At 43.9% G+C, this 144,179-nt stretch overlaps 1 long non-coding RNA gene across 1 annotated transcript; it reads right to left on the reverse strand.

Moving 5' to 3' along the window:
- Positions 1–28,285: 28,285 nt before the first annotated feature.
- On the reverse strand, positions 28,286–118,353 carry LOC122459921. The gene is made up of 4 exons (XR_006280906.1): positions 118,319–118,353; positions 117,905–118,022; positions 32,490–32,648; positions 28,286–30,866 (listed from the first exon to the last, which is right to left on the reverse strand). It is a non-coding gene; the product is annotated as an uncharacterized LOC122459921 (long non-coding RNA).
- Positions 118,354–144,179: the final 25,826 nt, after the last annotated feature.

Here is a 144,179-nt window from a genome sequence, read left to right on the forward strand (position 1 = left end):
GCACGCTAGCAAGGCAAGCTCCAGACTCCACTCCCCAGCAGGAGCTTGTGGGCTGGATTAAATCAGCTGGCAGTTTGCACACTCCTGGTTTATCAGGAGGAAAAAATATGTGAGGAAGATCCAGTCCAATAAATGTGGTTGAATTCTTTAAGCATGTTGTAGGATTACTAGACAAGAATGAGAGAGATTATTTCTTCTATCTGAAGATGAGAGAAACAGTCAGTATACACAATTGATTGACCTACTAAGACAAAAAGCAGGGTGTGGAAGAGAGGCCTGTTGAAATAGAGTTATCATGTGCTTGAGGGTAGGAAATAAAAGGTGTCAATAAAAGAAATCAGGAAGATCAGCCATCATTATTCAGGTTTCAGAGTAGCAGCCGTGTTAGTCTGTATTCGCAAAAAGAAAAGGAGTACTTGTGGCACCTTAGAGACTAACAAATTTATTAGAGCATAAGCTTTCGTGAGCTACAGCTCACTTCATCGGATGCATTCGGAATGCATCCGATGAAGTGAGCTGTAGCTCACGAAAGCTTATGCTCTAATAAATTTGTTAGTCTCTAAGGTGCCACAAGTACTCCTTTTCTTTTTGCATCATTATTCAGGCAGTATTTGTTCATGCTCCATGTTAATGACCTTGAAGGCAGTATAATCCTAAAATCAGGTGATCAAATAATAAATGTTATTGCTATAGGACAGCTTTCATGCAAGTATATCACAAAACACATGGTACGTGGCATTATTAATCTAGGGGCAGATGTGCAAAAGTGCTCAGTACTCAGGAGTTCCCAGCAGTGGAGTTCAAAAGGTGGCTTTGGTTGTCCCCCTGAAAATTGCTATTGCTAGAGCTTTGCTTTTTAATTTCTAGACTTTCCTTCTGCACTGGGCATGCTTCCAGGGCCCACTGATCTCCTGCATCAGGCTGAAGCAGACACAGAGAACCAAGCTGCTTGGCAGGACACAAATAAAACAGATCCTCCCCCATCTTATTTTCCAATCAAAAGAGCCTTTGACTTAACAGAATGTGCACTAGGAGCCTATGAGTTGTGCTCTCAACTCTTCTGCTATTCCTGTGTTCTTTGCAACCCATGTTACTGAGCAAGGTCTCAACCCCACTCTAGGAGGGAAGCGATTACTAGTGCCTCCATCCCATTTTACGGAAATGGTAGTTTCACAAGGTCACTTGTGGCCCAGAGAGGACTAGAACTCCTATCTACAACTTGCAAACCTAAGTTGTACCTTCCCCTCCCCCCATTCGCCAACAGAACCTGCTACTCCTATGTATTTGGCTGGGGTGCTTGTAAACCAGGTATCTCCTGACTGCATAACCCACTTCACACCTCTTAAGGAGCTGCTGGCTGGCACGATGGGAATGGCCAGCTGCTGCTGCCTGGGGAAAGGGTGGTGCTTTTGGATACTTGGGGTCGCCTAAGAGTCATACTTGTCACCATCAGTTGCATGAGGAGAAGAAGGCGTAGAGGGCATGAGAGAGAGGGAGACCAATTTTCCTCCATGCTTCATATGTGGAGCACTAGATAACTCTAGAATTCTTCTGCCTACAGCAACCATTGTCTAGACAGATAAGCAGCTCACAGAGAGGTAAGGTCATGTAAGCCTGTCTCAATTCAATGTACAGGAGCAACGTGACACTTGTAAGGACCATAAATATGGCATGTAAACTATTGTCTAGGCGTGTTAGAGTACTGAGCGTGCAATGGCAATTATAACAGAATGTACAGTATCTTGACTGGTATTTCCCGATGGATTATACGGTTTCCTGCTGCATCTTAATGCTCCCTGGTTGTGACCTTATATTAAGGTAAAGGAAGATTTCTAGTGGCAATAATTTAAAACATCCAGCATTCTCAGACACTTTTAATATTTGTATACATACGTAACTTTCTCTCTGTTGCAAGGTTTTAGGAATTGGTGAACATCTAGAAGGCATCTGGGTGGAGATTTTCAAAGCAGCCCAGGAGATTTGACACACACGTTTTCAGAAGGATTCAAGGGCCATATTTCCTAGTGTCGATCCCCACAGCTGAGGCCAGATTTTCTATTAATTGTATGGGAGATTCATCCAAATCCCACAGGCAGCTTCGAAAATCCCAACCCTGTTCTTTATGTTTTAGGATTCTCATATCTCTAGTGACCTTTCTGATGTTCCTGGTGAAGTTGGCCTTACTAACTGCTGGACACCAATAAATTGTTGTTTGCAGGCTATAGTGAAAAAAGAGCAAATTGAAGGAAACATCCAGTGATGAAAAGTCTTCCCATACATGCACACAAACAAACAAAGCTCTTGTAAGTACCAAGGGAGATGGTGGATTCTCCCTCCTGTGAAGTCGCTACATCAAGATTGGGTGTCACTTTAAAAGGTACATTATAGCTCAACCACAACGTCTAGGCTTTATGTGGAAATTAACTGGGTGAAATTCTATGTCCTGTGTTTTTGCAGGAGGTGAGACTAGTGGTCCCTTTTGACCTTTAAAACCTATATATCCAGAAGGCAATCAGTAATAATTGGGCTTCAGTATAAAGCTCCACACTGGCTTGATGGTCAATGCATTCTGTGTATTAGCTGCTTCAAGAGATGTATGTTTAGCCAGTAGCCTTGAGGACAGATCATGTCTCTAGCATAGAATTTCAGGTTCCATTGACCTGAGAGGTATTTTAGTTTCTAGGGTGTTGCTACCAAGTGCCTAGCTTGCCTCCATTTTCAATAGCACTTATTGCTGCCAGAAGCTCGGCAAGTGCTGCCATTTGTAATATTCTTCGATGGGCTTGTTGGTCTTGGTGTCCAGAGACACATTTTCCCCAGGTTTCCAAGTGATTGTTTGTTTATAAAATGTGTTCCTGATGTTTACACTGAATGCCTAGCTTTAGTAAGCTTCTTTTCAGGGGCTATTTATGCTGGTGTGTCTCTATCCAGACAACCTCAGCTGAGCGCTGTCTCTATGAAGTGCCCTTAATCTGAGTCTCAGGTTGACACTTGGATCCTCGATTTTGTACACATCAAACACTACAGTGGGCAGGATGAATTGGAAATAGGGGCATTTTGGTCAGGGTATGTATTTTGATGAAAAGACATTCTCCTGAGAGACTGAGGGCCTTCTGTGCGTGGAGTGCTATCTGTAGGCTACAAGCCAATCAAACTATCAGCCTATACGAGTCGTCTGAATTATCCTTAATCAGTGATGTTACCTGACTAGGCCCGTAGGAGGCACTTAGTGCAGTGGGTAGAGGCAGAATGCATTTTTTGGAACACTGGGAAGCGTGGTGAGGGCTTTTGGGTCTCTCTGGGTAAGTCCATATTGCAGACCGCTGTGGCTGGCCCATGCCAGCTGACTCAGGTTCACTGGGTGGCCAAGTCCCAGAGCTCAGACTGCAGCCCAACTCTAAATGCCTATGTCACAATTAAACAGCCCCGGAGCTTGAGTCAGCTGGCATGGGCCAGTCATGGGAGTCTAATTGCAGTGTAGGCATACCCTCTGGCTCTGACTCAAGGCCAAAGAAGCAGGGGAGAAAAGGTTGATCTTACTAGATACCATCAAGACTTCACCTCGCTAGGACTTTTTAATGCATCCCTGGTTTTATTTCAGACTTGTAGTAAAAGTTATAGCAACACATGGGTTATTTTGTGGGATTGCAAGGCTGTAAATGATATATAATTGGTTTTTATCTGAGTCTTCACTAAGTCTGGTAGGAAAAACTGATTATTTTTCCACACAAAATTATGAACCAACATGGTTTCATTTTGTTTTAATTTTTATTTATTTGTCAAAAGAAAATGAAAAAATGCATTTAGCTTGGAAATGAAGCAAAAACAAAAAATTCAATTTTTTTCAGTTTTTTCTCCTTTTCACCACTGAAAAAGAAGGAAAAAAAGTTAAAAAATGAGATACCAGGAGAGGGAATCTATAACTGAATAATTTTTATTTTGTTTTGAATCAAATCACAATGAAATCTTTTTCTTTCATTTTGGCACTAAAGATTGTTTAAGTGAATTGAAATTTTTCCACAAAAGTTTTTTTAAATCATTTGAAAGAGGCTGGTTTGGGTATTTAGGGTGGTGGGGGGTTAAAAATGGTGTAAATTGATGTCCCTTCATTGAAATCAATGGGTCAGATTCTCTCCTGTGTAAACCACCGTAGCTGCACTGAAGTCAATACAGCTACACCAGTTTAATCGTCTTCATTTGATTGCATCCTTGTCCTCATTTTGAAGAAGCAAAATAATAGATTTTCTAGGGAACAATCCCAAATGTCATCTCTCTGACTGATCTGCAATTCAATATAATGGTCTTTTTGATGGATTTTTTTCCCCTTTCAAATTTGAATAATATCATTTGTGTGATGTTAGTCATTCTCTCGGTTTTAATTTGAAACCCTATTTTTAATCAATTAGAAAGAAATGACCTAATTAAGGACTAATTTAGTCCAGGAGCTTGAAAAAAACTCTCAACATTGTTTTATAAAGTAGTTGAATTTAATTGGAGACGTGTTCAACGAACTGTATCGGCAAGTAATTTGGAGAAGTCAGCCAATGGGAACCCCTGATTGGCTAGTTCAGACGTAATATAGGCAAAGCTTCACTAGTATTAATGTGCTTGCTATTTATTATTAGTAGTAATACAATAGTGCCAAGAGATGCCGAGTGATATCAGAGCTCCACTGGGTGAGGCACTGTAAGAAACCATTTTTGCCTCCAAGAGCTTCTAGTCTGAATTGATCAGACAGACAAAGCAGAGGCATGGACAGGTGAACTGACTTTCTCAAGGTCACACAGCAAGTCAGTAGCAGAGCTAAGAATAGCAGCCAGGTTTCTGGAATACAAATCTGTGCCCCTATCCATTGCATGAGTCGTAGTTATTGAAGCAGAACTCAGAGCGCTGAAGTTACCATCCATTCATCATACACGTTTTTAAAACATTCTTTTCACTGGATTATATTTTAGTCTTGCTCTTCTCCCCCCCCCCCCCAACATCTAAAGGGCTAGGTGTGGGTTTTACAAAGCTGCTGTCCAATTGCCATTAAACTGAATGGGAATCAGGTTCCCAAATCTTCTAGATGGCTTTGAAAAACCCCATTCCTAGTTTTCAGTTGTGGGCAAACCATTCTGGAAATTTCTGGTTGGAAAAATCAGCTATTTCTGGGCAAAAACCTTACATCTTCGAAGTACTTAAAATGAGAGGTATTTTCCCCCCACCCTTTTAAAACTCAGAAATGACTGAATGGATTTTATTGAAACTTTTTTTAAAAAAAGAAATCTGTGGGGTGAGAACTCAATCTCTGAGCAAATCACACCAGGGGGTTTTCACATAATTCCTGACCTCTTTAGACATGGCTCTAGTGGGGGCTAGACAGCCTTAGATCTCCTGGGTTTAGAGCTGCCTTTTCCAGCATCCTTGGCTGGAGTACATAGGGGAATCCAGGGCCGTCCATTCCACTGGTTCCAGCTCAGACCCCTTGTTTGGAACAGCCAGAACCAGTCCTTCTCGGTCCCTTGTTATTCCCTGAGCTACTTCTTGTCTCTCCTTCTCTGTAGGCTTCCCCTGCTTCTCTCTTTGGAATATTGGCTTCTCTGGTAGCTTCTCCTCAGTCTGCTGGAGGGATCCTCTCTCTGCAGTCCCTCTGTCTTTCTAGCAGCTTCCTTTCTCCTCAGAAGCTCCTCCTCTAACTCAGGTCCTCAAACTTTTATCATGCCCAGTCCCTGCCTAATTAACTGCCTCCCAGTTACTCAGTGACTTAATTACTCCCAGGGGAACCTGAGCTGCCTCGCTCCCCTTTGTGGAACTTGTGCAGAAGTAGGCCAGGCTCCAATCCCTTGCGAGAGCGAACTACCCTCTCACACATAGCATGGGGTGATGCTTGTGGGGGAATGCTGGGGAGTAGCTCCAGGTACGGCCCCAGAATTTAATTCTCACTAGTGGGCCTGGCAGGTTGCACTAGAGCACAGAACCTCATAAAAGTACTGCTCCAATTCCTGTTAAAGTCAATGGAAGTCTTTCTTCTGTAGCTGGAATCGCCAGCATTGCTTTTCAATGATACTGAATGTCTATGAGGAGAATAAACCAGTACAGACTGTTGCAGTGTTGGAAAGATATATTTATACCTGAATCTGGCATTTTGTGCAATCTAGCTTTATTGCCGTGCTCACTCATTTTCCTTGCAATTAGCATTGTGCTATTTTGAGGGTGCGGTGGGGGAACCACTAAAACTCTGGTTTGGGCATCAACAAAATCTTGCAAGCTGCTTTATCACAGAATCAATACTGCAGGACAACCCGAGTAGTGTACTTTTTATTAATGTGAATTTCTTCAGATAATGACTCTCTGAGAAATGCCTCTCAGACAAAGCCCTTCCAGTACATTGACAGAAGTCTGGGTGCATGCTTTTGCTTTGTGACAGGGAGTAACAATATTGTATGCTGTAAGGAACAGGACATGTTGAGGATAATTGTAGGCTCAGATCACTTCAGTTTCATGGTAATACTTTTGTCATTTAATTTCATGTTATGTTATTTGTCTTCTGAATCTTCTGGGTGAGCTCCTGGTCCCGTTGAAGCCAAAATTGGAGTTTTGCCATTGTCTTCAGTGAGGTCAAGATTTTACCCTTTGTGCCTGTAGTAACCATGAAGGTCCATCCTTTAATCTACAAAACAGTCATGACCTCACCAATGAGCCTTCACTGTAATCCCTGGGGCCCATTGGAGAAGATGGCAATTCCATCTGCGGTCAGTTGTGGGCTTGGCCAGTCTCCAGAGCCTGCCATGTGCAATGATGATGTAACATAGACACCTATGAGCTGGGCTGAGAACACTAACTCATCTCATATATGCCATCCAATGGTTGTCGGATAGTATTGACTCTCACACATCAGCAACCTGGGGCAGCTACCGACCAGTGACTTAGATGTGAAATCTATCCTGTTACCAATATTCAGAGCCATCCACTCTCCAAAGACATCAGTTTATGATGCATGCTATGGACTACTCAGCCTTTCTGCACTATTGCCCAATAAAATTAAATGGTGAGTAATCCACATGTATAGCAGCATTACAGATTGGGATTGACTGAGATTGTCAGTATGCTTCCCAATCTCTCCATTGCCATGGATATCCCTGTGATTTCTGGAATGATCACATGCCAAACCTGGAACCTTATCGGTGCTCTAAATACAGGAAAGCTATTAACTATTTTACTGAAACCTGCATTTGAGACAGACTATATAAACTCACATTGGCAGAGTGGGGCAAAGGGGCCTATGCAGCTCATTAAAGTCCATCTGGAATGCATGGCTAAAAATCTGCATCACTTTAAAAATTAAGTATGCCCTTGTAAGGCTGCTCCTTCTTGTCTTTGTAGTCAGATCCTGAACTCCTGAGAGGTCAACAGAGGGAGCACAGCCTATTGTTCTTTCCATGAAGTCATAGCAACAATATAATATTAACAGATTGTCTCGTTTTCCAGCTACACTAAATCTAGTCTGACAAAGGTGAAAATCTTAGTGCTTTGCAGCTGGATGAAGTGTTAGCAGAGCACAGGGCCCTTCCAAAACAGCAGCTTTGATTTAAAGTCGCGTCACACTTCAGCAGAGAGAATATGCATTCACTTCATCCAGAGTGCTGACTGCATGAGCCCGTCATTTCAGAGCTCGGAGAGCGCACCCACTGCAAATAGTGGTGCAGAGAATCATGCCCACAAAGCTTTCCTCGTGAGAGTAAAGGACTGCCAGTAGGGGTACGGGCATGCACGACTGGACCCCAAGTAGGCCACAGAGAATATGGGTCATAGGAGGGATGCAGCAGCAGACTTTTAGGGTACGTCTATACCCCATTTAACTGGAGCTAACACTGGGGCCCAGAGCTCGGGCTCAGGCCTGATTCCAAATGTCTACACCACAATTTTACAGCCCCACAGCCAGATCCCACAAGGCCAAGGCAGCTGACGTGAGCCCGCCACAGGTGTTTAATTGTTGCGTGGACATATCCTTAGATTTTTTCAAAAGAACCCAGCACTCAACAACTTTTACTGAGGCACCTAAAGATGTGCCACTTAACAATAAAAATCAAATCCTCCAAAGACTAACACCAAACTCCAGGTCGGCACCATATGGATAAATTGTTTTGGTGGCATGTGTTTCAGAAACACTCATTGCTTCTTCCCAGTTTAAGGGTTAGTGCCTTCGGGCACAGCCCCGAGTAAGGAATGGTGCATTAATTGCCGTGCCTGGGATGAAGCTCCAGGAGGGGATATGAACCCCTCTCCCCCGTAAGGCACAATTCCTTCCCAGCTTGCCTCTGGTCTTGTGGGGAGTGTAGGAAAGTGTTGAGGGCCTATACCATTAGCAAATTCTGACACCTGAGAGGACTCGGCTGGCCCAGAGCCAATGCAATGGGAGTGAAGCCAAGCCATGCCTATTCCCTGCCCACATGTTCCAGGTAACCTGACAGGGTTCAATAGCCAGTTAACTAATATAAGGAGTGTTTTTACTCTCCTAACTCTCCTGAATGGGTGTACTCCGAGTCACAATCTAGACCAACATTTCTGGATACGGGCGTGTTTCATATATGGCCCTGGCTGAAGAAAGCTGCAGTATTTGGCCTCAAAATCTTTGTGCCTTATGCTGCATTTGACACAGTCTGCCCAAGGCAAGCACTGTGTGAACCACATAGAGCATTGGAAAAATGCAACTGTGCACCAAGTATTATTTAAACGCAATACCTGCACTGAAAACCAATGGAGCCAGCAGTCAAAACACATCAATAGCTTTTGCAGATAATTTATTATTTCCAAAGTGTCTCTATCTGTCTCTGGGCACATGAACTATAACAACACAAACTAATCAATCTACAATGATCTTGTGCAAATCACCCCCAAACCACTGCCTGCAGCACAAAACATATCCAACTGAACCACTGTGTCAAGAAGCCTGCATGTAGAAAGAGCTGTTTGGAAATTGCAATTTCTGATCCCTATGACATTCTGATATTTATGAATTTGTTTTTGTCCCAGATCAGGATGAAAAATCAAAATATCAATTTCTCATGGAATGGAATGTTCAAAAGAATTTTGCTTTGAAAACTGAAGTTGAAGTTGAATTGTGTCATATTCACTTGTTGGGTCTGATATATCCTGAGCTGCTGTAGTGCTCAATGGGAGATGTAGTTCAGGTATCTCATGCTTCCCTTCTCCTCTATGGGCCGGGCCCTCTGGCTAGACTACATCTCCCATGATGCACTGTGATCAAGTGACTCCGAAGATGCACAGTCGTAGTTCAATCAGATGGGAGACTGGTGCATCATCGGGGATGCATATTAATCTAGCAGCTCTAGCCCAGATCCCCAAAGGTATTTAGGCTCTTCATTTCCATGGATTTCAGAGAGACAAGGTGGGTGAGGTATTATCTTTCTTTCTCCAACAGAAGTTGATCCAATAAGACAAACTTTCAAGCTTACACAGCGCTCTTCTTCAGGTCTGGGAAAGGTATTCCCTGCCTCACAGCAAAATGCAAGGTGGAACAGGTTGTTTAGCATAAGCAGTTAGCACATATTTTAAGGGACCATTCAAGGTAGAGTTGGCCTGTTAACACCAGGGCAGTCATCAGATGAAAAGAGGGGGTTAGTGGGTTACAGATTCTTGTAATAAGCCATAAATTCAGTGTCGCTGTTCAGTCCATGATTTTTAGTGTCTAGCAAAGTTTATGAATTTAAGCTCTCAGGCTAGTCTTTTGAAAGTATTGTGCAGGTTTCCTTTGAGCATGAGGACTGAGAGGTCAGATATGGAGTGAATGTTTTGTGAAAAGTATTCACCCACAGATGATATGATGTTTTTGTCTTTTATCATTTTCCCGTGTGAGTTCATTCAAGAGCATTGTGTTGTGTGGTTTCACCCACGTAGTTGCAATTGAGGCATTTAGTGCACTGGGTGAGGTATACCACGTGTTGTATTAGGCATGAGTCGGACCCCTGGATCTTGAAAGCTTTGTTGTGACAGGGTGTTGATCGTTGTAGCAGTGGAGATATGTCTGTAGGTTTTGCATCTGTTATTCTGGAAGGGTCATGGACTGAACAGAGACACTGGATTTATGATGATAATCTGTAACCCACCAACTCCCTCTTTTTGTCCTATGACTGCAGAGGACACAGTTGTGGACACAGCCTGTGAAGATGATCTACTGTCAGCTGGTTCCCTCCTTTTGTCTGGGGTGATCAGAACATCTTTCCGAATAAGAAAACAGGAGGCCTAAGAATCACACTACCCCTGCTCAGAGTTTTTCATAGGCTTCACATCACCTGCACCAAATTCAAAACTCTCATCTGTGTCTTCAAGGGTCTTCACTGCTCTGTCCCTACCCCCATCTCCTTCCATCTGCCGCTCGGGTGTTGTGTTCACCTACTTCCTCTTCCTTTATCTTCCGCGTTGTCTCCTCCTCCCAAAAGCACCTCAGCAGATCCCTCAATGCCCCCATCCCTCCTTGCTTGCTTTGTCCCTCCCTCCCCCGCAGACCCTGCACATCACACATGCTCCCTCAAAAGACTTCTGTCAATGGGCTTCTTTTAACTAACACCATTAGGCTGTCTTAGAACATGACCTTGAGGAGTGATGGGTAAATCTTGGTTCCAGTGAGGTTTGGCAGTGACTGGCTGGCATGATGTCAAACACGACTTGGCCTTGCAAACTGACTGCAAAGTCACCTTTAACATGACTTTTCAAAGTCTTGCTCTGATTTGCTTGGACAGTCAAGCCCAGTGATGGTTAATCACATCAAAAATGCTCAAGAATCTCTTTCAGGTCAAAGTGATGACTCTACAGCCCGTACCTCCTCTGACACTGAAGAAAGAATACAAACCGTTTTATATTAATATTTTGAAAGGACCTTCACGGGGAGAAAATACTGGGTACTAGAGGGCTCTTTAGTGTAGCCTAGAAAAGCAGAACAGGAACCCACCACTGGAAGTTAAAGCCAAAGGCATTGAAACTTTTATCACTGAGGGTGATTAACCATTAGAACAAGCTACCAAGGGAAGTGTTGTGTTGTCCCGCTCTTGAGGTCTTCTTATCAAGATTGGATGCTTTTTCCGAAGAGATGCTTTAGTCATACACAAGTTATTGGGCTCAATATAGGGATAAATGGGTGAAATTTTGTGGCCTGTACAGGTGGTCAGATTAGGTGATTGAATGCCCCCTGTCCTGCCTTTGGCCTGAATCTATGAACTCTCCAAGCTCTCTCTAACTGGAAAACATAAGGAGAGTTTCCCCTTTTCAAGTTAAACTGAACAACTGGGATAAACCATCACCCCAGAGAAGACATTTAAGCATGCCAACATTTGCAACTGGTCAACAGTTCTGAAGTCTTTGTTTGACTGACAGTAATGACACATGGTGGTGGGGGTTTTTTTGTTTGTTTGTTTTTAAATGGTGGACTTAGCTCAGTGTTATGGTGTGTCAATCCGGTAAGGAAAGCTGTTTTTTTTCCATTGGCTCTCATCATTTGAAGTTATTTTGAAATCCTGCTGCTGTGTCATGTTACCCTGGTTTTCAATTTGTGGTACAAAACTTACTTTAAATCAAAAAACGAGTTTTGGTTTATTTAAGGGAGGAAAAATGTAAATGAATTTAATTACCTTCTAAAAATGAATGATAATTTACATAATATAAACACTGAAAATTGAAAACCCTCAAAACAGTAGAAACTAGTCAGAAAGCAGGAAAAAATCTTAAAGAACTACATCTGAGAGCCAGTAATTGCGCCAGCTCAGAGCTACGCCAGTTGCTTTTAGAAGCAGTACCTAGCACAATGTGCCCCCCCCCCCCAACCCTTTGTAATGGGTTCTGCATTACAGACTGATTCATATCTGTACTGGGAATGGCTCTCGTCAGAAGACATTAATTTAAGACACAACAAAATAACTTTGGTGCTTTGCTGCTCCATGACACACAGCCCTGAACTTCCAAACAGGACAGCAAAATCCCAGCTGAGAAACTTGCAGGAGGTGGTCCTTGTAGAGTATGAAGTCCTCCCTTTAGCCACAGAACAGAGGTGTAGTGTAAGCTTCCTCGTGCTGCCTTGGAAGTATTCCTCAATGCTGATCTTGAAGGACCATGGTCGTGGACTTTAAGGCCAGAAGGGACCATTGTGATCATCTAGTCTGACCTCCTGCACATTGCAGGCCACAGAACCTCACCTCCCCCACCCCCCGTCCAACTCCTGTAATATATTCATAACTTCTGGCTGAGTTACTGAAGTCCTCAAATCATGATTTAAAAACTGCAAGTTATAGAAAATCCACCATTTACACTAGTTTAAATCTGCAAGTGATCCATGCCTCATGCTGCAGAACGTGGAAAAACCCCACTGCCAATCTGATCCAGTGGGAAAATAGCTTTCTGACCCAAAGTATGGCATCAGTTAGACCCTGAACATGTCACAGAGCGGCTACATGCCATCATAGGCAGTCTCATCATACCATCTCCTCCATAAACATATCAAGTTCAGTCTTGAAGCCAGTTAAATTTGTTGTTCCCACTGCTCCCCTTGACAGGCTGTTCCAGAACTTCGCTCCTCTGATGGTTGGAAACATTTGTCTAATTTCAAGCCTAAACTTGTTGATGGCCAGGTTATGTCCATTTGTTCCCATGACCACATTGGCATGTAACTTAAATAACACCTCTCCCTCCCTGGTATTTATCCCTCTGATGTATTTATAGAGAGCAATTATATCTCCCCTCAGCCTTCATTTGGTTAGGCTAAACAAGCCCAGCTCTTTGAGTCTCCTCTCATAAGATAGGTTTTCTGTTCCTTGGATCATCCTAGTAACCCTCCTCTGCATGTGTTCTGTTTTAATTCATTTTTCTTAAACATGGGAGACGAGAGTTGCGCACAGGATACCATCTATAGAGGTGTGAGAGCATTTCACTCTCTATGCCCATTTGCTCCTTGGCTTTTTCTGCTGTTGGTGGTGATGGTAGTTGTGATGGAGACACCGGTCTATAAAGAACAGGACTGATATCACCAGATTTTCCCAATTAATCTTCAGATGATAATAAATTTAGTCTCCGTTGATCAGAGAGGGATTGGACCCAAAGACCGAGAGTGGAAAGACTCTGTATCCTATAGCAAATTACCCAAACTTCCAGTTCCTCATTGAAACTGCTTTCAAAATGATCAATCACTTATTCACCGATGGCAACAGGAAAGTCTTTACCCTCTCTGTGGGGAAGAACTGTCATTTGGGTTTGCCTCCTCCTCAGTATAAAGGTAAGTGCATAATACTAATCTCAATGTACCAAGGAGGGCAGGGCATGCTAAGGAGAGGATGAGGTCATGAAATGAAGACTTTAATATTCCCTATGGTTGGGATTTATTACTCTTGGTGGACTATTATTATGTATTTTTGTATTATGACATGACTGGAACTGGTCAGAAGATGGGCAGGTAGAGGTCAGTCGTGTGGGTGCTGGAGAGTCAAATAACCACGCACAAAAATCAGTTATTTACTGTCATCTCTTCATGGATATTACACCACCATTATTAATCATTAAAGGACTTCATAACATTTTGATAGACAGATAGCAAGAGCTTAGATCTAATAAAATTTGTTGTTGCCGTTTGAAATTTGCATTATTAGATCAGATCAGAAAAGAAAAGACTCTCTCTCCTCACATAATCTTATTTTCCCTGAGCCATACAAAACTTTGCAAATGGACAGTTCAGCTTTACATTATTTTTTTTTAATAAAAGAAAACACTCTTTCTAAGTTCTCTACAGAAATAAAGTCTAGGGTAGAACTTTTATACCAGTGGAATCAAGAGCAAATTAATTATAAGCACTAAAACAAATCAAATCTCAGTGATCAGAATAATGGGCTAGACCCCCCCAGCTGTTGAATATAAGGTGAAATTGAAGCTCTGGATGGGACACTGGTGAAAATAAGGTGAAACTGAAGCTCTAGAGAAACTGAAGCTCTGGACAGGACACAGACAAAAATCAATGGATCTATGCTGATTTTCACCAGTTGAGGCTCTGGCCCAGTGACAGTAGAAGATTAAGAATTCATAGCCCTGGGAAGTGAACTGTATAATTCAATATCTTATCTTTCCCTCAAGCATGAAGGAAGGAAGGAAGCACTCAGGTAAGAACTAATCAGTATCGCTGAGCAAATAATTTATAGAGCTAGTTGGAAATTTTCTGATGGAACTTTTTTTTTTCCTGCTGGAAAAATGATGATTTGACAAAATTGATGTATTCCCTGGGAATGGTCCTGCCAGAGAAACCTGCCTGGTTCCCTGTCAGCTGGCCCACTTCCATGGCAGGCTGCAGTAGAGCTGGGAACCAGGCAACCCTAGGAGTCCCAACTGAAGCCAGGACTCTGTGGGCAGCCAGTCTCCCAGCTAGGCAACAGGTCTCTGGGGAGCTCAGGGGAACCTCATCACTTCTGTTTTCTAAAGTCCAAATTAAAAGTCCTTTTGGTTGTTTTTTAAATACAATTTCAGAATTCCTAGTCTGCGGAGCCTTGAGCTTTCATTCCAATGCAGACCACATTTGGTTTTAAATTTCTGAATTTCCCACAGAATGGGAATTCCAGGTTCTGACCAGTCCTAATAATTTACTGTGAATTTACTCAACCGATTTAGCAGCTTATCTGCTCATGGGCTTCATGGCACTAGTAATTACTGGATGAATTTTAGGCAGTCTTTCAGGCTGAATCAGTTAGTCTTGATTAGCCACATGGTATGCACTTTGGCCCCTGATTGGACGACTGTAATTGCTATTCCTAGGAGGCAGGAGTGAAGCCACTGAGGCCCAGATCCTAAAGGAACTCCCATAGCCTTGAGGAGCTGCACCCGAGTGCCTCAGAGAAGCTGGATTTGGAAGCAGCTAATTCAATGCCTAGCTCCAGTCCAGATTTCCTGTATGACTTTGGACATGACTGACAATTGCTCTGTGCCCCTGTTTCTCTATCTCTAAAACAGGAACACCACCACTGCCTTACTCCCAGCTCTATTTAAGCTTAGTCCTGCATGGAGAGATTGCACAGGGACAATGGGTAAAGGTAAGCACTTGTGTTAATTCCTGCAGGATCAAGGCCTGAGATTGAAAGCACTGTAAGGCAAGGACCTTGCTTTCTATATATGTATGTGTCGTTCCCAGACAATGTGGCCCTGATTTTAGTTGGGACTTCTAGGAACTATGGTAATATTATTTATTATACGATCATTTGTAACACAGCTCAAGCAAATTCATTTTTTAAATTCATCTGACTTCTTGTGGGAATTTGTTGCCATCTTCTGCTAATCAGCATATAGGTAAAAGTTATTAAATCAATTTAACCTACTAACACAGTTTCATTCTGTCCTGTCTAGCTCCTTTGGGTAGGGCAGATCAGAGAATGAGCTGATTCTGTTTGCAGTCCACTACCTATGTTGTCATACAAACACAGACCCATTAGACCCTCCATTTGCAGATTGTCTTTTATTTTCATTGTTGTGGATTTACCATCATTTATTGGAATAAAGCTTCTTCTCACAGCTCTCTGTAGTTCCTCAGACCCATATGCTTTCTACTAATGGGCCATCGTTATAGAACGTGAAAAACTGAGACTGCTGACAAGCAATAAGCTTTCCGTAGCAAAAAATATGACATTCATACCTGAATGACTATTCACTCCCAGTTTAATACAAAGGGGAAAGAAATGAACTCTGTAGGAAAAGTCTGCAGCTCCCAAGAACTCATGTGCTTACTGGTTAGGCTGGAACTGGCTTCCACTGACATCAGTGGGACTATATTCACATGCTTACGTTTAAGCATAGGCATAAGAGTTTTGTTGAGTGGGAGTGTACAGCCATAGACTTGTGACTTTTTTATTTTTAAAAACCCGATACAAAAGTAAGACCTTTACCACCACATCTTTTGTATTATTATTCTTAACAGCCAGGTCCATGATAACAATTATAATTCAGGTTTCAGAGTAGCAGCCATGTTAGTCTGTATTCGCAAAAAGAAAAGGAATACTTGTGGTACCTTAGAGACTAACAAGTTTCATGTATATAAATCTCCCCACTGTATTTTCCACTGCATGCATCTGATGAAGTGAGCTGTAGTTCTCGAAAGCTTATGCTCAAATAAATTTGTTAGTCTCTAAGGTGCCACAAGTACTCCTTTTCTGTTTGTAAATTATAATTCAAATACCTCTCTGTACATAGTCAATGTGCTTTACAAGTCGTCCAGGATCCACAGCCATCCCCTCCAAAACCAGCTCTGTAGAATCAGTGAGATCCTCCCCAGCCTTTGGAAAAGAAGAGTTGTAACTGTAGGAGAAGATAGCATCAGCTTTCTCTGGGACATTAGTATTAAATCCACAGCTGGGCTACACATAGGTTGTTGCTGGTTTTTTTGCACCAGTGTAACTATATTGATTTAATTTCACCAGTGCTTAATGGAAGTACGCTTAAACTAGCTCCCGTTTCATACAGTAATTAATAGAATTAGGCTATCCTTTTCAAAAGCATCTATACGATAGAAAACCCAAAATCTGATTTTCAAAATTGTCTATGGGCCAGTTTTTCAAGGGTATTGAGGGGCTTAAAGGCACACATGGGCACCTAGTGGGATTTGCAGATGCTCGTAAGCAGATTAGGCACCCACACTCTTCAGTGGGGAATGGGAGATATCTTTGGCCATCTGGCCATGAGACACTCCATGGGCATTCAGGTTAGGGGTTTGCAGTGCACCCACTTTACATCCAGTTTAGTTTGCAAGCTTTCGAACATTGGCAACTGCCCAGTAACTTCAGCTTTTACTTCTGAATACACAGGGAGAAACATTAGCACTGCCAGATGCTAATTAAATGGAGTTAGTTTGATGATCAATGTGTCCTCATGCCATGAATTGTCTATTTGAGTGCATGGGTGCACACGCGCACACACACACACACACACTGAAACACCATGTCCTGTCTTTGTATTTTTTTCTCGATGGCTGATAGCAGGAGGACACATGCATTTTATCACCGTGCAGGGATTAGTGAATCCCTCTGTCAATCCCTTTTGCCAGTCAAGTATGCTCATTTTATTACAAGAATTAACACAGTCTTGCAGCCACACAGTATTGATAGCGTGCTGGTTTCTTATCCATGATACTCCTCTCCCCAGGGATACTGCAATATCCAGGAGTAGGGGTTGTCACCAGAGTATAAAGAATAGATTTTAATTAGTACATAGGGGGGAAAAGAGAAGCACCTGTGTGTTAGTTTGTTGTTAAGACAGGCAGCCTTTTCAAGGGCACTTTGTGGTAGGCAAGCAGTGAGGATTCACCAGGGTAAATGGACTTAGTGCCTTTTGGTACCCATGCCCACGACCCTTAGATTCTATTTCCAGGTTTCTTTCTTTTCATAATGATGGAGTCAGAGGCCATTGGGATCTGGCCCAAGTGCTGCAGCCCTTCAGTGCTAGGGTGCTTTGGTTTGGATTGGGAATTTTTTTGCTCCTTTTCTATTGGGCTGTTCTTGGGAGCCAAGTATCAAGTGTGTTTAACCAAGTGTGGCTTACAAGGAGCACACACCCTGTGCACTTCTCTGGAGAAGTCAAAAGTAGCACGCAGGAGCCTTGTATTCATGTTGCTGCAGGGGATGGGCTCTAAAATAGTTGGGCCATCAGCTGCCACATTTCCTAGACACTTCAGGACAGTATCTAGATGACAATTAAGAAAAGCATCCCTCATCAGGAAAGCACTTCAACACCTATGTTACATGGTCAAGTTAAGAATGTGCTTATGTGCTGTACTAAACTGGGATGGACTTACTCAAATATATGCTTCCATGTTTTTCTAAACTGGGACCCACCTGGTCCATTTATGGACCAGATTTTTCCAAAGTGCTCAGCACCATTTAGGCATCTGTATGAAAAGGCCAGATTTTCAGTGGTGCTTAGCAGCACCTCCTCAGGGTATGTTGGTGGGTACTGAGCAATTTTGAATATCTGTTCTTACCTGTATGTTTGTTATAAGCCAGCCATAATGTGTGCTGTTTCTTTAATATTCCATGATTGACAACATGAACCGGAATGTTTGTATTCCCTACCACTGAGTCTATGGCGCTCTTATCTGATGTGAAGACCCGATAGCTAATCATTCACCCTTATGCATTTTTAAATTAATCCCAAATTAGAAAAAAGATACAATAGCCACCAAACTGTGTGGGGAAAAAAAGTTTGATTATTCCAGTGCCAATTAAATACCAATTCACTTGATGTCAAGGTGAGTTTAACTAATTTGTGGTCCTTCCATAGAGTTTTGATGATCACAGATTAAGAATTTATTGTTCTTTTAAAGGTTTCAGAGTAGCAGCCATGTTAGTCTGTATCCACAAAAAGAAAAGGAGTACTTTAGAGACTAAGGTGTCACAAGTACTCTTTTTTTTTTTTGTTCTTTTAAAGTTTCCCCATACATATTTACTTGCAATATATTATTCAGCTACTAGCTGTATCTGTCTGCTGTATAGCAGTCCAGACAGTGTGGGGTATCTGGTAAGCAAGAGAGACAAAGCTAGAACATGAGCTATGAGGAAGCTTATTTATTTGAGTTTGCAGTTGTAGCTCTTTTTCTTTAACAAACACTTCTGTTTGCAAAGAACATACATTGAACTTCAAAAGAGGCAAATCTACCAGATTAGCCATTGAACAGCGATGGCTGGGCATCTGAAAAATAGTAAGATTGTTGTTGTTATATGTTCTGTACTGTGGTCATTTTATTCCCAGGGCTGGATTGTCTCTGGACCTTACATAGTTATGTAAGGGGGTAGGAGCCTTTCCTAGCCCTTTCCCCCCCCCCATAGCAAAATACCCTCCCCTATAGCAAACCTTACCCCATGCATCCCAAGACAGTCTGGCCACAGAACTTTATCATACAATTGCATTGTTATAAAATAATGAATGGTATCCAGGTAGTCAATCAGGAATGCCAAATTATCTTTTTCTATACAAGTTCAAACAGACATCTAATGGATTTCAAAGGCAACAATGAAAAAAGTGACCCAAGGAACCAGTTTACACAACGTATACTTTATTATTATGCTTTCTTTGCACAAAACACATTTAAGCTGTGCAACTTATCACCGCAAAATATCATTGGAGCAACATGCTAATCAATATTGAGAAAAAGATTAGAAATAGCTATATAGATAATGAAAACATCCACATGATGCACAATTTTATCCAAAAGGCTATCATTTATCTTCCATATGCTGGTATTTATTATTAATCACAAAGTGATGGGAGTTAACAAGAAAATCACCCTGAGTAGGGTATTTCATTCTTGTCCATATGGCTTTTTGCACCTGCCTCTGAAGCAGTGGCTGTGGCCCCTGTTGGACACAGACTACTGGGTGAGCTGGATCCCAGCTATGATCTGGCATAGCAATGACTAGAGTCATTCCCCAAAAGACAGCCACCAACAGGGCTAGCCTTCTTGGAGCAAAGCTTTTTGAAAAAAGGGCTAGCCTTTTTGGAAGATCAGAGCATATGCAGTCTTTAGATGATTCTCCAAAGCTTAATATTTCATTGCTCTGTTTCATATTAAAATAAACTTACCAGGTTGCTGGCTCTCCAGGCACCTTAATTTATTTGGAAAATGGTCCCTGGTACATTATTTTACATATAGGCAATTATGGTAAGAGGGCACAAACTCTCATTGTCAAGACCATTGTCACCACATGGTGCAAACATGAGATTTCCCCAAGGGCTCACTGGTGGCCTATCTTTGCTCCCAGTGAAGTTGCTGGAAGTTTTGACATCACTGGAAGGAGAGTTAAGGCAAGGCTGAGTGCCTTTGAAAAATCTCTCCCATTAGAGATGAGATTTTTTGCTATAGGAGAGGATGTTTTGCCTTGTCTGTTTTCACAGATTAGATCAGACCCTCAGGTCCCCATAGTGTGTCTCTAACCATCTACACAACCCGTTCCAGAGGAAGCGTAAGACACATGGCAGTACCCAGCAACATCTTTGGGAGCTCTCATTGTATTACGTGGTGGGTCAAGGACTGTCTGTAATTCTATGGGGTAAGGTAACATAGATCCTCCAGGAACAATAGGGGTGGGAGGGCAATTAGACAAATTCATTTAGGTTGTAAAAACCTCTATAGAGGTCTCACTACCTATAACCAGCTCAAACTGAATTCTCCAGAGACCGACAGACAAAGAAAGGATTTTTGGATAAATCGCCTGAGTTTAAATGGACTCAGCTCTGCTTTTTGATCCAGCAAATGGACAGGACCTTCTGTCCAGGGAGGGGTTGGAAGGACTTCAGAGTACTGAGGCTCCTCTGTGAGGCTGGAGGGGTAACCTCTGCTAAGCGTTCAGCATGTGTAGATGAGCTTTTGTGTGTGTTCGCTGTAATGCTTTCACCTTAAGAATAAATATGCTTGCTTATAACGAGCAAGGTGGTAGCTTGTGATGGCTGGGAATTACATTGTTCCTAGCCTTCAGAGAGAAAGCTAAGCACAGATGCTGGCCTGTTTAGGCAGTCTGACTTGCTGGGAAATAACACGGTAAAGGCAGGGATGTGTGCAGCCTGGAAAACCTTTGTTTGTTTGGGAGAGAGAGACAGGTCTGCTCCCAAGGGAGGTGATGGCTGAGGAACCAGCAGCCTAGAGTGGGTGTCCTTGCTTGACCATGGAGGAGGACTAGAGGTGCATTGCTATTAACTGTGCCATTGCCTAACTTTATGATTAGTTAGGTATGTGGGTGGCTGCATAATATGCTGGGCTAGAACTCTGGAGTTCTGAGTTATTCTTGGCTCTGCCACTGGCCTGCTGGGTGGCCTTCAGCAAGTCATGTTGTCATTCTGTGCCTCAGTTTCCCCAGTTGTAAACTGAAGATAAGGACACTGCCTTCCTTTGTAAAGGGCTTTGAGCTCTACTGAGGAAACATGCTGTATAGAATTAGGTGGTGGTATTTTCAATCCCCATAATTCACCTTGACAAGTGTGTGATGCTGTCCAGTGAGGAGATATTTTCTTTAACCCCTGTTATATGTACATGGGATAGGATTTTTTTAAATGTATCTAAGGGAGTTATTTGCTCAAATCCCATTGAGCTGGGTACCTAACCCCCTTAGGCACTTGTATTACCACAGTACAAATGGGTTGTTGTTAATATAGTAGGTAAAATAACTAAAGCTGTCATTTATTGTAAAAAATATCAATTATCAGGCTCTGTAAACTTCAGCCATTAACTCAGTAGCATTGTAAAGCAGTGAATTTCAGTTGGGTTAGTGTAGATGCAATTCCACCAAACCATTTTTGTTTGCCCAGTTCTGTAGGGATAAGGTCTCTATTTCAAGCACCAAGAGTCCTTCACAAAAGTCCAGTTCATCCTATTATTATTTATGTTACAGAAACACCTAGAGACCCCAGCCGAGATCAGGGGCCCACTGTGCAAGGAGCTGGACAACCCCATTGTAAGAGAGAGGCCCTGTCCCGCAGAGCATGTGTCATAGTTCAGGGCAACTGTACCTGTATTTTCCCCTCAGATATTCAGCAAGGGATCCCACACTCAGATTTCAGCTCTGCAGCTGTAACCTCTCTTGCATGGAGACATGTCTCTCTCCCTTCTGAGCGGGGTTTTCCCAGGCTGGACAGTTCTCTGATGTCAGGGTGTCAGTCCAAGCACAGACAGGTGCCTTAGGACACCTGCTAGTTTTCCTCTTTGAAGATGGATAACTGTGTAAGTGCTGCAGCTATGTTACCACACAGCTCTTTCTAAGTAAGCCTACTTCATTCTTCAGCATCACAGAGAAAACATCACCTTGATCAATCGGTCCTTCAGCCCTCATATAGATTGTGCTGATCACAACATGTCTTCCATTCTTCTCATATCATGACCTTCCTTCTCCATGTGTGGCCATGTATTTTCAAGATAAAAATCTTCCCCTCTCTTTGGAGGTTAGCCAAATGGTCGTTTCAGTTCCCATGGGTACCACTCGGCAACAGCTGCAGTCCATCAGTTGTCAGGGAGCCTCGCAATATGCCCATCCCATCCCATTTTACCATGTCTGCTCTCAACAACGAGGTCCTGCACTCCATTCTGCTGCTTGATCACTTCATTAGGGTCGCAGATTGAAATTCCCAGAATTCTTCTTTCCATCGCTCTCTCCATGACAGTCAGTTGCTGCTCCTCTGTCTCCATGTTTCACTGCCGTACAATATTGCTGGCGGTAATGTTGAGTTGAAGAGGCTGGCACGTGTTGCTTTGTTGTTTCTTCCTTGGAGGTCATCCTGGATAGAACTGAACGTGCACCAACCTGCTCTTTCTTTCTTCGCGAGAGTTCACCTTCCTGAACCTAGCACCTGTTAACTTCTTGGCCCAAATCGACATACTGCTCAACTTCTTCTATTTGTTCGCCCTTGATTGTTATTTGGGCAGGTATCAGATTGCAAAAATTTCATTTTGGTGCAGTTGATTTTTTCCATCCGACCTGGCTGCTTTTTGTGTTTGATAGTATTTTCAGCAATCAACACAATATCGACCGTGAATCGGAGATGGCTTAACGCTCTCCCAGAGAAAACATAGTAAAAAAAAAACCAAATAAAAAGAACCTACCCACATGCTAATAAGCCTTCCTGAGCTCATCCCAACTCTCTCACATGGGCTCTGGCAAGTGCAGTCTTTTAACATCCCACCCTAGGGGCATCCTTGTGGTTACAAGCTTCTTGGCACTTCAGCTCAAAACAAGAACACCCATAACATGTTCATTTCCCTTTTTATGCAATTCAGGGGTCTTTGATGTGGCACTTCCAGAAGCAGATAGCTAGAATACAAGGAGTTGCTCCCCCACCAGGGTATAGTTTCAGAAGGTTGACTTTGGCATGGGAGAACTTGTATTCCCCTTACCAAAGGCAAGGAAATCCACTTAGCTCACAGTGTTCTAAAAAGACCTCATCCCTCCCAGAGATGGTCTTAAGCTTGTGATCTGCTTTAGCAGAAAGACATTAGGGCATAAACATCTGCATTTGTAATACAATGAACTCCAAAGGTGTTAATTTCTAAGTCAGTAGGGTTGACCTTAATTCAATAAGTTATCTTAATTCCATAAGGTTTGTTCGGGATATTGTCAATCTGTCACAGCATAGACTCTAAATAGACAAGGATGGGGATCAGGAAGGGTTAATCAATTCTATTTCACAGATGAGACAACTGAGGAACCAAGGCTATTAAATTAGGTGTCCAAAGTCCCACAGGAATTGGGAAGTCCAAGAATGGAACCCAGCTGTCCCAGGTCCCAAACTAAGGATTAAGCCACAAAACCAGTCTGCCTTTTTATTCTCAGCCTTTTCCCTCAGAACATGTTTGTATCACAGAGAGGGGATGGTCCAGAGGTTAGTTTGCTACCCTGAAAGTTGGATAAATGAGTTCAATTTAGTGTTCTGGCGCAGACTTCCTGTGTGACGTTGGGCAAGCGTCTCAGGCTCTCCGGTTGTTCACTAGGGTTGATGGACTTGCCTGCCCACCCATCCCAGAGTGTTGTGAGGATAACTATGCTAACAAATGTGAGGTGCTCAACTACTTCAGTAAAGGGGTTACACCTTAGATAAGCTTTGTAATGTCACATTGGTGGTGGGTTTTTTTTGTTTTGTTTTGGTTTTTTTTTAAAGAAGCATAAGTGCTTACCTAGCCTTGTTTGCCACAGCTTGGTGTGATGAAGCTGCTGACCAAGAAAGCAGAGACGCTAATGTTTTGATCAGATTCCATAGCTGTATATTTGATGCTGTTTCTTCTGATTCCCTCTGTATACCATGTTTCCTTCTTGGGAACCCAGTCTGACAGGCCATTTTAATCTTTTATATTGGCCACAGTGATAACTTCATATTAAATATTTCATATTGTTGTACTGATAAAGAACATAAGACATTATGCAAAACTTGGCCCAAACACAGTCCAGAGGCGCATCTGCTTCAAAATAAAATTCAAGAGAATCTGGAACTAAACAAGTAGTCGGGTGGCTGAAAAATCAAGCTAAGCAGCCCGTGTTTTCAGCAACATTGCAAGAGTCTCATTATGGGTGAGCACAGTAAGCAACCAAATGCTCCATGTTTCAACCAAAAATCTTCTCAGGTTGTTCCACAAGTCATCTATAAATAGACCTTTTTGTAGATTGCTGTTCTTTCTTAGTTAATGTATTGCGATTGTATTTTGTTATTTATTGCATGGTTCCAAAGTGCTTCAGTGTAGACAAATGTGAGTATTAATTTAGCAGTCTGACCATAAAAGGCTGAGATGTACATGATGGCGTCTGACCCTCTCTTATAAGATATGTGCCAATGCAGCCATGTGGAAGTTGAGAGCTACATGCTTTGATTATTAAATGTTTCCATTTAACATAGGGCAAAAGTGAAAAATCTGGAGGAAGAATGCTTTCAATGGTGTTAAGCTGTGGTCTCCAGTTATTGCATCTTATATTAGGCATGGAGGTACATACTATGGACAGTTTCTCACCTGCCCTTTGCAAGGTAAATTCCATCAAAGGGCATCATGGGAAATTAAACAGAGTGCTGATATGGCCTAAAAGTGACCGGCTTTGGGAATTGGTTTGTGAGAGACCAGCAGTGTCCAGGCTAAACATTGCATCATGCAGCTGTGTAATGTATCCCGATTATTTCATAATTCATGGGGGAACAAGGGGTCCTGACCCACAGCACATTCAGGATTCATGATGTCTTGAAAGCTAGCACTGCAAGAAATAGGGCAGGCACAATGCTGTCTCCAGCAATCATCTCAAGAAGATGAACACAGAAGAAGATGGAGTCTATAGGATCTAGTTTAGCATGAAGGCAGCTTGGTGAAGCCAGAAAGAGGGAATCTGCATGCTATGGTGGGGAAAGAGGTTTGTAAGAAGCGTAATGAGCTCTGTGACCACTAGAATGAAGATGACAACCTGGGAATGGAGGAATCCTGTTAGCTCTCTTGCCTTCTTTCTGCTGAGAGGATATGGACCTTGAGAGAGGGAGGCAGAAAGGCTGGAGACAGACTGGAAGATGGACATGTAAAGAACTGCCCAACTTTGAGGTAACTGAGTTCCCCAGCTGTTACCTTTGGAGCAAGGCATCATCACAGAATGACGTGTTCTAAGAGCTGGGGAGCTGTTTAACTCCAGGTACTGGGCCTCCAAGATATGTTTTGTACAAACCATGCGTTATTTCTTAGCAGGCATGGCAAAAGGCTGTCCTCCAGCTTTTCAACCGTGTGGAGCAGAATGGCTTTCAGAAAATTTCACACACTTAGATTTAATTCACAAAAATGCTCCCCATTCAATGCCCCAAACTTCCTCGAGATCTACAAGCTCTGTCTCCTGGGAATGAGTAATGTCATTCCCCTCTCTTCGAGCCAGAGTCCAATGGGCTTTGGATTAGGCTGCTCTCATTTTACCTCCCATCTCTTGTGTTCATTTCTCTTGATTGCATGCCAGATGGATTTCCATCTTCTGAAATATACTTGCTATCTGCCTCAATCATCTTGTACCTTCCCTATGTCATCACACCTGGCCATGCAATGCAAAAATTGGTGCCACAAGTTTAGGCTCCTAATGCCCACGTGCAGCTGCCTCACTGTAGTGCTTAGTGAACATACTACCTACACTGACAGGAGAACTTCTACCAACTCCATGTCCCCAACAGGCACTTGCTATGTCAATAGGAGAAGCCCTCCCATCCACACAGTGTTCTCTACCGCGGGGGTTAGGTCAGCGTAACGGCACTGGTCAGGGGTGTGGATTTTCCACCTGCCTCAGCAACATAGTTATACCAGCATAAGTTGGTAGTGTAGACCAGGCCTAAGTGCCCTTATTTTCAAAGGTGCTGTGATCCCAACAGCTTCTGTTGACCTCCATGGGAGCTGTCAGGTGCTCAGAACTTTTGCAAATCAACATCTTTATCTAGGTTGGATTTTCAAAATTGCCTATGGGAGTTACATGTACCAATCCCACTGAATTTCAGGGACAGACTTGCTTAGGCTCCTTTGAAATCCAGGCTCTGGAGCCTAAACAAGGATTGATGAGCCAAGATTTAGACTCCTAATTATGAAAATCGTGACCAGCTTTTTTGTTTTTTGCCATCCTGAATTCTGTCAAATGTATGTTTATGCAGCTTGCTGTGACTGGCACAGTATGCTTAAGAACCTCCAGGCTGAGTTTAAGGATTTTAATTCAGCCCCAGTTTATTTCCTAGACTTGGAAAGATATAGCTCTTAAAGCGTCCACACTGCAGTTCAGCTGAGAACTAGATGTGGGGTGGGATTTTCAGAAACACATAAGGGTAGACAAGCTCTCAGTCACTTAACAAGCTGCAGCTATACGGCTGCACTTCAGTATAGACACCACTACTGCCCCAGCAGAGGTTCTCCTTTCGGCATAGGTGATCCACCTCCGCATGAGGTTGCAGCTCGGGAAGCAGGAAAATTCTCCCATTCACCTAACATGGTCTACGCTGGGGGTTAGGTCAGTTTAACTGCATTGCCCAGAGGTGTGGATTTCTCACACCCCATAGGGACATAGGACTAGCCTAAACTAGGAAATTAGGTCGGTATAACTGAGGCAAACAAGTCCCACTGCCCTCCCAACAGGACTTGTGCTCCCCTCCTAACTATACTTACATCATACGTGACTAATGCACTTGGGCCCTTTTGAAAATTCCACCCACTATTATAAACTCTGTAGTTTCCTCTGATTTGCAAGACTGAAATTTTTGATATTGACTCAGGCCTATAGTTCTCCGCATCAAGCAGAGTCTGCAAAACACAGGGGTTAAAACTTTAAAAAAACAAACAAACATAACAGTATTCACTGGCAAAGACCAAAGGAAAAAACAGGGAATGAATTGAAGTTGCTGGTTATTGGAAGACCAGAACAGAGGGTTGGTGCTGTCATTAATGATGATACTTTAGTTCTATATGCTGAGCGAATATAAAAACACCTATCACAGTGAATGTACAAAATGAGACATGCACTTTTAATCTTTTATCAACTTGTCTTTCATATTAAATAGAAAAAGGTAATTGTGGACTAAGTTGTCAAGCTATGAAGGTAGACAGCACAGCACCTTGGAAAATGCAAGGCAATTATCTCTCCACATGGGCTCTGTGGGAAACTTGCTGGTTACAGGAAACGGTTTCAGAACTCAATGAGTTGTGTTGAGTTTTTGGCTCCTAGGAACATGAAAATGTAAGGCAGAATACAGCCAAAATTGTATGTAAACTGGTGCATTTTTCCAAAATGGGGCTGGATTCCCCACCTGCCTCTTAAATGGTGCTAATCCTTCATAGGTAACTCACTCTTTCAGCATGAGAGAACTGTATTTTTCTCATTAAACATACCTACATCCAGAAAATATGGTCAAGGAAAGTTATTACGGTTGCAAAGACAAGCACACAGAGGAGTTAGGAAACGTCAATTTTTATACACGCACGCACTTTTGCCAATGAAAATAATTCACACCTGCCAAACAGCAGCTTATCTCTCAATCTCAAAATTAGCTGGGTGGGTAAAAATGTTTGCAATCCTTAAATATTTGGGAAAAATTAATTCTAGAAAAGAGCAAAATCCAAACTGTAGAATACTTAAGAGGATAATGGAAATAGTTATAACAGAACCAGCCCTAAATACACAATCTTTGGAATCATACACTTACGGGAGGCAATTAAAGTAGGCCACCTTTTTCCACAAATAGTACTCTCTACCCTGATTGTAAGCTACAAAGAATGAACATAAGAAGGCTGATATAGCTTCACCTGCAGAATTTGATCAGACAATCTTAACTTCTCAAATAAACATCCCCCTTTAGTTTTTATATATTTCAATTTGTGGTGAACTGTGAAAACTTTTCTAGAGGGGCATAAAATGTTCTGTACCGGGTGGGAAAAGTTGAGGTGTGGAGATGTAGTCAGGGCAGCGCAGAGACGGTGAGAGCTAAAAAGAGTTGTTCTTTCAGGCATTCAAGCACTCAAGTGCTGAAACCTGATCTGTTTGCTTTCATAACACCTGAAAAGCACTCAAAAAATACATGCTTTAAAATGAAAAGGAGTACTTGTGGCACCTTAGAGACTAATTTATTAGAGCATAAGCTTTCGTGAGCTACAGCTCACTTCATCGGATGCATCTGATGAAGTGAGCTGTAGCTCACGAAAGCTTATGCTCTAATAAATTTGTTAGTCTCTAAGGTGCCACAAGTACTCCTTTTCATTTTGCGAATACAGACTAATATGGCTGCTACTCTGAAACATGCTTTAAAATGATGCCTTAAAGCAAATGAGTGGCAAAAGCCTCTGCCCAACTCTAGAGCTAGTCAAGCTATTTCAAAGCTAGATATTTTTGATAGGATAAACTCTGTCATGAAAAATGTTACCATTTTGTGACCCTCTCTACCCAATGCCCAGGGAAGGTCAATGGACATTGGGCCCTCTAATTCCCTTAGGCCTAATTAAAAATCCAAGCCTAAACTAAATGTATTTAAACATTTTGTTTTGTAAATGAACTGCACTTCTTTAAGGGCTCATCTTAATTCTCCTCTCGCTTATGCTAGAGTAAACTGGGAATAACTCCATAAGCGCTACACTGATGTGAGCGCAGAAGGAAACCCAACGTACACAGGCAGCATGAGTGGGATTACAAAAAGCACTCAGCATTTGGCCAACTCTGGCTCCACTATAAAACGGGTGGGAGTTTTAATCATTGACTCAGTGGGGAACAGACTCAGGTCAACGTTGAGTGCTTTCAAAAATCTCATTCTGTACGCCGATCAATTTATAATTACATCTAGCTCTTATCTAGCACTTTGCATCAGTAGCTCTCAAAACACTTCAAAATTGCTAATGTATTTAGTCTCAGCAATCTGGTGAAATAGGACAGGGTTGTTATCCCCATTTTACACATGGGAAACTGAGGCATATAGAGGTTGAATGGCTTACCAAGGTCAGTGGTAGAATGCAGAATTCAACTTAGGTCTCAAGGCCTCGGTTCGGATCCTACACACTGGCCCATCCTTATGGCACAAATTGGCTCAGTGTCAGCGTAATAATCCCTGCTAGTAACAGAATTTCATAGATGTAATGATGTGAATAATATTACAGCTCATCTTTGAGTATTGCACCTTTCTCATGCCTTTTCAATGTCTTACAGCTACCATTTATATTGATCTATGTGGGGCAGTACTTTTCTTTCCAAAATCTTGTGATTTCAGCATGACTTTCTCACTGATAATAAGGGTACATCGTCTTCCTGGCTCCTGGCTGTCAGATCTTTGCTTTGTAACACACAGCTTGGGGGAAAAAAAGTGAAACCCTCAGAAAACAGCTGATGTATTTCCTGAAAAAGATTAGGGCCAAATAAAGTGATCACATATGGCTGGAGCCCTTATTAAATACGGACATCCTTATAATAATAATATACTGAGGTATTCAATTACAATTTATAGCACAATAGCAGCTAACAGCCCCAACTGAGATCAGGACCCCATGTGATGTCCAGAATGTATGGTCTTTCTGAAATGAATGGTCTGATAGAATATATTTGCCTCTCAAAATAGATGTAGGCAACAACATCGATAGGCACAGTATAAAAACCTGGATAGAGAGAGAGAATTTAACACAGGGAAAAATAAATCATCTGGACAGTTTCAATCTTTTCTTTAATTTTCTCACTTTTTTTTTCCTCCCAGATTTTATGAAAAGGTTGTCAAGATGCACAGTATCTCTCATCAGATATTTATTTATTCATTTAAAATATTAATATGGGAGAATCCTATTACAATACTGCCACACAGGAAGAATCAGCCAGAAACAGACATGGACTGCAGCCCGGCAGACAGCATTAAACATAACACCTCCCCAAATATTTTTTCCCCTGCTTTTATTTTATCCCTTCATTGACTCCAGTTGCAAAGAAACTGCAAGTGCTTTCCCACCATGCACAGGAAACTGAGTTGTACGGACACTGTTTTGTTTCAAATGGTAAAATATAATCGGTGTCAGGCGGAGATCCAATATGAGTGGCCAAGATGTCAGCCTTTAGTTACTCACTTTTGAGGCCTGAAGTGCAGGGAGTACTGAGCACCCACTCTCTGAAACTCAGGCCCCTTTATAATAATAACTAGTTGTTCTCATCAGTGGGTCTTAAAGTATTTACAAAGGAAGTCAGTCAAAGGAAGTTACATATAGGGAAATTGAGGCACAAAGTAGTAAAGTGACTTGACCAAGGTCACCCAGCAGACCAGGGAAAAGAATACAGGTCTCCTGTATCCCATTCTGGTGCACTACCCATTGGGAAATACTACCTCCCCCTTTACGGCATCTCCAATTGGCCACCCCACAACCTGAGGCACTCAGCCTCACTTGTCCTTTTGAAAATCTTACCTGCGGATGTTTTTAAATGACGACTTTATTTTCCTTCCCCTCCAGTAGACACTGCAGCATTGTGTTTTCTGGATGACTCAACCTAGCAGAGACAGCATAGAGCTCAGCCCTCTGCCTCCCTTGTTCATGCCCAAACACGAACACGTGGTAAAAGTTTGCTAGTTGCAGCTCAGTTCTCATAACACCACATTTAGCACAGCTTGCCCTTTGTACTGGAGAAAGGAGCAAGGCTGAACTGACATCTGCTAGCTCTAGGGAAAGCAGCCCCTCCAGGTCACAGCTGAGGGCACTGGAAGCAAGGCAATGTGGAGAATCTCAAGCTTAGCTTTCTCTGCAGATTTGGCGGGAAGTCTTAGACTGGCTCTAGTCTCATCCCCTCGCCCCCGGATTTTCCAAAGTCCCCAGCTCCTGTTATTTTGTATTATGGCCACAGCTAGGGGCCCCAACAGGGATCAAGCCCGCCTTGTGCTAGGCCCTGGAAAAAATACATGACACAACAATGAGGACAATAGGGCCCCATGGCTGGAAAAGCTGGCCCCAGCTGTGGGGTTGTTTCAGAATGGGCCCGCCCCCAAACTGTGCATGTTCACCAGCTCCACTTGTGGCAATGGTTTGGTGGGACAGGCATGCCCGCGCTAGCTTGAATCCAGCCCGAGTAACAATAGCGGTGCAGCTGCTGTAGGATGCAAGATGGCATTGGCTTGCTGCTCCAGACTGTACCTTAGGTCCTGGGAAGGCTATGGTCTGGAGGCTAGCCAATGCTGCCAGCCTGCTGCCATTACCCAAGCTAGCTTTGATCTGGGGGTATGCCAACACGGGTTGCAAGCACACCTCCTGACTACAGGACAGACATAACCCACCCCCTACATGTTAAAATGGGCCCTCCTCGGGGCCTGCTTCAGTGTACTTGGGCATGTGAAACCAAACAGCCCCTAAAACTGAGGGCAAAAAGCAGGGTGAGGACAAAGGCCTGCTTGAGACTTGACTGCCACAACCCCCATGGGCATACACACACTCACCAGGTCTGTTCACAGGAGTGGGCACATGCTCCATAGCATCCAGAACATATTTTGACACACAAAGCCCATTGTCCCCTGATACGGGGTGCTGAGCACTTTTGAACAGCTGCCCCCTTGACCTACAGGTCAGTGAGGCATTGGGCATCATTGTCACAGAGCAGGTGTGCATTCCAAGAGCTTCCCTGCGTAGCTGAAAGTGGTGAGATTTGCACACACCTTGCTGGAAAAAGCCCTTCTTTCTCAGCAGCCATCACAGCATGGGACTTTCTTGAAAGGGCGAAAGAATGTAGCTTTACGCAATTAACACGGTAGCAAATGGCCTTAGCGTTGCTCCATATGGTGTGTAATTTAAATCATCCGTCTTGAATGCTGCTAAAATTGATACAACACAATTTTAAAACGGACAGATGTTTAATTACACAAATTGCCTCCATTTCTGAGATTTTTTTTTTTAAAACAAACAAACAGAATCAAATCGGACATGTTCCACTGACATTGAGGCATTCAAAATAGGTTTGGGGAAAAAGAAGTAGCACATGCCTGAAATTCTATTTTTACTCTTAACATTAGTGCCTGGGAGTGGTTTCCATTCACTGTGCTTATGCTTTAGTGTAAGTTATTAGGCTGGTGGAGCCTATCGTCCAGGTCAGGGGGCTGCCCAAATACAGCTCACACAATGTGGAATCAAAAATGAAAAAAGGAAAGAAACTTCAGAGGCCCAATCAACCTGCCCTGACACGGCCATAACACAGAGGGGTGGCTGACTTTAAAAGCACAGCCAGCAAATTCTTCCTGTTCCTCAGAACTCCTGGGGGTGCTCACTTCTTATTCAGGGAGGTGAAGCCCTGGCTGGAGATAGAGGGGCTGCAGGAGAGGAATTGACCTTGCTGGATAAGGGTTGAATTAACACTTTTTGGGGGGTGGGGAAGCGAGACAGACACATCTAGGTTCCAAAGAGAAAAGGAAGGAAACCAAGGAGGGGCTGAGATGTGTTCTCCAGGGGCCTGGCAATGCCCCCCCCCCCATTAATGTCACCTACCTAATCCCATTCACTGCCGCCAGCATGAGGAATGACTCACCTGTGTGCCTAAGGGTTGGACGGTTGGGGCCTTAGTGCATTTTGAACATTCCTAGGGCTACACAGAGCTGCAGACCTGTGACAGTACCACCCCACTGACCGCAGGCCTGGGTGAGACATGCATAATTTATCCCCTCAGGAGTAAGGCTCAGTTCATCCTCTGTGGGGAAAAAAATAAATAAAATCCTATAACCAGCATGCAGGGGAAGGGGAGGGTGAAATGCCATGAATTTTAGTTTGGAGAGGTTCCTCCTCATCCGCCGCATTGGTGTTGCGGGGTTCTTTGTGATAACTTGGGGCCTGATCTGGCAAACACTTGCTGGCAGGTATAAAGACAGGTCCTGTTCCCATTGGAGTCAATAGCAAAACCCAATAAACTTCAATGGAATCAGAGACAGGCCGTTTATCGATTCCTATTGCAAAAAGCACCATTGATTTAAATGGAACTCCACGCCCTAATCGATGCTAGGTAAGGACTGTTTTGTAGCTAACAGTGCTTTTGTTGGCAAACAATTCAAAAAGTTTTTGCAAGAAGGAAAACAAACCCTAGATCGCTGAAAATTTGAATAAGGTGATGGGGACATGTACCATCCACTCACTCTGCTGTGAGCCGATGTCACAGGAGAAAGGGTAGGAGGATTTAATAAGGGGAATCCACATACCAGAAATCTGCTTTCCTGAAATGAAAATTTAAAAAAAAAAAAAAAAAATCAAGGTGGCCTACTGCAATGTCACTTGTTCTTTTAGAATGAAGTTATTAAGTGTCTGCAATGGCTGTTGATCTGTGCTTTTAACTCCTCTTCAATAATATATTTCGTTGCATGACATCCCTGTAAAAGCTAGCCCTTCATGGCAGAGTCACCTACTTGGTGCAGCTTTATACAGAACTGACGTAAGACACTCCTAGTTTTCATAGCCCAGCAAAGAGAGAAAATAAGGCAAAACCAAGGTATATCATTAGGGCCTTACCAAATTAATGGTCCATTTTGGTCAATTTCACAGTCACAGGATTTTAAAAATCATAAGTTTCATTATTTCAGCCTATTTACATCTAAAATTTCACGGCAGTGTAATTGTAGGGCTCCTGACCCAAGAAGGAGTTGTGTGTGGGGGTCACTGAAGGGGAGAAGGAGGGGAGGGTTGCAGTACTGCTACCCTTACTTCTGCGCTGCTGATGGCGGCGGTGCTGCCGTCAGAGCTGGGCAGCTGGAGAGCGGCGGCTCTGAAGGCAGAGCCACTGCCAGCAGCAGCGCAGAGGTAAGGATGGCATGTATGGCATGCATGATACTGCCACCCTTTCTTCTGCTGGTGGGATGCTGCTGTCAGAGCTGGGCGCCTGGCCAACAGCTGCTACTCTGGCTGCCCAACTCTGAAGGCAATGCAGAAATAAGGGTGGCAATACCGCGACTCCCCCCGCAACTCTCTTTTGGGTCAGGACCTTCAATCGGAAAAGCGTTGGTCTCCCCTGTGAAATCTGTATAGTATAGGATAAAAGCATGCAAAAGACCAGATTTCACTGGGGGGAGGTAACAGCGGGGGAGAGACCAAATTTCATGGTCCGTGACACGTTTTTCATGGCCGAGAATTTGTTAGGGCCCTATATATTATATATGCAACTATGATATATGCTTATAAATGCTAAATTTGTGTATATAGTTAAGCCAAGCTATTTTCATTGAGACCCTTCCTTCCCTCTCAGAATGAAATTTTGCAACATGCTCCTTAAAATTATACCTCTTTCATAACATTTTTCAGGAGAGATACAACTTTCTCAAGTAAGGGCTGTTTTCAATGACTTAAAGCTAAAATGTTCTTATAATTATAGTTTCAATCCTTCCACCTGCATTTCAATGTTTGATACAAAGACCAATTTACAAGGTACATATACCTGTAACCCTTATTTGCATGAGCAATGATTATATTAACACACATGATTAGTTCCATGGATGTCAGTTGGCCTACTCATATATGTAAGAATTAGTTTGTGATTAAGAATAAACGAATCAGGCCCATACTACAAACACGATATTGACCTGTATTCTACTTTGGGACCTTCGAGTCTGAGACTCAAAATGTATTCAATTTCCAATCTTCCATATAAACTTTTCCATCTCATTTTAATCGGGGCACATCTCCTTCCATATATTTTTGTGGGGTTGTTTTTATATTAAAGTGAACATTAGTAAATAAACTTTATTTTAAAAGTTTATCTAGCTTTAATATGAAATTTAATTCACAAATGAAATATGTAACCATTTTAGAGCAGGATCTTGCATCAGGCTTAATTAACCTCACTCCTTGTACCCTGTCAAGGTTCCTTCCCCACTCTGAACTCTAGGGTACAGATGTGGGGACCTGCACGAAAAACCCCATAAGCTTATTCTTACCAGCTTAGGTTGAACGCTGCCACCACCAAAGTGTTACACAAAGAACAGGGGAAGTGCCCACTTGGAAATATCCCCCCAAGCACTACACCCGCTTTCCTGGGGAAGGCTTGATACAATTTGCATAGGTGAACACAGACCCAAACCCTTGGATCTTAAGAAGAATGAAAAGCAATCAGGTTCATAAAAGAAGAATTTTAATTAAAGTAAAAGAATCACCTCTGTAAAATCAGGATGGTAAATACCTTACAGGGTAATCAGATTCAAAACATAGAGAATCCCTCAAGGCAAAACCTTAAGTTACAAAAAGACACAAAACAGGAATATATATTCCATTCAGCACAACTTATTTTATCAGCCATTTAAACAAAACAGAATCTAACGCATCTCTAGCTGGATTGCTTATTAACCCTTTACAGGAGTTCTGACCTGCATTCCTGCTCTGGTTCCAGCAAAAGCATCACACAGACAGACAAGACCTTTGTTCCCCCCCTAGCTTTGAAAGTATCTTGTCTCCTCATTGGTCATTTTGGTCAGGTGCCAGAGAGGTTATCTTAGCTTCTTAACCCTTTACAGGTGAAAGGGTTTTTCCTCTGGCCAGGAGGGATTTAAAGGTGTTTACCCTTCCCTTTATATTTATGACACACCCATATAAAGTCTTATTGATTTCAGTGGGACTTCACTAGAGTGCAAGGTCCAGGATACCACCACTTGATTTGGGATTTTACTGTATATTGCAACTCCCAGAGAAGTGCTAAGACCGTATTTTTAGGATTTAAATTTGAACGCAAATATATCTGACTTTTAAAATAAAAACGGCAATTAATTCAAGAAGAGAAAACCCTACTGATCTAAAACCCAAAACATTTACTTTTGCAAAATCAGTAAAATTAACGCTTCCTAAAAAATCAGCAAATACTAGTGATAAATTCAATCCATTATGAGACTGATTATTGTTTGGAAATATATTTTCAAATTTATCTGTCCCAACCAATTTAACCAACCAAGATAAACCAATTTGTTATAAAAAGACATGTACGCTTATAACCTTGTACCTCAGGTTTTCAAGAAAGATTATGAAAGAGTAGCTTGGTTTCACTATTAACATAAACATATCGGCTGTTCAAATAAGCAGGCATAAACTAATTATTTACTTGTCTTTCATTTGATGACCAGGTTTTCTGCTTGCAAGGGCAAAATGTAGGTCATTCTGATCCTCCTTCCTGCTCTCACAATTTTGTTCAGAAGCTCTGTTTTTCTGCAACCTTCTGCTGTGTGTACATTTAAATTTTCCTACAGTCCCCAGAACTTCAGTTGCTGATAGAATGTTAACACCACCTATCAAATGGGAAGCAGAATCTATTTTCAGAGCTTCAAAATTAATTAAAAAGCATCCATTTTGACAGGGTAAATAATCATGCTTAATATTGACTAGATAACATTTAAAGTAATTTACAAAGCAAGGAGGAGTATAAAGTGATTGTCTTCAAAGATACAGCTGGCATTTGTGTATGATCTGATCTTACAACTACCAGGGAACACCGATATTGATCACAGTGCTTGAAAACTCGGGACCGTAAACACTGAGGCTTTTGTACTGATTTTAAGAATAGTCTTTCAAATATTGTTTTTTAAAACAATCACTGAGAAGACTCAGGGGACGGAGGATATTGCTCATGCAAATTTTAAACTACAGGAGTGTACAGAGTATCATTCAATTGCATCCTTTCCTTCCTTCCTTTCTTAGCTTTACTGAATCTAAAAACCAGCAATGTAGATTTCCTTTTTATTTACTCTGGCAATTGAAAGAGAAAGATGCAATTTGATGTGGTGAAACCAGTTCCTTCTCTGTTCCTCCTACAAATCAAAACAAATTTACAAAGACAAAAGAATGAATTCTTTGACTTGATATTCACCCTTAGCCACCCATGTATCACACATAATTAGCAAGTGAAACCTACAAATTAGATGTCGTAATTTGGTAATTATACCACAGTCTGGTACTTTTTAACCTTTTCTTACCCAGACTAGAACACTCAAATGTTATTTTTGTTTTTCACAAAACAAATGGCAAAAATGAATGCCCTATCTGCCCACATACTGTCAATCTTTCATTCTGAAATGGAATATTTGTGGTAAATTAAGTTTATATATATCATGGAAACATGCATTATTATTGTTCTAAATGCAGGATGTCTATCTAGGACTTTAATAGAAAGCCAATTACAAAAAACTTCATGTGAAGGCTAGGGACATATGTCCGACCTTATTCACACACCCACAAAATGCTGTATTTACTGTATTTCTTCACCAAAGATATGTACAAGGGGATTGCATATTTAAGGAAATTGTGGTTATGAATGTTGGCATGAAAACAACTTGCACTGTTCTAACAGTGCAACATCCAGGCATTTTATGTGCAATGCCTGCTCTATTTATTAGAATTGTTCTCATGAAAACTCGAAAAAGATTTGCTTGTGTTAAATGAGTAGTCAAGTGATCCTTGCCCTCCGTGCACACACTCAGAGAAACTGCAAAGAGAAGAGAAACAGGATATATATTTTATAACTATTTGCCTGTATGGTATGATGGGCCTGATCCAAAACAGATGAAAGACTCCCATAGATTTCAATGGATCAGGCCCTCTATTTGTTCGGACACTCATTTGTCATAACTGAGTAAGCAGTCCTTTTCAGTCTCCTGAATCTGGTAGTTCTTACTCAGTCTTAATTTATAGCTGCGAATCTGATTAGAATCAACATTTTTGTTAATTGAAAAATTGCTCCCACACAACAATACCATAACTGAAATCGGGGGAAGGAAGAATAATTCTTCCAAATGTCTTTAAAGTGTGGGGGAAAAATTCTAAAAATGATTCTCAAATTGCTGGAAACACAAATAACCTCTGCTGTTGATCTCAGGCCCTTCAGTTTCTTCTGCAATGTAATTATTGTTATCCAACTATGGCCCTGATTCTGAAAGCGTAATTTTAAACACACGACCAGGATAGGGATTACCACTATACAGGAATATGCAACAGCAATGTTAATGCCATTGGCTATCAAAGATTGATTCTTTGGTCTATTCTGAACACATTGCTATTGTGATATTTATTTAAAAGAAGGCTTGAAAACAAAAAAGTTATGCTTTTCAGTTCTCTCATTGCAGTGTCTTTTTTCACCCCACTAGCCTTTGTCTTACATTCCCATTGGCTGGGCAGCACTCTTTGGGAAATGTATCTCTTCTCAGAGGAAAAAGAAAAGGCATATAGTAGTTTAAATAGCTTAGTGTCCTTTTTCTTTTGTAGAGAAGCAAAGTGTGTGTTGTAAATGGCTTGTCTAGTTTTTGTAAAGTCCAGCCACGAGGAAGTTTGTGTGGAAGGTTGGTTCTTTATGAGAGTATCCAGTTTTGAGAACTCATTATTAATCTTTCCCTGTTTGCTGTAGAGGATGTTGATCAGGTGGTTCCGCAGTTTCTTTGAGAGTGTGTGGCACAAGCTGTCAGCATAGTCTCTACAGCAAACAGGGAAAGATTAAGAATGAACTCTCAAAACTGGATACTCTCAAAAAGAACCAACCTTCCACACAAACTTCCTCGTGGCTGGACTTTACAAAAACTAGACAAGCCATTTACAACACACACTTTGCTTCTCTACAAAAGAAAAAGGACACTAAGCTATCTAAACTACTATATGCCTTTTGTTTTTGCAAATACAGACTAACACGGCTGCTACTCTGAAATCTTCTCAGAGGCTGGCAGTAAAGAGCACACATTAACTAACAGGCTGATAGCTCTTGGAAATGCTCTGGATATATCAATATAATTAGAAATCCAATTAATATTTTTCTGTGCCAGCTTTTTCAAACAGAAAAAGCCACTTGATAGTGCTCTAAAGCTTTGCTATTTTTACTTAATGGCACTAGGGAAAGTGCTGACAAACTGCTCTTTCGTTCCTTTGATGAAATCCCTAATAACAAAAGTAAATTAAAGCCAATCTTCCCAAATTGTGACATAAAACTTAATAAATAACTGACTGTCCTTTTCTTTTATAACACTCGAAATGAGCTATTTTCTAAAATACCAGGCTGACCAGATGCCAGCTCATGCCAAGGGGCCCATGCCTCAGTGGAACACTGACAAATAGAGCTGGGATCAGTCTGGCTCACCTGTGTGTTAGTATTGTTAAAAATAGGTATTAGAATTATGCAAATGTGCTAGACTTTATTGCATGCTTGTATGTTGCTGTCTGCATTAATCTGACTTATAACATCTGCATCCATCTGACTTATAACATCTGCATCCCATATTGTAAGGTAATATGTAAGCATTTGTCTTAAGCCTCTGGGACTGTGTAAAATCACCAGATGGGAGAGAGACATTAACTAGCATAAAGTGCTGATCTCCAACAGAAGGTGTTATATCCTGACCAACAAGGAAGGCCCGTCAACACCAGACAAACTATTGTGAAACATGAAAGGGGACAAAAAAAACTTTGTTCATTGGTCTCCCTCCAGCCCCATGAAGATGAGTCATGCAAGTGAATTTCTCCCATCAGCTAACTTTGCAGCTCAAAGCACAAGGGGGGAAGGGAATAAAAACTCCTAATATAAAGGAACTGTATCTCTATGCTACTTAGACTCTGGAGGGCACAGTTTTCTAGGCATAAGCAAGAGATCCCTAGCTGTTTAGCCTGGGTTAGCCCTAAAGGACGTGTAGAGCTAGCTTATTCTAGAAGCTTCTATTACTTTCTGAAACTTAAGATTGTAACTCATTTGCGTACATATGTTTACCTGCTTTAAGCTTGTAAATAATGCTCTTGTTTCCTTTTTCCATTAATAAATGTGTATATAGTTTATTACAGGACTGGCTACAAGTGTTGTCTTTGGTGTGAGATCTAAGGAGCAACTGACCTGGGATAAGTGACCGGACCTTTGGGATTGGGAATAACCCGAGTATTGCTGGTCTGTGTTGGAAGGGACCTTCTATCACAAAGGCAGGCTCATCTGGATGGTGAGACAGATCAGAATATCAAGGGTGACTGTCTATGCCTCCGTGTTCAGGCTGTTACAGTGACTGAGGAATTAACACTTGATATTTGGTGGTGAAATCTAAGTGCAGGACTCACAACCAATTTAGTGTTTGTGCCCTGCTCCTTATTTGTCTGCTGTGATGTTGGTACTTGGGCTCTCAAGCCACTGCAAGACAGCTTGACAATGGTAAAAATTAAAAAAAGCCAAATGATAAACTAATCTTTTGCCTGATTACATTAATGCAGAAAATGTTATCGAAAGATGAAAACAAAAACACTTCAGCAAATGTTTTACTGTTTTTAGAGGGCACTTTCTTCAGTTCTAGGCTAATGAAGATGGGTTGCAGGGCTTTATCGTTTTATGATACGCTACTCCTTGCAGTCTGATAACATAAAAGGGCATTTGATGCCATGCGTTAACTTTATAGAGAAGATCTTTGAAACTGGAGAGCAAACATATAAAACAACAATACAGTATTTAGCACTTTATGGCATTTTCATCTTCAAAGCATTTACCTGTTTAATCTACACAACTATCTGAAGTGGCACTGATCTAGGTTATTAAGGTATATGCTTATATGTAAACATATAATTCTATACAATATACATTTCTTGTCTTTCATTTCAAAGGATTGTCACCAGTCCTCTGACAATGCAAAACTAAACACACTCTGAAGAGATGAAAGACAAAATAAAACCCAGTGATGTAAATAAACCTATGTCACTTTTCCCAGACTTTAGCTAACAATTGGGAAAGTATGGACCACATGAGGGAATTCTAGATAACTTAGGTCTGGATGTAATCAGAGCCCTTTCTTCAGCTGTTGGGTTTGGTTTGGTTTGAGTGGAGGTCCGCTAACAGCAATGTGAGGGGGTCATTATGCAGGAGCCAAAAATTACGGTTTTCCCTCAGGTCCCAACCTGCAATTGAACCCAGCAGTGCACACCCCAGAACCTGTGTGGAGCCTCATTCACCTGAGACATACATTGCCCTGTCCTGCATCTCGTGTAGTCATTTATTCTGTGCAAAATAAGTGGAAGACACTGAGCACAATTTTCTAAGCACCTGAGTGATTTAGGAGCCTAAATCTTATTAAAATCAATAGGACTTAAGCCCAGGATGGGGCGAGGGGCAGCTGGGAACACATGATAGGTTGTAAGCTGTCATAGGCAAGCAGAAGTAATTAGTGGCTTATTTTTTCATGTCAGAATGGAGGCGATGGAGATTAATTTCCCCAGCGTGGTGACCATTTGGGGAAGGGATTGATTAGCAGCCACACATAACCCTATTCTGCTGTCACATACAGTGACCCTGAATCACCTGGACTAGCCCCACATCATGCAGTCCTGGCAGAGTACAAGGAGGCCTGTGAAAGAATTACATCTCCTGGGGCTGAAGGCCATTCAGTGCACCACCGAGGAGCATCAGCCCATGCAATCTCCTCCCAGCAGCCTGTTTGCACAGCCTCAGGGAAGAAGTCAGCACAGTGACCGCGCTCCGCTTCTGCGGCACTGGCCTGTTCTCCTAATGCTCCCTTCCCCCGTCCTCATCTTTGAATCCTCGGTCACTACCAGCAATACGTTACCCTGAAATACCCGACACCCTGCCCATCTCACTATGCAACGCAGCTATCGCACGTTTTCAGCCTCCTGTCCTCCTAATCATTTCACTATTTCACCTCATCCATCTGTTCTCCATTCCCCTTATTACTTTCCATCCTCTTCCCTCTTCTCACCCCTTGAGTTCCTCTGCCTCGTCTCCTACCACCTCACCTCCTCCCTCTTATCCCCTTGGTGCCACTGCTTCCTCTCCCCCATCACCTCCTCCCCTCACTCAAGTGTCATTCACACCTCTACATCCTTCTTATTTTTCAACTTGCTTCGCCCAGTCCAGGCCCGCCCTTCATACCAGACGCCTGCCTGTCCTGCGGAACAACTCTGGAGAGGTCACAGGATTATGCCAAATTATGGCCGCCTTTTGTTATCCATGGCAAACCCCTCAATCTGTCCCAGCTATCACATTCCCCCTCAGCTCTTTTTCCTCCTCATAATTGTTAACTCTTTCTGTCCTCCGCCATCTTCCCAACTCATTTCTGCAGGCCAAAGACTATGTGCTTGGGTCCCCTATCCAAGAAGAGTTTCCAGCTGCTACTGCAGTTTACTCCTCCACTTGTCTCTTCCTAGACTTTCCTTCCACCAACTTTCTCCTGCCTTCTCCCCTCTCCATTCCATGGCCCTAAGGTCACTGATAGCCTACTCCTAACTATAACCACCCCTTCCTGTTCTTCTCCATCTCCCCAGTGCCTCTGAAACTCTTCCCTCAAGGCTAACTCTCTTCTCCCCTCATTCCATCCTACTCCAGGCTTCCATAATGCTGTTAGTCTCTAAGGTGCCACAAGTACTCCTTTTCTTGTATCCCTGTTTTTTTCCTACCTTGCTGGCCATTCCTAATGATTCTTCTTTGATGGCTCCTCATCCTCCCCTTACCCCATACCTCTTTAGGTGCCACAGTTTCAATAAGACCCTCACTATGGCTTATTCCCAATGTTACCTCTCTATGCCTGGCCTCTTCTTCACTGACTAGTCCTGAATCTCCAGGACTGGACAGACATTAAGCATGGCATAGCAGAACAATAGAATTGTACAAGTTAGATGTGGAAAAGTTCTATGAGCTTATCCATTCCAGCCCCATGGGGTCATTACAGGATTATTTCCCACCATACATTTACTGGAGATTTATTCTAGTTAGAAACATCCCAAGGGATAGCCATGGAAGGTGATGGGGTACAGAGGAAGTATAGAGGGGGACAGGGCAGAAATAAGTCTTTATCCACATGTAAAACTTTCAACACCTTGTATTTTCTGGATACAAGTCTCTTAGGCGCTTAGGGTCCAATCCTCTACTGAAGTAAAGGGGAATTTTGTCATTGACTTGAATGGGAGAAGGATCACGTCCTTCAAGTTTTCAAGGTGGCCAATGGGCCCTCTCCCCATCCCCATCTTGTCAGCTACTTCCACATTGCACCCTAATGTAACTCTCTCACATAGCTATAGCTTCCATGGACCTGCTAATGTCTGCTGGAGGGGGGCCTCACAAGACCTGGTGGGGCAGGGGTTCTCGTCCTCCTGCTGCTGACCTCATACATCAGCTTGGTTGAATAAAAACACAGGGAAATTCCCCCAAACAAAAAACTTTGTTGAAACAAGCGTGACGGTGGAAAGTGTGTTCCAATGGACTCCACAACACTAGTCAAAAATTCTACACGTTAAAAAAAACCTCCAACAGCAACAACCCCAAATGACCCAATTGTTAAGAAGTCTGGAAATGACTCGTCCAGGGATTCAGCCAGTTCCTCACTGCCCTATAACCACTGGCTCCAATTTGGGGTTCCACTGTGGCCCCTTTTGATTAGCTCCATCACAGGAAGAGAGCAGAAAAACCAGCAAGCCAGCCTCTCGGGAATTCTTTCTGCACTGGGGGATTCCCCAGGTGACAAAACCTGCAGAATGTCTCTGTGCCAACTTTTCCTGCAGTCCCCAGAATAGGACTTATCTGGTTTACATCTGAGACAACCCACTTCCTGGCCAGCCACAGAACCTAGAGTGGGGTGGGCAAAAAGGTGGCACCCTTCCACTTTGCCTGCCCTTCTCCCCCAGCCAAGTTGCACCAAGCTTATCCCAGCCACAGAGCGATGATCACTCCACCAGACTTACCCATCCAACAGTAACATTCCCCACGTTGCAATCTGCAAAAATATGTGGAAAGGTCAAATGGACAAATTCCTGGGAGATAATGATGCTGAGAATTTGACATTTATACTGCAATAGCACCGATATAGGAGTCAGGGCCCTGTTATGCTAGAGGCGCTACAAACTTAGGGTAAAGCTCTCTTGCCCAGAGCGCTTACAGAGTCCTTGCTATTGTGCTTGGAGAAGTAGCATTATTACCGGAGGAGCTTTTCAACATGTCATCAAACAATCTTCCTTCCTTCCTTCCTTCCTTCCAGCAAGGGCTTTCCTAGTCCATACTAAAGGGACTGAGATGGAAGAATTGGCCCAGTTTAAAGAAGAATCCCAGGAGACTTCAATATGAACATAAAAATAAAACTGACTTAATTTGATTAATTTCTCTCCATTCCCGCATTGACTACTTGAGCTTTTAGTTATTTCAGCTTTCGGAAGCGGGGGAGGGGGGAAGAAGAAACTGGAGTAGGGGACAGCCAGCCTACCCCACCTCCCTCTCCTTGCTGCAAGGGGAAAGGAATTCTCTCTGCGAATCTGCTCTCCACCAGTTCCATTGCACAGCGAGCCTGTGGTTTTCCTTTATTTTATCACTGAAGGAAATTAAGGTCAGCACTCACAGGGTTAATGGGGGGGGGAGTGGGGAGAGGAACTCTGCAATGTTTTCCTAGCGCCAAAGTGGAGGTTTGCGTGTCTCAAATCGGTGACAAATGTTCCAGCCATTAAGCAAAACTTTGTTTATATTGCATGCCTCTCAACAGAAATGAAGAACTGGCGAAACAATCCACCCAAGTGCCTGGCAATCTACTCTGGTTCTCTCTTAGCGAATATGACAAGCTCACCTGCTGCGGGAGGCTGGAAATAAAAATGACAATCTCACACTATCAATAAAACATGAGCCCCAGCCCAATTGCAGGCCGCGTTACCCACCAGAGACCGAGTGTAATGCTTCATTTGGTCGATGATGGAAGTGCTTTAGCCTGAGGTAACTTTCGGGGAGGCCATGTTTGCGTGCAAGCCTTCACTTAAAGCGAGAAAGGGCAGCCAAGCTAATGTTCACACGAGTGTAAACGTACAGAGAAATGCACGAACCACATGAGATGTTACATCACTCAAGCCAGTCAGCTTTGGTAGTGGCCTCATGTTTTATTGAAGCTGCCTCCTCAGAGGACAGCTAAAAATTCACTCAGCGCCTGCAGAGAAGCATCTGTTTTGGCTGTAGAGAATGGTTCCCAATCACAGAAAGATAAAAACATCAAAATAAGCTAATAGGGATATGCCTTGAAATGCAGTCCCAAGTGTGCATGGGGCCAGGTTTCAGGGGGTGCCACATTAAGCACAGATCAAGGGTTTGCAGTGCACAGCCACACTTGGAGCCTGCAAGCTGCAATACAGCAGGCAAGCAGATGTAAGCGGATGCTGCTCCAGTGAAGGCAAACAGGCAAGGGAATTCGCTAGGAAGATGGAGAAACCCATTCTCAGAGCTTGTTATAAATCAGTGCAGGGCAGAGAGATTTCCCCCCCTCACCCCCCATCAAGCCAAAGGGGTGTGCATATGTCCGGGATGGGCAGGGAGAACTGATTGATTATGTTTCCAGAATTCATTAGCAAAGTCTGGATAAAAATGGGTGAGATTCTCTTCACTGCTATAGGCCTCTGTGGGGGTGCAGAAAGGCTGCCACTCGCATGCAAACGGCTGGGAGAATTCCCTCTGCACCGGCTTGGCCTCGGACAGCTGTAGACAGCCCTACATGGGCCTCATCACAACCCTGCCTGCAGGGGGCGTGCCAGGAGTAATGAGTAATGAACCCTGCCTGCCAACTCTGCCCCCACCCCCCGCCCTACGCCTCTTGAAGGCGCAGCCCCTAACTATTTGTTCCAGGAAATCTTTAAATGGCTGCAGGCATTAATTCTGTTTTCTTGCTCTTCCTTTAGATAAATTCCTGAGCAAAAATTAGCATCAGTCTTTCAATTTTGAGTTGTCTCCTAAACCGTAAACTTGCTGGGGCAGGGAGAGAGTGAGTGTGTGTGTGTGTATGTGTGTGTGTGGTGGGGGTGGGTCCTGATGCTTGTTTGTGTCCTTATGTGCAACCACTCTAGGAAGAATAAATACAGAATTATGATAACTGCTCGTTTCTGTATGTCTTTGCCACAATCCTGGTTTGTTAGGTCCTTGAATGACACTACCATTAATATTCATTCATGGGGCAAATGATTCAGTTGGGGGTGAGTTTAAAAAGGGTATTTCCACTGTGTTTCAGTTGGAGCGGGAGTCTTTTCAGCATTATTACAGACTCCTGGTGAACAGGGGTGGAATTACAGCTTTAAATCACACGCTGGGTTTTGAGTCTGTGTGCACCAGTATGTGGTGGGAGGTAGTCGGGTGTTCGTTGCTCAGAGTAACATGTGAGAAACCCCTCTCCTGACCCAGTTTGCCAATTATGGGTCAGAGCTGGGGGATAGAAAATGCAGATTTTCTCTTCATCTGCTAAATTGCAGGGAGTTGGCTGTAATTATTAGCTACAGCACTTGCCTTTGGGCAGCAGGACTGGCTGGCTCACTGATATATTATATAGGGCACTGCCCTCTTAGGTCTCTAGATAAGAAACAGCATTGTCAGATCAGTACCACAATGGAGAATCAAAGGGGTGAGGTGAAATGTTTGCGTAGCTATTTATTCATCTAAATACGTACATTATTGGCCAAATAATTCAGTGTTTACTGACAAGTAATAACCACAACTAAAATTCCTTTAAAAAAGTTTTTTTGGCATGTAGTTAGCATTTTATCCTTTTTTAAATTTTAGTGTACAGAGGGGACTTGTATAAGAAATTCTATCGCTTACAGCAAAAGTTTAAAGAACTGCTGATACTTCCTGGAAAACTTTGAAAAACCTTCTGTTTAGCCTGAGAACATTCCATTTCTCTATCATATATTTTTCTGTTTTTCTTTCTGTTTTGTTTAATTATGGATAAGTGACATCAACATAGCTACAAGAACTTTGGCCAAGATATTAAAAAATAAGGATCTAAAATTAGGCTTATAAATAGAGCTGTTCAGGAAATTAATTCTTCCCCATCCCTAATAAAAGTTTAAAGAAAAAATCATTAATTTTTTTCTTTCAAATTCTTCATGTTTTGGGTAACAGAAAACTGATTTTTCCCCCTGAAAAATGAAAAAAAAAAGTTTTTGCTGAAAATCCAATTTTTTTCCCCATAAAAAAAGAGATCAACTTTTTGCAGGAAAAAGAGATTAACCAAAAAACATATTTTGGTGAAAAAAATGTTTGGTGGAAAGCGTTTGACCAGTTTTTCTCATAAGTTTATAATCAAGATGCTACATAAGTTGTCTGACTTTCACAAGTATTGACACCCAGCAGCTCCAGCTCCATTTACTTCAGAGGGAGCTGCTAGGTTCTTAGAAGATTTGAAAATCAGGCCATTTATTTAAATACTTAAGAAAGAATCAAAAATTCTAACCTTAGGTACTGATTTTATAAAATCATGGCCTTTGTTTCTGAAGAATTTGTCTACTGAGGTTGATGCTTGTTCCCAACCTGGAGTTACTACGCTGTGAGAGCGCAACTGGTGACAACTAGGGAAAGGCCCAACTCTGAATCCATATCTGGACTAATGCCAGGTTAAGAGATGTTTAGATCCTGGATTGTTGTTTGGACCCATCTCTATTTGTGGTGTCACTTCCTGAAATATTTCCATTTGCCAACTCAGTAACAGTGTGGGTGCCGGGTGTGGCTTGGTCTCTGGGATGATACAGCAGACAGACTTTTTTCACCCGGTTACATTATGCTCTTCATAAGACCACAGTGACTGCCAAATATCATATGCCTCCTCCTCCCCTTGCTAAGTAGACAAGCTGATTACTTAAAAATCTGGAATACAAGAACTGGTATTATAAGCGTTTTGGGGAGGGTTGCTCTCTTACAGGTTGATGTTCATAGATTCATAGAGTTTATGAAGGGACCATTATATCAGCTAGTCTGATCTCCTGCACAATACAGACCATTAAATTTCATTCAGTTATGAAGGGCAAATGGCAGTTAGATGAATAACTCCCTTTGAAAGTCAGTGGAAATTGGCCACCTAACCGCCCTTTGTGCCTTTGAAAGTCTCCCCTGTTGTCCCCATCTCTTAGAATTCTGGCTCACAAATATACAAATGAATTCTAGAGAGTCTTGGGCCAGATCCTCACCAAGCCTACAGTGACCTCAAGAGAGCTACTTTGATTTACACCAGCTGAGGATTTGATGGTTTGGCTTTAGGCTTCAATGCCACAGAACGCAAGAAAGTAAAAATCTTCTTTACGTGAAACCTGCACCTTCACTCAGCAACAGCTCGGCCCGGGTCATTGATTTTATTTTGTCACAGGTTAGAATGAATTAGTTGGGGATTGGTCCTGCTTTGAGCAGGGGGTTGGACTAGATGACCTCCCGAGATCCCTTCCAACCCTGATATTCTATGATTCTACGAATGGGTTTTGTTATTTAGCAATGAGCAGAGCTGGCCTGAGCTTTTCAGCCAGAACTGTAAAACTGATTTTACCCCCTCAGCAAGTATCAATGATTCCTGTCCGCCATTATCACACAAGACCAACCTCAGGACTTTGGACTGGGTTAAAAAAATGGGTCTTTAGGGCATGCATAAGGGGTGAAGCTCAAGAAGGAGAAGGGAGAATAGTGGGGGGGGGGGGTAGAGGATAGGAAAAGGGAACTGGAGAAAAGCAAGAGAATTGTAGGTGAATGCAACTGTAACAGCAAGCGCTGCAGGGAATGAACTAAAACTCAGTCTGAATCTCCAGAGCTTGAGCTAAAAGAACCAGGCTCGGGGGTGGCGTGGGGACTTCAGCCTCGCATCCTCTGCGGATCAGGCCCAGAGGGAGCTGACAACATGCTGACCAGTGGGCTCCACAAGCAGAAGGAGTGCAGAGGAGAGAGAATGCAGAGATTCAAAGCAGATGCAAGACAGAAGAAGAAGTGGGGAGATGAGATACAGAAAGTGAGTCAATAAAATGTAAATAGCCATCAAAGGATGACATCAAGTAGAACACGAGTGAAAAATCAGGCTCATGAGATGACGGGTGGAGATTTTCAAAAGGGCACAGCACCAGGCTAGCTGCTGAAGAAGATTCTGGGTATGCAGCATTTTTGAAAATCAGGTTACCTACTTTGGCCAAATGTAGGCCCCCTACCCTAGGCCCTTAGGTTATGCAGGAGCAGAAGGTCTGCAATGACAATAATAAGGACCCTGACTTGCCATCCCATACAGTCAGAGGGAGTCATATGGCCCTGTGCAGATGGCCTGGCATAATATACAAGTGAAGGTGAAGTCACCCCAGGTAAGGGTAGGGTTATGTAAATGAGCCGTATAGGTGGACCCCGTGTCAACAGCAGGTAGCAGAGGGCCTGCCGCGGATGTCCTAGCCTATAGCGGTTTATCTCGCCAGTCCTGGGCCAGAGGGAACGTGGCTACCCACACGTGTCGTGCTGATCAGCTGAGCCTCGGCGTCCTACCAGAAAGAGAGAGGCAGGCCCAAAGACAGCCCTAGCACAGACCAGGTTGCCCCACTGACACAAGGTGCTTGCCCAGGCTGCAGTATACAGGTGGACATTGACCTACCCAAGGACTTTGGGGATTTGCATAGGGCTTGCTGGGTTGTGAGAAACTGGCTTCATTTACTTCCTTTCAGGGCAGTAACAGCCACCCCTTACACAGCCAGGGTGCGATATGGGAGATGGCTTACACAACTGCTCAAACAGCCTACCCTGCAATACTGGCGTACAGTCTTCCTCTTAGGAGCCTAAAACCGGCCTTAGCAGCTTCACTTTGGGCCTCTGGTTCTGGAAACAGTAGCTGGTTTGAAAAGAAACCAGATCAGTAGAATTGGGGAGATGAAAGCAGAGCCGGGAACAAAACAAAAGGAGAGGAGAATATTTACGTCAACTGACATTAGCGAGAGCTGCTGTGTTCTATTTCTGTAATCATTTTCTCACTACGTTGGCAAAGGTTTTGGTCTTTCCATGCGTCAGGAGACTGGCTTAAAAAATAATGAGATTTAAGATGTAATAAACCTTGGATTTTTTTTTTAATGTGCATCTGGGTTTTGAACCTTTAGGGGCCACATTTTCAAGCTTCTCTCTGCAGTTATGGGGGCTGGAAATTTTTTTTTTAAATGAAAGCCGAGTCTCTCACACACTCACATGACTCCTGGGGCCGAGGCTTTGACAAACACAGCAAATATCACTAGACTTGTGTTGAGCTGGCAACACTTTCACGTGCAAATAAGTTAGAGGAACAGCCCCAATAGTGCCCGTTTCAGCTGCTGTTGCACTTTGCAGTGTTGGTGCGGTCACACCCATTAAGGGAGGTAGTGGTGCCTAGGGGTTGGACTCAGAAGACCTAGGTTCAATTCCCAGCTCTGCCACTGGTTTATTGGGTACCTAAGGCAAATCACTTCCCCTCCCTGTGCCTCAGTTTCCCTGTGTTTAAAGGAGATAATAATACAGATCTCTTCATAGAATCAGAAGATCAGGGTTGGAAAGGACCTCAGGAGGTCATCTAGCCCAACCCCCTGCTCAAAGCAGGACCAATCCCCAATTTTTGCCCCAGATCCCTAAATAGCCCCCTCAAGGATTGAACTCACAACCCTGGGTTTAACAGACCAATGCTAGACTTTGATAACTATGGATGAAAAGCACTATATGGGAGTTAGATAGCATGAAAAGGACACCCTCTGACAAACAGCACACAGTGTCAGCTCGGTCTCAGAAATCTAATCATAGCACAGAGTTAAAATCCAGACCCTGTTTCACTTCCCCTTCTCCCTCCATCAAATCAACTGACTGAAAGCAGTTGTACAGCCAGCAAGAAGTGGAGAATTGTGCCACCTGGGCCCATCTAATCACTGCTCAGACAGACAATTGGCCACACATTTGGAGAAGGTTAGAGAAATAGGACAGTGAATCATAATCAAGATGGCGGGGGGAGGAGAGTGAAAAATCATACCTGTGGCAAAAATATGGATCCTGTTAGGGGAGGAGGAAAATCAGAGGCAGTTGGGAACATGTGCCTGCCTATTTCTCTCTTTACAATAGCTCTGGGTGATCTCTGCAATCATCTGACTGCCTCCTGCAAACACCTGTATGTGTCGGAGGGGTACAGCTGTATGGTGCCTCTGCTGATCCATTAGCAGCATGTGCCGTGTGCCAGTTGCTGGCCTTTAGGGAAGAGGGAAATGCATTAGAGAGATGGAGGCAGACACGGCGGGGGGGGGGGGGGGAGAAGTCTGCAACCAGACTTAAACCTGCTCTTCTGATTGCTGCATTCCTTTAATCTTCATACCTTACATTGCTTCCCCCCACCCATCTTTCCTTTTCTCCTTCATGCTGTAGCAAGGGTGTTGAATATAGTGCAAGCACCACCATAATTTGGGGGTAATTACTTTACATATGTATTTTGGGGTCCCAAATCTATGTGGTATCCATCCAGCTCTAACAAACAGAACTCCACAAATCCCCCAGCACTGCATAACCAGCCAGCAGAACTGCAGTCAGCGTGTGTTATAATGACTACTTACATAGGAGGCATTCCTCTCATCCACTATTCATATTATGACAGCGCCAAGAGAGCAGGGGCCTAGTGTGTCAGGCACTGCATACACAAACCCTGCCCCGGAAAGCTTACAGTGGAAATCATTATTCCCATTGCACACACACACCTAACAGGCATAGAGGGAGGCCATAACTCAGCCAGCATTACAGAGGTTGTATTTTCACTAGGAAAAGAGGTGGATTAACTCATGGATTTTAACTTGAGTTTACTAACTTGGTGTAAATTCCTATGGAAGATAAGGCAGGTTGGTTGCAGTTGTCACATAAGCTAGCAGGTCATGTTAAAGACTAGGACCACCCCCCAGTCCTTACCCTTACCTGCTAACTCATGTGAAAGTGATGAAGTGCTGTGTCTTCATTGGGATTTTACCTCCAGTTAAGACACTTCCCCCACACCCACTCCAAGTGGGGATGCTGGCCAACGGGAGGGGCGGTGGTTGTGCTAGGAACAGAATGCAGCTCGCTGGAGTGCCGGTGTCGGGCCTGAGCCACCAGACCACCATCTCTAGCCATTTACTTGAATCATTGAACTGTTTTATTTTGTAAAAAGAGGTCATGATTCTCCACTGATGTGCACCTGGCAGTGTCGCTTGCAGCAGGGCAAAGTTGAGGTAAAAATGGAACCCACTTAGAATGATCTGTGTTATACGTACTTTGCACAGGTGGGCATGACTCTCAAGGTGCAAGGCACAGAAGAATCAGGCCCAGAAAGCTGACAAATGCTTCACGTCACGTGCTTTGTTTAATATATTCACTTTTTTCTGTTTCATAGTCCACATTTATTTCTTTGTGTTTAAAATACACCTGCCCATCCCTGCAGGTGCAACACAATATTTATTTACACCACCTTGCAAATATAAAACATATAAATGGCTACAATTAATCCCTCACCCCACCAAAGTACAACTCACCCTGTCCATTCAACCATCCTCCCTATTCCACCAGGGAATCCCTGAGAAAACAGATGACCAGTGCAACATTCCCTGAAAGGGGAGACTGTGGGGGGTTAATTTCAGGGCCAAGGAGACATCACTGAATATTTGCTATCTCCACTCTTACTCAAGCCTGTTCACAGTCCAAGCGCAGGAGAACCAATCTTCATGTTTTGCTGAAGAAGTAACCTTGCAGGTATTGTCATCCTGCCATTTTCTCATAAACATCCTATAGACCAGGGGTAGTCCATTATTTTGTGTCAAGGTCCAGATTTCTTGGTCAAGGTATAGTCTAGGTCCAGACTCCAGAGAAACATTTTTCATATGGCAATAGCAACAAAAAACAAAAACAAAAAGATTTTGTGGTCCGGTCAAAAGCGTCTGGCGGTCCGGATTTGGCCCCCCCACACTCCACCAATCGACTACCCCTACAAATAGACTAACACACACAGAGCAGGGACAGATTTTCACAAGCGATCAGCGCCCACAAGCGGATCTGGTTTTTCCAAAAAGTTCAGCTCCCAGTCAGTCAATAGCCAAGTCCCCGGTTTAGGGTCTGCAGAAGGATACTGCCCATTATGTGTTACATCAGCAAAGCCACCAGGCCAGATGACTGATCAACATTTCCAGTCTCAGGTCTCCTAGATTGGCATTTGATCTTACACAAGTAGAGATTTAATTAGAGAGGGGTTTTTACTAACTTAACAAATGCTAATGAAGAATGGTCTGAGTGACCTCCCTCTGGCAACCTAGTAATAGCAACACGCCTACACTACACAGGAACAGCAGATCCAGTTAAGTGAGAATCTAAATGGGGTTCATCACCTCTGACAACAGTGACTCAAGGCACTCGGGGCCCCTTTGTGATATTAGCCTGAGTAGGAAGAGGAAGGAGCAAGAGTTGAAGCTCCTGGGCACTGTTTTATACCTCCAGGACTTCACTGAACTCATCCGGGTTCAACAATCAGATCTGTGGAGTTCCTTAGGAATTCTTCCGTCAAGGGGCAGAGTTCACTCAGCTGTGGTTCTGACCCGTTAATCTATTGATCCCACAGGATCCATGTGGATCTCAGGGGATCTGCAGAAGGCAAAGAAGCATCTGCATTAGATGGCACGTTGACTCGGCTCTAGGTCCAGCCAACATGCTGCTTCCTGGGTCCTCCTGTACTAGCACATGCCCCTGAAGGAGGATCGCCACTACACACAAGGGCAAGCCAGCGTAGGAGAATACAGCCTCTCTCTGTACTAATTTCTGTTTGTTCCCAGAGCAAGTTTTAGGAGGAGAATCTGAAGCAGTCTCGCTGACTCCCCCACCTCCTTGAAGCTATGCCAGGATAAAACCCTGCAATGTCCCCATGGAGGAGTGTCAATGGGACTGGGAAGCAAAGGGGTGTATATGCCACAGGTCCCCAGGCTCAGCTCCAGCTCTGTGCACTGATGGGGATATGGGACTACACTCCTCTGTGCCTTAGTTTCCCCATCTGTAAAATGGTGGTCAGTAGCACTGACATATCTCATAGACGGGTGTGGAAGAGTCATTGGTTGAGTATGTGTAAAGTACTGTGAAACTCTGAGGCAATATATATGAATACCATTATTGTCCTTAAGAAGTATCCCTTGTATTGAGTAGAACCTGCAGCCACAACTTTGTAACCTTTTCCTTTCTGATTAGCACTCATGGATCCCTCTCTTAATATAAACAAATACTGCTGTAAATTTGAATTTTAATGAGTAGAAGTGAGCGTCATGTAAAGAAAAATCAGTTCAGTGACAGATTCCAGATCCAGTTATTTCTCCTTGGAATGCACCAGGGATTTGAACCTGCTCCCATTCCAGTTGATGGAAAGAACCTCCATTGAGCCTAGCAGCATGGGCTCAAGCCCTAAATCTGGGGCAGAAATCAAGAATTCCCCGAGTTGTCAGTTACCACTATCCTAATCTCTGCATCTCAGAAGAAAAACAACTCTTGAGCCAATGTTTTCAAAGATAGGAGCAGAAAGTTAAGCTCCTAAGAGCCCTTGTTTAGACTCCTAAATAAGGCTTGGCAGAATTAGATTTTTTTTAACGTAAATTCAACAGATAATATGGATGTTTAATTGTAAGTATTTTTTTCTATTTTATCCATTTATATTTTCACAACTGTGCAAAATTATGGGTTTTAGCCATTTTTTCCTATTTTTATTTATTTAAATTTTCACATTTGCAGGAAATTATGGGAGAGTCAAACAATGGTGGTGGTCAGGAGGAAAGACAATTACTGCAGACATTAAGATTCAAAAAGTCACAGCTTTACAACCATTAACACACAAAATGTCAGCATCTCATGTCAAAATGTACAGAGTAAATATCTTTATCTTGAATTCTCATAAGTTCTCAAGCAGTATTTTCCTTCCTGTGTCTATCTGTGAATTCTGATAATTATCAATGGAAATATTTTAATTGGTGTGCATGCATGTGGGGGGGGGGGGGGGTTGGGGGGGATGAAACTGATGTTTACCAACACTTACCAATAAAAATCTAATCCTTCCAAGCCTATAAATAAGTCATCTGATTTTCAAAATTGCCGAGCTCCCAGTTAAATTAACAACAGCTGCTTAGTGTTCACCACTTTTGAAAATTAGCTCATTTACTTATGGGGAAATTTTCAAAAAGAACCAAAGCCCCAAAAGAAGCAGAAGTCCCATTGATTTTCATGGGAACATGTGTTCCTATATCCCATAGGTACCTCTGAAAATCTCCCCTGTACACTCCTAAATAGGGACTTAGGAGCCAAACTTTAAACTGCTGGTTTTGAAAATCTTGAACTTAATTTACTGATGCCAAACCAAGACACAAAGAATACCATGTTCCAATTCATATGCTTCTGTCATGGGGGGGGGCATATTTAAACAGACTGATATCTAGATAGACAAAATAGACTTGATAGAGCCTTGTGTGTGTGCTCAGCATAGCAGGAAAGAGGCTGACCACCCACTTATTGTTTTGCATATTCCCTTGCGGCTAATATTGTTGCAGAGTTATAATCTCTTGTCCGTATGACGGCCATAAAAAGAAGAAGAGCAGTTTAACTGTAGTTCTAACCCTACATTTTAAGGTGACAAACTGGATCCAGGTAGTACTTTTGGCATATGACTGTAGACGGAGAACAGCCCGTTTATTGTAAGTGAGCGCTCTTTGTCACTTCAGATTTTCTATTTATGTCCCTGCTTGGAGCTTGTCAGCCCACATGGATTAGAAATTAAACCGTAAACAAGCCTTTTCCATTTCCTGCCCAAGGAAGGATTAGCATATATTAAAACATGCTCAGGGGCTTTGCACTTTCTGTAATGAAACCTGTTCAAACAAATTGATATGCAGCCACTAAATAAACTTAGCAGCTGGAGGAAACATTGTTCTCTTTCCTAATTTGCCTTTTCCCCCCCCGCAATCAATCTCTTCCCCAAATTAATGTCATCCATTTTGGTTTGTGTAACTAACCCGGGGTGCACATGTTCTGGACAATGAATTTGGAATGGGCAGAAGAATAGAGCCGTAAAGCGAATTCCCGAAGCAGAGTATGTGGGACTTGACTCTGCTACCAAAACTACTCACATGGGAAAGAACATGCGGGAGAAAGGAAAGAGTAAATAAACATAAAGCAGCATATGTTAAGGGCATTAAGCAAGTATCAGTCAGATGGTCTGCAAACACCTTCCGTTAGGGTGACCAACATCCTGATATTATCGGGACTGTCCCAATATCAGGGATGGTGTCTTATATAAGCAACTTTATCCCCCCACCCATCCCCAAAAAAGGTCTCCCGATTTTTCATACTTGCTATCTGGTCACCCTACCTTCAATAATGGTCTGAATGGGAGCTGAGCTTGTTTGAAAAATCTGGCCTTAAGTGTTGTTGTTTTGTTTGTAAATTACCAAAATGACACCCTAAAACTGCCAGTCAGACCGCGATTTGGATCGGAAGGTTTGTTTCATTAACATTTGGCACCACTATATAGATTGAGGGGTGCGGCTGGGGAACAGAATTATAGATAAAAGTATTGCCGTGAGCTAACATCAATGGTTTTCATAACGGCGGTGCTGAAAACACAAACAGAATTTAAGTCATTAGCATCTGGTTCATATTAAAGATGCTTCTTAAGTGGCACACATCAGTATCACTTATACCCATGTGGCACATTTGTGCTCAAGTTGGCTGGTCCTCTTTCATAGCAGCTTGATCATTGCAAGGAGAGACCAAGTACTTCATTATCTTACTTCCTCTTTCCCCTAATCTAAGTCAGAATCTTTGTATTGATATTAGTATTAATTCCAGTAGCACCTAGGAGACCAAACCACAATCAAGCCCCATTGTGCCAGACACTGGATACAGATGGAATAAGAGGCAGTCCCTTCCCTGAAGAGCTTTTGATCTAAATAGACAATGAAAACATCATCATCCTCATTTCAAAGATGGGGAACTGAGGCCCAGAGAAGTTAAGGCTGGGATTTTCCACTGAGCCCATTTGGGTACTTCACTCTTTTTAGGTTCCTTCTAAAGCCCCAGCCAAACAGACTTGTCTGAGGTCCTCCAGGAAAGCTGTGGCACAGCCATGAATGAAAGCCAGAAATCCCAAGACCCAGGCCAGTGCCTTATTCATGAGTTACAGAGTAGAAGCCGTGTTAGTCTGTATTCGCAAAAAGAAAAGGAGTACTTGTTGCACCTTAGAGACTAACAAATTTATTAGAGCATAAGCTTTCGTGAGCTACAGCTCACTTCATCGGATGCATTTGTGAGCTGTAGCTCACGTAAGCTTATGCTCTAATAAATTTGTTGTACTTGTGGCACCTTAGAGACTAACAAATTTATTAGAGCATAAGCTTACGTGAGCTACAGCTCACAAATGCATCCGATGAAGTGAGCTGTAGCTCACGAAAGCTTATGCTCTAATAAATTTGTTAGTCTCTAAGGTGCCACAAGTACTCCTTTTCTTTTTGTGAATACAGACTAACACGGCTGCTACTCTGAAACCATAGAGAGTGTTTAGTCGAAGATAAATGGGAAATAGGCCCGGGCTGTTAAGAAATTAAGTCTGCTTTTGTTGGGTTGCCATTTGCTGTTGTCACTGGGTGCTGGATAGCTTTCAGGTAGCATCTGAGAAGTTACAGGAACACTGCACTTCTCCAGCAAGTATTTCACTACAGAATCTGCAGAGATTTTGGGAGCTATGCCCATAGTAAGGGTTCTAAGTATAGTTCCCTTTTGTAATTCCCTCTTGGTCTTTGCTACACTTTTAAAATAGATCTTTTCCCGAGATAATAGCCCAAGTAGACTCTGGAGCTGCAGCTGAGAGTTCTATAAACCACAGGAGAGAGGAAAAGCAAAGGTGTGTGAGATGCTGCTGACAAGGCTGGGGTAATCTGCAATGGGCTGAAATAATGTCTGTGCTGAAAAAGCCCAGATTTTTATTACTATTTATATTACAGCAGCATCTAGAAACCCTAACCAAAATCAGGATCCCAGTGGTGCTAGGCTCTGTACAGACACGTAGTAAGAGACAGTCCTTGCCTCAAAGGCCTTGCAGTCTAAGTAGACAAAGTGGGAGGCACTGAGACTTGGCCAAGGTCACACAGCTATGCAGAAACCCAGCCAGGAATGCACTGGACTTCCCCACTAAGACAAATGCAATCGTGTTGCACCGTATAACTACAGAGGTGTTCTCAGACAGGCGGCTTTGCCTTGAGTGAAAGATTTTTCTTGGAGAGAGGCACTATCTGGTGCCTGGTTCTCTCTCTGCTCCAGCTGGGAATTGATCTGCAGAAGCCCCATAACATGGCTCCGATTACTTCATGCCAGCTCATCTGCACTGGCATGGGCAAAGCCACACCTAGGCACTGCCCCTCTGCTCCATGTCCTCTGTGCATGATGAGGAATAGCAGCCCCATGAAGGCTGCTCCCCACCCTCCTTGTGCTGTCTTCTGCAATATCATGGCCTCTGCAGGGGAGTAAAGCAGGCCACAATGTGGCTGTAAAGGACAGAGAGAGAACAGGAGACGGAGCTGCTGCGCATGGTGGTGACTGTATGGTTAGCTTCTACTGCCCGTCTCATAAGACGAACACAAGGGGACATTTAATTAAATGGAGAGTTGGCCCATCCAGAAGTCCAAGAGGAAATACTTCTTCCCTCAACATGTAATTAGATTTTGGAATTCATTGCCTCAGGATGTCATTGAGGTCAAGAAGTTAAAAACCTCCAGGGCTATGGAAAATCAGAATATCCAGAGTTGTTATAATTAATGACAACCGCAATTCTGGAAGGGATATAAAACCTCATGCATAAACCAGTCTAATATGGGGGAAGGCAGATTATCCCATATCTGCTTGCTGTGGGGTTCTGCCACCTTCCTCTGAATTATCCGGTAGTGGCCAGTGTCAGAGACAGCATACCAGATTAGATGGACTAGTACGGCAATTCCTGTGTAAGCGAAGAAGTGTTTCCTTCCTTCTAGCCTCGCCCAAGCATTTTCTGTGCTTGAGTTTGCCTAAATAATTCAGAGCAAATTATCCAAGTAATTCATAATACCAAATAACTCCGGTTGAGCCAAATTAGTTTGCAACCATCTGAACAAACAAACTTTAGTACTTGGGGACCAGGGCATCTGCCGGGGCACAGTGTCCCATAGCTGGCCCATCTCCAATATTTAATTAATCTGTCATCTTTCATTAGATCTCTGTGAAGCCTCTAAATATCTTCCACATCTAAGAAAAGAGCCACATTTATGAGAAATTGACCGTTGCTGCATTATATAAACCTAGCAGGTTTAGTGATTTCAGTCTCTTAAGTGCCCATGTAATTTTAAAGGCACACTGGCCCTTGATTACATTGTAAACTCAGTGACATTACTGGGAATACAGCAATAAAGCACTTGTTTGGTAATCTTTTGGTTACAGCTCACAGTGACAGAGGAATTAAATTAGGTCCTGAGTATGGTTTATTGTTACATATACTCCAAAAGGAAATAGCTACTTTCTACCCTGTGGGCCTTTCTGCTCCCTGAAATTTCTATTAACAAATCTATGGTAATAGTTTCATGGGAAAGAATTAATTTTCAATTGCAATTCCAGATCCTTCATGACAAGGACAGTAAGATGGTTACAGCCTTTACAGAAGCAGAGCCATTCAGCCCCAACATTTCAGGAGGAAGCTTGTGCTTAACTCATGAATGTGCAAATTTCCCTTTTGCAGATGTTCACTTGCAGAGGAACAGTGCACAACGGATGACATTTGTGACAGGTGAAAAGGCACACACTGCCTTCCGACACGCAAAGAATGGCTTCATTTCTTGGAGGAGATTAAAAAAAAGCCGTAAGTTGTCTGCTGTCCCTGCCTTTAAAACTATAGCACCGACTGCTGTATAATTAAGGCAACATTTCAACATGTGGTTCCACCTAAAAAGACCATGGCTAGTAGTGGGGATGGGGAGAGAAAGGGAATGAAAAATGGGGTAGGGTCCATCTCCAGGCACTGAATGAAAGCACAGTGAATCTCTGCATGAGACAAACACTATAGGCAAGACTGGGTCCTGCTCTCCCAGCTTTTCTGAGGGCTATGCCCCTTTTCTTCCCGGAATTGAGGGAGAGCAGGGCCCAGAAGGGGTAGAGCCTTGACCCTGCTCCCCCGGTGCGGAGCAGAGGAGAATGTAATCTGGTACTGGTATGTGCTGGTAGCAGATCACTTCTCCCTTGGGAGAATCAGAGACTCTCAAGGTGGTGTGTCTACACTTCAAACTGAAAGGAGTCAATTGCAGCTGGAGGAGACATGCCAGCTCAGTCAGAGCTAGTGTGGGTAAGGTAAAAATAGAACATAGGTGCAGTGATGTGAATGGCAGAAGGGGCTAGCTGGCATGCATATGCAGAGACAACCCACACCTGTGGATAGTGGGGGGGAGCAGCTTCAGCAGATGTTATTGAGCATGCTCAGTACAAGCCAAGCAGCAAATCTTGCAGGGGAGGGAAATGTGACCCCATGTGCCCGCCTCCATGCATATGTCTATGCTGCAAAAAAGGAAAACAATGCAGCAGCAAGCCTCAGAGCCTGATACACACACAGGCTTGCACTGTGGCACTAAAAGAAAAAGCAGTGTAGACACTTCTGCTCAGGCTGGAGTTCAGGAAGGGGGTTTTTTTAAGCTCCAAAAGCCTTAGTCAGTGGATCTTAATTCTGAGATTCAGTGCTGTGAAGACATGCTTTATTGCATTGTAGACATACTCACTATCCTTCCTCTTGGGCTGCTTAGCTGCCTTGGTGTATCCAGCCACGTGTATATAGTCTCAATCCCTCGGCAAACATGTAACCTTTCTGCCAACCGGAGGTGACAGCAACAAGGGCTGGGTTCAATATCCAGGGATTCCTCTTACTAATACAAAACAGAACCAGCTCAAGCCCCCAGCCAGTAATCTGGGAAAACTTACCACTACCCCTGTATGCCTCTAAGAGGCAACACTTCCCCTTTCACAAGCACCAAGACTGCGTACAACAAAAGAATTTTTGTTCGAAGGGAAAGGGAACCCAGCATTCATCTGGGAAACACCACAGACACATTCACCTACTACAGGACAGGCACAACAAAGAAAATAACAGAACGCCACTAGCCATCACCTTCAGCCCCCAACTAAAACCTCTCCAACGCATCATCAAGGATCTACAACCTATCCCGAAGGACGACCCCTCACTCTCATAGATCTTGGGAGAAAGGACAGTCCTTGCTTACAGACAGCCCCCCAATCTGAAGCGAATACTCACCAGCAACCACATACCACACAACAGAACCACTAACCCAGGAACCCATCCTTGCAACAAAGCCCGTTGCCAACTCTGTCCACATATCTATTCAGGGGATACCATCATAGGGCCTAATCACATCAGCCACACTATCAGAGGCTCGTTCACCTGCGCATCTACCAATGTGATATATGCCATCATGTGCCAGCAATGCCCCTCTGCCATGTACATTGGTCAAACTGGACAGTCTCTACGTAAAAGAATAAATGGACACAAATCAGACGTCAAGAATTATAACATTCAAAAACCAATTGGAGAACACTTCAATCTCTCTGGTCACTCGATTACAGACCTGAGGGTGGCTATCCTTCAACAAAAAACCTTCAAAAACAGACTCCAACAAGAGACTGCTGAATTGGAATTAACTTAGGCTTGAATAGAGACTGGGAATGGATGAGTCATTACACAAAGTAAAACTATTTCCCCATGTTATTTCCCCCCACCACCCCCCACTGTTCCTCAGCTGTTCTTGTTAACTGCTGGAAATAGCCTACCTTGCTTGTCACCATGAAAGGTTTTCCTCCTTTCCCCCCCTGCTGCTGGCTCATTTTAAGTGATCACTCTCCTTACAGTGTGTATGATAAAACCCATTGTTTCATGTTCTCTGTGAGTGTATATCAATCTCCCCTCTGTATTTTCCACCAAATGCATCCAATGAAGTGAGCTGTAGCTCATGAAAGCTTATGCTCAGATAAATTTGTTAGTCTCTAAGGTGCCACAAGTACTCCTTTTCTTTTTGTGAATACAGACTAACACGGCTGCTACTCTGAAACCATTCAAAAGTATGTGAACACAAGCAAAGCAAACCCAACCCTACAGTGCATTGGGTAGTGTCACCTGCCTCAGTTTCCCACCTTGCAGTGGGACAGTCCAATGGATGAGTGTCCCTTTAATACATCACTCCCCTCTCCCTCTGCAGCACTCCACTCACAGTTATCCTTGGTTATCGAAGATCCAGAATTCAGAGGGGTGTTCACAGACGTTCACTTCCCACCCCAGAAAGGGGAAGGAGGACATCAAGCTACATCTCTGTAGTCACTGTGCACCTTAGCAACTTGCTGTTTGCTCTGCTGTTCCCTGCTGCTGCTCCTGCAATGCCACGTTCTGAGGTTCTACCATGGAACCCACATCTTTAGTGATTTCACTGGGTAGCAGGGAACCTCCCTACCACTACAGCCTCTGTATTATCTTTCATTTCACCACCCTTCCCTCACCATGTCTAAGACATGGCCCCTAGACCTGCTTATCAATGATTCAGCTCAAGTAATCACTGAACACAAACCATCAGTCTCAGTTGAGTCTGATCAACTCCATCTTTAAAACAGTGGAGAAGGGACAGAAAGGTCAAATTATACTTAAGACTCTTTGGGCAGAGTACACACCACCAGCTAGCTGCAGCAACACCCCTGACCCCATCTCCTTCACTAGCATTTGGCATCCCTACCCCATGTTTGAGAGTGAGGTTCAGTTTAGGGTGACCCTTCCCCCCCCCATCAGTGCAGATATAATTCTGCTGCCATCTACCCATACAATAAAGGATAACAACATTTCATTACCCTTGTACTCAATACTAAAGTGATTTGTAACCCAACACCAGCCCAAAGTGATCATTTTGGCAAAGCAGCTCCATCGTGCTGTGCACCTAGGCAGGGTAGGTGCAGCTGTGCAAACATAGCCTGGTCCTGAAGTCTTTTCCCCCCAGCTCATCACGAGATGTCAGGAGAGAGCTCATTCAGACCCTGCCAACAAACGAGATTTGTCAAGTCCTTGTATTGACAGCCCCAAGCAGTCAAAGACGATGAGTCAGGTCCCAAAATTAATAAGAGTGGCTTAAAAATAACAAAACTTTAAAAAAAAAGAAAAGAAAAAAAAAGTATACATTTTAGGAATTTTTTGTTGCCTTCTAGTTTCTGAGCCTTTAAGATGTGCTTGGGTCACATTTCAAGCTTTTCTGCATAACCATGAGGAATAGAAACTTATTTTTTTATGAAAATGGAGACTCACAGGAATCCAGAAGGTGGAGCTTTAAGAAAAATATCAAATCTTGAAAAATCCATAATAAAATTGCAAGTCCCATATATATCAACAAAGCCCACTGAGCTTAGATTGTTATGGATGTCTTAGAAATACCTAAAACAGATGGGTAAGACAGATATTGTACATAACAGACTTTCCAAATGGTTGTACTAGCAGTAAATTTCTTCTTACGGTGAAGATGATATCCCAGATGTAAACCCTTTGGGTGGGTAAGGGCTTAGAGGAACATGTGTTTAACCTAGATAATGCATGTCTTTACCATGCGAGAGTTGCCCACCAGTTACATATACCCACAAAGCAATACAACAACATGTGCCACAACTTGTACAATAAAGCTGTTTACATCTCTTCCCTTTTCTAACTGAGCGTAGATTTATGACAAGGCGCAGCAGGGAGGATCATAAAGAATAGCCCAGGTTAAATTGGCCCTTGATTAGTTCCTCTGCCTTGGTGCCGCTAAGTTCCTATTCACTATCGTATCGAATCCTGGATTACCCAAGTTACGCTGCCCTTGAGAGCAACAATTATTATCGCTTTGGGGTGTCACTTCCCCCCCATACCTGTACACAACAAATTGAATGCACTGTATTAGTTAGACCCAATAAAGAATGTGCGTAATTTGTTACCGAGTTAATTTATGCAGTGGTTGTAGCCTGGAAAAGAGATTTTCATAGTAGTGACCAGGCAGTCAGCCATTGGATTCCCACTGATGTTAATAGGATTTGATCAGCTAAATTGCCATGCTTTGAGTATTTAACCCTAAATTATACAAACTGTGATGTGAAATCCCATAACAAAAAAGTCTCCACTATATCCCTCTGCACTGTGTGGTGGCAAGAGCACCTTAACTGATTGGAAAAGAGAACAAAAAAACATTTCATATTCTTCATGGGATGCCCAACCCTAAATGATGCTAAGCCTCCTACAAAAGGTGCTAAGAGCCACCAGTTTTCGTCGGTGAGGCCTACCTGCCTAATGCAGAAAGGGGCGGGGGGAGGCAAATGCAACCAGACAAGATCACAAATGCCCAGATCTTCAGTTGGTGTAAATCAGCATCAATAGCCCCTTAACTTCAATGTACCAACTTTGGAGGATACTACCCAGCACCCTAAATGGATCAAACTCTGTCCCTCAAGGACCTCCTCCCTTCCCAAAAGGGTCATTTCAAACAGTACAAAAGTACCACAATGCCATCTTGTCCTTTCCTCTTTAAAGGATACTGTCAAATCAGTATGAAGGGCCAAATTCTGGTAACCTGACTGATTCCCTCAGCTTCTGTGGGAATCATCATCGAGCGAGGTGCTATTTCACACAACAAAAAGTATGAAAGCCAGCTCTGTGAGCTTCAAGTATCAAGCATCTACAAGCTTCTACTGCTGTTTCCAAGGCCAGCTTTAGGGTGAGGGGCTTCCCAGTCAGTTTCTTCTTAGAAACTCTCATCCCCTCACACTCTTGCATGCCAGTCTCAGTCAGTGCTCTCCGGATGCAGTTTTACTGTAGTTCAGGCACTAGCCTGGATTTTGGGAGACCCAGGTTCAATTCCCAGGTCATATGAGAATTTTTTGGGAGACCTTAAGCAAGTCACTTAGTCTCTCTGTGCCTCGGTTACCCATTACACAATGGGGATAATTGCACTGCCCTACTGCACAGAGGTATAGGAAGGATAAATACGTTAAAGACTGTGCGATGCTCAGATACTACAGGAATGAAGGCCATATATGTACCCTGGATAGTAGTAAATATTGACATTACTGTAGTACCCAAATGGTCCTTTGTGCCAGGCACTGTCCAAACAAGATTTTTCTGGTCCTGGAGGCCTTCCAATCGAAGTAGGTCTATGCTTGGAATGGGGCTGTGATCCCAGTGCCCATCGACGCGCTCTCATTGAGCTAGAGCACTAAAGGCAGTCGCGAAGCCGTGGTAGCATGGGCACAGGCTAACCCCCCAGAGTACAGCATGCCAGGGTTCAGGCGGGTTTGTACACAGCATGGCTAGCCCATGCCACCACATGCCGCTGCCCGTGCTAGTGAGGCTACACTACTATTCTTAGTGCACTGGCTGGATGACAGCTAGTGAGAGGGGTCTATGCAAGGGGGAAAATCAAACCTCGGTTCCAAGGATAGTCACACCCACAGACAGATGAAGGATAGGTAACAACCGTATGTTAACTTCAAAACGGTCCTTTCAGCTGTAGCATCCTGAACTCCCTGCCTGCCTGTTCCAGAAAGCTAGCACACGGGCACACACGGTCTGCTTATTCCTGCATGCCCGGCCCGGAGGACTCAACCTGGCTCACTGTGACTACTGCCATCTCAAATATTGTACAACAGGGCTTGACTTTAGAGGTATCTATTTCTGCTATAGATGGGTTATTTTGAATCTCTTTGCCTTATTGTACTTTCCAGATCTCCCAGCCACCTCAGCAACAAGGCTCCTTACCCGAACTCATGGGCATAAAGGCCGACATGGGGAATTCAACAGATCATTCACTTTGACAACACAGGTCATGGTGTGCTCCATTTACCAGCCAGCCCTTGGAAACCGACAGAGCTGTTGGAGGACGAGTCCCACGAAGGGAGAGCTCCACTGCAATGGGCACCTTAACGCACTGCCGTTGTGCGCAGTGCATTCTCGGGCTGCACGCTGCACTGTGCACTTCATGGCAATGAACTGATGTTGCTGGGATGGGGGGGGGAAGGGAAGCTTTATGAAATATTAACACGTGCGTTAAGTCCTGGAAGCCTGGCACTCCTGGGAACACAAGATTCCTGTAACTTGGGGGAGACGGGTGTAATACCAACTCAGACGGAAAGAATGGATTTTTACCCATTTAAAAAAAAAAAAAAGTGAATTCTCTACATTCATGCCCAGAGCCTCAGCTGCTGAAAATCAGCATAGTTCCAGCGAAGTCAATGGGGCTACACCAGTTTACATCAGCGAGATGGACACTTCAGTTTCTGTGGTAAAATAAAATTGGTCTATGAGTTTAAGACCAAAAAAAAAAAAAAAAAAAAATCTACCACAGTAACAAGACCTCGCTCTTAAATCATGCTTTTCATCCATGCGATTTCCCTCAGTAAAGTGCCATTCTTCCCTCTTTGCAGATGCAGAAAACACAGGCTTCGAGAGGTGAAGTGAATTTCCCAAGTCACCCAGCTGTCCAAAAGCAAAGCCAGGAAGAGAACTCAGATCCCCTGGGTCTTAGGGTTTGTCTAGATCGGGGTGGCCAACCCGTGGCTCTTCAGAAGTTAATATGCAGCTCCTTGTCTAGGCATCGACTCCGGGGCTGGAGCTACAGGTGCCAACTTTCCAATGTGCCCAGGGTGCTCACAGCTTAACCCCTGGCTCTGCCCCAGGCCCTGCCCCCGCTCCACCCCTTCCCACCCCCTCCCCTGAGCCTCCCGTGCCTCACTCCTCCCTCCCGCCACGAAAGAGCTGATCGGGAGGTGCTGGGAGGGAGGGGGAGGTGTTGATCAGCAAGACTCCCGGTGGGTTGATGGGGGGCATCTGACGTATTACTGTGGCTCTTTGGCAACGTACAATGTTAAATTCTGCCTTCTTCTCAGGCTCAGGTTGGCCAGCCCTGGTCTAGATCACCAGTTAGTGCGCAGCAACCTGGGAAACAAATCTACAGCGTACACGCATGCTATGGGGACCCTGATACATGCACTAAAAGCTGCATCGTGAGAGTTGACCGACTCCCATGTCAAAGCCATGCAGATCAAAGCACCCTAGGGAATTTTTAGTGTGTGGTAGCAGGATCTGCGTGAGCAGTCAGCGTGCAGCACGCTGCTCTGCTGCGGATTTCCATCCCAGCTTGCCACAGACTAAGGCTGTGTCTACTCTTACGGCAGAGTGGAGAATGCATGCACTGCGTGCCCAGCTAGCACAGGGACACACACCATTTCGATGGTGAGGCACAGCTTAGGTGAGTAAAGACACAGCAGAACCTTTGGGTACATACCCGACATGGCTCTCCACATGCCCAAGCCGCGCCTTCCCCATCTGCACAGCTACTTTTAGCAAGCTTCATCCACACTAGAGCGTTTAGCTACATGCAGCAGTGAAAGGCTCTGGCAGCATCCGGCTGCTGGTGCCTTTCACTGCATGCATGTAGCTATACACTCTAGTGTGGATGAAGCTTGCTTTTTCACTGTGGCATGTAGCCCACGCAACCTGCATGCCGCTGCAAGTCTAGACAAGGCAAACTGGTCAGCTGGACAAGGCCGGAGTCCACTGCCTCAAGCTTGCTTATTAAAGTAATAATAAATTCTTGCTGATACCTCATGAAAGAAAGTTGCAGCTTATCCTGTTTCGAGAAATTTCTGTTGTGTTGCCTGCATTTCTCATGCCCGATTGTGGATCTGTTACTGGGACCACTTGCAGATGAACAAGACTTTCGTTGCAAAGGGTTCATCTGCTCCCGCTTCTAGTTCTTCACCTGAAACTATCATCATCTCGGACAGTACACATGGCTGCTGCTGAAATGATGATGTAGAAACTGGCCACAGGACTATGGCTTTGGAGGCCGGTAAATAGTGGGAAAACATCAGTTCCCCCCGGAACAGAAATCCAAGTTTAATGCAAATGTTTACAGCAGCAAAAACCCCAGAGAGAATTTAAAAAAAAGTGAATCTTATACAGAATGCAGGCAGGAATAGGCTCTAAACAATGCACTTCAAAAACTTTCCAGGTCTCAGCTGCTCTTTATTAACACATTTGCTTCACTGTGTCATTGAGGAGATGCTCCGGACAAGAACCTTGGATACAACTGGTACATGCGGCTCAGCTCAGGAAGGTGATGCCTTTGCATGCCTCCAGTGCGTAAAAGGGATCTGGATCCGGTTTAGGGTGTCTGGAACAGTGCTGCTCTGACACAAGCAGAGCAAAATTTACAAGAGTGCGGAGCATTGACCTATATCTGTTTTCATTAAAGTTGCTGAGAATTTTACCGTTGCTTCCCATGGGAACAGAGATAGGCCAGCACTGAGCATCTTTGAAGATCCCACCTATAATGTTATAGGGCCATAGTGCAGAATGACACAGGTGCAAAAAAGTCTATTAGCAGAGTAAGGTACGACTCGGTGTGAGTACAGGTAACAGAATTGGTCCTTCAGCAATAGGGTCTATTAAAGCACGAATATTTGGACTTATTTCAGACAGAAATATATACAAGGTACAGAACCAATATTCCTTGTATACTAGCCTTATTGCAGTCATGTTGTTTCTCACAGACCTGGAAATATACACCTGTTAAGGCTAGTGAAAATTCCATTCATTATGAACCCATGTGCCTTGGCCACTGGCTCATGACATTTGAGACCAAACCTCAACCGAACATCAATTTAGATTGCAGTCTCTTTGGGGTAGTGACTGTCCTTTTGTTCTGTTTGTACAGCACCTAGCCCCATGGGCTCCTAGGGGCCATGGTAATTTAAATAATAAATTTACAATGGCATCGATACTCAGCCGCCCCTTTTCAACTGCCCCAATACAACAGATGGAAAAATAACTTGCTTTTAGGCCAAGGTCAAGCGAGCATTTGGGACCAGGCCCCAAACTAGCTCTCCGGCAGACTCCACGTTCTGTAGATTTGATTGGAATACAGTGCTGGGATGTAGCACTGAAAGGCTTAACGGAAGACACAGAGGTTAATTCCGGCTTCCTGACCATGCACACAAAAGTCAAGCTGCATGTTACACTTTCAACAGTTAAAGGAAATTACTTACAATTAATTTGCCACAGCTATCTCGTTTTCGCCTAATTAAATGCCCGAACACTTGTTTTAACAGAAGATTAAAAAATAAGCACAAGTTCAATGTATTCTTTTTAGAAGAAAGCCATACCATGTTTATTACTTCTGGAAATTTCCTTAATTACACACCAGCTAGGTTATTTATTGCATTTCCATCCTTTTAATACCCACTAGCTCTTTAATTAACTCACAGGAGCAAGAGGTGTCTTGTTAATTGTAAATTAAATAGTTTTAAATAGATAATAGACTGCAAGTGGTAGATTTCCTTTTCAATGGACTGAAGAGTTGCTGGAAGGCCTGAAAGTGCTTGATACGGTCTGCTTCAGTCTGCAGGTGAAACCAATCAAAACCTCCATATTTCAATGCAGAGGAAAGGGCCGCAGGGCAAAAGCGAGGTATTGGCAGCCTGGTGCGTAGGGTGTGGCTCATCAGACATGATTTAAAGGTTCGGAATGTTTGTTCCCCCCCCCCCCCAGGCAAAATTCCTCCAATCAAAAGACAAAGACAAAACCTCTAAATCAATCCCGAGCAGAGAACCACGCCCGAAATGAACGCACGATGGTCTGAAAACAGTGCACACAATCGGGGATTTATTGCGCCAGTCAGACGACAAGAGGGCCATTGACTAATCTTCTCCCAGCACTCCCTGCGTGACCTGCAAAGGTGGCACCAATGTGCTTCAGGCTGCCAGCAGACATTAACATCAGTGGTCTGGCACCCGCACTCGGCCTTGCTTTCATAAATGGTTCCATGCTTTGCCGTACTGTTTATTTAAGGGGGATTAAATGCTGACCTTGGACGTGGAAGGAAACCACTTTCATTTAATATTGTGCTTTACTGCTCGTAAAGGGGACTCAAGTGTACTCCGCACTGCGGCTGTATATGGTATGTGAATGACAAAAACATGGCTGTCAGTATCCATCATTTCTCACTTATCTAATATTTACAGGCAGGAACCATCTTTGTGTTCTGTGTTTGTATAACAGCTAGCTCAATGAGGTCCAGGTCCACGTCTGGTGCTCCTATCATCATGCCAATATAACAATGACTGACACATGCCTCTATACTATTTCAACAAAGTCCAGACTGGAAATCTGACCACTGCTCTAATATTACGGGAAGTCATTGTGCTCTGCTCTCTCACCAGAGATGTGTAGATTCTAAGGCCATTTGCACTGGGGTCATCTAGTCTGGCCTCCCACATAACACAGCCAGAGAACTTCCCCAAAATAATCCCCAGAGCATACCTTTTGGGGGAAAAAAAATGCAATCTCGGTTTAAAAACTACCGAGATGAAGTCTCTCTCTCATGACGTTTATAAGAAGGAACAGATTTTCAAAAGAGCTCAGCTCCCAGTTTGGACTCAAAGGCCAGGCTTGGAAAAGCCAATGGGCTGGAGGGGAATATTCAGCCACTTAGCAGCAGCACGGTCCGGGGTGGGGGTGGGGGGCGCAGGGAGGGTGGTACGAGAACCAAGAAGTGAAACTGTCTAGTTTATCATCATTGTCCAAATGGAGCAAAATGCCAAAAGCAAACAAGATTAGGAAATGGGGAAAATTTAGATTTTCAAAATCTTGTCAGTCTGAATAGATCACAACAGATCGTACTTAATGTGTGAAATCCTGACGCCACTGAAATCCTTAGCAAAACTCCTATGATATTCAGCAGGGCCAGGATTTTACCATATGACTTGTGTCACCTGTGTCCCTTTAAATATACAAGAGTCCATCGCGTAAGGCATTATATTACAAAATCCTCAATAAAACAGACTTTTATTCCAATTTATACTGTATTTATAAGTGAGTTTGTTAGATCTTTGGGCAAGGACTGCTTTTTTACTATTAGCTGGAATTATAAAATGGAGGTGCTTAAATCCATATTTAGGGAGCTAGGTAAAGAACCATGATTTTCAGAAGTACTGGTCCCTCCAATTCCACTGTCTCACAAGAGGATCTCTTGCATTTGCATTAGTGACTGGGGGAACCCTTGGGGAATGACTGAACTTTGAAAATAATCAAATAAAAGGGTGAATTTCAAAGGATGATGTCTAAATTACTCCCATTCAGCGGCTGTGTTCCATTGCCCAGAGGTCAATGAAAAAGTTCCCGTTGAGTTCTATGGGTATTGTAACTGGTCCACTTTGTTTGTAAACACACCGTTTGTGTACAAAATGGACATATGAATTGCACATGCAAATACCAGTTTTGTACACACCAATGTGTGCCTTGTGGGTGCAGTGAATGCTGGTGAACATAGTAAGCAGATCTGAGCAGCTAATGTATAGATGACAGAAAAATTGTCTAAAGGAACAAATGATATTAAATCCACAGAAGGTGGTTATGTCACGTACAGCAGAGGAAGGCTGATCCATCCATTGCTTTTTGTGGTGTTCGCAGTATAGTTTAGCAAAATCAACACAATTACAGCAATTCTGTCACCTGGAAGCACTAATGAACTAGATACATAGTGAAAGATGCACATTTGTGTGCGCTTGTATTAGATTGTGTACATCAGTCTTGAGACAAATAGAAAGGGTGTCTTTTACGTACCCAGACATACATTTTTGTTAAAAGCTACTATTGTAAATCATTGTTAATGTCCCAACATTACCACAGAGATGAGCGGAATGGCAATTATTCTGTACCAGGGCAATATGTAGAGGGTGTGCGCACTTCCATTTCAAAATTAGAAATAAAATTGATCTGTGCCATTAAAGCCATGTCTCTGGCTGTTTTATCATTCCTACAATGCACTGTGAAAACACAATAAGGGAATACACAGAGTGGCAACTTACAGTCATTCTTTATAGAATGCACTGGTATTGAATACGTCTGGAGTATATTGATAAACAGATCCATTGTAATAACCAGTGGATGCAATGATCACACCATTGTTAACCTTCATGGGACCAATTTTCATCAGGGTACATGGGGTTGGGGGAGGGAGAATGAGACATAAGTCCCATTAACCTTAATGGGAAGTGGGGGCCAGCACCTTGACTGGTGTAAGTTGGAATAGCTCTACTGAAGCAAGGATAGCTAAACTGACTGACATCAGGATCTGTCCCTGAAGGAGTCTACTTCCCCCAGCCCCCCATTGACCAAACTAAGACTTTACACCTGGAGGTAAAACTGCAAACGGGGAAGCGTTGATATGAAAGAGCCTTTTAGATTGTTAGAGCAACAACAAAATAAATGCATTTTTTAAATATCACAATTCAAGAGACCCCTGAGCAAAAAAAAAAAAAAAAAGTCTACTTTGTGAAGAGTTACAGCAATTATCTGCTCAAGATATACCAGTAAGCTTAGAAGGACCAGTCCTGCTTGTGCATATGCACGTTCATCCTTACCTATATATCGCCATCCTTTACAACTGGTATCCATGGAGACTATGGAGGGCAAAGGTCATGATTTTGCAAAGTATTTCCTCAGGTAATTGCTCAATTTTCATAGCTCAGTAGCAGCCACTGGTGAACAGTTAGTTTATGTCCCCTTGGGCTATTCATCATAGATATTTGCCAACTCATTCGTTTTTAAATGACCTGAAAGAAGCCTTTCTAAATTGGAAGCTATCAAGGCTTCTGTAGCATCAACAGGGGAAAAAAAGCCAGGAGTGACCCCTTAGCTTTCGTATCCAAAGCTTGCACACAGAGGCATAAGGATGGCAAAAAAGGGAGCTATTGGCCGTTTGTCTCAGCAAGTACGTAATAGTTGGCCAAGCTTGTTAGTGTTCCTTAATTCCTGCAGCAACCATGCAACAAATAAGGGACATTCCATGGGTTGATGCAGAAACATGCTTTCATTATTCCTGTAACAGCACCTGCATATTGTTTGGGGGAAGGGATCTGATCCTGAATGGGATTGTCATCACCACCACCACTGAGCAAAGCCTCATGACAGGTAACACACCCTGCATTGACTTGGACAATAACCAATGCGAATACAATTTTCTAGCATCACCATAATTTTCGTATGGAATGGCATCTGGCTGCATGAACTGGCCTAGTCCATGCATATCTCTGGCTGTATTAGGCTTACAAAGGGAAACAGCTGCCAGGCGGCCAAGCGTCAAGGTCAGAGAAGTCTTTGTCTGGGCCTCAATCAATCATCCTGTCACTAGCTGCTTTTCAGGGAGGAGCAGCTCAGCAAGGAGACCAATGTAAGGACTTCCCTTCACAGATTCTGATCAGGAAAGCAAACCTTAACTATGGAATAACAAAAAAGAGAAAGACTAAGGGCTAGATGGTACCTCTAAGCAGAGCCATAAGCATGGGTCCATGTGTGAGCTGTACTGGACTAGTCTGCATCGGGAGATCCCTAAGACATCCCTGGGAATCTCAACTCCTTCCCACATCTCCCTGACCTAGGACACCGAGGGGTGTAAGAATTGGCCCCAATTTAAGATACCATGCCCTGGGCCAGCTCAGCTGCATGCACCAGGGACTTCAACCCGATTCTCCCTAGAAGAGTGCCCTAACCACTGGGGTCTACAGTCAGTCACTTGCTTTCTCTGGCCCAATGAACATTTAATACAAAACAGTACAGTTTTAAAAATAGGAGAGGCTGAGAGATGCCTCACCCAGAACATCCCACAGCCTAGGGCACTCTCCGGGGAGGTTGAAGACCTCAGTACAAGTCCCTGGTCCAAATTACAGTGGGGATTTTAATTTAGGTCCAAAGATGCACTGGAGCAGATGAAAGCCAGGATTGTTTTGTAAAATCCGAGCCAACATGCTGTCAAATGCACAAAGTTGTAAATAGCCTGAAAAGGCAGGAAAAAAAAATAATTGTTTTCCCCTCTAATCTCTTTCCATTCCAGTATCTCAGTTGTTACCTGGAGCTATTGTTAAAAACAGTTCCGTTATAAGTGCAATTTTTAAGTTGACAGTTTCCCTTTAATTTTAAAGGATCTGAAAAACATTTCCAGTGTTGGACAGATTGAGTTTTAACAACATGACAAACACATCCATTTGTTGATCTCAACTCCTCGCTATCCAACTTCAATTAACATGATAAAAATGTGGCAGAAATCCAGTGTTGTGGCATTTGTCTAAGTAGCACATGGCCTAGCAGTTGGAGAAAGTGTTTGTCACTGATGAATGATAGAAGATAATTTATGGTGTGACACCTGGCCCAGATAACCAAGGGGGTAGGAATCAGATATGATGCTAACAAAAAAAAAATCTTTCAACAAAACCAAAAGAACCATTTAGCTTACAGAAGAGACAAATAAGAGTGAAATAATAGAAGTATATAAAATAATGAATAAAGAGAAGGTAAATCAGGTTCTCCAGCCAATGTGGAATGAGACAGGGCACTTACTGCAGTGGCTTTGAGTGGATTAGACCTATTCTCTATCAACTGCCATGATTTATTTCCTTTCTTCTTCCAGATGCAATCCAAGGTGCTAGTTCTGCCTAGCACAATGGTTTTGGACATGGATATTTTAGAGAGCAGTTTTCCCTGTATAGCAAGGAAGAAAATTGAATACATTGCTCGAGAAGTAAGTAGCTCTCTTTGGGAAGAGATCGGCCTTGATTAAAAAAAAGTCTGTAAATAAGTAATTTGATAAGCTGCATCTAAAAATCATACAAACCATATAAATATTGATTGTTATCTGATGAATGATAATCCAGACATCAGTGAGCCAAAATGAAAACTCATTTTATGAAGTCTCCTGCCTGGGATTTGCAAGATCTTTGGGCTAAGATGCAACTCCTGGAGTAAGGCACTTCTCAATAGGAGTAAAGGTGGCAGGATCTGTCCCATTGGTGCAGTTTCTCCTTTTATGTACAGCTCTCAGTAGGGGTGGCGTACAAGCCGGGCCTCTCCAGAAGAGGCCTCAAAAGGTGCTGTGACACAGCGATAGCCCTCGGAGACCATTCCTCTCCTGGTCCCAGGGGCCAGTCATTTATGAGCAGTCTATAGCAGCAATAAATTGTAGTCCTTCCCCCTTCCACCTGCTCCCATGCACACCAGCTCAGCTATTCTGAGCAGCAGGTAGGGCTGTGAAGCTAAAGCACTCCCCCAATTCCAGAGCCCTCCCCCACACATCTACTGTAGGGAAGGAGCATTCCCCGTGTGCTCCTGGGACCTCAGGTTCTAGAAGGAGCTCTGATCCCAGCAGTTCCCCTAGGCAAGCATGCAATCCAAGTCCCAATTTGCTCCTGATGCTCTCCTAGACTAACCTTCTTCATCTTCCCTGGGATCCCCCAGGAAGGCATGGACGAGATTGAGCCTCTGGATTGTGATGACTGGCAATCACCTATAAAGGAGAAGCTGATGGCAGGAGGGTGTTTTTGTGAAAGTGGCAGTACTAGTGTTTATGAAACACCTCAGTTCAATGAAGGTGCCATAAGAAGTTTTGTCAGATGCCTTCCCAGCCATCCCTGCCATCCCCATGCCAGGAGCAGGCTGCATAAACAATGCTCATAGCATGGCCAAAGTGAGGCAAGAGAAATCCTGACTGTTGTCAGACAGATGACTTGTACACGTCCTCCAGCATTAACAAAAACGGATGCAAACAGAGCTGTAGTCAGCTGTAACATGGGATCGTTCTGAAAGTAGACGATGCTGCTCTGAGTTAGAGGAGCACTGCAGGCCAAGCCCTTGGATTTACACCCACTTGCAAGTCTCCTGGTGTGTAGCTCTAGATAATATATTGTAACGTGTCTGGGGCGGGTGTATCTTGCTGCTGAACGGCTGTACCGCCACTAGGACCTACCAAACGAGGACAGGGCTGGCTATCTGGACGCCCTGTGGAATGCAAAGGAGAAGATCCCCAGGAACAGTGGGAAATATTAAGGGCAGCCAAATGGCCCCAGAGACCCAAGGCACCCGCAACAAAAGCAGCATGGGCCTGCCAGTGGCAGCAGTCCTCACCCCACCTGAGTCCCACCCATCTCTACTGGGGACAGCAAGTGCAGAGCTGAATTCAATGCTGTTCCTGTCCTAGTTAACTTCCACATGGCTATCCACAGAGTCACAAGGGGCCCCGAGAGCTGCTGCTCCTTGGCTCTATGCCCAATTCCCACAGACTGGCCATCAAGGGTGTTTTACATGGTCCAAGGAAAGGGCAAACACTCAGCGGAAGCACTGCCCCCGCTTTGCCTCTCCACCACCTGCATGCAGGGATGGGGCTGCAGGGCACACAGCAAGAGAGGAGTTCTGATTATTTGGTCCTGTCTAAACAGTGACTATATTTGAGCTTGATGGGATCAAGCCCTTCTGGATGAATAAACCAGCTAAAGACACCTTGTTCCTAAGAAAAGTTGCTCCATGTAGTTGACATTTGCATCCTGGAATATGGACACCATCTGATGATAATATAAAACTCCAACAAAAGACATTGCTGCTTTCCCAGCCACAGAGTTTCCTCCCTACCTCCCACCAGACCCCATTTGCCATGATCTGGTAGGAAGCCTTCTACCTCAACTCTGACAGCTTCAGGTACAGTTTCCTGGCATCTTCATCCTAAACCCCTCAGCTAGCAGTCAGCATCCTGCTCGCAATCCGGTGCATTCCCCTGGGTATGAACTAGCTGCCCTGGGGGCAAGGGCAGGACTGCACTTGGGTGCCTAGCCCAGGCCACCGCCTGCACCATCGCAGCCATGCTGCTATTTTTAGTATGCTGGCTGGAGCGGAGCTAGTGTGTGGATGTCTACCGAGCTTGGAATTACACCTTCTAGCTGCTGTGAAGATGTACCCAAAGTCTTCCAATACTGGGGCTTTCACCTGCTTTTCTCTTTATGTTCTTCGTGGTCAGAGGAAAAAGACATTATTGCTTAAGGCCATCGATCCTCTGAGGAGGCTGTATTGAAATGGTGGGTTTTACTCACTGGATATCAGGTAACATTTTGATATGGGATAGGTACAAATATTAAGCAATTGTAAAACATTACAGGTACAGTGCTGCGGAAACGCAGCTGCTTCCAGGGTGGAAGGTGGCAACCACACAGAACACAACACACAGTGCAGGCTTGCAGGGGAAGGAACTTAAGCTTTTTAGAATTAGGCAGTGAGACTATGCGGTCCAGTGGCAAGAGCATTCAGAGCATCCAGTGTGCTCTAGCCACCAGACCAGGACTCATGGGTTCTACTCCTGGCATTGATATTGACCTGTTGTGTGACATCAGGTGTGTTGTTTCACCTCAGCTTCCTCTTCTACCCTTTATTGGTCTTCTCGCTTTAATTGCTCTCCTTGATGCAGGGGTTGTCTTTTACTATGTAGCTGCACAGTGTTTGGGGGCCCCCATTACAGCTACAGCCGGTAAGCACTACAGTAAGCAAACTGTACCGACAGGAGAAGAGATATGGGATTTTGGGAATGTTTTCTGTGATCAGGCTGAGCTATGAGAGTGATCAGGAGACTCTTGGGAATGAAGACGACGACTACTGAATACGTCAGGCGTCATTAGGGTGTTAGAAAGATAGCCAGGATGGATAGGAAATGAAGGATGGTAGGAGGAGATTGTCTATAGTCAGCCTGGGAGATGGGAGATCTTCAAAAAACTTCAAATAAACGTGGGCAAGCTTCAAATATATATCAGGGATCAAAACCCAGACTTGTGAATATCTGCTTACCAATAATTAGGACATTGTAATTTTTTGAAAGAACCCGCATCTCAAATAAGGCCTTTGGGCCAGATTGTCACAAGTGCTCAGACCCCAAAATCGGGGCTGGGTTTTTGAAACAACTCTGATTCCCATCTAGGTACCTGCATGAAGGGGTCAGATTTTCTGCATATTCAGAAAATGCAGAGAGAACATTTTATCATTGTTATTTTATTATTGCATTGGTGCATATAGATAAAGAGAAAAAATAGCCATTTTGCTATTGGAGACAAATTCAAAAGAAAACTGTTGACTTTACATAAAAAGTCCAAAAGCACAAGAACTAAAAACCACTAATAAAGACTAAATTTCATGTACTTTAGTTAGAATTGGAGGGGGGGATGGGAAGAAACCAATATTTAATAGGATAAGCAAGTCAGCAATCTTTGAAATCTTATTAATCTTTGAAGACCCAGGGGATGTTCAGGTAATTGAAAAGAACGGCAATAATACAGTAATTTCTAATAGCTCAGCAATGCTGCATATGTACACAAACTCTGAACCCTCAGTGAAATAATTGTTGTACATTGCTTAGTGAGCAGACAACATGGCAACACTTTGTAGCTGGTAAAGATTTTTTTGTCCTCTCTTAATGCAAAATAAAGGGGAATTTTATATATGTTTTAAGAATAAATCAGTGTTTAATTTATGTATTTACCAACTGTCTTATAAACCAAACCAATCCATCTGAATCTTGAAGATGCCATCTATTTCCCATATGCTGAAGGTGACTGTTTAGTCCAGAAAGCACTTGAGTAGAGGATGTACTAATTTGAAGCCACTTTGCCAATTGCAAACATCCCAGAAAGCAGCTATTTTGGGAGACCCTCTAAACTGAGATCACAACCCTGCTCTATGGATTTTCTCTTGCAACCTCAGGATTTTTCCTTTCTGCTGTGTAAATGCAGGAGTCCAAAGCAAATGCACGTTCTTCAAAAATCAAACAGTGTCTAATCCAGCTAGGCACTTCAGCATGTGCCTAGTTTTAAGCAAAAAATCTTCCCATTAACTTTCACCGGAGTACTCCTATGGTTCAAAGTTCAGTAAAGCTCTTTAGCATGTGCTTAACCAAGGCTAGGCCAAGGTTGCCATAGAACGGCAAAAATACTGTACACAACTTGGAGTACAATACTAGCTTTAGGAGTGATATAGGTTACCTTTCCGATGCCTTGCCACCTATCTTGCATCTCCCAGCTAGTCCTCTGCCTGCGGGATTCCCCTCCCCCTCCTGCTAGCAGTTCACCTGAAGAACTCTGAAGGGATTGGAGGATACTTAGATGGAAAAAAGCAACAAAAGTTGCGGGATCTCATCAAGATGCCACTTTTCAATACCTCTGAAAACTTCAGCTTTGACAAACCTTCACAATGGACAGAGAGGAAGCAGTATTTTGCAAGATTTCAAATTGCTACAAAACTCCAGAAAGAATCTGAAGATATCCAAATATGTTCTTTAATTTATGCTATAGGGAAGCAGGCAAAACATATCTTTAAATCCTTTTACTTTACTGAAGAGGGTCACAAAGATGATTACAAAAGGGTTCTGGCTACGTTTGATGCCTACTTTATACCTCGGAGAAATGTGGTTTATGAAAGCATGTTTTCACCAGAAAATTCAAAGACCAGGGGAAAATGTTGAATGTGTTAAAAGAGCTCTGCAGGCATTGGCTGAAAACTGATTTTGGAATTGCAAAACATGAAAATATCAGAGACAGACTGATTATTGGATTAACAGATTGAAATATTTCACAGCAGCTACAATTAAAAAACAGACTTAACCCTACCCACAACTATTCAAATAGCAAAGCAGTCTGAGATGGAGAGACAGCAAAACCAAGAGCAACTCACCGAACTTGAAAAAAACAAGAAAATAGCTTAGAAGATGTTAATATAGCATGAGAGCTGTAAGAAATCATCACTGAGACAAGGAGAGAACTCTCAAACTAAGAGGGACAATTTCCAGTCAAAACACCAAAGCCTTTCAAGCCTAAATGCAGAAGATGTGGAAAAATTCATAGTCCTCAGATGCATGTTTTGCCAAAGGTACAAGTTTTAATAAATGCACAAAATATGGACTTTTGCAGCTGTTTGCCACATGAAAGCAGTCAGGGAGTTGGCTAATACTACAGGCGGCCAGGCATCAGCAAGCATATAAAGAATAAAGTATCAGCATGTGAACACTGCAAAATTAACAGACCGGCACAAAGAACCTTTAACACCACCTCTACCAAGAGGCCCTGGATGAGACTAGCTGAAGATTTATGTAAATTTAGAGGTCATCATTTCCTGGTTGTAGGACTATTTTTCCAGCTATATAGAAATAATGTACTTGAAAGACATGTCAGTTTTATCAAGAAACTCAAGTGCAATTTTGCTCACTTCAATATTCCAGAACTTGTGATAGACAATGGACCACAATTTATGTCATTCCAAATGAGATAGGATTTGATTTCAGCCACATACCATACTCACTGGCTGAGTTGTCGTTCACTGCCACTATGCTTCCCCCCCACCCTCGCCTCAAAGGAATATTTCTCCTTTCTCACACAGTTTCTATGCACTATCTTTCTCCTGTTGGAACTGACCAAGTGGGAGATTAAATTCATTTTGATTGTGATGCTTTCCTAAGCAACCAGATGCAAGACAAGTATTGTACAGTTCTTCAAAGGGACTACTCACCTGCTTAAAAATAAGCACCTGCTTATGTCCTGTGCTGGATTATCGCCTAAGACAGTGGGCTATCTTTTATATAGTTTTGTAACAACAATAATAAAAATTAGGAATTTGGAGAGTTGTATGCAATAATGATTAGTCTAATGTGGCAGAGTTATTTTAAAAAATTACCCTGGTGCACAGAAAAAGAGTAAAACTTATTTTGTGCATAGGGGGAGGGGAGCATGTGACTTCTGCCAGGGTGGAAAGAGAACTGAGCTACCGAGTTAGCATGTGCCTAAATACCTTAGCATTGTTCATTTCCTCCACTTGCCCTATGCTGCTTCTTCCAGCCCTGCCTCAGATTTCAGTGTAATGCTTGCCAATCAGTTACAGTCTTTGGCCCCATTGGATGACTGTCACGGGAGCTGCCCAATGGTGCGCCACTAATGAGGCAGCTTAAAGAGCAGCTGGGGATGTGCAATTGTTGGATTAGGGTCAAGGCCAACAAAGCAAATGGATGAGAGAGACAGAGGCTGAATGATTGCCAACAAGCAGGGTTTCTATTATCCTGCTAAAGCAGGACATTCATTACTGTCTATTGTAACATAATTTGGGTTCAGTCAAGCTGTGTCTCCCTCTCCTCAGATTTACAATTCAAAACTATGAATAGGCCAATGAGCACATTGTCCCATGTGGCCACGTTACCCTGGGAGAGAAGGCATGTCAGAAATGAATGAGGCATGAAGTCCAAACTCAGGGTGAAGCCAGAGCAGATACCTCATTACTGGGTGCCGAGACATAAGGGTAATGTGCCTAGAGATTTTTGCATCTCTCTGATGACTGTTTGCTCATTAAGCAGAGTCAGGATTTTAAAAAAAAAAAAAAAAATCTTTGTTTATCCTCTTGGAGGATGGGAAGAACAACTCTCCAAATCCTACTGTATCCCCAGAATAATTTCACTTCATTTTTGGATAAGGCTGCTCCAAAGCTAGTTTTCCATTAAGATACAGCTTTTTAGTCCAACTTTTTCAAGCTAGTTCTTGTTATCATTTTAACTATGGGGGGGGTCTGTGATATTCAAAAAAAGTGATATGAACAAAATGGACTTGAGACCTTTTTTCTGCTCCTCCTCCTAGCACAAAGCTCCTATTTTAAGTCAGATAAATGTAACCTTTCCCCACTGATCTTCAGTAATTACACAGTTTATTACTGCTTAGCTTCATTTTTAAAGTCCGCCTGCCATCTGGACTAAAGGAAACATAGCATGATTGTTTGTGTGCAGTGTATGGCTAGGAAAGAAATGGGCTTGGGTGTTGAATTGAGAACAAGTACACTAATTCATAGCGCAGGAACCAAAGCCTCGGTGAGAAAGTTAATTATGCTCAGTTTTGTTTGTTTGTTTTTTGGGGGGTCGGGGGAGGTGGTGGAGAGAAAGAGGAGGATTTTTTTTAAACAGAAAATCCCTTGCCTCAGCCAGACAGATGACAGGGACAGGCAGCTACACAGGGAACAGTAGGTGGACAGTGGAAGTTGCTCTCTTAGGGTACGTCTACACTATGAAATTAGGTCTAATTTATAGAAGTTGGTTTTGTAGAAAGCGTTTTTATACAGTCGAGCATGTGTGTCCCCACACAAATGCTCTACGTGCATGTAGTCGGCGGACTGTGTCCACAGTACCGAGGCAACAGTCAACTTCCGGAGCTTTGCACTGTGGGTAGCTATCCCACAGTTCCTGCAGTCTCCACCGCCCGTTTGAATTCTGGGTAGAAATCCCAGTGCCTCATAGGGCTAAAACATTGTCATGGGTGGTTCTGGGTACATATTGTCAGGCCGCCGTTCTCTCCCTCCCTCCGTAAAAGCAACGGCAGACAATCGTTTTGCACCTTTTTTCTCTCGAGTTACCTGTGCAGATGCCATACCATGGCAAGCATGGAGCCCACTCAGCTAACCGTCACCGTATGTCTCCTGGGTGCTGGCAGACATAGTACTGCATTGCTACACACCAGCAGTTTATTGCCTTTTGGCAGCAGACAGTGCAGTACAACTGGTAGCCATTGTCGATGTAGTCCTGGGGGCTCTTTTAACCAGGCTCCTGGGCAAACATGGGAGTGACTCAGCCAGGTCATTTCCCTTGTTTCGTCTCAGGGCGATTGAGTCCTACTGGCAGCGCACTGTCTTTTAATTTGCAGCCAGCAGAAGACGATGGCCAGTAGTCATAATTCACCGTCTTCTGCCGAACACCCAGGAGGTGACGATGGTTAGTGGTCATACCGCAGTCTGCTGCCAGCATGATGTATAAAGATAGATGAAGTGGCTCAAAACAAGAAATAGACCAGATTTGTTTTGTATTCATTTTCTCCTCCTTCCGTGAAATTGACGGCCTGCTAAACCCAGTTTTGAGTTCTATCCTTGAGGCAGCCATTCAGTTTCTCGCAAACCCACCCCCTTTGCTGATTTTAATTCCCTGTAAGCCATGTTGTCAGTCGCCCCTCCCTCCGTCAGGGCAACAGCAGACAATCGTTCTGTGCCTTTTTTCTGTGCAGACACCATACCATGGCAAGCATGGAGCCCGCTCAGATCACTTTGGCAATTAGAAGCACATTAAAAACCACATGCATTATCCAGCGGTATATGCGGCACCAGAACCTGGCAAAGTGAAACCGGGCGAGTAGATGACATCAGCGTGGTGACGAGAGTGATGAGGACATGGACACAGACTTCTCTAAAAGCATGGGCCCTGCCAATGTGGGCATCATGGTGCTAATGGGGAAGGTACATGTGGTGGAACGCCGATTCCGGGCTCGGGAATCGAGCCTAGACTGGTGGGACCACACAGTGTTGCAGGTCTGGGACGATTCCCAGTGGCTGCAAAACTTTCACATGCATAAGGACACTTTCACGGAAGTTTGTGACTTGCTTTCCCCTGCCCTGAGACACAAGAATACCAAGATGAGAGCAGCCCTCACAGTTGAGACGCGAGTGGCAACAGCCCTGTGCAAGCTTGCAACGCCAGACAGCTACCGGTCAGTCAGGAATCAATTTGGAGTGGGTAAATCTACTGTGGGGGCTGCTATGATGCAAGTAGCCAACGCAATCAAAAATCTGCTGATATCAAGGGTAGTGACCCTGGGAAATGTGCAGGTCATAGTAGATGGCTTTGCTGCCATGGGATTCCCTAGCTGTGGTGGGGCCATAGACGGACCCCATATCCCTATCTTGGCACCGGAGCACCAAGCCGGCAAGTACATAAACTGCAAGGGGCACTTTTCAATAGTGCTGCAAGCACTGGTTGATTACAATGGACGTTTCACCAACATCAACGTGGGATGGCCAGGAAAGGTACATGATGCTCGCATCTTCAGGAACCCTGGTCTGTTTCAAAAGCTGCAGGAAGGGACTTTCTTCCCAGACCAGAAAATAACCATTGGGGATGTTGAAATGCCTATAGTTATCCTTGGGGACCCAGCCTACCCCTTAATGCCATGGCTCATGAAGCCATACACAGGCAGCTTGGAGAGTAGTCAGGAGCTGTTCAACTACAGGCTGAGCAAATGCAGAATGGTGGTAGAATGTGCATTTGGATGTTTAAAAGCACGCTGGCGCAGTTTACTGACTCTGTTAGACCTCAGTGAAACCAATGTTCCCACTGTTATTACTGCTTGCTGTGCACTCCACAATATCTGTGAGAGTAAGGGGGAAGACGTTTATGGTGGGGTGGGAGGTTGAGGCAAATTGCCTGGCTGCTGGTTACACACAGCCAGACACCAGGGCAGTTAGAGCACAGGAGGGTGCGGTGCGCATCAGAGAAGCTTTGAAAACCAGTTTCATGAATGGCCAGGATACGGTGTGAAAGTTCTGTTTCTCCTTGATGAAATCCCCCACCCCTTGGTTCACTCTACTTCCCTGTAAGCGAACCACCGTCCCTGCCTCCCTTCAATCACTGCTTGCAGAGGCAATAAAGTCATTGTTGCTTCACATTCATGCATTCTTTATTAATTCATCACACAAACAGGGGGATAATTACAAAAGGTAGCCCAGGAGGGGTGGTGGAGGAGGGAAGGACAAGGCCACACAGCACTTTAAAAGTTTAAAACTTATTGAATGCCAGCCTTCTGTTACTTGGGCAATCCTTGAGGTGGAGTGGCTGGGTGGCCAGAGGCTCCCCCACCGTGTTCTTGGGCATCTGGGTGAGGAGGCTATAGAACTTGGGGAGGAGGGCGGTTGGTTACACAGGGGCTGTAGTGGCGGTCTGTGCTCCTGCTGCCTTTCCTGCAGCTCAACCATATGCTAGAGCATATTAGTTTGATCCTCCAGCAGCCTCAGCATTGAATCCTTCCTCCTCTCATCATGCTGCTGCCACCTTTCAGCTTCAGGCTGCCACCTCTCCTCCTGGTCACTTTGTGCTTTCCTGCACTCTGACATTGTCTGCCTCCATGCATTTGTCTGTGCTCTGTCAGTGTGGGAGGACAGCATGAGCTCAGAGAACATTTCATTGCGAGTGCGTTTTTTTCCCCTTCTAATCTTCACTAGCCTCTGGGAAGGAGAAGATCCTGTGATCCTTGAAACACATGCAGCTGGAGGAAGGAAAAAAAAGGGACAGTGGTATTTAAAGACATTTTATAGAACAATGGGTACACTCTTTCATGGTAAACCTTGCTGTTAACATTACATACATAGCACATGTGCTTTCGATACAAGGTTGCATTTTGTCTCCCCCCCCCCCCCGCGTGGCTAACAGCGGGGAACATTTCTGTTGAGCCATAGGCGAACAGCCCAGCAGGAACGGGCACCTCTGAATGTCCCCTTAAGAAAAGCACCCCATTTCAACCAGGTGGCCTGGAATGATGTCACTCTCCTGAGGATAAAGACAGAGATAAAGAACGGATGTTGTTTGAACGCCAGCAAACAAACATACACTGCAATGCTTTGTTCTACAATGATTCCTGAGTACGTGCTACTGGCCTGGAGTGGTAAAGTGTCCTACCATGGTGGATGGAATAAGGCTGCCCTCCCCAGAAACCTTTTGCAAAGGCTTTGGGAGTATATCCAGGAGAGCCATGAATGCCAGGGCAAAAAAAAATCAATCATTAAACATGCTGGCTTTTAAAGCTTTTATAGTATTTTAAAAAGGTACACTCACCAGAGGTCCTTTCTCTGTCTGGTGGGTCCGGGAGGCTGCCTTGGGTGGGTTTGGGGGGTACTGGTTCCCGGTCCAGGGTGAGACACAGTTCCTGGCTGTCGGGAAAACCAGTTTCTCTGCTTGTTCGCTGTGAGCCTCCTCCTCCTCGTCTTCCTTGTCCCCAAAACCTGCTTCCATGTTGCCTCCATCTCCATTGAACGAGTCAAACATGACTGGGGTAGTGGTGGCTGAACCCCCTAAAATGGCACGCAGCTCGTCACAGAAATGGCATGTTTGGGGCTCTGACCCGGATGGCTGTTTGCCTCTGGTAGGCTTGCCTCAGCTCCTTAAGTTTCATGCGGCACTGCTTCAGGTCCCTGTTATGGCCTCTGTCCTTCATGCCCTGGGAGATTTTCACAAATGTTTTGGCATTTCAAAAACTGGAACCTAGTTCTGATAGCATGGCTTCCTCTCCCCATACAGGGATCAGATCCTGTATCTCCCGTTTGGTCCATGGTGGAGCTCTTGCTATTCTGGGACTCCATCATTGTCACCTCTGCTGATGAGCTCTGCATGATCACCTGCAGCTTGCCACACTGGCCAAACAGGAAATTGAAATTCAAAAGTTCACAGGCCTTTTCTTATCTACCTGGTCAGTGTATCAGAGTTGAGAGTGCTGTCCAGAGCAGTCATAATGGAGCACTCTGGGATAGCTCCCGGAGGCCAATACCATCTAATTGCATCCACAGTACCCGAAATTCGACCCAGCAAAACCGATTTCAGCGCTAATCCCCTTGTCAGGGTTGGAGTAAGGAAATCGATTTTAAGAGTCCTTTAAGTCGAAAGAGGGCTGTGTCATGTGAACGGGTGCAGGGTTACATCTATTTAATGCTGCTAAATTCGACCTCAATGCCTAGTGTAGACCAGGGCTTAAAGCCTTCAATGGGCTTTGGATTCGATTCTTAAGGCTAAATTAGGAGTTCTGAGCAGGACCTTCTCAGCTAGCAGGAAGAGCGCCATCTCCAGTGGTGTTGGAATTAGGGGTGCTGCTGCACCCTCTGGCTTGAAGTGGTTTCCATTATATACAGGGTTTATAGTTGTGTTCAATGGCTCTGAGTACTCCCAGTATACAGATTGTTCCAGCCCGCGTCTGGGTCAAAAAAGACAGACAGATCACAGAGAAGGGATGTTGAATGCAGTTTTAAAATAGATTTTAGATACGTATCGGGCCTTCATTACCATCACATCTAAGCACCTCACAGGGTTTTTCTCCTCACAGTGCCACTGTGAAATAGGGCTATGCTATTATCTCCATTGCACAGATGGGGAACTGAGGCACAGAGAGGCTGAGCGACTTGCCCATGATCACACATGCAGCTTGCAGAAAAGCCGGGGAACTGAATTCAAGACTTGAGCTAGGCAATTTCTTCTGATGTTCAGAGGTGCTCCCATTCTATTGGAGCTGTAAGTGCTTAGCACCCCTGAGAACAGAGCCTACAGTACTGTGCACAAGACAGGTGGTGTGCCCCTTTAGGAGAGGCTCTTTTTTGTGCTGTGTAAACAAAAAAATATCAAAGCACACTCAGATTTGTGCAGAGAATTAAGGGACAGTCAGAGCTGACACCACATGAGAACACACCATTTAACCAAACTTTAGAGTACAGCATGCAACAGTGGACATTTTCTTTAACAAAAAAGCAAATAAATAACGGCTAACTCGTTGCACAACATACTTGTGAGAATGAACAAACAAATATTGGATCCAATACAACGATAGCATTTAAGTACTGTTGGTGAAGTTGTAACAGAAGATTCAGATTTTAGGGACAGAAGGGATCAAGTTCATCTAGTCGGAGCTCCCACATAGGGGCCATATAATTTCACCCAGTTATTCCTACATGGAGCTCAATGACTTGTGCGGGAACTAAACCAACTCTTTTAGAAAGATGTGTAGTCTTGATTAAAAGACTTCCAGGGATAAAAAGACCCACCACATTCTTTGGAAAGCTGTTCCAATCATTCACGTCCCTCACTGTTAAAAATTTGCACTTAGTTCTATTTTGAATTTGTCAAGTTTCAAATCCCGGCCACTGGCTCTTGTTTTGCCTTTGTTACATTAAATAGCTTTTAGTATCTGATAGCTTCTCTTCATGTAAGTACTTCTAGATCACAATCAAGCTACCTCTGAACCTTCTCATCAATGAGATCAGTATGTTGAACTCTTCTGGAGTCACTTTAAGGCAAGATTCCAGAGAGAATTCCTAAACACACCTACTAATCCTAGAACAGGATTTGCCACTGACCTCTCAACACTGTGCCCTACTTTCTGCTCCTTACAGAAAACCCTTGGCAGAAAATGAGCCTTGAGGCATCTCTGGAACCAAATCCCAGCCCTGATGAAGGCTGGGCCTGATCCAAACTCCATTAAGTCATTCTAAGTGTTTGTCGTCTTCCCATTGGATACAGCTGTGAAGCATGAAAACTTTCAGAACCTCAGACTTCTCACTAAGATGGTCCAATCACTAGCTTCCTTCTGTTGACACCAGATGGTGGCTCTCATCTGAAGAGCTTTGGATCAACTGCTGTGGCATCATATCTACTTATGGAACTTATATGGCCTTCAGCACCATAAGCATCTTCCATAAATTAAATGATAGATAATATGGGGAGCAAGAATGTCAGGTTTGTGATATCCAGACTTCCTGAGGATGAAAGCTGGCCATAACATTTCAAATTATTAAAAAAGTGTAGTAAACTTTTTCAGACTCAACCAGCCCTGGTGGGAATGTGATTTTACTTAATGCTCAGTTTTTACTCAGGGTAATGTAAAAAATGCCAACATTCTTCACTTTTCACCCTCCCCTCCTAAAAATAAATAAAATCACAACTGGAATTAGTACCCTCATAGGCACAAAAGCAGCAAATTCATTTAGAACTAAGTGAATAATTGATTTTTTTTGGTTTTGCCCCAAACTGGAAGATGTTTTTATTTTTTGCCAAAACAAAATAATTTAAAAAAAAATGCTTTTGGTCAAATGAAGTATTTTGTTTGACCCAAACATGGAATGAAGCACTCCCTGAAATCTTAGGGTTAGGGATGTTCACCATTGCTTGGTGGTGGGGTTCCCCCCCCCCCCCCAACACACAAATATAAATAAAACCATTTCAAAACAAAGTCAAAACAGTTAATTTTGAAACTGTCAAAATGAACCATTTAAACCATTTCAACTTTTTTTTCAAGCTGTATTTGACCTGAATTCACAATTAGGTTCAGAGCCCTGAAAAAATGCACTTTATAGCAAATTTACTATTCATCGTAAAAAGTCACCCAGTTCTAGTTTCAAATCACATTTTGAAGGTTGCCATCTAATGTGGCTAATCAGCTCAGGAAGGCGATTTAGTACAGATTGCCAAGGAAGGGCAGAGCATTGTGCACCATCAAATAAAAGCCAACCAAATTGTTCCCCCCCCCCCTCAGTGCACTCCCCTTTGCAGGAGACTGCTGTACAGAAGCAGGAAAATTTATGCAAGAAATGCCATGCATGTGGAAGTGTGTTAGCAGACAGATGTCACTAAATGCTGACAGACAGTGGTTGTCCTACCACCCACTGACTGCAGACAGGGTCGGGGGCAAGACTTTCAAAATAAGAAGCTAAAGTTAGGCTCTTAATTCCATATTTAGGCACCCAAGTAAACAGCCTGAAACACTGACTTCACTGGGAGCTACTAAGCACTCAGCACTTTTGAAAGAGGTGATTTAGCAAGAAGCTTAAAAAAGGATGGGGCCAGATTTTCAAAAAAAATGCTCAGCATCTAGCAGTTCCCCCTGGTATACAGCAGCTTGGCCCCAGATGTCAGTGGTTCAGAATGACAGCCCAGGCCACTTCAATAAGTGCCTAAATATGGCTTTAGGAGTCTACTGTTACCTGCCTATTTCTGACCATCTTGGCCGTGATGTTTTCTGGCCATCATTCTGGCTTCTCATTTGAAAGGCTCCTATCAAGAGGAAGGGGGTGCTCTCAGTCACCAAACAGGAGACCTCTCCAGCAGCATTTTTCTAACCATCAACATTTTAAATTCCCCCAGGAGGTTAGATACCATCAAGGCTTTGGTGCTAGGTTTCCACAGCACTAGCAGATTGAGCACGGGATCACTACTAAATGCTCCAGGTTTCATGGCATGCCAATTCAGCAGCTCCTTTTCATTTCTCATCCGTCATGCTACCACACAAAGGCACAACTACGGGTCCCTTTGGCCAATTTTCTATCCTTGACTTTGATGGCTGCTTCCACAACAGAGTCCGAGTATGGCATGGAAAAGCAACCCTCTTTCATCCGTATGCCATATATTCTCAGGCAGGTAGCCAGAGCACACCTCAAACAAGTTTTGTTTCCTATTCACAGGAGACTCCTTATAGACATAACAAGCCCGACTGCATTTTTTTAAGTTTATACATTAAAACTTTCTTCAGCTCTCAAGACACCTATTGATAGAGTTAGGGTGGGATTTTCTAAAAAGTTTAGAAGATTTAAACACTCAGATCCCAACTTAGTGGGAGTTGAGCATCTAGCTCCCATAGGCCCCTTTGAAAATCTTAACCTGGAATTTCCACACTCACTTTCCCATCTTCACTGACTTGGCTAGAATTTGTAGCCCACTAACAGGAACATTTTTCAATCTTGCAGTTTCATGATGCCCATGTAGCACTTTGTTGGACTTGGGTGACATTTTCAAAAGTGCCCAAAATTTTCAAACATGACTTAGTTCCATTGGACTTAGGCTCCTCAGGGCCAGCGGTACAAGAGCATCTGGGTGCTTAGAGATGCAGACAGGTGCCTAGTAGGATTTATACCTGTGCTAAGGGGTTGGAGGTGCGCTATGCATGCACCCAACATACCTCTTAAAGAAACATGCAGTGTAGACATGCCCTAAGTGATTTAGGTGCCTAACTCCCATTGACTTGTGCATTAGTTTATGGACAGATGGAAGGAGGAAAGAGCTAGGAGACTGATGTCTAGAGAATAGGGAAGTGGACTGGGAGTCTGCAGACATGGATTCTGCTTCCAGTTCTGCTACAATTGGGCTGGCATGTGACTTTGGGCACGACTTCACCTCCTTTCCCCATCTGGAAATAATTATGCTTCCTTTCTCCCACTCCTGTTTACTTAAACTCTTCAGGGCAGGGACTGTCTTACTATATTTCTATACCAGCAGTTCTCAAACTGTGGGTCAGGACCCCAAAGTGGGTTACAACTCCATTTTAATGGGGTTGCCAGAGCTGACTTAGACATGCTGGATCCTAGGGCCAAAGCCTGAGTGCTTCAGCCATGGGCAGCAGGGCTTAGGTTACAGAACCCCTGCCTGGGGCTGAAGCCCTCAGGCTTTGGCCCCCCTTGGGCGGAGGGGCTCAGGCTTTGGCCCCCCACACCTGAAATGGCAGGGCTTGGGTGGGCTCAGGCTTTAGTCCTCACTCCTGGGGTTGTGTAGTAATTTTTGTTGTCAGAAGGGGGTCATGCTGCAATAAAGTTTGAGAACCTCTGGTCTCCACAGAGCTTAGATCAATAGGGCCCTGATCTCAGCTGGCACAACTGGAATATAAACAATAAATTATAATAAAGTGTGTTGCACACCACCTCCCTAGGACATCAACAATCCAAGCAAAAGACCCCACAATTGGCCTTAAAAGGATAATTGTCAGCACAAAGTGCTTTTCAAGGTCAGGCAATGTCTGCAATTTAACAAATCTGCATACTTTCGGTCTAATTATCACCCCTCCCTCAATAGCTCCAGGAACGCATTATTAAGTCTGTTGATGAAAACGGGAAACATTACCCCTATTTTAATACTTGTTTTCCTGTCTCATTAGAGTGTCATCTCTGTATCTCCCACTCCCCGTTTTTGAGCCAGCCAACTTGGAAAACAAAATTAAAGCTCTGTCACAGGCATCAGTGATCAGTGCTAGAATGGGAAATCCAAGTGAGACGAGTGGCATAAGTCAGCTCCGCTAATGTTCTGCTGCTTTTATCTGTCCTCAGTGAGTTTATTTCATTACTGTCTGAACTCAGCCCAGAAAGAAAACATTCAAAACAAATTGGCCCCAAATCAGATCCAGAAGGAACTGTCAGGAGAGGGAAAGGGACAGAAAGCCCCTTAAAAATTAAAAGCTAATTGCTCAGCCCAGTTTGCTAAGGAGAACACTGGATGGTAGCACAATCCATCAATCAACGCCATTTACCTTTGGTGAACTGGGTTTCAAGCCTAACCTGGTCACAACTCGTGACACCCGATTGTGTTTGCTAGAGCCTAGTGATTCATGCATAGCAAATCATTTACAGCAAGAATTTCACCTTCTTTTACTACTATTAAAATGTCAACAAGCAATTTCCTGGCCATAGATGCGTAACTAGCCAGTACTGCCAAATATTAGAGAATTGGGAGATGGCAAAGACCCTTCATAGCATCCATGTACTGCTTTTATTTTCTGTACTTTAACCCTTGGAATTCCCTTCCCCTGTTGAGAGTTCTGCTTTGTGCTGTACAAGTTACACTTTTTCCTAAATTTCTTCTCAATCAAATTGCAGAATCAGAACAAGAACTACTTTAGGGTTCTCAACTACAGCTGGAAAAGAAATTGATGGTGTAGCCCTTAGAGCTAGCTTTAGCATTTTATTTTACACAACAGGAATGCAAATGAACCTATAGGCCTATATTCTGTTAGACAGTAGTTCTCAAACTTATTTACCATTGTGAGCTGCATCCAATACTACCTGTATGGCCTTGTGGATGTTACATGGGCCGCAGCTCTGGGTTGATTGGGCTGCAAGTGGCCTGCAGGTTGAGAACCATGGCTGTATGACATTAGCTGAAGCAGTTAGCATAAAGGCTTTGAAGTCTGAACTTTGACTCAGGTAAATGGACTAATGGTCACCCTGCGTTTTGGTGAACTGAGAAACTTACTTAAAAGGGAGCTTTGTACCAGGGGGGTGGGGGGGAGAAATCACAAAAACATTGAATTAATACTATGCTAAAATATCCAAGCTTAGAATATTGGCAAATGCTGAACTGTGAATTTGCCTTGGAAACAAACTGACGTATATGGTAACAAGATTATTCATCAATTAACCTATAGGCTAAAGGTCCCCAACATTATTAGGGTGAGGAAGTTAGATATGGACAAGGGAGGCTGGGCATTTGAATGAATATTCATGACAGCCCCTTGTCCCTATAATAGGCCAGACTACCACGTAAGGAGGGTCAGTCAGTCTCTCTGGACCACTGGATTTGCTGGACTTTTTTTCCCCCCCTCTTACCACCAGATGCCCAAGGAAGGCTGTGATTGCGTGTGTGGGGAATGGTACAAGATAGTGCTTTAATTCTGTATTTTTGTTATCTTTTTATGTGGCTGGAAAGGTTTGTCTCTTTACTAATTGCACTAATAAGTTAGCTTAGAGTTTTGCTTTGTCTTCAGTGAGTGTCTTTGTTGTGCACACTGGAGTTCCGAACTAGACACTGAACTCGTTAGCCTTGATTGTGTTGTGCCAGATTTGGCAACTAAAACTCTACAATCCCCTAGCTTTTTAAGTTAGAATTAATTGGAAACCAGTAATGATCAATAACCACTAAAGAAATTGGGCAAAAGTGTCGTCCTACCATTTTGGGGGGGGAAAGGGGGAGGGAGGAGGACATGGCTGTTGTATGCGTTTTGGATTTATGATCCCAAGTGCTGGTCTACACTTGGACATTTTTAATTAGAGGTATAGTTCAACCAGACAAAAAGCCCTAGGGTGGATGCAGTTATACCAGTATAAAAGAGGTTGTAGCAGTATGGTTTATGCTGATTAATGAACTAGTATAATGTTATTTCTGCATCCACACTAAGGTATAGATCAACAACTCTACTGGTTAAAAAGAGTCACATCCTAGCTGACAGAGTGATGCTGGTATAAACATTCTACTAGTATAGCCCAGGCTTAAAATCACTTGGGAAGGATTTTCAAAAGCCTCTGTTGTGTTTAACTTATGTTCTCCTGGCCGTCTGCCAGCTCCTTACTAGTGAGCACAGCAAAAAGGTAAACAGCCGACCACCACCTTTAACCTAGGAGGGCAGTGAAAGATGAGGACATCAAACATAGGAGAACCGTGCTCTGGCTGACTCCAATATGGTTGCCTGCAGTAGAAGTTTGAAAACTTGCAACATTCTCTACACTTAGCAATTATAACAGCCTCCTCTACAGCTGCCCATGTGAGCCTGGCCTTAATTTCCAACTCCAGAGGGCAGGATATTCTTTGGCAGCCAATTTGTTTTTTGCTCTGGGAAGTACAGTCAGGCAATAAAGTATTCAGCATTTATGAAATATTAACACCAGGATAGCAGAATCCATATAACATTTCACTGGGGAATCCCACATGCCTCTTTCCAATCACCATTGGATGAAAATATAATTCTAAAGTATATAACACAACACAAGAGGGAAAAAAGGCTCCATCTTAGGAATAGGTAGAGCTAAGTCCCAGTCCATGCTTTGCTACAGACTTCCTCTGCGGCCTTGACAAGTCACTTAGCTTTTCTATGCCTCAGTTCCCCATCTGTGCAATGGGGATACAACACTGCCTTGGTGCATAAGAGAGTTGAAGGTAAATGTCTTAAAGATGGAGGTGATGAGATGGGGACCACAAGTTCTTTAGACAGAACCTGGGCAGCACATGTAAATATGCAAAATGGCTATAAAAATCTCACCTTAGTTTGTCTCCTATCATTTTATCCTCCCATAAATTTTTCTATCCCGCACCAAATGATGAGTAAGATTTAGAGATGGAGGAAGAGATACAGGGAGAAATATCACCTTGTTTGTCATGGAACAAACAAATGAATGATTCTGTTTCACTGCATCAGAATCAGAAACATTTAATGCATGTTTAAAAGAAAATGAAATCAGGTAAGATGAAAGAATATAATGGCAACACAAATAAGGCCCTTCCAGAGATAATGCTGATTAGACCATCAATGGCATTTTCCATTAAGAAACTGATGAAATTGAAGTAGAGAGCTAAAAGGGCATTTTAAATGTTGGTGACATTTGAAGAGCAAATGTGAAAGATGGTGTCATGATCAGAATCGAAGGCCCATGAAATCATTAAGGGGTAACTTCTGCCTTGAAAACTTTAAAAATGCAGAAGTGTGCTCCTGAAATAAATCCTAAAAGCAGAATCACAATGGAAAGAATTCATATTCACTAACACCAAGACTCCAGGAAGATGTCCAAACAGCACCTTTTGCAGTTTGCCAGGCCAGTTACCCCCAAGTGTTAACAGCAACACCAAATCAAATATTTTGAATCTCCAGAAAGATTCAGGTCCAGCCCTTGTTTTGGGAAAGGCTTGGATAGTTTTGTAGTTTATCTAAATAAAGCACAACAATTCTCCTTCTATGAACGTGAGCAGCATAGACAGACTCCATGATGTGGCATAAAAGCATTTTCAGCACTCGTTCGTGATGAGCTGTGTAACTTGTTGCTTCACTGCTTGTGAAATCTGAGATTTGCCCAGTGGCATTCCGTATCAGCTCTAGGTTAGAATTGGTCACAAATTTTTGGCCAAACAATTTTTTTTTTAATAAATGAAAAATGGGTTTATCCACAAAAAAAAAAAAATCATTTTCCACAGGAAAAGGTCATTTGACAGCATTATTTGAGTTTTTCCCCATAGGAAATTTAAAAAGGTTCATTTTATTAATTGAATTGTTTCATTATGGTTATTGATGCATTTTCCCCTTCACTCTTGTTCCATTGTTTGACCAAAAAAATGGAACAAAACAATGTGTAGTAGGGGATGAGGGGGAGAAAAAAGGATCCCCACTCTTTTTTCTCCCCTCCCCAACTTGAGCAGTTTGCAGAACTTCTCGAACTTTGGAAAAATTACAAGAGGAAAAAGTAAATTCTCTAACATCTCAAAAGTTAGAAACTGGCAATGTGACAAAGCTATAAGCCAAGACACTCATTTTTTCCCCCACTCTTAACTTTTCCAAACTTGGAGACATTTGGAAAAGTTACAAAATGCAAAAGGAAAAAAGAAAAATAGTTCAAAAGCCTTCTACTTCTACATCATTCATGATAATGGATTCAGTGGCAATGCAGGAATAAAGGGAGGGGTGAAAAAACCCTCAATTTGGAATTTAAACTAATTGTTATTTTGGATTTTAAAAACCCAAATGAAACAATTCAAACTTCATTTTGCTTCAACATTTTCCCATCAAAATTTGAATTTAGAATGATAATATTCACATGAAATTTTTGCTCAAAATGTCATAAAACCCAATTTTTCCAATCTGCTCTAATCTAGACACAGAATAGGGTTTTCAAAGTGCCTAAGGAACTTAGAGCCACAACTCACATAGAAAGTTAATGGAATGTGGACATTAAACTTTCGTAAGTGCTTTTTAAAAATATCTCTACACACACAGCACATGTATGTGTGTTCATACAAATACTGTTATATAGTTAAAACATGCAGTAGAGTATGTGGATTTATAATTTCATAACAGAGTTTGTGTTCTGTCCTGACTCAAGCACTGTGACCTAGAAGGTCTTAAAGGTTTCTGTATGTATTAGATTGTCATATGCAGCACAAAAGGTGCCCGATAGCACTAAATATGCTTGGTGATGACTGGAATAAATCTGCTTCTATCTGTGTTGTAGCTTAGGCCTTTGTGGCATGTCATTTCTGGATGTTCTGTTTTACAAGATTGAAATTGTCCAAAGTCACCTACTATTAGAAGCTGGATCAATACAAAAAGGGATTTACTACCTGGCTGAGTGCATAAACCTACAGTGATTAAAGCTGGGATTGGAAAACTATTGTACTTACATTGGCGTTTTTCCTCTTTCCACTGAGAAAGGAAATGAAATGCATTAATGTCAAGGATAGAGTCTGGATCTCAACATGTTAGAGACCCAGCTGAAATTATCTAGGGCCTCATTTAAACATGCTTCTCTCTCTCCCACCTTTAAAATAAGTGCATATTTTTATTATAGGCAGAATGGGTTAACTACTCCATATAGTACATCAAATATCCCTCCCCCACTCCAAAATGTGAGATTTCGGTTAGAGAACAGTGAATGTCCCAGCCAATAATTTATTCAGGTAATGTAGCCTCTTTTTCTGCAGCCTATCACTTGAAAATATTTTATTCAGAATAGTTGTTGGTCTATAGATAGCTTGTAAGCAGTTTAAAAAAAATCAAAAATCAAGCATCTGAAGTGGGTTGGTTAGTTTTCATTGATCTTATATATTCCTGATACCATTTTTTTCCTCTGATTGGATGAATGTGGCTCTTAAAACCAAAAGTGTCTGTTTCCAAACATTCATATTTACAAATGAAAAGACTGCTTTCTGAAAATATTCTCCAGTCACCACTTAGAATTTGCTGGTTCCATGAGCATTCCTGTTAGCAAAACCTGTTTGCAAGAATACTTGTGGAAAGTGAACACAAAAGAGCTGCAAACATAGCTGAAGCGAATGTAGTTTTGCCCAGCTCTGGTGACCAAAACAAGGCTACATTTTCAAAAGAGCTCAGCTATTGCTCTTATTAGGAACCCCTGGGAGCAGAGCTCTTTTGAAAAATCTGGCCCATAATATCTAGGCCAGGGGTGGCCAACCTGAGCCTGAGGAGGAGCCAGACTTTACCAATGTACACTGCCAAAGAGCCACAGTAATACATCAGCAGCCCCTCACCAACTCACCCTCCCCCCTGCTCCCAGTGCCTCCCACCCACCGGCAGCCCCGCAGACCAGCACCTCACCCTCCCTCCTGATCAGCTGTTTTGTGGTGTGAAGGAGGCTGGGGGGGGGGGGAGGAAGGAGGGGGTAAGGAGCAGGGGCAGGGCCTGTGGCAGAGCCAGGGGTTGAGCCGTGAGCACCCCCCGGCGCATTGGAAAGTTGGCACCTGAAAGTCCAGCCCCAGAGTCGGTGCCTAAACAAGGAGCCGCATATTAACTTCTGAAGAGCTGCATGCGTCTCTGGAGCCACAGGTTGGCCACCCTGATCTAGGTGCCCCCCCCCAACAAAAAGCACACACTGAATATTATGACTTGCACTCTTTGGGTTTTACCACTGATTTCAATGGGCACAGAGCTGGGCCAATGCTGAACACCTTTGAAAAGCACCCCCTTTGTCTTCCCAATCCAAAGCTGTGTGGCATCCCAGGAGCTCTTGCATTGACTTCAGTGGGCTTTGGATCAGGCCCCAGGACTTTCAGCTGGCCCACCCCTTAACTACAATGGGAAACCCAAAGCTGTACTCATGCAAAAGTTCATTAGTTAATGGACAAGTTAAAAAGACATACGGTTCTGTGCACAGAGAGGAAAGGCACAGTTCTGCCCTTCCTTGGTGAGAGAAGCAAGTGTGAAAAGAACCCAAACCCCTTTCCTTGCATATTGCCCATTAATTATTAAAACACTGAGTGCCTAGCTGAATTTTCAAGAGCAGTGTCTGCCAAGACAGACAGGAAGCATGGTCACAGCAGATGTTCTGGAAAGAGCCTCATGCAACAGTTAAAAGGTCTCTGGGTGGAGGTTTGGGGCTTGTCACTACACAGCTCCTGTCAACAGGCCAAACCCTGGGGGCCTCATTCAAAGTTTGAGGACCTTTGTTTGTCCAAGTAAGGGCAGAGTGCAAGTCATAGGCCTGGAAGAGCAAGCAAGCTACCTCAGTGGCCCATGTCCCAGAGAACATTGTCCAGCCATTGGGCTCCTGCCCCTTTTCTTCAGGGCTTTGGTTTTCTCTCTTCAAAAATAAAACTGGTTTAACACAAGTCCAACCTAGCAACCATTTCCTCTCCCACTGACCCTGGGTCCTCTGCAGGAACCCATGTAGCCCATAGGATACAATAGCGAGCAAAATAATCCTACTAATCCAGCCAGCAGTATCAGTTAATATATTTCTTTTTCTGAAATTAATCCATTTTATTCTTATATTTTATCAGTATTAATTCCTTGGAATTTAGGATGTGTTGAGACATATGTTTCCTAATAAGTTTTGCTGAAATTCAAGAAGCCTACCCAGCCTGTAAAATCTGCTATACAGCAAAAAGCATAATCAGTTCTGAATGCGTCAGCATAAAAGCTGGCAACCTTTGGCACAGAAGAATGGTCCCTGAACTTTAGGGAACCAAAGCGACGAACTCTCCACATCACAGGTTTATCCAGCATCTACAACCGGTTGGTAACTGCAGGCTACACCACAACTTGGAGATCACCAGAGAGCCTAGGTTGGCAGTTTTGGAGTGAGATACTTAATCCTTATTAATATATTTAGAAAAGTAAGTAAGTGTCATAATTCACTAACCTATAGGAGAAGGGTACCCATAAATTTTAGGGTATGGAAATAAAATTTGGGTATAGTAGGTTGGGCCTGAATTACATAGGTCAGGATCCTAAAAAATACATTGTAAGAGCTCTTGTAGGCTCTTCTACCTCCTCAAGCTTTGGTTTCTGGGAGTGCTTTTTCCAGTTTTCCTATGTTCTATAGACTCAGCTCAGCTTGTGCAGTACAGTATAACTACTCAACATTCCTAACTATTTGGGAAGCCAGCACCATTGTGTAATTTGGCATGCCAGGAGTAAGGCTGGTTCTTCACTTCCTAATCCTGGGTCCTCAAGGAAGGGTGTAAGTATGTTAGGTTAAGGTACTGTGATGGGGCAAGGCCAGATGGCTATAGAAAAGTACTGGGGAGACAGATATTAGCTCCAGGCTAAACAAATCCCTGGTACCAGGATAAGTGAAATGGCAGCTGCTCCAGGTCAATTAAGACCCCTGGGGCCAATTAAGAACTTTCCAGAAGGCAGGGAGAAGGCTAGGTTGATTGGGACACCTGAAGCCAATCAGGGGCTGGCTGAAACTAGTTAAAAGCCTCCCAGTTAGTCAGGTGGGTGTGCATGTCAGGAGCTGTGGGAGGAAGTTGTGCTGTTGGAGAGGCTGAGTAGTACATACCATATCAGGCACAAGGAAGGAGGCCCTGAGGTAAGGGTGAAGTGGAGCTTGAGGAAGTGAGGGCTGCTGTGGGGGAAGTAGTCTAGGAAATTGTACATGTCATGTTTCTAAAAGGTCAGCTACCATAGCCAATACTATAAGGGCCCCTGGGCTGGAGCCCAGAATAGAGGGTGGGCCTGGGCTCCCCCCCCCCCACCTTTGCCCCCTGGATTAATCACCAAGACTGTGCAAGGAAGGATAACTTCTCATCTCCCTCACTGGCTTATGATGAAAATGGCTCAGTAGACTGTGACCCTTGTCACTAGAGAGAAGGGTTACATGCAGGGTCACTGTGAGCCTCTGAAGCTAGCGTAATCCTCCAGGAAACATGGGACCCATGGAGGCAAGGACAGAGCTTTGTCACAGTACTTACAAAAAAAAAAAAAAAGTTACCACCAGGAGTTTTGGAATTTTTACTGTTTTGCAATTATAGGTTTCATAGAATTTATCATGTTAATTTCAATAGAGTTTTTAATCAATTTGGTACTGTCCTCAGCGTATGTGTTCTTGCCAACCACCCTGAGAGTCTTCTTCCAATATAGCGCTCTGAGTTCTTGAACTCTGTAGTCTGAAATGGATAAGAACCTATAAATCTTCTGGTTGGCTGTGATCAGTGGCGAGCCATAATTAACACATCAAATTCAGGTCTACACCAGTCTATTCCCTGACTGACCTGGGAGCTCTTTTGTACTTCCCAGCAGGCAGTCATATGACTCAGTTGGCTGAGCCCCTCCCCTGGTGGGTTTGATAATCCTCTCTGCAACCTTCCAGTCCCCAACACTTGTTCTCCAATGGGTTCTGCTAAAGTGCAGTGCTGGCCTCCCCCCAGCCCTTACAGAGGCAGACTGCCAACTTTAAGCTTGTTCATGCCCAAGGGTCTGTCCCCTGAACACTCAGATCTCTGCCTCCACCTGGGAAGGGTGGTTGCCTGCCTCTAAATGTGAAAACACCATCCCAGCCACTATGGACATAGAAACCCTCTACACCAACATTCCACACAAAGATGGACTACAAGCCATCAGGAACAGTATCCCAGATAGTGTCACAGCAGACCTGGTGGCTGAAACTTTGTGGGTGAGGACAAAATCACAACTATTTATACCTTCAAGTCAGCACGGCTGCTATGGGTTCCTGCATGGCCCCACAGTATGCCAACATTTTTATGGAGGCCTTAGAAGGCTTCCTCAGCTCGTCCCCTTATGTCCCTACTCGTGTTAGATTGGCAACATCTTCATCATCTGGACCCGTGGGAAGGAGGCCCTTGAGGAATGCCATCAAGATTTCAACCCCACCATCAACCTCAGTCTGGACCAGTCCACACAAGAGGTCCACTTCCTAGACACTACAGTGCTAATAATTAATGGTCACAACCACCACCCTATACTGGAAAACTAATGACCGCTATACTTACCTACATGCCTTCATCCAGACTACACCACACCATCTATCGTCTGCAGCCAAGCTCTAAGATACAAACGCATTTGCTCTAACCGCTCATACAGAGACAAACACCTACAGGATCTCTATTAAGTATTCTTAAATCTACAATACCCATCTGCTGAAGTGAAGAAACAGATTGACAGAGCCAGAAGGGTACCCAGAAATTACCTACTACAAGACAGGCCCAACAAAGAAAGTAACAGAACGCCACTAGCTGTCACCTGCAGCCCACAACTAAAACCTCTGCAGCGCATCATCAAGGATCTACAACCTATCCTAAAGGACAATCCCTCTCACAGACCTTGGGGGACAAGCTAGTCCTTGCTTACAGGCAGCCCCCCCAACCTGAAGCAAACTATGCACCACACAACAAAAAAAAAAAAAAAAACCCCACCAACCCAGGAACCAACCCTGCCACAGACCCTGGTGCCAACTCTGGCCACATCTATTCAAGGAACATCACATCAGCCACACTATCAGAGGCTCGTTCACCCGCACATCTACCAATGTGATATATGCCATCATGTGCCAGCAATGCCCCTCTGCTATATACATTGGCCAAACTGGACAGTCTACACAAAAGAATAAATGGACACAAATCTGACATCACAAATCATAACATTCAGAAACCAGTAGAACACTTCAGTCTCCCTGGTCACTCAGATCTAAAAGTGACAATTCTTCCACAACAAAAAACAGACTCCAACATGAAACTGCAGAACTAGAATTAATCTGCAAACTGGACACCATCAGATTAGACCTGAATTAAGACTGGAGTGGTTGGGTCATTACAAAACCTATACCTAATTTCCCCCTACTGTTACTCACACCTTCTTGTCAACTGTCTGAAATGGGCCACTTGTTACCACTTCAAAAGTTATTTTTCCCTCCCTTGGTATCCTGCTGTCAATTAAATTGTCTTGTTAGCACTGACCTCTCACTTGGAAAGATGAGAGTTGCCTTACCATGTAGTGTGTGTACACACACACAGTTGTGTGTGTGTGTGTGTGTGTGTGTGTGTGTATGTATTTTCCACTCAATGCATCGGATGAAGTGGGTTCTAGCCCATGAAAGCTTATGCCCAAATAAATTTGTTAGTCTCTAAGGTGCCACAAGGACTCCTTGTTGTTTTTAAAAGGTAGGAGATGTCAGCCCTGCAGAGCCAGGCTCCATGTTCTCCCCTAAGTCAAGAAGGAAAACCCAGTGTCATCTAGTACTGTCATTCTCAAGCCCCATATTGCATACCTGGGATGCCAGTGGCAGGCTTACAAGCCTGCATTTGCATACAGAGAGATAAGACTCGCAAGGGATTGCGCTGTGCTCTCGACGACATGCAAACAATACTCTGCCACTGCTGTGTGGGCAACACTGCCCTTTCCAGCATGCTGTCTGCCCCACCCAGGCAACAGGATGCTCCTGTGTTACTTGGCTCTTTCAGAGGTCATGGATTTGTAACATGCTGGCTGTGTGTAGGAGGATCATCTTTCTCCTGTATGGAATCAGACCTGCTTGGATGTGTCACCACCCTCAAGGACACACAGTAGAACCCCATCCACAGGAACTAGAAGAACTTGTGTTCTACACCAGCACCCATGAGAGAAGTGACTGGTCAAGTTCTGCCTGCCCCACATTTGTCAAGAAGAGAAACACACCTGGCCCCCAGAGAGTTCTCTCTCGGGTCAGGCAAAACATACTAGAAGCACTGAATGTGTCGTCGGCAGGGTACAAAGGTAAAAGTTTCTCTAATGAGCCATGTGCTCCAGTCCTCAAGATTTTTGCAAACTGGCAGTTGTGAGACAGCAATAGTAGTAGTTTACACTGTGCCTGTGATAATCACAGTGTAATCATGTATGATGCTACTTGCAGTTCCTTCCATAATCACTGTAGTTTTAAGTGAATTGAGTGCCATTTAAGTGACAAGATTGTTCTGAATGTCAGCAATACATGCATCCAAAGTTATACTAGCTTCTAAGAGGCTCTTGCCATGGAGTGCTTAATGGCATTTAATGTTTGTAAATCTTGAGACGAGTTAAATGTTAATTACCACTGGGGAAAAAAAAACTCTCAAGCTGAAGTATGCAAAGTGCAGTATACTTACTGTTCCTACTATGTTCTCTTCTTTCTAATCATTCAGTAAACACCACATGGCCTACCAATAAAGACATTTTTATTTTTTTTTAAATGCTTATTCAGGAATGAAGTATGCTTGTTAGAGCCAATTGAAAAAAAAATGGGGAGGGAAAACAATTCCCCTCCTGCCCCAAAATCAAAGTGTCAGTTTCTTCATTTCACCAGGTTCAAAATGGACCCTTCATTTTTCAGAATTTAATAAAAAAAAAACCAAACATTGAAATGACTAGAAGGTTTTACTAAAACCTAGTCTTCTATAAATAAAGAGTTTCTATAACTATTCCAATGAGTCAAAAATCATGGAAAAAAGTTAAATTTTGACGAGAAGTTATCTAGAAAAAGGCTATTTGTCAATTCATAAAATTTCAGGCTAATATTTCAACAAGCTCAAGGTGTTATAGCTTGGATTTTCAAAGAGAAAGAAATTTAGCCCTCAGCTCCCCCTGACTACTTGCCCATCTGCCATTTCTTCCAGGTGAGTCCCTCAACGTACCAGCATCTCTTCAGTTTTGTCTAGAGGGGGCTTGAGTCAGCTAGACATCATCCATGCTCCTTTCTCAGCCAGGCATCGTCGCTGGCCGAGTCAGACGAGATACAGCTCTAGAGCTGGATGGCACTGGCGTTCTGAAGAGACTGTAGTTTCTTCACTAGCCTTCTGAATGGCCCCCCATGCACTCACTGAGCTGGAGGGGAGAACCCACGTTTCTCTGGATCCACACATGAGAACAATCCCAGAGATAAGTCACTGCACCACCCTTTGAGAACACTCACTAAGAAGCGAACAGACCCAGTCCAGGGCAGCTCCTTTCACTCCAACTATGGTCTGCAATACATCTGATGACTTTTTTTTTTTAATCTGCTAGGGAGGGGGACCATTGATCAAGGTAAGCTACACGACCTCTGTGTTGTACTTGCATCTGCACCCAGATTAACATGGGGTCAAGGAGATCCAGGATTTCTAAGTGCTAGAGTTCTCACTGCAATCTTTGCAACAACCCTGACCAAAAATGGAAGATGGAAAGTGGCCTGGCTGCTTGATGACAGACAATAGGTGGACAGACTGTCAGGTGGTTTCCTGAGCATGTGCGTGCTTGAGAGAAACCAGCTGTTGTGTATTTGGTTGTCGTGGTAATAGCCCCTTGTTGTTGCTATGGCAACTGAGTTCGATTATTAGGCGATAGCCCAGCCAGTTTTGGCTGCTTTGGTTAGTTCAGTGTGTGGAAAATAGATGGCCGCTTTCATGGCTCACAGCTCTCTCGAGTGATTTCTTCCTAAAACTGTTGTATCCTTGGGGGCAGCAAAGTGGCGACAAGGATGGGATCCTTGTGCTGCCCCAGCAACAGAAGGAAGTAACTGTCGAGGTAGGAAAAAAAAAAAAAACCTGCCAAAATCTTGTGGCTGTTGGCAGTGGGCGAGAACTGGCTTGTTGGCCCTGACTGCGAAACCTGAAACTAAAACCATGGCTATGCTTCTGGGGCCACTGGAACCTTTTGAGGAGACTGTAGTGCAATGGGCACGTGTATACTGAGCGTTTTGTTAGTGCAAATGACGTTACAGAAGAGAAGAAGGTGCCGATATTCTTAAGTGTTGTGGGGGCTAAGACCTACTCCCTGCAAGACAGCTTACTACATCCTGTTAAGCCCAAGACCAAATCTTACAGTGACATTGTGGAAATCCAGACCAGCCTGTCTTCTTTCCCTCAGAGGGCTTGGGTGGGCAGCATTCTCAAGCCATATATCAGTTCATACCACAGGTCCCCAGTCTGGCAGCCCTACCTCTGTGTACTTCCAGGTACCACCCTACTGCATGGGGTTCCTCCCTCTAAAGGGCCCACCCCAGGCCTAACAGGTGCAGCAGGTTAGGGATGACTGATCACAGGTGTTCAACCCCCCGCCCACACACATACACACGCTTAATTTTAAGCGCATGACTAGGCCCACTTCAGCATCGCCACTCAGACAAAGCTAAGCATGTACAGCATTCTGGGATGCATCAGCAGCACATTGTAAACAAGACATGAGAAGTAGTTCTTCTACTCCACTCCACGCTGATAAGGCCTTAGCTGGAGTATCCTGTCCAGTTCTGGGCACCACATTTCAGAAAAATGTTGACAAATTGGAGAAAGTTCAGAGAAGAGCAACAAAAATGATTAAAGGACTAGAAAACATGACTCCACCACACCAACCTATGCCACTTAAGCTAATGGAGTGACTGATAGCAGTAGTAGGTTGTCATCCACTGCGTGGACCAGCGCTAGGGGGAGAAGCGACACTTTGCTAGCGAGTTTCACAGATGTTTGTTGATATCAGAGGAATGGTAAGATTTTGAAGCTTGGATTCCTTTCCAGGCTTTGGAGAGAAGTTTGGACTAGTGAGAACCCCAGTCCCATTCTCCTCACTTAGGTAGTCCCAGTTTCCAATCCTCAGGTATCTCATCCCACCAATCCCCTTGCTTAGCTACTCCAAGTTCTCCCCCCAACACCAACAGCTCCTTGCCCTCATGTCCTTGCCCAGCCAGTCCTAATGCCTACCTTTCACCTCTCCATCTAATCTGTTTCTCTTCTTCCCCCCCCTTCCAGTAACCCACACACCCCACTTCCCCATCCCTTCTGGCTACCAGTCCCTGTCTCCCTTCCTGGGCTCCTTGTTCCAGCCTACTTCCTTTGCCTCCCCACTAGGTCTGGTGCTTGCCACACCCCTCCAGATTTCAAATCCCTGCTTCCAAACCATGGGGTGAGAGCTTCTTAAAGAATTTCTCACTACAGTTTCATACGAGTAAAACAATGAATTTTTCATTAGCCTCCTTCTTGGAAATGGCTGAATCACTGAGAATCATCATGTATAGTTCTCTGAAGATGTCCACCGAGTATGCAGTGGCAGTCAAAAAGAGCAAACTGGTTGTTAGGAATCATTAAAAAGGGGAGAGAATAAGATGGAGAATATTTTATTGCCCTTATACAAATCCATGGTACGCCCACATCTTGAATACTGTGTACAGATGTGGTCCCCTCATCTCAAAAAAAATATCTTGGCATTAGAAAAGGTTGAGAAAAGGGCCACTAAAATGATTAGTGGTTTGGAACAGGTCCCATATGAGGAGAGATTAAAGAGGCTAGGACTTTTCAGCTTGGAAAAGAGGAAACTAAGAGGGGATATGATAGATATACAAAATCATGAGTGGTGTGGAGAAAGTGAATAAGGAAAATTATTTCCTTGTTCCCATAATATAAGAACTAGGGGCCACCAACTGAAATTAATGGGCAGCAGGTTTAAAACAAATAAAAGGAAGTTCTTCTTCATGCAGCGCACAGTCAACCTGTGCGACTCCTTGCCTGAGGAGGTTGTGAAGGCTTGGACTATAACAGGGTTTAAAAAGAGAACAAGATAAATTCATGGAGGTTAAGTCCATTAATGGCTATTAGCCAGGATGGGTAAGGAATGGTGTCCCTAGTCTGTTTGTCAGAGGGTGGAGATGGATAGCAGGAGAGAGATCACTTCTGCTTGAGACTTATGAGGGAGGATTGAAAACATTGGGTGTGTTTAATCTGTGAAGACAAGACAGAGGGGACATAAATTTTCAAGTACATAAAAGGTTGTTACAAGGGAGGAGGGAGAAAAATTGCTTCTTACCCAAAGATAGGACAAAAAGCAATGGGCTTAAACTGCAGCAAGGGAAGCTTAGGTTGGACATTAGGAAAAGAACTTCCCATCAGTGTGGTTAAACTCTGGAACAAATTGCCTGGGGAGTTTGTGGAATCTCTATCATTGGAGGTTAAGAACAGGACAGACAGACATCTGTCAGGAACGGTCTAGTCACTACTTAGCCCTGCCTTGAGTGCAGGGGACTGGACTAGAGGACCAAAGTCCCTTCCAGTCCTACATTTCTAAGATTTTATTTATGTAAATATTTGCTGGAATTTTTCCTTAGGAATTTCTGCCTTTTTCTTCGCATACTGTTGAGCCACATTCAAGGGTTAAAAGAACAAGCTTAAAATATTTTAACACTTAATCTGACATCTCACATTCCCCAGAGGCCGAGAGAGAAACTCGGACTCTAGAGAAGTTAGGGTCCTTTTGCCATTGACTTCAGAAGAGAACAAAAGGTGAAGTCCTCAGGCATGGGACTGATATCAGTTAAAACTTCAACAATTCATTTGTAAAAATTCCCCCCTTCAAGGGGTTAAAATAAGAGCTAGGTGGAGAACAGAAATTCCATTTTGTGAAGGAAGGATTTGGGTACAAATTAGCTGATCCTGAGCTGACTCGTTCTACTTGGTGCGTACTCTGTTCCCTTGGGGACAGCAGACTTGGCATTACTGGGAGTGTTCAGTGGATAAGGGGCTAAACATGACAGGTGCTTGGGGACTGGGGTACACTGACTGTTACCCTGCAAGGCAAAATAAGGGCTGGCATTGCCCAGAAGTGATTGTCCGGGTGGCTAGCAGACTGCAGGCATCTGGGAGATGATGCCCTGCGTTTAACTGAACAAGTCTACCTCTCACTGAAGGAAGCGGACTCTCAGTCCTGGGTACCTGGAGATCAACCAACCAGGAGCTTGAATTTTCCATGTGGTCTAAGGGAATTAGGCACCTACATGTTTGAGGCATCCAGATGGAGTGCCTCAAACTCCCAATGACTTACCCCTCATTAAATCTCGTAAGCCCCTTGGAAGATTCCAGCTAAAGTATTAACGGTATGCAAAAAGTATTATACCCTGTGCATGTAGGCCCAGATCCATCACTGGTATTATTCCACACATGAATCTGGCCTGCTAAATCTGAGGGCTTCTCTACATCTCATCTTGGGTAACATGCTCTTCAGGGATGAGATTTCTAACTGATGCAGTGCAACTTTAGCATGCATCAGGAGGATCTACATGGACAAATTGTGAACAGCACAGGAGTGTGCTTTAGAAATCACACTCCTATATGTAAGTGGGGGAGTAGTCCTGCTATTTCTGGCTTCTGCACTATCCTGGTGAAGTGGGCTAGCGAAAGGATCTGAGTCCTTGCTCCCACTTCCTTTACCCAGTGGCCTCCCTGACCTTGAGGGCTCCCCTTCCACTCTCCTGTCTGGCAGAGTCCTCGTAACCCCAACAAGGCTGGGCCCAGGATTCCTGGAGGGCTCAACCCCCAACCCTGCTGTGGTCACCTAGGACAGGGGCTAGGGTGTCCCCATTCTGGGGTGCTCTCTCTGCACTGGGCTGTTCTGACCCACTGACCATTTAAAGCAAATGGAAGTTATCTAATCAACAATTAATTTTAAAAAAAGAATAAGGAAAAATGGGAAAGGTTAAAGGAAACGCATCACCCCGCTCTGTGGCAGGGAACATCACAAACAGTGTCTCTGGAACGTCAGGGCAGTTCAGTCTGTTCCTTGTAAGTCCCAAGCCTTCTTCTCAGGCCCTGGCTGTGCTGCAGGATGCTGTGGGTTGGACACTTGCTCTGGTGGCGGCCACACGCTCTCAGGCTCTAGGTGGTAGGACCCTTCTTCCCAGTGTCGCCCCGACCCTGTTGGGGTTATGATCCAAGGCTGGCCTGCAGAGCCTCCTGGCTAAGGCGTCTCCCTGTGCTGGGCCTGCTGCCCATGGTCCCCCTCGCTCTCCCCAGCTGCTCACTGCACCCAGCTCTGGACTGCTCCAGCCCCAGCTGCACCACTCTGTCTCTGCACTGCTGCTGCTCTGCCTCCAGCTCCCTGGGCTGCTTCTTTGGCCCCTCTGCCTCTGGTTGCTGCAGCCTGTCCTGGGAGCAGAGGTCTGCTCTCTCTGGGCTGCTTTTCTGGTCCTTCTGGATCTGGCACGGCTCTGCTCCCCAGCTCAGCATGGGCCCCTGCTTTCTCCTTATCTCAGCCCCACTCTGTCTGACCCAGGCAAATCCAGGTCACACGGAAGACAACCTCCCTGGCCTCCTGACTCGCCTGTCTGCCCTGTCATTCAGGCTGACTAGGAGCATTGGCCTCTCCCCATTGTTCCTGGGGACTATCAGTCTCAGGGTCCTGATTTCCCAGAGATCTTTCCCCTTTTAGTACTGGGAGCTAGCCAACCAAAACACTCCCACTGAATGTTAGTAAGGGGGCAGCAGTCCCCTTACATATAGGGCACAGCACCCTATCATGTAGACAAGCCCTAAAATATACTACTCTTCCCAAAGGCAGTTGTTTCTTCCCCAAGAAAATCTCTTCCATTTAGAAAAAGGGGTAATCTATTTCAGAGCAGGCATTCAGAGACTTTCTCCCTAGAAACATCAGTCAGAGCTGGGAAGTAGCTGCCTCTGAGAAGAACCAGAAGATAATTGTAAGTGTGTACTGAGAATGCACTAGGTTATGTTCAGATCAACTCTCATTAGTCTGTCGCTGCCCAGAATGGATTCAAATGGTATCATTTTCTGTTCCTATAAAATTTGTCACACACACACTTCACACATTAATCCACCCTCCCCATGCTTTTTATTGTAATTTTCACAGGTTGCATTAGAATAATAAATTGTGTTCTTCACATAAAACTATGCAACAGCCTGATAAATATCACTTAGGTGCCCTGAGATACAAATCCACAGGCCAGACAATTGAACTGTAAAATGAACAGCAGGCCAGACGGCGCTATCCTTCCTCACACTGAGCATCAGCTTCGACCACAAGTGCGTTTGCTGGGGCAACTTGTGAAGTAAAATGAGTCTTGCTACAAGTGAAGGGTTCACACTGACCAACTGAAAAACAAATACTTATACCAAGCTCACTCCCACCATGCACACACCCCTCCCATTACCCAACAAAAAATGCTAAAGCTAGAATTTTCTAACAAGTGTTCAGTGATGCTCTAACTCTGCTCCCACTGAAGTCAACAGGGAGATTTCCACTAAACTTCCCCAGTGCTAAAATCCCACCCAAAGTCCTCAGAACCACCCCTTGCCTTCTACATAAAGACCCAACAAATTGGGAAAAACACCACATTTAAAAACAAACTACACAAGCATAGAGCCATCCTGTGCAACTTACAAAGGACCAGATTTGGATAGCCTTACTCCACTTGAATAGCATCTTACCCCACAAGTTGTCTCATTGCTTATAGTTAATCAGGTGCTTAAGTGCTTTGCTGGATCAGGCCAGTGTGCTCAGCAACAGGCCTGGCTGGAAAACAATTACTTTTTGTGAAAAAGTCTCAGATATAGACTCAGATATTAAGGTCAGAAGGGACCATTATGATCTAGTCTGACCTCCTCTGCAATGCAGGCTACAGAATCTCATCCACCCACTCCTGCAATAAACCTCTCACCTATGTCTGAGCTACTGAAGTCCTCAAATCATGGTTTAAAGACTTCCAGGTGCAGAGAATCCTCCAGCAAGTGACCCGTGCCCCATACTGCCGGGAAGGCGAAAAACCCCTAGGGCCTCTGCCAATCTGCCCTGGAGGAAAATTCCTTCCCGACCCCAAATATGGTGATCAGCTGAAACCCTGAGCATGTGGGCAAGATTCACCAGCCAGATATGCAGGAAAGAATTCTCTGTAGTAACTCAGATCCCACCCCAAATGTTAAGGTTTAAAAATTTGTTATTGTTCGGCCGCAGACTGAAAACAAGGCCTTTCAAAAAATTGAGAGAAACAAGCAACAGCCTCCAGAATAGCCAAAAAACAGGTGGTTAGAGGGCTCACCTAGGATGTAGGAAAGCTTGGGTCAAGTCCTTGAGCCACATGATTTAGAACAGGGACTAGAATCTGGGTCTCTCCCACTGAAAGGGGGTGCCCTAGGTACCAGAAAACTGATTATTCTGAGGTGGGTCTCTCTGGTTTTGATCTGGAATTCCATTCTGGACTTGAAAAACTGTTTCAATGAACCCACATTTTTTTTCCCCTATAAGAAGAAGTTTTAGAAAGAGGTTTTGACTAGTTTTGTTCAGCACCTTGCAGGATAAAGCCACTGAAGACCTTAGTGTGTGTGGGGGGGGGGGGAAGGGAAATCTGTGTAGAATGTACAGCAAATATGCAGCATGCAATTTCCCCAAAAATCCCCCCTCCCCAAAAAAAAAAAAATCAGGCCAGAACATTAGGGCCTGAAGGTGAAATTCAATTCATCTGCTGCACAGATATCCAATGTAAATTCTGCACCCTTGCCATACAAAGGATTCTCACTGGCATATGTGGGATTCAGTCCAGAATATGAACTACTAGCAAGGCTGTGGAGAGGAGAGAAAAGTGTTGTCTGAGACAGCTTCGCCCGAGTAAGGATTGCAGAATCCAGCCCCATGTGCATTGTCCATTAGGGCTCTGCTTCCAGAAAGCACTGAAAACATGTGCATTCTTATTAAGAAAAGCACTTGCATACATGCTTAAGGTTAAGCATATGCTTAAGTGCTTTCCTGAATCAGAGTCTAGCTGTTCATAGCAGCCTTGCTTTGTTCAAATTTGAGTACTGGCCTTCTGATCTATTTACAAACAATGCCATTTTTAAACCTGTCTCCGAAGTTTTACTTTTAAACATAAAAAATGCACAAAATTCATGCAATCATATATCACTGCTCTTTGGGATTCATTTTGATTTTTGGCCTCACTTTTTAATAACTCTTAGATAATATAAAACGTTTCTCATTTCAATGATTTAGCAGCACATTATTCCCCTTTGGTCATAAGCTTGTTTTGTTTTTTACTACTATTCTGATACTTTTATCAACTGCTTTTCTGGGCCTTGGGCTTTTCCAAAAATCCAGTTGTAATTAATAATGTTCTGTTCGTTTATCCATGGCTCCTGGCTTTTTAAAGTTCAGATTCTTTGTCTCCAATCCTAAGTGAGGAGTCTTAAACTGGTAGTCTAACTTTGGGAAGATCCGAATGATAGAACGCCTAGTGGAGCTAGAAGATACGCCATTGTTTTTTTTTTGGGGGGGGGGGGCCTCCAGATGCTCTTCTCAATGAGAGAGATCATGTGGTGATGCAACATATCTGATTGGTACTCAACCAACATAGGCTACTGGAGTATTCAACAAGTAACAAAGGAAAAGATTTTTTGAACAATAATTCAATATCAGACTGTTGGTGGCACTGGGCATAATGCTAGGTAACTCGGGAGGATGGAAGACCACGAGTGTCGATGAAGCCCTCCTGCTCTACACCTAGGCAAGCCAAAGCTCCTCCATAGTAAACCTTCTGCAACCCTGAGGTTATGCAATGGCAAACGAACATAATTACACAAGAAAATGCTAGCCTAAACCGGTATCAGCTGGCTGTAAGAGCATGTATGGGTCTGTAACCAGATACGGAAGGGGATGTTTAGCAATAGCCTCCGTGAGATAGTAACTCAGGTATGACCAAATAAGGTAAGGCTTGAACAATGCTGATGGAAAAAAAAGAAAAAAAAATGTAATTGGCTGCTTTAGACGATTGGCTGCGCTATTGTACGGAGCAACGGGTACATATGCTTATGTAGCTGAGTGAAAAATAGGTATAAATTGTATGAAGTAATCTGCATTTGGTGTGCAGGATGAGACAGTTCAGTCTCCCTGTGCCATATTTGACGCTTCAAATAAACTCTCTGCTTCTCCACCCCATTGTGGTAATTGGCACGACGCACACCGATCAACGAACCCTGCTGTTGCTTGCCTCGGACACTCTGTGCCGGCAACAATACTGGTCAATGTTTCAAAAGCACCCAGCAGCTCTCCATCATCATCCCTCTACCTTATATAGATTTTTCCACCACCAGTAGGTGTCAAAGAACTTTACAGGAGGTCAGTATCATTATCCCTATTACCCAGGCAGGGAAACTGAGGCACAAAGAGGGCAAGCAAGTTGTCCACGGTCACGCAGGAGGCCAGTGGCAGGGCTGGGCATAGAAAGTCTGAGGCGCTGTTCAGTGCCCTGTCTGCATATTGCCTCTCCTGTATTAAATACACTTACAAATCTACCATACCCATCACCACCACAGATGCTTCCCTATTAAAATTAGTACCATTTCAATGCCTAGCTCTATTACAAACAGCTAAGCCCCAAGGCACTAACTGATTTAACCTGGGTGGGCAGGGAGGCATTGTCCCACCAGCGCTATTGTTAGCACTACAGCATGGACACACTGGCTGACCACTAGAAGATGAATGCTGAGTATTAGTGTCAAAGACTGGCTGATTGCCCAGGTAGAGTTATACCTTGACACCAGCAATCACAACTACTAGCAGTCATGGTACTGCTGGCTTTTGAGATCCTCTATTTTCAGAGCAATTCTGTCCTACCACATGTGTGTTCCAGAGTTGCTAGCATCCTGCCAGCTGAAGACAATTGATCTCACATGAGGAGTTGCCCAGCACAGGGCACATTGGAAGACAGGTTGAAAGCCATCTCCTTCCTGGTCTCTTTACATTTCCAAGAACAAATCCCAAGCCATAGCACTCTGCTGGAAGGAACAGTGGGAGTCGCCAGGAGTTAGACTGGAAGGATCTGACCACTGCTCTAGTAACAGCCCTAGTGAAGGGTGTGTACAGGTTACAAACAGCAATCTAGAGAAACCATGTCATTTTTTTAAGCTATGCCAAGGCTATGGGGCATTACGATTATTCCGACATTCAGAACATGCGGTCATATATCCCCACAAGGGGCTGCATCCTCATCACTTTACTTACTTATTTTAGTAAGCCCACTCAACTAAATTGGGCTACTCATATGAATAAGGCAACATGAAATTACTCCATTACACCACAACCTCAGGATTTACTAAGCACACTGCAATCCTCAAACCCAGCATCTGGCCTCTCTCAACTATCTAGGTTAATGTGTTGAACAAATATCCAGCCAGTTGCAAGTCCTCCTCTAGTTTTCCATACACAGGTTTTGCTCGTGCAAGAAAGGGCATGGAATTACACCATTTATGCGAGCCAATGCAGTAATGGAACACTTTACCACATTTACTCATACAAATACCAGTTTGCATATACACGTGTGGGCAATTGTGCGCAGCAGATGGTATACCCTAGATTATAGGCCACTTCTGAAAAAAATCGTCTGTGTGTGTCCCAGATCATAATCTTGGATTTATAATTTAGTTCCATTACTGGTATTACTGTAGTGGTTATGGGCTCCATGATACCAGGCACTGTACAAACATGTAATAAGAGACAACCCCTGCCCTGTACAGTCTTTAATCTCCGTAGACTAGACAGACAAAGAGTGGGAGAGGAAAGACAGAGGTGAAGGGCTAGATCCATGTCAGAGCTCAGGTGTCAGATCAGTGGGGGAATGCCTAGTCTTTGAATCCTGCTGGGGTTTAAGCTTGAGCTAGGGCGCCAAGTAGCTTGGTGGCATAAGGATTTACACAGCTGTGTGATGCCCACCAATGGAAACTTGGGGAACATAGGGGATTTTGCCAGCATAACGTGAGGTGCCTAGGGAATTTAGGTGGTGGCTAAAGATCTTAGCGGCACCTAAATGACCTTATTTAACACTTGGGCTTAGAGGAAGACAAGAGGGCAAAAAAAGCTCATCTGTCTACGTGTTCCCATCTTAACAGTGCAGTGAACACTCAAAGCAGTCCTGGGAGGTGGTTACTGCTACTTTTATTCCTTTGCTTACCGGAGACAGGGCTCTGCTTTCATGAAAACTGTCATATGGACTTCAGATGACATCTAGTACTAATCTCCTCCTTTCCCCCTCCCACCCCCGCTTTCTTTCCTTTGCCCATAAATCAAAAGGAGAAAGGATCAAATGGACAAAACAACAAAGTGGTAAAGTGCTCACTTCAGGGTTGTAGCCAATCTAATTAATTTTTCATTTAGGTCTGATGTATTAGAGGCCAATCAATCGGGGATTATGTTTACAGAGTTGTAGAAAGAGGAGACCAAGTCGTCATTTGTTGTCTAGGCTGTCCAAATTAGTCAGTTAAATGATCCTGGGGGAGAGCATAAAGGATATGGAGAGGTTATTGTAAGTACCTTTCTTTTAATTACAGACCAGATAGTCAACACTTCCTGCAGTCCTTGACTCCATGCCTGAAGGGCAGAGCTGGCTCCTTGGAAGCCAGATGGAGGAGGGTGATTTCTGCAAACCCAGCTTTGGGAAATTGTGCATGGTTAGTTACCTCACCCCCATCCCAGCAGAGGTAAGTGTTCAGGGGAGGGCATGTAGTAGTTAGCCTCCTGATGAGTCCCCTGGGAGTTACTGGGCCTAATTCTTATTTACGCTAGGGCAGTATGAAGGAGACTTAAATGGAGATGTACCTGCAATTCATGCTCGCTTCAAGGCCCTTTAACGCTTACTCTAAGGTCCCTTTGCATCCCACTGAAAGTGCAAGTCAGGCTCAATAACTGGTGCGATTTAAAAAAAAAAGCCCCCCCCACACACACACCACAACACACCTTTGTGTTGTGCCTAGCTCCCATCAAAATTCCATGGCAGTTCGGTGACAAATCCACTTAAGAAAAATCTCACCCAGTGTACCTATTTTTGCCCAACCACTTCCTACCTTCTGCTGAATACCGTGCAGGGCCAAAGTTTCAGAAGTGCTCCATGCCAATTTAGGCACCTGAAGAAGTGGTCAGATTTTCAAATGAGCTCAGCATGTTGGGCGCTGAGCTTTTTTCAAAATGTGGCCATAAGGATCATAATGGAAGCTGCTGGGGCAGAGAAGGGCCTGAGCCATTGTAAAAATCTGGCCCCTTTAAGGACTGTGGTACCATAAAGCTCATGGATATTGTATATGGTACTACCACAGATTATGAAGCCAGGAAGAAATGTTGAGAATTTTACTTCTCTGTTTAGAGAATACCACCAAGATGGCTGGTACCTAAATGCCCCCACTAAGAGAAGACATTTATAGAGTATCAGGGTTGGAAGGGACCTCAGGAGCAGGAGCTCAAAGCAGGACCAATCCCCAACTAAATCATCCCAGCCAGGGCTTTGTCAAGCCTGACCTTAAAAACCTCTAAGGAAGGAGATTCCACCTCCTCCTAGGTAACATATTCCAGTGCTTCACCACCCTCCTAGTGAAAAAGTTTTTCCTAATATCTAACCTAAACCTCCCGCACTGCAACTTGAGACCATTACTCCTTGTTCTGTCATCTGCTACCACCGAGAACAGTCTAGATCCATCCTCTTTGGAACCCCCTTTCAGGTAGTTGAAAGCAGCTATCAAATCCCCCCTCATTCTTCTCTTCTGCAGAATAAATAACCCCAGTTCCCTCAGCTTCTCCTCATAAGTCATGTGTTCCAGTCCCCTAAACATTTTTGTTGCCCTCTGCTGGACATTTTCCAATTTTTTTTTCACATCCTTCTTGTAGTGTGGGGCCCAAAACTGGACACAGTACTCCAGATGGAGTTATGCCGAGTTTGTTAAGGAACTGGGTTCTAAAAAGCATTAACTGGGTTAACTTTTGTGTCTTGTATGAGACTGAGCACATCAGCACCTAATAAATGCAATTCTTGTTATTTATGAGAGATGCTGGATTATTCGTTCTGCAGATCAGACTCCTATCTCTATCTGCAGGATAGGTACTTATTATTGATAGTGTTTGTTGGGGTAATGCTTAAGGGACAACCAAGAAGGGGTCCCAACATGCTTCCATTTAGTTTGTATGACACACAGGGCAGGGGAAGGGGCAAAGTGAAAATGTGATGGCAGCAGACAGCAGGTTAGTCTCCACCCCCCTCTTTAAAAAAAAAAGAGTGGGGTTAGTTAGGAGGGAACCAACTAAATGGAAAGAAAAGGGAAAAGAGAGGGGACACTCAAGGGAAAGGGGATGAGGGGGACAGATAAGGAATGAAACAGATGAAGAAACTATGAGGGAAGGGAGAACAGATGGAGCAAACCCCTGAGCAGCACAGAAATTCCAGTCTGAACTGTAGACAGGTCCCTGCAGGTAGCAGCAGCAATACACACAATAAGTGAAAGCTTGTATTACCATAGAGCTTTGAGGACACATCAAAATCACGGCCCCATCGTGCTACATACTGTACAAACACACAGCAAGAGACAGTCCCTGCCTCAGCAAGACCTTATTGTCCTAAGAGATCAAACAGAAGAGGAGAGAAACTGCCTGAACTCTGTATTTCAGAGGTTTTTTATTTATGGCTTTAAGTAGAAACCACCCAAGCTTTTATCACAACAACACTTAACACCACAGATAAGTAAATATATAAGGGGGGAAAATATAGCTCTCTCTGTCATCATGGCTGTTCAATTCACACAGATTCAATGTGTGTGTGTGGGGGGGGGGGAAGGGAACAAACAAGGAATGCCATTCTACCGCATGCTACCAACATTCAATAATCAAGGTGGTCAAGAAATTGCCACCTTTGAGAACAGATATTACTTACAATTCATGAGTAGCTATCAGAATTAAGGACCAGCTCATGCAGACCCTTATGTACAGCTCTGATCCTGGTACCATCTCAGCTATGCGTGTATGTGATGTCAGCCATGGGCATAAATGCTAACAGGATTGGGGTCCAAGTTATGATAAAGGGGCATTTGTTATTATTTGCTTATTTATATTACAGTAGCACAGAGCTCCAATCAGGGCACCATTGTACACACAACAAAAGATGGTCCCTACCCCAGAGATCTTTGATCGATATATATTTTTTCAATCTCTCTAGTTCCCAGAGAAAAGTGCAAATATCTTTCTCCAATATCACAGACACATCTTTATCCACATGATGCTAAAAGATTCTGCTTCCATGGAAGTCAATGGAAAGATTTTTTTTTTTTTTTTTTTTTTTTTTATCTATAACCCACTAGAGTTGGATTTTCAAAAGCACCTATGTCACTCAGATCCCCGTGTCTTATGCAAGAGTCAATGAGCTTATGCTCCCCGAATCACACAGGTGACTTTGAGGGAAAAAAAAAAATCTAACCTCTATTCACTTTGAAACCAAACCCAACATAATGCGTTTAGATTGCCTGGGAGAAGGAGAGACTGGCTAAGACTCCAGGCCAGATTTTTCAAAAGCGATTGTGACCAGCAGCTCCCATTTAGGCACCTAAATAAATGATTTTCAAAATGCTTAGAGCCCATTTAGCTACCTAGGGCCAGATCCTCATCTAGTTTAAATTCTCAGGGCTCCACTGACTTCAGATGAGCAATGATATTTTACACCAGTTGAGAATTGGGCCCTATATTAAGGTACTGTAAGGTAGCATACTCACCACCCATAGCACCCTCTTGTGTCAGGAGCCCTTGTCTCCAGCACCTCCTGCAGGCTGTTTGCCTCTGGCTGGGTCTTCTGTGGCTCAGACCTCAAGCCAAGTCACAAGGTACACTCTCCTTCCAAGGTAACAAAAGGTCCAGCTGAAAGTCCAAGCTAAATACTCAAATAATAGTTCTTCTGCCCCTCCTGGGCTCCACTGAAATGCTTTTACAACCCTTCCTCAGGGCCACCCCTCAGGAACCTACCCTGCTCCTGCAGAGGTCTTCCTTTGTTGTCTCTCATCTTAACAGGATTTCCCTCACTGCTTCCCTTCCCCAGAGACCCTAGCAAATTCCCCTAGGGATCTCCCTGCTCCTTGCATACTCTAGCACAGGAGTTCCCCCACCAGTCTTCTCCCTGTAGGTCCTCCTACCTGCAAGAGATTTCTGCCTTCTCTACCATCTCTTCCTCTAGACAGAGCTGCCAGCTCTATGTAAGTAGTTCTTCCTGATTCCCTGCAGCTGGGGTCACTAATTATCAATAAGTGCAGTATCTCCATCAGCTAGGGGCTAGCTGGTCACAAGTAAGGCTGAGCCTTGCCTGCCTTAAAGGGCCAGCCAGCCTCTGATGGGTACCTATGGTGGGATTGTCAACACTTTCTGTCCTGTACAATTGTGCCAACTTCATTCCCTTCCAGATGGTTCTGGGACAGTTGGTTTCATTTCTCACTCTCACCATCATGCCAGTTTTCTCCATTGGCAGTAAGGACAATAGGCTTCTGATGTAGATAACCTCACTAGTGGCCGGATGGTCCAGAGAGGGCTGCTTCATCTCTGTCTGAGGCATCTCAATTTTTCCTCTCAAGTCAGCCTCTCCTTGTGGGGGTATGGATAAAGCAGCTTTAGATACTCTTAACATTTTCCTTAGTGACTCCTTACCAGAGTTATCGCTGTCACGCTGCATCTTGGGGGAGCTCAGTGTCAGTGTTCTTCATGGAGGGTGAACCTCACTGGGGTCTCCTGTCTCACAGGGATGGCCCCGCTCCCTGCTCCAGCTCCTTGTCCCTCAGCGCAGAGTGGTCAGGATGAAGATAAAGGGTACGTCTATGGTGCAATCAGAGGCGTGAGTACATACCTGCACTAGCTTTAATCTAGCTGGTATGGCTAAAAACCACAGTGAAGACACAGCGGCATGGACCCTGGTGTAGGATGGGAATGAGAGTACATACCCTGGGTTCTCGGGAGACTTGCACCCACCTCTTCACTGCTATGGTTAGTGACATTATAGCTAGCGTGCGTATGCCTACCTGAGCTGTACTCACACCTTTGATTGTAGTGTAAACATACCCTAAGGCAGAGGGCCCCAAACTGTGGGGCACAGTGGGACCCAGGCCAGCCTCCATGGGGGCAGGGAAGGAGCGCCACCCAGCCCCTCCCCACACCCACCCCAGCCCTGCTCTGGTCCCTCCTCCAGCCGCATCTCTGGCTCCAAGCCCCATGCCTGGCCCCAGCCCCAGCCTCGGTGTGGCTCTGCCCGCAGCCCCACCCCCAGTTTGGCCACTGGCTGTGGCTCCGTTCCCAACCCTAGGCCAAGGCTGGAGGTGGGTCTGGGAGTGGAGCCACACCTGGCCATGGGTCTGGCCCCCACCGCAGTCTGACTGGCCCCCACTCCCGCCCCTGCCCCCAGCCTCGGCCTTTGGCCATGGCCCCACTCCTGACCCCGCTTCCAGCCTCAGCCCCACCCCCAGCTGTGGCCCCAGCCTCATCCCCCTTACCCCTGTCCATGCCCCCGCCACATCCAGTGCCAAAGCCCCGCTCCTGGCCCCAGCTCTAAGAGGCGAAGGGGGGTGCAGACAGGGATAAAGGGGGCCTGACCCTCAAAAGTTTGGGGACTGCTCCCCTAAGGTAACTAAGTGGCTGGATTTTCAAATTCATTCAATCACCCGACAACATCCGTTTGACATTCTCCTCAGGGCACACAGCATTGTAAGCCATCGGGTTACCCTCTGCCTCAGCAAGGGAGAGTTTTGCTGGGACTTAAACTGTGGGTCAGCTCCCTGTCCACCTCAACAGCAAACTCCCTGAGACCCTGCCACTCTGAACCTTGCCTTACAATCACAGCACCATAGACATGCAAGGACAGAAGAGACCTTAAAAAGTCATAAATTCCAGCCCCCTGCACTAAGGCAGGACCAAGTAAACCTAGATCATCCACAGCGGGTGTTTGTCTAACCTATTCTTAAAAACTTTCAATGATGGGATTCCACAATTTCCCGTGGAAGCCAATTCCAGAGCTTAACGACCCTGGGCGTGCGGAGTCAGCTTGTAGATGGAGTGAGGCGTGGCGAGGTGGACTGGATCAAGCTTTGTGACGACTGGCGTCAGAGGAGGAAAGAATCGCCGGCTCGGATTCAGAGCACTGCTTGTGCGTGGATGTGCCCTACCTGTGGGCAGGGCTGTCACTCACGCATTGGACTCAGCAGCCATCAAAGAACTCATTGGTGCAGAGACCATGCTCTGGAAAAAGCAACGGTGCCACTGAATGATTGATTGAGTCAGAAAGTTTTCCTAATATCCAACCTACATCTCCCTTGCTGCAAATTAAGCCCGTTACTTCTTGTCCTACCTTCAGTGGACGCTGGGAACAATTGATCACCATCTTCTTTCTGACAGCCATTAACAGATTTGAAAACTATGGACCCCCAGCCTCAGTCTTCATTTCTCAAAACCAAACAGGCCCCGTTGTTTTTTTAACCATTCCTCACAGGCAAGGTTTTCTGAGCCTTTTATCATTTTTGTTGCTCTCCTCTGGCTAGGGTTGCCAACTTTCCAATTTCTGCTCCGGCCCCTCCCCTTGGGGCCCTGCCCCCTGCTCCACCTCTTCCCTCAAGGTCCTGCCCTCCGTTCACTCCTGTCCCCCCTGTGCCCCACCCGGAGACCTCAGCTTTCTCCTCATCCCACCGGTTACATGCAGGGTTGGGGGAGGTTCTTTCCATAAGCCACTCACTCAAGCCATATAACAAGTCTGTGGAGGAGCTGGAAATGGAGCCCAGGAGTCATGATTTCCATCCCCCCTTGTTTTAACCCACTGCCCTCCCAAAGCAGAGGATGGAACCCAGGAACCCTGGCTCCCCCTGCTCTAACCACTACCTCCCGCTCCCCTCCCAGAGCCAGGGAGAGAACCCAGGAGTCCTGACTCCTAGCTCTCTCCTCACCCAGCTCCTCCAGGCCCCCAACACCCAGACAAGGGATGGTCCCAAACACACCCAGGCATCCCCTGCCCATCTGGGTCCAAGAAACTGGGGGCAGGAAGCTGCTCGCTTCCATCTGGGGAACTTGCCCCATTGTTTGTAGCCATCCCCCAGCTCCTTCCTTTTCTTAAAATCATGAAATCTATCATGTCATGGTCGCTTTCCTCCAGATTGCCTTCCACCATCAGATTCTCTACCAATTCCTTCCTGTTAGTCAGAATCAAGCCAAAAATGGCTGTCTCCCAGGTGACTTCCTCCATTTTCTGAAACAAAAAGGTGTCCCCAATTCATTCCAAACCCTTAATGGAAATTTTGTGTTTTGCTATATTGCTTTTCCAACAGAGGTCTGAGTAGCTACAACACCCCATTACTAGCAGGTCTTGTGTTCTGGTTATTTCTGTTATTTACTCTCCTCCACTTCCTCAGGTGGTGGTCTATGTTAGACTCCTACCATGACATCCCCCGTATTTTTCACCCCTTTTATTTTTGCCCAGAAACTCTCGACTGGTCTGCCTCCCACCCTTGCTGGACCTCAGAAAATGTGCATGTATTCTGAATATATAATACAATACCTCCTTTTTACCCTGACTGTCCTTCCTGAACAAGCTAATACCCTCTATAACAATTAACCAGTCATGAGACTTACCCACCAAGTCTCTGTGGTTCCAATTAAGTCACAATTTGGTGTATGTACCAATGCTTTCAGTTCTTCTTGTTTATTCCCCATATTCTTTGCATTTGTGCGTAGGGATCTAAGATGTTGAGCAGATTTCCCCACTGGTTTCCTCCTTGCTGCACCTATGATCCTATTGTAGCTTTCCATGTACACCCACCCCCACCATCTAGCCCTCTGTTCAGGTTGCATATTTTCATGCTGTCCTGTGGGCTTTTGTCACATGACCCCTTTGAATGTAGCTGGTGAGGTGGTGCATGAAGATGCTCTTCCCTTTCTTGGTCTGGTGGACCCCATCTCTTCCCAACAGACCTTGCAGGTAACAATCAGTAAATCCGAGTTCCCCAGAGACATCTCTCTGCATGTCCAGCTCCTCTCACTGGGCACTCACAGAAATTAGTAAATTCGCTGCCTCCAAAGAGACAGTTCACACACCAGTTTCTTAGTTTAGTTGAGGTCCCACATTTCACTTTCATATACAGCACTGAGATTGTTTTCTAACAAAACAGAATAAGTGTGTTAATAAAGCACACAGATTTAAGTAATGCCAAGCAAGACTAAAAGGGATAAAAAAGGGCGACAAACAAAACACGCTTTCTAGTGCCAAAAACTTATAAAGCAGTTTCTCACTTACATCAAGGTATCAGCACCTTCAGTCCTTCAGGTAGGAGGGTCCACTTTTCACAGAATCAGAGGGTGCTGTTCCCTTTCTTCCCTAAGTGATGGATAACTAGGATGTCTTTTTACTCCCTTTATATTTTGCAAAGTCCATTATGTTTGCCTCACGACCCAAGAAGGCAGTGCTTAATTTGTAAAGAAAGAGGTGCCGGGGCGCAAGCAATTAGATGCCAGGGCTCAAGCAATTTTTTATATTCATAACTGACGCAGCAAGCCAAGAGGTGCCAGGGCTATGAATTTCCAAGCTCAGCCCTGGCAAGCCCTGGCACAAATTAAGCACTGCAGGAAGACATTCTAGGGGTTCAGACTCTGGTGTGTCCTCCACAGTGTTTACCAAACTATTTCCTCTGTAGCTTGTTAGCTTTGTTTACCCTATATGTAAATATACTTTCATTGTCCTCTGCCTGTAACCCAGCCAGGCAGATAGGTAAAGCCACATTCCTTTGTCTAGGACAGGCTTGTTTATCCATTGCCTCCCAAACATATTATAAGAACATATTTCGAGCACACACATATAACTCTGTATACACAACCTGTACGTACATCAAACAGTGATATTCCTGACCAGTGTGGCATCAGTTTTTACATGATACCTTATAAGACACTGTTTGACTAAGTATTTTGACAGCCGTGTTTTGATTGGTCCTTTGCCTGTTGGCATAAAGAGGGTATAGGGTCACAATCCATCATTGCCAATGGAAGCGGAACCCTTTTGACTATCTGACCACATCGTTTAGGTGTGTAAACGTGAGCTAAGCAGTGAATTCCTTCCCCGACTGTGGGTGCCCACAAAGCACTTTTGAAACTTCAGCCCTAATTCTGCACAGAAAGCTAAAACACCTTAATATACATGTGGATTTCATAGACTTCAGTTTTATATGTTTAAAACTATTGAAATTAACCTTTTCTGCCCATACCATGGTCCTTTGAATTCAGACTCTGAGGAACAAGGAGTCAGACAAAGCAAGCATTTATTACTCAGTTCACCATATGCAACCTGTCAGCGGAGGAGACGGATTAATCAGAAAATGTATTTCTTTGACAGCAAAGCTTGAAGAGCTTGGGGAGCCTGAATTCCTTTCTCCTCCATCATGTTTGCCTAACCGAAGGATTTCTAACTCCCTGTCCCACCCCACCCCATTTAAATTCACCCCAATGACAATGTGCCTTGCAAACCCCTCTATGATTCCTGCGTACCCAACAAATTCCACCCATCCTACTCATCTGAAATCCATCCACTCCCAATGAGCAGATCGATCATGCTCAATGAAGCAAATAACCCATCCAAGGTTGGTAGTATCAGCATGCTGTTTTTCTGTCTGATATTTTAAAGGAGCTGGTGGAAGACCGGCCATCACAAGATTATATCTCTGTGTTTCGTAGATTGGAGTACTCGCTCACCACAGGGCAGTGAGAAGCTGTGGACCTAATTAACCATTCTGAAACCTTTTCGTTATTTTAATGAGTCCTTCTGAAGAGCTCTCCCCACTGATGAAAGGCACATGGAAGCCAGGCTCTCTCGTTATTTCCCAAATGAGAGCAAAATGGGGGGGGGAGTAAAAAAATCCCTGCACAAAAAATAACTCAGGCTGCTGTTGATGACACCTTTTGAGTCTATGAAGGCAGAGAAAATGATGATAATGTTCCCATTTTCCAAGCCATCACAGATGGTGGAGAGCTCTGTTGCTGTGATACCTAAGGTGTCGGAAGCTATAGACGACAACTCAGGTTTTGGTCACAATCAGTTAACAAACATAGTCCTCAAAGGACAAAGAGAACTTTAAAACAAAAAGCACAGGGATTAACTCTTAGCAACAGAATTAATAACCCTTAGTAAAACAGACCTGCTTATAATCATTCCCATTCTGTATCAAAGATAGATATTAAGCTTTCCCTCGCCAAGCACCCTGGCAAATAGGGTCAAATTCCGCTCTGAATTTTTGAGAGCTAATGGGTCTAATCCCTTTAATAACACCACAGCTTTCAGCTATACTGTACAGTAGTCACTGTGTACTGTAAAAAGAAAAGGAGGACTTGTGGCACCTTAGAGACTAACAAATTTATTTGAGCATAAGCTTTCGTGAGCTACAGCTCACTTCATCTGAGCTGTAGCTCACAAAAGCTTATGCTCAAATAAATTTGTTAGTCTCTAAAGGTGCCACAAGTCCTCCTGTTCTTTTTGCGGATACAGACTAACACGGCTGCTACTCTGAAAACTGTGTACTGTGGCTACTGTAATACAGAGTGCAGTACCACCTGCTGCCACCAAGGACTCCAGGTGGGGCTGCAACTGCCTCAATATACATGGCTGCCTCTGGGGTCTCCTGGCCTTCATGGAATCGTAGAAACGTAGGGCTGGAAGGGACCTCAGGAGGTCATCTAATTCCACCCCCTGCACTGGACTAGATAATTGCCAGCATTTCTGCAATTGCTTCAGCTAGTTTTTCATCAGGTGCTGCCAACATGAGTACATCCAACTTATCTACATATTCTTTAACCTGTTCTTTCTCTATGTTGGCTGGCATTCCTTCCCCACCTTGCAATGTGGATTGTGTTGAGTATCTGGTCACCATTAATCTTTTTAGTAAGGACTGAAAAAAAATAGGCATTAAACACCTCCGCCTTTTTGATGTCATCTCCTTCCCCGCTAAGTAAAGGATCTACACTTTCCTTCGTCTATCTCTTGCTCCTAATGCAGTGGTTCTCTTGGGGGTACACAGAGGTCTTCTAGAGGTACATCAACTCATCTAGATATTTGCCTAGTTTTACAGCAGGCTACATACAAAGCACTAGAGAAGTCAGTGCACCTAAAAATTCATAGAAACAATGACTTTCTTATACTGCTCTGCTATACACTGAAATGTATGTACAATATTTATATTCCAATTGATTTATTGTATAATTATATGGGAAAAATGAGAAAGTCAGCAATTTTTTAGTAATAGCATGTTGTGACACTTTAGTATTTTTATGTCTGATATTTGTAAGCAAGTAGTTTTTAAGTGAGGTGAAACTTGGGGGTTCACAAGACAAATCAGATTCCTGAAAGGGGTACAGTAGTCTGGAAAGGTTGAGAGCCACTGGCCTAATGTATTTTAAAAATCTCCTCTTATTGCCTTTAATGTCCCTTGCGAGGCCTAACTCATTTTGTGCCTTAGCCTTTCTGATTTTGTCCCTGCATGTTTGTGTTATTCTTTTGTATTCCTCCTTAGTAATTCGTCCTTGTTTCCACATTTTGTAGGCTTCCTTTATGATTGTCCGGTCATTGTAGAGCTCCTGATGGAGCCATATTGGCCTTGGTGCACACAGACTGCAGGAAGTGGTGGGAGGAGGCACAGAGCAGGGAATACAGTCTGATATGGGGCTCAGAGCATACAGAGGCAGAGCATAGTGTTCTATGTACATGCTCCCTGCAGCCAATTCCTGGAGTCACTGTCACGCATGGACTGCAAGTCACAGAGCTAGGAGGCACTGAGAAGGGAACACAGGTCTCTTAAGTGGTAAATACACCATAGACAGAAGCAGAGTTAGGCCAACACTGAGCACTTTTGATAACCGCAACCTATGGTTTTTATGATAGGGAGATGAGAACATCAAACCCCCACTTTGTAGCTGTCAGTTCCCAGTCCTGCAGGCTGATTTCAGAAGGTCAAATGCACCATGGGGAGGCTGGCTTCTCTTTTTTCCCCTAACCCAATCAGCTCGCCCAGCTGTGAAAACACTCAAAGCTATCACCAGCAGCTTGTGAATACCCGCAAGGCACGGTTCTGCTCCTGATGGTGCCTCCTGGCTCTCTGCAGGGCAATTACAAGTAGTAGTTAGTAGCATGGCCCCGAGCTCTCATCTTTCTCATCTACTCTGGGTTCCCCATTATTCTGTATCACAGCAGTGGTTAGGAGCCCAAATAGAGCTAGGCGCGGTACATATACATATTGAGAGACACTCTAGGCCCCAAAGAGCTTTCAATCTAAACAGAGAAGACAGACAAAGGGTGAGAGGGGAAACTAAGGCACGGAGAAGTGACTCACCCAAGGCCATCCAGCAGGTCAGTAGCAGAGCCAGGAAGAGATTCCACATCAGCTGAGTCTCCAGTCACTCTCCTAACCAGCAGGCCACACTGCTGCCTTTGCTGCTGTTTGTCAAGTTGAAGAGAAGTTGTAGCCAGAGGAATGCAAAGAGCCATTTAAAACATCTTAAATCAATCAATCTACAGGGTTTGGTTTTTTTCAAACATAAAATCTTATTTGTGACTAGCTCAATAACAGAGCAAGTCAAACACTAAGAAACAAAAAGAGCAGAGCCCTGGAGCTGGTCAGTGTCTGTATTGCAGTTACAGGTTAGCTTTCCTAGGAGGAGAATTAGCTGCATATTGACTCTTAGGAACAGATGGCAGGTAGCAATGCAGGTGCAGCCTTAGCTGATCTAACAGGCCTTTCCTCTCTGTAACTGCTGAGCAGTTCCTGGCTTCCTAACCCAGGAGCTGGACACACGGACTTTCAGGAGACTGACAAAATCTCTTGGTGAAGCCATTCAGGGTTAACAGGCCCTTGGAAGATGGAGTTTGGCAGGAAAGTGGCTAGATGGTGGCTTTCATGCTACAGCCATATAAGTGGGGAAGGACATGTTTTGAATGCCTCTCCGTAGCCAACAAGGATCTCTGCCAACCTGGGCTTCAATGTCCAGCAATGTGACACAACAGCAATCTAGACAAAGCAGGTTCTGGCCAGCTGCATATGAGCCAAGAGTAGAGGTTTCCCCTCTGTGCGGGGCTGAAAACGGCTCCTGTGTTGATCACGGGTGCATAGAATGGGCTTAATAAGCCAAAATGTTTATTTTGTTAACTATCCAACCTACTGTTACAGGGGCTTAAGCCCTGGAGACTCTGTGGAATGAGTGTGACCAGGGTAATCATGCCAGACTGATTAATGACTGGAGTGGAAGCTAAGCAAGAGTAGCTCTTAATGCAATAACCAAAAGAATTTGCTGCAGAGGTCATAAAAGCACTAAACCTATTATCTGTGTGTATAATAAACATTATCCAAAGCAAAGAGATTACAATGTTTAGGAACACTGGAAAATCCGTAAATGCCAAAGCTATTTTCAGCTAATCTGCATTAACACACTAAACTGGCATATTAGCACATAGGATTAAAGTGTAACCCTAAAGCCAGTATGTTGGGGATTCTAACATTTCTCTTTAGAGCAAAAGTGGTAATTTTCTGATACCTTCTGAAATCCCAACCCAGCTGATCAGAACTAGAGAAACAGCTAACTGGCCCCTTAGTTCCAATTCACAAGTTGTCTAAAATGTGTTGGCTTATCCTCTCAGCTGAATAAAGCTGGGTAGATTTTTTTTTAAAAGGAAAGATATTCTTGCAAATCAAACCTATACAATCACATCTCCTTTGGTTCATTTGATGGGAGGTTCCACACTGCACGTCTTCTATGACAAAGCACAGAATTTGCAGGCCAGCGACTGGTGCTCAAGCATTCTTAAATCATCTTGGGGTATGTCTACCCTGCAGTTAGGCACCTGTGTCACCTGATTTGGGCTCACGGGGCTCCGGCTGTGGGGCTGTAAAATTGCAGCATAGATATTCAGGCTTGGGCTGGAGCCAGAGCTCTGGGACCCTCCAAGAGGGGAGGGTCTGAGCCCAACTGTCTGTTGCAGTTTTACAGCCTCACAGATCTGGGGCTTTGAGGGTGACTTTGCACAGCTCCAGTCCTTTAACCAGCGCAATGTGGCCAGAGCCGTGGTGAGGATCTCACCTTTGTTTGCAAATGAATGAGTTATTTTTACTCCAAAGAATATGCATGGAAAGCAAAACTATAACAAATACTAGTGCAAATATACATCCTCAGCCATTAGTACCTTTGCAGCCATTTTGAAAAGCTGTGGAATTATTTCAGCATTCACCCAGAGGGAAGAGAGCCACCTGCTGAATTCCCACAACCACTTTCTGCAAGATTTTTATTTTATTTTTCCTTGGACAGTTCCCATCAATGTACTGACCTAACCCAGCCCTGGTTAGTTGGTGAGATCTGACAAGGTCAGAATAAAAAGCCGGACAGAAAATAATGACACAAACTTTCTCTGAAACTTTTGTTCTGAGTTTAGAATGTCTGGATAATTTTGTATTTTATTTTTCTCTCTCTCTCTGATTCTTGGTTTTAACCAGGAACTGAGTCACAGAAATGCTCCTCCTCTTCATCCAAACAGAACTTCCAAACTTTTTTAGAGTGACTCATTATTAATTGCACACCTGGAATAGAAGTTATACTCAAACCTATATATCTTGGTTAATTAAAAGGAACATCTGCTTAACATACAGCATGGGATAAATGAGAGTTCCTTTGAATACAATACTGATCTTTTTTTAAACACAACCAGGAATGAAGTAGTAGAATATATATTGACCTAAACTCTTACATGCTGATTGGATAACCTTCAAAGAGCAGACTTCTTGACACAGTCCATATCCTCTTGGGACAACTTAAGACTTAAGTATTGCAAGTTCAGATAGAGGCAGGCTGGACCAAAAGATCAGAGTAGGGCCCTCTATGTTCTGAATTCAAGTACAAATTCTAAATGGTAACAGATGACTCCAGAGTGCATATACACTACAAAACTAGTTCATGCAACACTCCTTCAGTCTGTTAATTAAGCAGAGGCTTTTGAATGCAAAACAGCCTACTATAGTCTTATCTTCCCATGTATATAACCAGAATAATTTTAACTATGTAGTATCTTAGAGGGACAAAATGAGTGAGGAAATTTCTTTTATTGGACCAACTTCTGCTAGTGAAGGAAACAAGCTTTTGACCTACACAGAGCTCTTCTTCGGGTCTAGATATCCTGTATCTGTCGATCTATAGGTTTGTACAGATTAGAGAGATGGATAGATAATGCATGGTGGTGTCCTATAGTGGATTAAATGTCTAATAGGCATGATATCAAAATAATTTCTTTCTTATGAGTGGTAGAGCCATGAATGAGGATGTTATATCTCAAGGTCTCCAACTGATGCCAAAAAAAACCTTCATATTACACTATTCAATATTGTGTTTATCCATTATATGCTACAGAAAAACTATTTTAGGGTATTTAACAGAGTATAAAATATTTTTATTTGGAAACTGGTTTTATCCCTCTGCACCTGGAACACAAATACTGTAGTTACCATGTGTCCAGATTTTCAAAACTACGTGCCTAAAGTTAATCATCTAGGCCCAATTTTTAAGAAAGCTCAGCTTGATAGCTCCCATTTAGGCACGTAAGAAAGTGGTTGTATTGTCAGAACAGCTTAAAGCCATTTGTTCCTATTGGTCTCAGAAGGCACAGCTGGGTGCGGAGCACTTTTGAAAATATGATCCCAACATTTTCAAAATGCTGAGCATTCAGCAGCTCTCACCAGTAGTGGATTAAGGCACCCACAGGCTCCATGATCAGGGGCCTCAGCCAATTTGGGGGCCCCTGCAGGAGTGATGGAACCTGTATAGAAGTGGGAGGACCACCAGTGCTAGAACTGTGGCCCCACCCCCTGCTCCTCCTCTTCCTCCTCCGAGGCCCTGCCCCCTGGCCAGGCCAGAAGCCAGGGTTGGGCTGTGGTAGGGTGACCATATTATCAACCCTCCACCCCCTGTTCAGAGCTGGCCTGAGTCCCTCTCCCTCTCCCCATGCGGAGCTGGCCTGAACTGCTCTTCTACCACACACAGGGCTGGCCTGAGACCCGCTGCTCACCCCTCCTGCTCCTCTCCTGCCCCCCCCCCCCCCGAGACCCTTTTTGGCAAAACTGTGCATTTGTCCCAATTGCTCTTGACAACTGGTGAACAGTTGGCAAGAGAAAGTTGGCCAAACGCCCTGTTTTGCCAAAAAAGTCAGAACGTACGGGGCAGGGCTTAAAAAGGGGACTGTCCCAACCAAAATGGGATGTGTGGGTCATCCTAGGCTGTGGAAAGAGTCATCCAGGGAGCCCAGGTCCCTGTAGGGAACCACTCCACCTGCCCTGGATGGGGGGCCTGGATACCCAAGAGTGGCCCCCGTCCCATGTCCCTGCCCCCTGGAGCGCACTGCCCAGGGCAGGTGGAAGGTCCAGGGCTCCTCACAGTGGCCTGGGCTCCCTGGGCAACTCTTTCCATAGCCCGGCTCCAGCTTCTCAGTGAATCAATGGGTGCTCATCATCTGTGAAAATCAGGTTAATTACTTTTGTGCCTTGAGAGGCTAATTTTAAATGCTCTGATCTGAAAATCTTGTGTATGTACATACTGCACGCACATCATTTCCTGAAACGGACACAAACTATATTGTTTTTCTGCAGACTGTAGCTTGCTTTTCATCAGGAACCAGCTGAATGGCATTTTGTGAGCTTTCTCTGCATAACTGGATAGGCAGCTGCTAAGCAAGGTTGCAGTATGTTAAAAGACAGCAGCATAACACATAGGAACTGGGGGTTGGAGGAGAGATGGGATAAAGTTCGTAAGGCATCTTCCTGATTTAAAAACCTAAGCCCCAGTTTCAACAGTGACTTGAGGCCCAGATCCATTTAGGTGCCTAACTCCCATTAGGAGCTGATTTTCAAAATTTTACCCATGGTCTTGTTCTGGCTGGCCTGTCCTGAAAGACGAACAGATGTGAGTAACCCCTACAAAGTCTCTTAGAACACAATACCTCCATTCCCAAGCAATCGTAGCATGGCTTTTGTGCACATCAGCACTTTCAAAGCTAATTTTCTCTACATATACTGAAGTAAATATAGTTGTCTAGAGGGAAATATGAGAAGTGGGAATAGGGAAATCATTTAAACATGGCCTTTGTAGTATTATTATTAATTATCCCACTGTCTATTAACTATATAATTTCACAGTTCATTCACTTTAAACGTTGTGGTTAGGAACAGGTCCAGTGGTCCTTGGAAAAAAAAGTATTCATCTTCTAGGGGGAACGAGAATATTGTAGTTGTGACGGAAGTAGAGGGCTACTCTCAGCAAGGATTCATTCTGAAAAGCACAGGCATGTGAGAAGGAACCGCAGCCCTTTAAACACGTCCATCAGCAATGATGCTCTGCAGCATTTAAAGCAGAGCTACCTGTAGGTGTCAATGAGTTTTCTAAGAGGCTTGTCTGAGGTGTCCATGTTCATAGATGTTTGTAAAAGTTTGTTCTTTTTAGGGATTGTGCGTCTCTTGGCCCCATCAGAGCTACATATGGAATGTTCTTAGCCCCAGAACTGACGGAATGCTGGGTATTCCACCAACTATTCCCCACTGCTCTCCAAATCTTCTCTTTGGAGGAAGACCTACGGTTAGGCTCCAAAGTCCACAATGAAGCACCCAGATAAGTGAGGTGTGCTGCTGCACTCAGGTGTTCCCATATTTTAGATCTTGGCCAGTATCTCTATGAGCACATACCCTGAAAATGAAAGCCTCCCGCTATTATTGTGATGGTGCCTAGGAGCCTTAGGTGTGCTAGGTGCTGTGCAAACACAGAACAAAAAGAAGAGGCTCAAAACTCATGTTTTCTGCTCCTGTTTCTTGGAAGCATTTCACTCCCTTGGAATCAGCAGCACTGCACCTGTCACTACTTCAATAAGAATGGTTAAAAGGGGATTTCATTCCGGAAATGTATTCTTTTACATTTCTAAGAGTGTCCCCATCACATATTTCCCTTGGCACAAGAATAAAATTCTTTCAAAAGTACAGAAATTAGTTGGCAATGTCAATGACACATTAATAGATGCAACCCAGAATTCCACATGTAGGCGTGGATTCATCCCACCATCACCGCTTCAAGCGAAAACCTGAATGAGCAGATGGGCTTTACTCTGTGAAGGTCAGCTGTTGTGCTCTGTTTTTGGACAAAGGGGAAAAATGAACTACAGAATGAAGGGAACTGCAGCTTCCAGGGACTGAAAGCAAGACAACATCATCTCATTTCAACTGCCTTGACTAGAGTTGGTGAAGTGATATTTGCAAATAGTTTATTTGGCTTATTTTCCCCACCAATTGTTGGTCTGGTCTATGTGGTGTGGTGATGCGCACTACAGAGGTGTGAATTCTAATGTGTATCAATGAGGTGCATACTAACTGGCCCTTGTGGACCCTGCCAGTGTGCATTAAGAGTTCCCTCATGTACATTAACATAATTCAGGACCACATTAACGTGCACTAAGGAATCCACACCAGCAGAATCTACACAGGTCAGGTAGTGTGCAATATATTTGTGCACATTAGAATTCACACAAACACACACCCTGTAGGGAGCACTGCCCATGGATAACCCCATTGAACTGAGCAGGGCTGGATAGCAGAGAGTTGCTGAGCAAGCCCTTGCCTGAGGAAGAAAATGAGCAGTCAGGTCACTTGTTGTTGGCCATTTAACAAGATGGAGTGGGTTGTGAGGAGAGCTTCTCAGGCACTGCTGTTTCTTTAAGGGATGAGTAGGGTTCAAATGGAAGGGGGGAGTTTGTAGGCTAACGGAGAGAAGTAGAAGTGGTGATTGCAGATGAAGAAGAACCTTGCAAAAGGGAGGAAGGAGAATTAATGGAGAATTGGTTGGATGGGGACAGACCTGATTGGGGACAGAATCTATAATAGCATTGATTAAAGAAAACAGAACTACAACTGCAGAGACAGACTTCCACACAGCTCAAGTTCTAGCGTTGTCCTCCTTGTTTACCAGGAATGGCATTCTGCTTGGGACTCTACACAACATATGGGGTCATCTAGTGCCTGAACAATTTATTGCAAATAAACATACAATTACAGGCAGAACTAAATTGTGACCAGAATTGATTTATTGGGGGAGTAAAGATGTGCCAATGAGAATTAAACAAACATGACCAGGAATCAGAGTAGCAGCCGTGTTAGTCTGTATTCGCAAAAAGAAAAGGAGTACTTGTGGCACCTTAGAGACTAACAAATTTATTTGAGCATAAGCTTTCGTGAGCTACAGCTCCGATGAAGTGAGCTTTAGCTCACGAAAGCTTATGCTCAAATAAATGTGTTAGTCTTTAAGGTGCCACAAGTACTCCTTTTCTTTTTGCAATGACCAGGAATGAGTCTCTGGAGGCATGTGGTATTGTAGGTATTTGGTCTTCAGATGAGACAAGGTCTGTGAAATCTTTCAAACTCTGTTCTTCAGGAATAGACTAGCTAAAAACAGGGCAGGTAAAGGATAAATCCATTCAGAGGGTTAACATAACAATGTCACATGATTATGCAAACAGGGATTCATGGATTTTCACTCTTTTTTATGGTAATTTTCTAGGTCTGCTCAGGTGACATTTGATAGGCACGTCTCCATTTGAATGGGAAGGAGTAATGGGATGTTATTTTTTTGAAACATTCTGTCCCCTTCAATACTGAACAGTGTATCTGTTTTGCTGACCATTGTGCAGGGAATGAAATAGTTGGCATTCAGAGTCCAAATTTAAGCACCTAAATAAGTAGCCAAATTTTCAAGAGTGTTAAACACCAAGTAGGATACAAAGGCCATGATTTTCAAAAGTGGGCTCCTGAATAAGTGGCCTGATTTTCAAAAGTGCTGAACACCCAGCAGCTCCCTCTGACTTATTTAGGAGTTTGATTGAGGCCAAATTTTCAAACAAGCTTAGCAATAGCTACTGGGTGCAAAGCACTTATGAAATGTTGCTGATTCATTTTGGTGCCTAAATGGGAGCTCATTGGAAAATCCAGCCCTTGAAGATCAAAGAGCAGGCAGTGTTTCAGTGACATTGTCAGTGATGCATGCATGAAATTGAAATGGGAGTACCTTACAAAGAGAAAAATAAACTACTAGTTAAGGCTGTAAATTAACAAGTTCCATTATTCTGCTCCTGACCAACCACTGTTATCGCAGAATCGTCCTACTTTTTCTAAGGGATGTTGCCATAGTGATACTATAGAAGCTGCGAAACTGCCCTGACTATTTATCATGGAGATTGAAATATATTATGAAATGGTCTTTAATATACTATAAATTATATATACTGTAATACCATATTCTATTATAAAATAGGCTTTAAATAACACATGGTGGGACACAAGTAGCTGCTCCAGAGTTCAGGTAGATGATCACGTCCCATTATAAGCCTGATTTCCAACCTTCCTAACAATCCCAGGAAGAAATCAATCACCCTGAGATTTCACCTGCCACATTTGATTCTAGGGTAGGAATTTTCTGGGATGGTGGCAGTGGGGGACAGAGGCAGGGTTTTGAATTGAGGTTGTTTGGAAACGTTACCCATCATTAGTTTTTTAAAATGTATTGATAACTTTTCTTTTGGTTTACCTCACCAAAGAGGCCTGACCAGTGAACCCCAAATGTCTTTGCTGAGAAGCAGCTCCTGGGGCGAGATCCACACAGGACGTTTAGGCTCAACATTGCAACACCTATCTTAAGGCACCCTGCTGCCTAGTAGAATCTACCGCCCCAAGGGAAGGGACAGCCTCCCTATACAATGCATGAGGAGAGCTAAAGCCAGCACACTGAGAAGGGAGCCACCTAAGATAACCAGAAGGAAATGCAGAGAAGAGGGGTGGGGCTCATGCCTCAAAGGGAGGTGCCTGCAGCTACCTGGAATTCACATCCCTGAGCCATTTCCTGGAGCTAGGAACTTAAGACAGGTCTGCCCTTTCTCACAAAAAGCTGAGGAAGAGGAGGTGGAAGTGGAAGGCCCCACTTTGCCCGAGTAGGGACTAAGGCTCCTACTTGCTCCATGAGTGCACCAACCACTGGGCTAGGGTTCCTTCAGGTTGTTGCCTTCTGCATCAGATCAAACACACGCTCTCCTGGTGAAGCTGCCTCCTTTGTATAAAATACTCAACCAGCCATTGGAACCAGGTCTTGAACCTGGATGCACGGCCATCCCAGCCACATGTCCTCAGCATTGGGCTAGAGAGTTATTCGCATTGTCTTACTCTGTCCCAATGAAGTTTTACTTAAACAAAATAGAACAGCATCAACAGGAGAGCTTCCCAGCCCAGGATGCCCCACAGCCACTGGTTAGGGCACTCAAGGAGTATTTGGCAGACCTGGGTTCCCTCCCCACTCTGTCTGAGTCACAGCAGAGCTAAAGCTGGGTCTTTCCCATCCTTGGCGAGTGCTCTAACTAGCAGGTAGGAGGGAGCACCATTGCCTCTGGTTTGGGTGGAGCTCAATCAAGTAGATGTGCCCTAAAGTGGCTTCTGAGCATGCCTACCAGATTAAGCCCTGCAGGTAAAACAGGTGGGGGAACACTCAGGCAAGTGCCAGGTGTCAGGGCTTAGGTGGCTATGCACATGTTCAGAGGCAGACGTTTAGGTAATATGTGGACTTTATTGCTGGAAACCAAGGGAAATGTAGGCTCTTACAGGGTGAGGCAGCAGCTGAAATGGGGATTTAGAGAATCTAAATGTTGGACTTAGGCATCTAAAACTGCAGTTAGGCACCTAAATCCTTTTGTGGATCTAGCCCACAGTTTATTCCAGAAGAGGTGGGTTAGTAGGAGCATTACAAAGCTGTTTATCATAAAGGGCATGTGATAAATTATACTCCTCCTGTGGATTAAATTATACTCCACGAGGGGTCAGGGTGCAGACTGGAATAGAGGTGAGGAGTTCGATCAGTTTATCCTTCCGGTTCCCACGGGGGACAGATTAGAGATCACAAAGCCTACGTTAGCCATGGAGCATCTCTGCAGCCACCCCATGGTCTGGGAAGAAAGATCTTCTCAACCCCCTTTCCCAACCATGAATCATTGCAGGACCTGGCTTGGCTAATGAGACCGACTACTGAGTAGTGTATTTTAACCTAGGTGCTTATAATATTCTCTCCTCTATTCACTTCCTGGGGCTCTTTGTTAGAAAGGAAGGAAGGAAGGAAGGAAGGAAAACATAGCCAAAGCAACACAGGGTTACAGTAAATGATATACAATTTTGTCATCTCTTGCACTCAATCTGTCATTTCACTGATTCACACTTGCTTTTGCATTCCCTCATCCATTTCTGGATGAGGGAAGTAAAGCATAACAAACAAAAAAAAAAGCCAGAGAGAGAGATTTCACAGACTATCTATACTATTACATCACTAATTGAAACCAGAAGGGCCCAAAATGTGCTATCTGTGAACAAGTAGGTCAAAACATAGTAAAAAGGCCAACACACAAAGCTGCCACAGGGGGAAGGTATTTTTCTCAAATTAATCAAATTAGTAGTAGCAGTATTAGTATTAGAATCAAATTAGTAGTAGCAGAATATGTAAAGGCAGCAGCTTGTCAACTTTTTCAGCACCTGCACTAGAAGCCTGTTTAAAGTTCTCTGAGCAAATCATTTGCATTGGAAACCCCCTGCCCCATATTCTATCAATTTCAATGCTGCCATCTTGTCTGCTTATAAAGATCCTCAAATGCATTTGTTATTTGAAACAATTCCCTAATTTTGTTTCAACAAAAAAAGTCTTAACTTGCAAATTGTTCCTGAAGAGCTCACTGGGAGTCGTTGTGTACAATTTGCACTGGGCTGGTTAGGTCATGGGTTGTCCACCTCAACTGGATGGCTTATGTAACTAGATCGTAAATACTTTGGGGAAGGGATGGTCTTTCTGTTCTGTGTTTTTACAGCACCTAGCACCATGGGGGTCCTAGTCTGTGCCTGGGGCTTCTAGGTGCTACCACCACACAAATAATGCTAGATATAAATAATAATACATATAACGGATAAATAATATCCTTCATAAACACAGTGTGCATTGTGAACAGCTAACTTTACAACTACATAACCAACTGAGAATCCACTATTGAACTTAACATTCCCTTTTTGCAGCTATTTGTGCTAGTGAAGTTCAAGCAGTCCCATGATCCTGGGACGTGAACATTCAATTCCAATGGTGCAGTTCCACCTTCGAGACACTTCACATTCACAATGAACTTTTCCCTTGGCACTACCCAATAGTGGAGCGACCAGTTTATGACTGATATCATGTACAGCTTGCCTTGCACTTTAGGATTTGCTCTGTCCCCTGATGTGCTGCGTCGGATGAAACCTCTAGGATTGTACTTAAAGACTGCAGGTTTTGAGGATTATACCTGCTAAGGCAATGGTTCCCAAACTTTAATAGCCCGTGAACCCCTTTCACTAAATTGTGAAATCTCGTGAACCCCCTCCTAAAAATGAATATTTCCAGGGATTTAAGTTTAAATTTCCTCTGCACTCCGTGGGGCTCCTTCTGCTGGACCCAGTTGACCGCCCTGGTCAACTGAACTCCACTGAGCTTGGACTGCAGATCCCGCTGACCGCCGGGGCTCGGGCTGTCTGCCCTGCAACCAGGTCCCACCTGCTGCCTCCAATGCCCAGGGTCCTCTGGCCGCCATTCTTGAAATTTTTCTGGTGAACACCCTCTAACGTTCTGCGAACCCCAGTTTGGGAACCACTGTGCTAAGGGAAGAACCGAGTGTGTATCTTCACCAAAGATACACAAAGGATCTGTGGGAGAGCAAGTCCTGTGCATTGAAAGCAGAACTGCATGAATCCCTTTGGTTTCAGTTTATATAAATTCACTTGTACCTAAGCTGTAGGGCTTTTCCCACAGCAGTTCAATCCCTTCAAGTAACCTAGGACTATCAGGTTCACATGCTCCTAAAGCTAGACCAGGAATCAATGTGAATCTCCAGATAAGTCTACGCTAGAAACGCTACTGCAGCTGAGCTGCTGTAGCAGTGTAGTGTAGACACTTGCTACAGCGACAGAAGGGGCGGTAGCTAGGATGATGGAAGAAGTCTTCTGTTGACTAGTGGTGTCTACACCAGGATTTAAATTGGATTATCTATGTTGCTCAGGCGAGTGAATTTTTCACACCCCTGAGCAACGTAGCTAGGTTGAGCTAACTTTGTAGTGTAGACCAGCCTTCAGTTGCACTCACTGTTTTCCCGTGAAGCAGACAAGTTGCTCTGCAAGCTGCTAATTGAGCAATGACCCTTATTAAATTGGCTCTTTTGTGTGTGTGTGGCCAACTCAAAAGTCACCCCTGATAGCCCGGAAGTGGTTCCCTCATGTCAGCAATGCGTTAATCCCACCAATGAGCATAAGGAACTGCAGAGATCTGAGATGTAGCCATAAAACTCAGAGAAGAACCTTTTAGCTTGATAAATGCTGCATGTATCTTATGGATGTAAAACATTAGAATTAAGCATGGCAACGTATACTCACTGCTGGAGATGCTTAGCTTATGGTTAAACAGCATGTCTCATTTAAGTATTATAATCTTTGGGTCTTTACTTTTTGTCACGTACCTATTGCCCATATCATACGATGGACCTTATGTTATGACAGGTCTTCTTGGTCTCTTTCTTCTCAGCGGTGAAGTGGAATACTTTCCTTTTAGTTCTAACCCATTTGATTCACCTGTAACATTGGGTACAGCTTGCTTACAGCTGTGTAGGTTGCTTACCCTCAGTAGGCGCCAACCCTGAAGACTTTATGATCACACTACTTCTGCTGAAGATATGAGGAGTTTTAGGTGTGCCAAAAATGTGCTAAGAAACCAGATGTGCACTTCTCCTACTGCTGCCAATACTGTGAATTGTTCTGTTACTTTGTCCTGCCACCTGCTAAACTATTCTTTATAACCCTTTACTGGGTATAAGCAGATACTACTCTGTTGTGTAGACTAAAAGCCACCAAATATTGTGGAACTTGGCCAATTAATGACCAAGACTGAGAATGTTTAATAGGAGATAATGTTTGCGCTACATCTCATGCAGACGTGCATTCCCCAGCAGGCCATCACATGTCCTGATCCCTTACAGAGCACTGGCTTTGTCTCCTGATTAACTGTTTTAGCAATCATGGATCTTTGCCACCAATTCAGCAATGCGCTTAAATATATGAGTAATTCCCATTAAGTCAACAAGGTTGCCTACGTAAAATTGAACAGGCAGGCCCTGTGCATAGCAATCATTTCCTCCTCCCCCAAATATTGCATAGCCTTATTAAATAAACAGCCCAGGATTCCACTCACCTGCCTCAAACAGATATAATCATTGCATGTCCAGCAGTCCTCCACATATGTCTTTTTCTCAAGCAGTTCTAATTTCACTCAGAACAAAGATACTGAGTGCCCCAAATCCTGGCAAAGTTAAAGGTCTAAAACACCTGAACAAGCAAAAACTTAAAACAAATCTCCTCCCTTGTTAACTTCACACACTGAAAGGAAAGTTCTCACACTTTGAACCTGTAACATTCCTTCCACTGCTCTCCAAAGTGAAAAGGGGGATATGTGCACAGAAGTGGAGTGACGGCAAAGATTGGTGAACATTGAGGAGATGTGCATGAGAGGGTAAGAATATCAAGGTCATCTACATCTCCCAGCTCTCTCCCTCTCTGCTACTCTGTGCACCTGACTGTAGAGAGTTAAACTTAGGTGATCTGGGTTAGTCTTGCATGAGTGAGAGCAGCCACACTGAGAAACAACACTTGTGGTGCTGTAATGCCCTGTGTTGGGACACTGGCACTGTACTCACCGGGATGTGGGGCTAAGACTTCTGGAGGTACATCCCATAGTTCTTAGTGCTGCAGAAAACTGAATTCCTTCACAGTGCAAATTCTGGAGACCGTCTGTCCTTTCCACGTACATTGGCAGAGGTGGTATTAGCCTGGCAACTCATTAAAGTAAACTTCTTCCAGCTTGGCACACTCCAGCTTTCTGTCCCCTGCCTTTGTTCCAACAAGTGGCAAGACATGGACACAACTCACAGTGATGACCTGTGCCAAACATTGGCACTAACAGGTTTCAGAGTAGCAGCCGTGTTAGTCTGTATTCGCAAAAAGAAAAGGAGTACTTGTGGCACCTTAGAGACTAACAAATTTATTTGAGCATAAGCTTTCATGAGCTACAGCTCACTTCATCGGATTTTGGCAAGCACAATCAGAGGGCTGGTTCAAGGATTTGTGAGGAGGTCCATTGAGCTGGTAGGCCATGTATCAACATGCAATAGGCCTGGTGGGGAAAGGTCCTTGAGATGCACATGTTCAGCCAACCAGTCATTGATTTCACCAGCTAACAGCTACTTCTGGTCACCGGTCAGCTGGAGTTTTCAAAAACTGGGGTTCCCGCAGAATCCCAGTGCTGCCAACTCTCATGATTTTATCATGAGTCTCTACATATTTGGTGCTTTTTTGAAGCCCCAGCTCATGGAGTCATGTGACTATGTGAGACTCTCAGCTTTCATTAAAAAAAAAATAAATTTCTAAGCCTCATGGATGTTGAAAAAAAGCTTGAAAATGGGACCACTAAAGGATATCACACTAGAAGACAAAGGAAAAGACCGCTAAATTATTATTTTTTAACATTTCATGATTTTGGCAGGCCTAGATCTTGATTTTTGAATGACTGGGGTTGCCTACAGTGGAATCAAGCCTTTGACATTTAATAATTCATACATCTTCTCCACATCCTTTTCTGCTATTGGTATAATCTTTATATTTAGCCCTGTTCCACGGTGCAAATTCCTGGGCAAAACTAACTCCACAGAAATCAGGAAATATCTCAAGTGACTCAAATCAGAACTTCACCTAAATTAACTATGGCAGCAAAGACAGATAAACAATTCACAGGGGGAACACAGAAATTGCCCAGACTCGATCAGACCAGTGGTCTACCTAGTCTACTGTCTTCTAGCAGTGGCTAGTACCAGCTGATTTGGAGAAAGATGCTAGGAATCCTGTAGTAACAGTTATGATATAGTCTGCCCAGGGAAAGTTTCTTTCTTTAGTCACCAGACATTGGCTTATGCCCTGAAACATGAAGAGAGATGATAACAAACTCCCTTTTTCAAATGTTACCTGGTTCCTGACCGCTACACATCAAAAATCCAATGAAATTGAGAGAGTGTCTGCACAGGGACACTCAGGATTTGTCTACACTGCAATGGAAGCCCAGGGTCAGTGGGACTCAAGCCTTCTGGCTCGGTATCTGTAAGCCCAGGCTTGAGTGGCCACACTGAATATTTACCTTAGGTTTGTAATTTCTGAAGCCAGGTCTCACATCCGCACTCAGGTATCTACATGGCATTATGCAGCCTTGAGTCAAACTAACCTATCCCAGGCTTCCTAGCTGTCTTCCCAGCTGTCCTTACCCTAGCCCTTTATACATGAGGCACTGTGGAAAAACTTGATTGTCCATCCCGCAGTAAGTTGTCGCAGCCTACCAACGCATCCCGCCAAGCCATCTTTCAGGCCTGCAGGCTTCTGTCAACTGGAGCAAGCAACATGGCGGAATCACTATTTGAAGAACTTGTCTTGCTTGGGCTTTCACTCCTGTGTCAGCAAACAGGCAGAGCATCCATGAGATACTGGTGGACGTTTCGGCAGCAATTTCTGACCTACCGTAGGCACCTGTTGAAAGAAGAGGAAGATAGCGTTTCAGACAGGGCAGACAAACTGTGTTGGATACAACTTCCCAGTTGTGCTGTACCAGGACTATCTTTATTCTTAGAAATACACATTATGTGAGCTTATGCAGTGATAGTAATAAATGTTCTTAAAAGTTAGCTCAGTGCTCAGGGCAGACCAAGGATCCGGTCAAACTCCTCGTAAGACAGAAAATGATAGAGACCTCCCAGAGGTATGGTTCTCATCCCTGGCTTTACAACAGTTGCTCTTGAGCCATTTAATCTGCTCCCTGCACCCATCACCCATCCAGCAAATCCCCAAAGCTGCCAGCTAGCTTCGCTATTTCCTGGTCTGTATAGTCATCACTGGAACTCTTACTGAAGTTGAATGTCTTGCTTGCCTCACACCGGAGATTGACCAAATCTGGCTGCAATCCTGTGACCAGGCAGCAGCGTGCTTGCCAAAAGCCATTGCGAATGCACAAGACGGGTCGCTCTGTTTGCAGCTGAGCAATCATAATAAAATGGAAGGGTTAAATGCCGAGCACCTGTACTTGAACCAGGGCATTGCTTCTATTTCCTGGGAGTCAGTTGGCTAGTTTTGGGATAGAAATGTCTGAACACTGGTGCATGGGACTGTGGAATAGTATTGGCAGACTCTCAGGACACAAGTCTGGGGGATCTGAGACCACGCTGCAAAATGATGGAGTTTGGACCAGAGTCTCAATGGGACTTAGGCTCAAAGCCACCCCCCCTTGCCAAGTGTAGGGACTGGAGGGCTTACTGGCCCAAGTTGGACAGATTTGTTTCTACACTGAAGGGGATCTGGGCTCAAGCCTAAGTCTGAGCCCTGGCTTGCATTGCATATCGACATAACTTTCCTGAGGGTAAGACCAATCAGCTAAAGATGTGGGCAGAAATTAAAGCAGCCTTAAATTCACTGAATCCTCATTTAATGCTCAATGTAAAGCATCCACACTGGGGTATAAGGTGCTTTAACCTGTATGCCCTGACTTCACACCTTTAGTTGATTCGCCTTAAGTTTCCTGAGTGCCCCATGTAGACATGGCTTTAGTTGGCCCAGATCTGCTATCCATGACAGAGATAAATAAAATATATGCTCTCCATCCAGCCTAAGCAATGATATCCTTTTGCATTCATTCACCTAGTAGCTTTAAAGAAAAGCATATTCAGCATTAGAAACGCAATCTCATCTCAGAAGGAATAACTAATCCTTCCCATATCAGATTACAATTCAGGCTAAAATATGATGTCTAATATATTCAGCCCCTCTTCGTGCATTATCTTTAACAATATTGTGAGATGATGGTTATGCAAGCTGGTTCTTACTAGAGCAATGCAAGTTGTCACTTCTGGTTGATGCCCAATTTCAAGGTCAACTTCAAGACAAATCCAGGAACATTGTTCAGGCCAGTTCTCCTTTTTATCTCTTTTTCAGTCATTTTGTGCATGCAGCAGTCTCGGTTGGCATGCTACATTCAGAAATATTTCTGACAGTCATAGAATAATTAGAATAGACAGCCTGTATCACTGATTACATTTCCTGTTTACATTACATTTTTAAAATGTGGACTACTAAATTTTCAAAAGCATTTCCCTAAATTGCATATGCAAAAGATGCAACTGCACACATAGAAAAGGTGACTGCATATGCTGTTTGCAATCTCTTCATGTTCTAGGTACGATTTAGTTGGTTGAAATTCAGCTGCATGATTTGTGTGTGCAGTTTAGGGCCATCATTTTAAATATTTTGCTCTTTGTCTATTTTTCTTGTCACTGTAATGAAAATGTATTTGCTGTCCATTTCACAAGGAGGAAAAGTCGATGGGACATTGAGCAAAACCTCAATATTACTGCAAGTCTCCCACAGCACAGTCAAATTTCAAATCTCTGGACTTTCAAAATTCAGAGTTCATGTACTTGGTCATGTGCTCCATGTCAAGCCATTAGAGCTGACGGATGCATGCACAATACAATTGACGTCTTTCAGGTGGTTCCCAAAGCAAGGAGAAGGAACAGGATCATCCCCAACTGTTCAAGGGAAAAAGAGTACAAAAAGAGGTTATATCAGTCAGACTGAGGGAAACCAACAGATCGATACAGTTAAGCCTCCATATTCAGAAGTGACTAATGATTTTGGCTGCCTCCATTTTGGGGGGTCCAACTTAAGACATCTTAAAGGGACCTGGGTGTCAGAGGATGAGTGCTTAGCACTTTCTGAAAACCAAGTCCCTTTTAAGGTATCTTCAGTTGGGCACCCAAAATCACTCGTCACTTTGAAAATGTAAGCTTAAATTGTGCTATCTGCA

The sequence above is a fragment of the Dermochelys coriacea genome, chromosome 4, assembly GCF_009764565.3.
Source record: "Dermochelys coriacea isolate rDerCor1 chromosome 4, rDerCor1.pri.v4, whole genome shotgun sequence".
NCBI classification, from domain to species: Eukaryota; Metazoa; Chordata; order Testudines; family Dermochelyidae; genus Dermochelys; species Dermochelys coriacea.